This window comes from Cygnus atratus, chromosome 5, assembly GCF_013377495.2.
Source record: "Cygnus atratus isolate AKBS03 ecotype Queensland, Australia chromosome 5, CAtr_DNAZoo_HiC_assembly, whole genome shotgun sequence".
Classification (NCBI taxonomy): domain Eukaryota; kingdom Metazoa; phylum Chordata; class Aves; order Anseriformes; family Anatidae; genus Cygnus; species Cygnus atratus.
The window spans coordinates 11,415,595-11,520,588 of NC_066366.1; the positions used below are offsets into that span (position 1 = coordinate 11,415,595).

The 104,994-nt window shown below is 46.8% G+C and overlaps 4 protein-coding genes across 6 annotated transcripts; 2 read left to right on the forward strand and 2 right to left on the reverse strand.

The window, feature by feature from the left end:
• The first annotated feature begins 784 nt into the window (after nt 1-784).
• On the forward strand, nt 785-25,788 carry FADS2 (fatty acid desaturase 2). 2 transcript variants are annotated; one of them, XM_035549983.2, is made up of 12 exons: nt 867-1,370; nt 6,679-6,789; nt 7,987-8,184; nt 8,549-8,650; nt 9,513-9,638; nt 13,083-13,143; nt 13,638-13,714; nt 13,944-14,041; nt 16,457-16,553; nt 19,028-19,107; nt 20,264-20,389; nt 21,242-25,788. In XM_035549983.2, exons 1-12 carry the CDS (start codon nt 1,164-1,166, stop codon nt 21,291-21,293), a joined length of 1,335 nt encoding a protein of 444 aa, XP_035405876.1. In that variant the 5' UTR covers nt 867-1,163; the 3' UTR covers nt 21,294-25,788. The 2 variants fall into 2 exon arrangements, with proteins under 2 accessions (XP_035405877.1, XP_035405876.1); XM_035549984.1 differs by lacking the exons at nt 16,457-16,553; nt 19,028-19,107 and having other exon boundaries at nt 785-1,370.
• A 13,523-nt stretch (nt 25,789-39,311) lies between these two features.
• RAB3IL1 (RAB3A interacting protein like 1) lies at nt 39,312-54,919 on the reverse strand. Its single transcript, XM_035549982.2, has 10 exons — nt 54,662-54,919; nt 50,149-50,383; nt 49,546-49,641; nt 47,916-47,993; nt 47,626-47,841; nt 44,389-44,517; nt 44,162-44,274; nt 41,170-41,269; nt 40,193-40,259; nt 39,312-39,807 (listed from the first exon to the last, which is right to left on the reverse strand). The coding sequence occupies exons 1-10, from the start codon at nt 54,670-54,672 to the stop codon at nt 39,725-39,727; spliced, it is 1,128 nt and encodes a 375-aa protein (XP_035405875.1). The 5' UTR covers nt 54,673-54,919; the 3' UTR covers nt 39,312-39,724.
• Nucleotides 54,920-64,786: 9,867 nt separating this feature from the next.
• BEST1 (bestrophin 1) lies at nt 64,787-76,202 on the forward strand. Of its 2 annotated transcripts, XM_050711118.1 has the most exons (10): nt 64,787-64,915; nt 66,922-67,081; nt 67,808-67,902; nt 68,287-68,520; nt 69,581-69,735; nt 70,670-70,747; nt 72,468-72,620; nt 73,084-73,164; nt 73,945-74,096; nt 74,464-76,202. In XM_050711118.1, exons 2-10 carry the CDS (start codon nt 66,930-66,932, stop codon nt 75,632-75,634), a joined length of 2,271 nt encoding a protein of 756 aa, XP_050567075.1. In that variant the 5' UTR covers nt 64,787-64,915; nt 66,922-66,929; the 3' UTR covers nt 75,635-76,202. The 2 variants fall into 2 exon arrangements, with proteins under 2 accessions (XP_050567075.1, XP_035405874.1); XM_035549981.2 differs by lacking the exon at nt 64,787-64,915 and having other exon boundaries at nt 66,909-67,081.
• An 830-nt stretch (nt 76,203-77,032) lies between these two features.
• FTH1 (ferritin heavy chain 1) lies at nt 77,033-81,274 on the reverse strand. Its single transcript, XM_035549977.2, has 4 exons — nt 80,993-81,274; nt 79,154-79,300; nt 78,146-78,271; nt 77,033-77,375 (listed from the first exon to the last, which is right to left on the reverse strand). Exons 1-4 carry the CDS (start codon nt 81,101-81,103, stop codon nt 77,211-77,213), a joined length of 549 nt encoding a protein of 182 aa, XP_035405870.1. The 5' UTR covers nt 81,104-81,274; the 3' UTR covers nt 77,033-77,210.
• Between the last annotated feature and the right edge of the window lie 23,720 nt (nt 81,275-104,994).

Genomic DNA, 104,994 nt, shown 5'->3' on the forward strand with positions numbered 1-104,994 from the left:
AGTGCCTCTAGAGAAAGGAATAATAAGCCTTCCACTTACTAAAGCAAACAGTCACAAGTAAGGATACTTATTGCCAGGAAAGCTGCGGATCATGACTGCCTTGCCCTGGAGAGCAGCCACAGATATCCCCAGATGTGAGATGGACATCAGCGAAAATGCTGGTCCATTGTTTTTGCTCTTGCACTGCAACGCCTTGCATAACCTAACGGCAAGGATTATTTTATTATAAAGTGCCCCACGGCAAAGAAAAGACAGCGCTTTCTCCTCTGTTAATAAAGCATTGCCCTGAGCAGGGGATCGTTAGCTGGTCTCCTGCGATGGAAGAAACTGTTGAGTCTGACAGCCCCTGACTCTGTAAGGCAGCATGTCCAAACGGAGGTAAACAATGTAAATTTCAGGCAGAATACCAAAATCTCCCTATACCAAAAATCCCCTTTCTAAGTGCACCGCTAGCTAAGAAGTAAGGCAGTGATTCTTTGGGGGAGGAAAAAAAAAAAGGGGGGGGGGGGGGGGAAACGCTCTTTAAAGCAGGAGCCAAAGTCCTGACGAAAAGAAAACAAACCAAAAAAAAAAAAAAAAAAAAGGAGCTTTGGGGAGGGGAAGAGGGGGGCGCCTGCCCCACCGCTGCTCGCCCCCCGGAGCGGGCGGCCGGTCGCAAGCGGCGCCCCCGCGGGTTGGCGGCGCAGCCTGGCCGGCAGCCGGCTTTTCCCTTCGAAAGATCGCCCAGGACCAATGGCAGGGCCCAGCTCGGCCTCGGGAGGGCCGGGATTGGTGCAGGAGCTCTGCTGATGCCTGGGGAAACCTCACCGGTACTGAACGCAGGAGGATGCTGGGGGTGCGGGGGGTGCGGGAGCGGGGCGGGGGGGGAGGGAATGGGCCGAGCTTCCCACGAAAGGAGGCTATGTGCGAGGTGAAAGTACATCAGTGCCGGGGAAAATAGCCTAGGGGGCACTTCGGAGCGAGCGACAGAGCGGAGAGATTGCAAGGGGCAGGCAGCAAGAGACAAAGAGGAGGGAGGACATGAGCGAAAGGAAAGGGAGAGGACAGGGGATCAGCTGAGTGAAACCGAGCGAGAAAAGCCCTTCCCTTGCCGGCACGTCCCTGGGCAGCGCGGACAGGTCCCCCCCCCCCGTTGGCCAGAAGACAAAGAAGCAGCCAGCCCCATGGGGAAAGGGGGGGAGAAAGGCGAGGAGTCGGGGGAGTGCAAGGCGCAGATCCCCTTCTACACCTGGGAGGAGATCCAGAAGCACAACCTGAGGACGGACAAGTGGCTGGTGATAGAGCGCAAGGTGTACAATGTCACCCAGTGGGCAAACAGGCACCCGGGGGGCCACCGAGTGATCAGCCACTGCGCCGGGGAAGATGCCACGGTAAGGACCCCCCGCACGGACACACGCGTGGCTGCCTCCAAGCTTCACCAGCAGCCTCTGACAGGTCATTTCCACCCTCACGGTTACTGAGAATGAGCTTTTTTTTTTTTTTTTTTGCACGGCCGGCTGCCTGCCTCCCTCTCCCCCACCTCTCTAACACCTGCAGCTCATCTCTGCTCTAGCGCCGAGGAGCAGAGCGCTCGGCGCGCATTGATGCGACTCCTTGGCAGCCAGCTCCCTTGAGCCAGGGCAATAACATCTGGAAGAGTGGGTTGGTAAAGATTGCTCGGCCCTGCTTAAGCCCTGCTGCTTGTCTCTGTCTCTTGTTTGTGCTGTCTTTCGATGCTTCGTAATCAAAGCGTCCAGAGTCCTCCCCTCTCCAGCGCACGATTATGCGAGCTACGCCGAAAACAAACACAAGAAAGGGTTAAAAGAGTCCAGTCCGCGTTTCAAAGATGCTTCTGTTGAACAGCGTGAGCTTGAGGCTTTAAAACAAGGAGCTTTTTAGCTTTTTCCCTGTGGAGAATTCTCGAGAAAATGTTGTTGCAGGTTTCTACAGGGCAAAAAGAAAAAAAAAAAAAAAAGTTTGCTGCCACTATAGCTGCTCCTGCGCTTCATAGCTGGCTTGTTTCAGCTCCCTCTCGTGTTTCAGCAACTTTTAAAAACAAAAAAAAGGAACAAAGTGTTTCAGAGAGTGTTGTCTGCAGTTTCTCCCACAGCCACCTACTTCAGAAATGCATACAGGGAGCATGTTCTCACCCCCCAATGCTGGCCCAGAGTTAATAAATTTAAACTGCCTCAGAGCTTTTCCATGGGCATGGTAAGCAGCAGAAGGGATCGAGCTGTAACTTTAACTGTTTATCTGCCACGGCTCTTAACACTTTTAGCAAGGAGGCTGTGCATGTGACAGAATGAATTGGCAAGAATTACTAACGTTTTCCTTTCCTTCTCCATTTGCCTGAGGTCTGTGGTTATTTTCCACTGATTTCCTTGAAGCACTGAGATGCATTTTGGTGTTCCTGTCCCCTTCCAGTAAAACCTCTGAATGAAACGCTTTCTCCCTCCAAAAGAAGTAACTGGGTGAGGATTTTCTCTGGGCTACATCAGTGCAGGGACTGCTGAAATCACAGGAGCTGGGCTCCTGTCCCCAAGAATTTACTTTAATACCTCCACTAGAAATCAAAAAGTATCTGCTATTGTATTTGTCTCTGATCTTTGCAAGGGAAACTGAAACAGATTTGTGAGTCTACTACTGCTGATCCTTTTAACTTCTCTTACCAGCTCTCCAGAATACCTTGTATCCCACTATACTCAGAGCATACTCCAAGAAGACGTGGTCTTAAGAGTGCTCTGAAATTGTCCCTTCCATCCCGAGCACTGAAATGGAATTGGTATCTAAATTCCAACTTCTCTATGACAAATCACATTTTAATACGAAAAAAAAATCTCGCATTCAGAGTGAGAAATCCTTGTCCTTGAGCCTGTCAAGGCTTTACTAACATGTCTCATTTTGAGTTGCAAGATATCACAAATGGAAGAGCTTAGGAGGAGGAAAAGGCAATGATAAAAACTCAGTTCAACATGTTTGCATTCCTAATTCTCGAATGGCTTTCACCTTTCTGGAATTCCCCTTAGCATTACATGCAGTTAGGACCCACAGTCCAGCAAAGGTGCACCAAAGGAACTTCAGCCGCTTTTCCATTTATCTTTTACCAATGCTCCAGAGGATCAGGCGTATCAGTCTATCACAAACTGCCCACAAACAGACTCACTGAACTCTACATCCATGTTCTTAAATAACTTGGTTGGTGATGCGTGAGCTAATTCATTTCAGGATGCTCACAAGATAGCTGACTGAAAAGCTCCACGACAGCTTTTATGCTCAGCATGCTCAGCTGATGCTGATCAAGTCAAGAGTGCCCAGGCTAGCTTACACATGAATTTTCTCTACAAGTACTAACAATATTAGGCATTCATTCATTTTAGGCCATACTTTAGGACACTGATACAGCACACCAGACTGGGAGAACACGTTCTGACATCACATCATGCACAGTTGCTTTCAGTAAATGAACAAGACTTAAAATATGAGCAGGCACCTTCCAGCCTCTCTGTTTTAGAAATGTTCAAGGATGTGAAAGAATGTCTTTGCACTGACTGCACTGAGTACTTCAATGCTTATGTACAGCTCCTACCTCGATAAAGTAAAGCTTTTTTCACAAAAATAGCTGGGATAATTCCCACTTCTCATAAGACACATCAGTTTATCTGGACAATAGACCACCAAACTGAGAGGTCAGGTGTAAATATCATGTGGCTTTTTCCAGAGTCTATCTTCCAACTTTTGCTCTCTATTTCCCTCCAATACAGATTTGAGGACAATTCCAATTTTCAGGACCTATTTGTAAAGGAGACACTTGAGATATAGCAAATCAAAAAGCAATTTTTCCTTCACTATAGCTTTCTCTCTGATGATGGTAAGAATATTAGGATATGTTACTGTCTCTCCTGCTTGGAGACTATACTGAAAAATCCCATTCTCTACCCAATATTACTTTTCAGCCACCTCCAGTGAAGGTGAAACTTTCCTACTAACAGCACTTTCGACATGGAATAGGCTCAAGATGGCAGGGAAGTAGGAGATCGTATATAGTATATATATGTCTATATAGTTTTAAGTAACAACCGTGCTCTGACATGCATGCTTACATCTCTGACCAGTTTCAACCTTTACTTTTCACCCAGCCAAGGAAGAAGGGTTCAGAGATGGAAGAGACCTCTCCCCAGAAAAGTCATGACAGAGCATGTTTAGAAGACAGATGTGCTACTGCCAGGGAAGCCTTAGGTGAACAGAAATACCTTCTAGGCAGTGAGGCAGAAGCTGCTGTTCTGAGTCACCCTGCCGCTAACACTACACAAACCTGAGTGATCTCCATCACAGAGATAAACAGATAGCCAGCCAGACCTCCGAAGATTATTTTCCCCCATTAACTTGAACAATACTGAGACAACATTCTTCAATGCTTCCTAAGTGTTCACCCTCTCCCTCTCTACCCTTCTCCTTTTTTCACCTGTCATACTTTTCATCTCGAAATGGTACAACCTTGCAGCAGGCACAGTCAGATACTCACTTCCCCACTATTCTGGTCTTCCCTCCCCTTTCACATCTTCTGCAAACTATACCAGGGAAACTCAAATTGTCTGCAGAACAGAGCTGTAGTATCAGCGTTGCTGGCCCTGGAGTTTTACCTTCGTTTTGGCACCAGTAAGGTAAAATCAATAGACAACAGTGCAGTCAGAAAGCACTGGTCTCACTCATGCTTGAAATTGGGGTAAATTTTGCCAGTGTGGCAGTCTTCTTGAGTAGAACAGGACAAACTGATCCAAACTTTCCCCCGTGATAACAGATATTGCTTTGTTTCTGAAATTGTTTCCGAATGGGATAGTTTGGACACTTAGCAATGTCATGAGAGCTGAGAGTAACTAGAAAAGTCCAGTACATTTCAGTTTGCCTCCCCCATGTGCTGTAATGACATTTTTTCTCCTCTTTGCATCTTCCCCCATAGCCTCTGGCATTTTAAGGCTTTTCTAATCTTTATAAGTTTATATATATATATAAATAAATAAACCTGTTCTCCCCATCCTTCTGTTGCTTCTCTTCTCATATATTATTTCTTTAACTTCAAGCTAAATGGCAGAGACCAGCTTTCACTCTCCTGCCTCATACAAGTGAAATATCTATGGTCCAAGTATTACTTTGAAGCTCAATCCCAAATCTTGGAATAAGCTGAAAGTTTCAGGACTTTGGTGGACTTTGGAACCAAAGTTGCTGGTGGTAATTATGAACACCAGAGCTGCCCTATTAATGGAATTCAGCTCACAGGAAGGTCAGCTAGAAACAATGAGCACTTTCCAATCTATCTTTCCCATTCAGAACAAGGGGTGAGATTTTAGCTGGTCCTTGGTTAGAAAATGGGACAAAAGAAGAAAGGCTGAAGCATGGTACTCCTGACTTCTTTTTTTGACCATACTTCAGTTGTATTTTACTTACTCATAAAATGAACAGCACAGGGATTTCAATACAATGAGAAAAGGAGGTCATAATAGCACAAATCATTAGCCAAGCTGTCTGATGAACCCGTACTTACTTGAACTACCCCTCCTTTAAAATCATGGGCCTTCTGGTCTCCATGAGGTCCATCGGTTTGCGCCTCTATGAGGAATGAAATATGTCAATGTTTCAACAGATGTGATTGAATCTTACTTGTAGAAGGAGCACAGTGAGCAAAAGAAAATAAGCCTTCCTCATAGCTGGAGCTCTCCTGCCAAAGACCATCTCACAGAGGAGGGCTGTGGTTTAGCGTGGGGACCCAGAGAGCAGGCAGTCATAAAACAGCATGGAACTACATCTTTACAGTTCTTCTAGGTGAATTTCTAGAGTTAATTCCAGTTCTGTGCAGTAAGGACCGTGTAAAGGTTTCTGAGGTTAGTGAACTTTCTGTCCCTACTGCTGCCTTTGGGGTTAAAATCCAAGCCATGCCATGTGAAAGGAGAGATGTGCAAGACTTCACTACTAGCAGCAAATGCATCAAATACATGCTTCCCAACAGGTATCTGCAGGACACAGATACACAAGAAGATATAGAATGAGGAAGGAATAGAAAAAAAGAGATACGGTTAATGCACCAGACTCATAAATGATGTTGCATGGAATAATCAGGGTCTGAGATGGTCAATTTTAGAAAATTTAGATATGAAGAAAAGGAATTAAAAATAATACATAACAGTACCTTGATAGGGTTAAAGCTTCTTTTTTCTTTTTTTCTGATTTCAGTACAAAAGGACTTACACTTATTATCAATACCCTTGAGGGTATGCAAAAGCACTTGTTCTGTAAAACCAAAACGTATAGTGATCTGTTAGACGAATTCATTCTCCACTTTGCAGTATGCTCTGGGTGAACATCAAATCAAACCCTATAAAAACCCCCTCTCCTGAATTGCCTCCAGGCAGCAGACTTTCAAAGGGAATTTATATCCTAGAGGGGATTTGCACAAACTCCTGTTGGCCTGCCTTCCAAGGGAATTAGCAGGACTTAGGTATTTAGGTGCTTAGGAAGTTTCCTGGTATGCTATCTAGACAGATAGAGAAAGGCACCTCAGTTCTCGCTGTTTATTTTCTACCAGGTAAGCAAATTCAGCAGCCTCTAGCAGATGTCTTCTCTACTAGCAGTATTGCATTGAACTCCAGAGATGGAAGTCAGTCCAGCTAGTCCTCAATCTCACATTTACTCACATTTCTATTCCAGGATGCGTTCCAGGCCTTCCATATCAATCCCACCTTGGTGCAAAAGTTTCTCAAGCCATTACTTATCGGAGAGCTTGCTCCAGGGGAACCCAGCCAAGACCGAGATAAAAATGTGAGTATTCTTCTGAGCTGGGGTTCATTGTGGGCATGCTCCACCATTTTTTTTCCTCTCAGGATGTCCTCCAGGATGTGGAAAAAACACCAGACAGATCGTGCAGGTGTCTTCACTACAGGCAGCTCAATAGAAAGAGAAAGATGCTCTGTTGCTGAACACCTCTGTGCAGCAATGCGCATAGATAAAAATGTGTGTGAGAGGGAGTTGAAACATTCAGACTTCTGTACAAGCATTTGTGCCATGAGTGGCAGAGCAATAGGTACTCGTAGGTGAGGTGAAACAGATGTCTCATTTCAGTGGGGTTGCTTAAAAGGAGCAACCCAGCAAGCACCTTTTCCATCCGCTCCATATCCTCAAGCCAGCCCCCGTACCCCTCCCAGACAGTTCATTTATTCATTATTCAGGCATTGTGTGTAGCATGACTAGTTCCTGCTACAAAACTCAATCCTGTTGCTTATGGCTGATCATGATTATCATAGAAATCATAGAAAAATCATAGAACCATTAGGGTTGGAAAAAACCTTCAAGATCATCTGGTCCAACCATCCCCCTACTACCAATGTCACCCACTAAACCATGTCCCTTATAGCCAGGTCCAATCTCTATATCGATATATTTGTATCGATATATTTGAATATATATTTTATATATATATATATGTGAATATAGTGTCGATATATTTGTATCACTCACAACAGAAGAGACAATGCTAAGCTGTATTAACCCTGGAAGGCTCTTGATGTACAATTGCATGCCAGCTAACCCACGTATTGAATAGACCACAGGTGCTCTGATATTGGGTGCTCATCACAGAAGGTTTGGAATTATGCTTAAGTAATAGGACTGAATTCTCTCATTCTCCAGCTGTCTCTAATACTTGTATAGCTCATTCAGACTAGAGTCATCAACAGATATGACTCTCGACATAGCAAGGTAGTGCTGCTGATTCACAGAATTCTCCTAGCTCAGGGTGCAAAAGGTCAGGACACAGGCTGAGGCCAGCCAGGGTGTTTATTCATAGGAAAGTACTATGAAAAGCTAGAAAGTAGTGTGAATATGGTGATTAGTACTTCCTTACTTCTAGAGTAGCCAACCAAAGCAAGAAACAGCCAAGGTCCTTAGGATGAAGCCTTCCCTGGACACATTCAGACTTACTCACAAGCTGCATGCTGTGCCTTACGTGTCCATTTGCAGTCCCAGCTGGTGGAGGATTTCCGGACCCTGAGGAAGACAGCGGAAGACATGAATTTATTCAGAGCAAGCCCTTTGTTCTTCTCTCTTTACCTGGCCCATATTATTGCAATGGAAGCTTTAGCTTGGCTAATGGTTTCATACTTCGGTACCGGGTGGATCACAACTCTCCTCCTTGCGTGCATCCTTGCAACTTCCCAGGTAAGAAGCAGTAGGCACAGAGCATACCGGGTACTCAATGAGGTCAACGTGCACTGAACTTTTCTTATTAGACCAATACAAACAGGAAAAACATCCACATCTTCCCCCACGGTGCCTTCTGGCTGCCCCTGGTGATTTTGCATCACACGTTTTTCTTGCCTCTTGGGCCTTTTGTTCTCCAGGAGATGGAGGCACTGATCTCTTCTCCCTGAAGACCATCTATAACACCTCATGCTAGACATTAGGAAAAGGTTCTTCACTGAGAGGGTGGTCGAGCACTCGGGCTCCCAAGGGATGTGGTCTCAGCACTGAGCCTGCCAACATTCAAACACTTTTCTAACTGATTTATTTTCCATCATCCCAGACCCAGGCAGGGTGGCTGCAACATGACTTTGGACACCTGTCTGTCTTTAAGAAGTCTTCCTGGAACCACCTTGTCCACAAGTTTGTGATTGGACACATGAAGGTAAAGGTCACTGGGGACACAGGGCACTGTGGAAATAGCTGCAGTCGCTTTGACTACATCAAAGCAGGAAACTGCAGCTCTTAGCCTTTCCTCAGCGAGCAGATGCAGGGAGGAGAAGTTAGGGAGCAATTGCACACGGAGCTGTTGCATAGAAGAGAGAGATATGAGAGCACAACTACAGCTGTTACAGAACACAGTAATTCCACAAACCTCAGCAGAACTGCTCTAATTTATAGCAGCTGAGGACAGATCTCATTAAATTGCATAAAACACTATTTTAACACCCTGTCATATTTTCCACATGCTTCCCAGTACGGTTTAGTGTTTTTTTAAGTGTCCCATCCTGATATATCCCATCCATTCAAGGTATTATCAGAATTATACCATGGGCAAGGTCCAAAGCAGAGAAGCATTTCAGCACCTACTTGCAGTAGGAACTTAAGCGGGGTAGGACATACCTTTGCCCATTCTCCTAAACCTATTTTGCATTGCCTGGCTCCTCCTGCGCAGTAGAGGGAAAGCAGCATCAACAATCAGTAAGACACCAAGTGGAAATAGCCTACCATTCAGCTACTCATAACAACCTCACTTGTAGGAAGATATTGTGAGATGCAAGTCACCGAGTGTATATTTATGGCCTGTTCTTTCAAATTATTTGATCTTTAGTGAGGGCAAAACAGCCTGGCATAGCTGACACGGGCCCTCTGAAACCAGCAGTCTCATAGTAACTGCCACCATAGCCACCTACTGCTATTATAAAATAAAATATTAGTTTGGGCACAATCAGAGTTGCACTGTTTTAACGCAACTGCCACTAGAGGAACTGTGCTTTTGCATGGATTAACTCCTTGTATCTGCCCAGGGCGCCTCTGCAAACTGGTGGAACCACCGTCACTTCCAACACCATGCCAAGCCCAACATATTCAAGAAAGACCCAGATGTGAACATGCTGCATGTTTTTGTCCTTGGAGATACACAGCCTGTTGAGGTAAGGCAAAGTGGGAAAAAAGTGGAAAACTATTGTCCTAAAGGGCTTCAGAGAATGCTTGTACAAAACCAGGAATTTGTCAGTGTTGCTGGACATGACTTACAGAGTCAAGACTTCCAGCAGTGCTGAAGAAGGACATGCTTCTCCCAGGGACTTCATCTATCTATTGATTTCTGACAGGAGTTTGGCCTTTACACCCTCCCAAACCTTGGGTTGAAGAGCAATATTGACTGTATAATTCCCTATCCATTTCCTATGCTGACCACAGGAAAAAATATTTGGGGATATCTTGGGAAAAGTAATGAAGATGGGACCATAAAGAAAGTAGAAAGCTGAAAAAGAAAACTTTCTTCTGTATTGAAATATCGACATAAGGGGGAAATGTGGTGTTTCTCAGTACTTCATTGAGAATATTTCAAAACCGATCTTCCATTTCCACATAAAATATCTTCCAATATTACTCCAGTTGTGCTCCAGACAATCCTGACAACGTCCTCTCCACTGGAGCCTTTGCCATGCATGTGCGGGGATACTGTATTGCTTGCATACACACAGAAATTTCCTCCTGCTTTTTTTTTTCCCCCTTTCCTTTTCTCTTTTTTCTTTTTTTTTCTTTTTTTTTTTTTCCTTCTTCTATTTGAAGCACAATCTGTGGAGATTTTGACTTGATCTGAGAGTGTAAGACACCAAAGCTGATCTGATTTGGGCAGGTGAAGTATACGGAAAGTTTCTGCTGGTATAAGCTAGTCACAAATGATCACACTCCTACCTCACTGTGGAGATCTTCAGACATCATCTAGCCCTGAATTTTAAAATTTACACAAAGACTGGGGTCAGAGCCCGACCAAACGTGAACTCTTTGGGTTACTCTAGGTTACTGCAGTCATCAGCTAGAACCGTTTTCTTACACTATGTACCAACATGCTACACAATGAATAACAGACTGTGTTAAGGTATTTTGATTCCATCTGTCCATTCCTAGAGCCAAAATACTTACCGTCTATTTTATAAAAACCTACACAAAGAAAATAAACCATTGGTCTTTAAAAAAAAATTGAACAAGCATTTCTACCTAAAACAAAACCAACACCAACAAATCTGAAGTACAGCACGGAAATATAAAATGAAAAAAAACTAATGCTTTCTCAGCTTTTACCCTATTAAGAAAGTAACCCCAGACATATGCTGGGGACATACGTGCTGGTGTATGGTCGTGTATAGAGAATGTCTTGCACACACAAAATTTTTAAGAGGCAGAAAGGTCTCTTGTATATGACTAAAATGGAAGACTTCTCCTGGAGTATACAAAAGCCACTATCTAGAAAACGTAAATCAGTATTAAGCTCTTCACTGTATTGGTACATCCCAATAACAACATTGGACAATAACAACATTGGAAAATATTGTGCCTGATAACTGTTTTTTAAAGTAGACTGTGAGTCTACCACTTAAAGGAAGAACTGAGGATGTAGACATTTGTAACAACAAAGAAAACTGGATCTCTCTCCTACAAAATATCAGAAATGTTAGGTCAGTGTCAGTCTATCTCAATATTCTTTCACACTTGCACATAATCTTTTTCTAGAATAAGCCTAGCACACAGCCTTTTAGAGTTCAGAACACAGTGAATTCCTTTTCAGTAATCTTGTAGTGCCCAAAGTTACCGTTTCCTGCAGACTACAAGATTTTAGTGGTCACGAATAGACTTAGAATAGAGAGAGACACGGGAAAACAGAATGGAGGAGAATGGACGTCATAGAACTGGTGATCAACCCAGGGGGAAGGATCTGACAAGTGGAGAGGGAAGCAATAGGAGAAGCAAGTCAGAGGCCAAAAGTAAAAATAAAATAAAAACAGCAGGGAGCTCTGCTAGACAATAACACAGTTCAGGTGACTTGAAGTCTGAGGACAGCAGGCAAAACTCATAGGGCCTCCCTGTGCAGGAGACCCACAAGGGCATTGCATATCAGAGGGCAAACACAAAAAAGAGAAGCAGCACAGGGACTGTCAGAAACATCAGAGGGGTCAGTTATGTAGATATCTGCACACACACTCAGGGAACAGCCAGCTGTTTTGCTTCAGACTGGCCAGGAGGTCACCATGACCTTGGCTTTGGAGATGTAGTATAAGTGGAAAGAGTACTGTTTATAGTCCCTGTTCTTTCGGTCTGCTCTGACCAGCAAGCATATTGGAAATTCACTGGGCACTCCAGTCCCACGCTCAACCCTCAAGATTATAAGGAAGTTCTTTCTACTGTATAACCAGAATATCCCATCCTGAAGTTTAATGTGACAGTTGCAGCTGTTCACTAGGAACTATGGGGAGAAATTCAATTCCTCTTCGGTCAACCATCACTACTCAGACTTAATCTTTTACGTACTTGTTTTCCTGCCACTCTTCCTAGTAGTATATCTTTACTTCCAAAATCTACTGATACCAGTAACCTCCTGATTGCAGCAGACTTCGAGTACAATGCATTACAGGATGCAGGCACCTGAATGCACTGATCTAAGTTCCACATGCTACTGCTTATTTATTGGTGCTACGAGGCTTACATTCACTGCAAGCTGCTATGCTGGAAGCAAAAAATGTGAGTTCGCAACAAATTAGTTCCTTGTATGGACATTGTTAGAGCTCAAAAAAAGACACTTCTGTGTAGCTCTAGATAAGAAGATAAGGTTAGGAGACCAGTGAAAACAAGGAGCCAAGAGCACCTGAAGAGAAATGGGCACCTGCAAGAATGCAACAAAGGTCTAAACCTGCCTTTGGGGGAACTTTTCTGCATCTGCTGCCCATAGGTGAACCACAGTAACACAGCAAGCTGCAGAACAGCTCTCAGTGACAGCACGGTAATTCTTATATCAAACTAGTGGCGCAGACATTGTAGATTTAAACATATCCGTTTGAATTATTGTCATATGAGCAAAGGGCCACACTAGTTTTCCCACTGCTGTTAAAGTAAGGTTTTACGAGCCACCAGGGCTCATGGGGCTGATGGCTGCAGAAGCCAAAATGGATCAGTGCAGGACATCTGCATGGAAGACTAGCCAAGGTTCACTGTCTTGCTCTGCCGTTGGTATCCTGCATAATGACTTACCAAAGGTCATATTTCTTTATGCCTTACATTTGTGTTGCTAATAACGAAGACAATAGCAGCTCTTAGCACAGCTGCAGGCATGGCAGAAGGTGTAGAAATGCATGAAAATGCCCCCAGGCTCACAACAAGAAATTATCTGAATATCAAGACAGGAGGCTTTAAAAAGGAATTTACACATAGCACTATTATGAAGTCACGATATTTAACCATAGCAAAACACTTCCTAGCTTTACTGGTGTAGGAGTTCAGTCAGAACTCTCCAGACAATAAAGAAGTATTGCAGAGAATCTTCTCTTACATGTGGGGGTCATAGTCCAAGACTGAGCTTTCTTATCTGTGTCCTGCAGTATGGCAAGAAGAAGCTGAAGTACCTGCCTTACAACCACCAGCATGAGTACTTCTTCCTCAGTGAGTATCTGCACAGTGCTCCTCCTTTTTGCCTTTGCTGAGGGGAACTGAAAGTCTATTGAACTTCCCAGCCCCTACTGTGTTAGCAAAGTCCTTAAAGTCTCAACTCGTCTTGCCCTTCCTAAGACCTCCAGTCTCATTAATGGTCTACCTGTGCAGGTCTCTAAATCAGTTGGGAATTTCTCACTGATGTCCAAGCATCTTTCATGTTGGCAGCAAGGCAAGCAATTGAGACTGGGAAGTAATCTCTGTGCGAGAGGCTCAATGTAATGACTGCATGTGGTCTGTCGATGCTCTTTGATAAGTCAAGATGAACACTTGTGAACCAGAGCCTCCTTTCTTCACCAAAAGGCAACTGCCCCCATCACCAGTACATCACCTCTCTTACCAGTGCTAGGACTTCCCTCGAAACAGTTCCTAAATCACTCGGTCACTCTCATGTCACGCGCTTTTCTGCCTCTCTGACGTCCAAAATATTTCCCTTTGCTTTGCAGTCTTCCCACCTCTGCTCATCCCCGTGTATTTCCAAATCCAAATCATCTCAACCATGATCAAGCGCAGGTTCTGGGCGGTGAGTGAAATGTTCTCTCAGTGTTTGTGGGGTCCAGCTGACTTGTAGGAAATGACACTTGAGTAGGGAGAGGCCAGTCATCTCTCCACCACAAAGAGACCTGGTAAAGGGAGGGTGTGAAGGTATCACACTTTTTTCTGCTAATTTCCCAGTGTCTTCTCCGTTACCAGAAAAGCCGTGTTATGTGAAATAGGCTAAGAGATGCCTGATGTTTTCTCTCTTCCCCTAGGACCTAGCCTGGGCCTTCAGCTACTACATGCGCTATTTCATCACATACATCCCATTCTATGGCGTTCTGGGATCCCTGTCTCTCCTCACTTTTGTCAGGTAGGAGATACAGGAGCTCCCTGCTGCTCTCCCCTCCCTCCAGTGTTGGGCTAACCAAGTCTCAGCTCTGCTATGGGCCCCATGCCCTCCCTGTTTAGATTCTTTGCAGTCATTTACCTCACTGTGCATTATCCTGGGTATTCTCACTGCCTCACGTTCTCCCTATCATCTCCCAGTGCTACTTCCTCTCAGCAGAGCTGGAGCTGGTGCTCAGCACTTGTGATGGTTCAGCCAGGATTCTCCTTTCTTTCCTCATTCCCCATGATGCCTGATTCCAACACTTTCATGCATTTTCCACATCGTCTGAGGCTGGATAAAGTGCCTCAAGCCTCCCTCTTCCCAGCTCACTGGGAAGGTAATTCGTGGGCCCTCTCCTGAGCGCTGTAAGTGAAGTGCTCACCATTTCTCCCAGTGCAGGAAAGTGCATGGCCTGTACATTACATGCATACATCATTGCTTCTTCACAGAGGTCATGGCCTCTGGAAGCTGTTTCACACCACAGATCAGTGTTCCTGCCCCTACGCTCCAGTCTGACCCCTCCAAAGCTACCTCTCACCCCTCAGTATATCTATGGAGAAGTGCTTGCTGTGTATCTTGATTTTTGACTGGTCTTCTGGCCATTTATCATTAGCAGATCTCATGAAGAGCTGCTCTTAGTACAGAAACAGTATTAATTTGATTACTGCTGTATGACTGATGAATGGAAAATTCAGTGAGAGACACAAAAACATGAACTGCCAAAATGAATCAGGCATGGCAGAACTTTGGAAGCTTACTCACTGGATGGTTACACTATTCCAGATAGCAGTACTGAATACATATTTCTGTCTTGTAATATCTGCAACTCTTCTGGCTAATACCAAAGAATGGCATTTAGTCCCACAGTCAGTATTAGCAAAACATTTCATCACAGTGAACAACATTTTCTAAAAAAAAAAAAAAAAAAAAAAAAAAAAAAAAAAAAAAGAGTAAAAAGAAATAGCAGCAGATGCACAAAAACCTTCACAAAACATGAAGATTTGCCTCCAAAAAATTTAATGTCACTGTTCACGACTTCAGTTTTCATAGCTTCAAAACACTTCAGTCCTAAGAAAAACAGGAACTACAAAAGATACACATTTGTGTAAATGCATAGCCAACATTTTTGGTCTGGAATCAAGCTGACAAATTGACAACTGACCTATTATTTCAAAAATGTTAATGTTTTGATTAAGCTAAAAATGCAAGGAATATATTCCCCTTGCAAAATTGTTTCTAATTCATCATGAAGATTCATCAGGAGATAGTTCCCTATTAATAATAGCTCTGTTATACTGAGTCAGGAAGAGAAGAGCCCCAGGAGCTTTAGGGAACAATGTTCCTTTGTACTCAGCTCTCCCATTGCTCAGAGAAATATGGATACGTAAGGAGGGTCATCATTTTCCATCAAAATATGTAAGGCATAAAGTTAAACAAAAACACGTCGTTTTGTTTTGACCCTAGACACACATAGTTTGTAGAAAGTTAAGATTGTTCTAAATAGCTGATGCATGACATAAACAGTCTCATTCATCCTCTAGAAGCTAGACTAAAATACTGAGGAAAAACAAATACCCATCAAAATCCAGACTTCCAAACATTTCCGAAACCACTCTCTTTAATTAGCTTACTCCAGTCTGTGATTATATGCAATTACTGCTGGTGAAAGCAGAGATTCAGATCATCTGCTATGTCAGAAATCAAGCCTACAGACTAGAACAAAGATGCTCCTGGATAACTACCTTGCCAACATACACCTCAGCCTCAGCATAGAAAATCTGCATTGGATAAAGTGCATTGCTGCAGACTGTTCTACTAGGGCTAAAAATGTAGTTTTAATACCATAAGCAACAAATAAGCCACATTAAAGTGATTGCCAGCCCAGGTCAGACTTCAGAATTACAGTAAAGGTACAGAGAGAGCAAAGGTGGGACCCCTAGTGTGGTAAAGTTAACACCAATGGGCAGGTGGATTTTGAAAATAATCTGTATCCAGCAAGCAACTGGAAAAATAAAAACAGTTCAGAGAACTTCTAATCAGGGCTCGGTTGTTTTGTTTTGTTTTCAAGTACTTGGATCATCCTTATTTACAGAAAGGCAAAATTAGCAAGAAAGATCAATCTACTTCTCAGGAAGGAGAGGGATAGCTCAGTAGGATGTCCTTCTGTAAAGGTAATCATAATTACATTAGTCCCAGAGTTATAAAGACAGATAGAGAAATTCATTGCAGAAGTGATTCTCTGTAGTTTCCCTAGGTAGAGAGTTGTTTACTTCCATACCTTGGAGTAATACTTTCCTCACATGCAGTATCTCCTGCTGCTCCCTGTAAAACCCAGATTACCTCAGATCCTGGTCTGCAATATAAATTGTTGTGCTTTTTCTCTGTTTGTTTCTAAAGGTTTCTGGAGAGTCACTGGTTTGTGTGGGTCACCCAGATGAATCACATTCCAATGGAAATTGATTTTGAGAAACACAAAGATTGGCTCAGCTCCCAGGTAACTAACTGGGAGGGAAAAGAATATCTCTGACTCCACTCACCCCAAACTGGATTAGAAATTTACTCAAAACAATGGATGGATTACCACTACTTCCAAGTAATTCCCCCCCCCAAAAAAATATACAAAATACTAGTATAGAGTCTCTATCCATTAACTGTCCCATAAAGTTGTTCTCCCAGAGTCAATAATGCTGATTCAAGACATGAAAGCCCAAACTTCTGTTTTAGCTTTGACAATCAAAAGATTTCTTTGTTGTTCTTTCTCATTTGAGGCAGTATCAGGTTCAAGCATGATTTGACCTTCCTGTGGTATTTGTAGGCACACACATGAGCAAATAGAAGAGCCTCAATGAAAATCAACAGTTAACTCTAAATGCTATCTTTGGCTGCTGTAAATCAACGTGTAATCCCTGTGCTGAAAATATATCAACCCCAGTTGAAGAGACAGCTCAGTATATTTCTAAAGTTTACAGTTTTCTAAGGGAATAAGGACTGAAATAAAAACCATCTGCTTTCTGAATCTCTTTAATGCCTGGTAAGATAAATGCACTGAAAGTATACTTCTTATCTGTAGTGGACCAAGTCCCACTCAGACCCAGAGGATAGTGGCAGTAACTTTGACACTGGCTATATGAATTTGGTATAATTGAGCTGAGAGAAGAAATAACCTCATGTTAATTAGTATAAGTAGTAATTGTAGTTGTTAGTGGGGCCTTGAATACGGGCTTTCAAAGTCTGCCAGGCAATTTCATAGAATTACAGAATCATAGAATCATTTATGTCGGAAAAGACTTGTCAGATCACCTAGTCCAACCTTTAACCTAGCACTGCCAAGTCTGCCGTTAAACCATGTCAGTATGCACTATATCTGCATGTTTTTTGAAGACCTCCGGGATGGTGACTCAACTACGTCCCTGGGCAGCCTGTTCCAATAATTCACAGCCCTTTCAGTGAATGATTTTTTCCTAATAACCAACCTTATCCTCACCTGACACAACTTAAGGCCATTACTTCCTGTCTGATCACTTGGTGGTTGGGAGAATAGACCAGTCCCCACCTCACTACCTTAAAGCCTCCTTTCAGGTACCTGTAGAGAGCGATAAGGTCGCCCCGAGCCTCCTCTTCTCCAGACTAAACAATCCCAGCTCCCTCAGCCGCTCCTCGTAAGACTTGTTCTCCAGACCCCACACCAGCTTCGTCGCCCTTCTCTGGACTCTCTCGAGCACCTCCATGTCCTTCTTGTAGCGAGGGGCCCAAAACTGAACACAGTACTCGAGGTGCGGCCTCACCAGAGCCGAGTACAGGGGGACAATCACCTCCCTAGCCCTGCCGGCCACACTGCTTCTTATACAGGCCAGGATGCTGTTGGCCTTCTTGGCCACCTGAGCACACTGCTGGCTCATATTCAGCCGACTATCAACCAATACTCCCAGGTCCTTCTCGGCCAGGCAGCTTTCCAGCCACTCATCTCCCAGCCTGTAGCTCTGCTTGGGGTTGTTGCGCCCCAGGTGCAGGACCTGGCCCTTGCCCTTGCTGAATGTCATCCCATAGGCCTCGGCCCATCGGCCCAGCCTGTCCAGATCCCTCTGTATAGCCTTCCCACCCCATCTTTCCTTCCCTTACGCCATGATTCATTAAAACACCTAAGCATTTTTAAATTAAGTATGTTAATTATGTAAATCATGTAAATCTTAGTAGATCATACACTTATGGAAAGAAAGAGTGATGGGGTGGGGGGGTATTAGGAAAGCAAAAGATTATGAACAAGAGAAATGTGGCAGGGAGCAAATGCAGGTATGACCAAAAAAAAGAAAAAGAAAAGAAACAAAGAGATAAACCTTTTTGACACTGACGCAATTTTATGACAACTTCAGGGGTGAGGAGAATATATCTCCTGTGGTAACCATGTAGAAGTCACAGTTTAGCCAGTTAGAAGTCCAAGAGGATTTTAAGAAAGACTACCTAACTTGACAATCAAAGGTATTTTTACAATAGCAGGGGTAGCTAAGAAATATTTCTCTATTATTCAGATCTTATGCTGAAAGCACACTGGACAATAACTAGATGGGATGCGGAAAGTAGGCTTCCTGCGTCCATGTTTTTTTCTTCCTGTTTCCCATCCTGGTACTGTTTTTAACCATCTGATCTTCAACCAGATAGGCTGAGATTTAGGAGCCTCTAGTTGGGCTGATGTGTCACCAAATGGGACTGTCTCCCTGTATTGTCCCTTGACCACTGTTCAAACCTGTAAAGGCACTGTCAGCACAACAGCTGACAGCAATCCCTGAAGGAGGATTAAAGCTCCCCCTGCTGCGATCAGCTAGCTCAGAAGGGCAGCCTTCTGCACTCTGACAGCTCAGCAGTGGAGTAAGACACATTTCATTCTCTTACCTGGCACAGAGAAGAGGAGCTTTGTGCTGATTTCAGGGTGAGGCTTCACTAATATTCACAGCTGCTTTCTTGCCTTCACAGTTGGCAGCCACTTGCAACATCGAGCAGTCCTTTTTCAATGACTGGTTCACCGGGCACCTGAATTTTCAAATTGAGCACCAGTGAGTATGGACCCAGAATCATTTGGTCATTACCAGATCATCACAACACTGTACTTGAGGCAAGGAAAACTCTGCTAAAGACATGTGTGAGATGAGACAGAATCATAGAAAAGCCCAGGTTGTAAGGGCTCAGAGATCATCTGCTCCAACCCTTCATGATAAAAACAGGGCCTGGACAAGATCGTCCAGCACCTTCTCTAGCCAAACCTTAAAAGTCTCAGGTGTTGGAGAATCCACCACATCCCTGGGAGGTTATTCCAATGATTGATTGTTCTCACAGTAAAAAATTTTCATCTGATGTCCAATCAGAATCTCCCCATGTGCAACTTGTACCCATTGCTCCTCGTCTTTTCCACAAAGCTCCTAGTAAAAAGAGAGTCTGTCTTCTTTGTAACCTCCCTTTAGATGCCAGAACATCACAGTCTGTACTACACTCTTAGATTATGTGGCCCCAGGTGCAGGACCTTATATTTGTCTGTATTGGCCTAAAAGGACTTCAGTGTTTCATAGCTGGAGGCAGCTGTGTAGGACTGCACACGCTGCTGAGTACTAGGTTTCAGGAAAGATATTAAAACCAGGGCCATGCCTGGTCTTCCCATTACCAGTGACAAATCAAAATATAAAAGAGATGTCTTCTAGGATAAAGCTGACTGTTTTGGAAGCCAACTTAGGAAATCTTCATTGAAAAGTACAGGGCAAGGTGATCCCAGATTCTAATACCTGCTTCTCTGTTCCATAAGCTTCCAGAGATGGAAAACAGGTTCACTGACTATCCGATTTGGCAAGAAGAATGAGTTCTGCCCAAAGGAAACGGACAGCTATCTCAACAGTCTGGGGCTGTTTCCTCATTCCTGCTCCCCTCACATTCCGGCTGTGTCCTTTTCTCATAAACTGACTTCCATTATCTCTCTTGAACACAGCTTTGTTCTGAGACACACCAGCAGCAGAATGAATGCATTCAGTTTTCACAAGCTACTTGGAAGCAGAGGACTGTAAAGCATGGATCTCTCTCTGCCTCTTTTTCTTTTGTCTACTTGTACAGCTTGAGGAGGAGGCATTAATAATTAGCCCCTATGAGGAGGCAGACAAAGATGCCCATCCCTTGGGATTAGTCTCTAGAGTTTTCTCAGGTTTGTTTTCTCTTTCTCTATTCAAGCCTGTTTCCAACAATGCCACGGCACAATTTCTGGAAAGTTAAACCTTTGGTGAAGTCATTATGCGCCAAGTACGGAGTCCAATATGAAGAGAAGCCTCTTGGAAAAGCATTTGTAGACATAATTGGGTAAGGACCTTTTAACACCATCTGCAGCCTGCAATTCATTGCTACGTAAACATCCTATGTATTTTTCTACAGAGAAGTCAGGACGCTACAGATCCTTGAAAGACAGCATGGCAGTATTTTGTAACCTCGTTTCACTAGGGCAATAACCTTCATATCACAATCCAAGTAATACCTGCAGAAATGTTTTTCAGCAGAAGTGACACAGCTCCACTGATATAGGGGAGCAATGTTAGCTGACAGCAGTTGGGAAGCTGCGTCACTACATCATGGGAGAAGAAAGAACTAGCCCCCAGAGCAGCTTCTGCAACCAGAGCACTTCTGTCAAAGTGCTTAGTGAAACCAGCAATTAGATCGGCACTAAACTGATTTAATGGGGACTTTTTAAATCATATCCTTTTTAAATGTTGTTCTGACAGCTGGTGATTCTTGCCTTTGGAAGATAGCAGCACATCTTCAGGCTGCAAACTGAGGTGACTCAAAGGGGAATGAATCAGGTTACAGCCCATACCATTTCCTATTTGAGCCATGCTAGCAGCAAAGGACTGTTCCCTAAAAGCATGAAGATTAGACTAATTGAGCATTGTCAGGCCCTCCCAACAGAACTGGAATAGGAGGAACTGCAGATAGTACAATGGGCATCACCTGAAGATCTTGCTCTTTGAGTCTGAAACTTCGGGGGGCTAAAGAGCAAAATAGCTAGCTCCTCTTACTCTGATATACTGAGGAAAGACATTTAGTATCCTAAGGATTCATGCCCAGATTCAGTAACAGACTAATCCTTTGTAGGAACAAAACGACAGAGGCAAGATTCACAAGCCAAGCAAATTTCTCTTCATTTTTTTCTTCCCACAGGTCCCTAAAGAAATCTGGAGATCTATGGCTGGACGCTTACCTCTATAAGTGAACATGAATCTTAATGGGGGGTGTGAGTGATTGGGAGGGCTGGGGTGGGTGGCGAGGGGGGGAATCACATTTGTCTTTTACTGCTAGATTTCAGTCTGTATCTACGTGCACAGTTTGAGTGGAGTTTCCTGTCTTGTGAACTGCTACTGGTATGAGCTCGGGCAACTTGTTAAACCCAGACAGATTTAAAACGTGCTCGGCCTAGTCTTCAGAGGATGAGACCCAGTGCCTGTATTGCACAAAATGGACGGCTGGGGTAGAATGGAGAGGGGGATTTAAAAAGGGGGCATTTAACATCTGCCCTCCACCTTCTCCTCACTAAAGATTCATTCTAGCTCTACCTAAAACACACAAGGCCTGATTTAGACACATATGACTTGTCAGGCTTCAGCGAGTGTTTGCAATCCAAGGACGCTCGTGTCAGCTCGTGCCTTTTTTTAATCCATGTTTGTGCAAAAGAGGCACTCAGAAGAGAGTTTCACTTAAAAATAACACAGTCTGTGATCACCATCACAACAGGAGCTCAGGCGGGCTGTGTTCCCTGCCAGCTCTGCCTACAGGAATCACACTCTGTGGGGACCAGCAGCTGCTGTATGGTGTGGCTTTCAGTCCTGCTCAGAGCCCTACTGTGCCTTTGTTGGTTTCTCTGTTTTCTCTCCTGCCTTTCTTTCTCTAATCATAGCATCTCTTCAGTAAAAGCTGTGATATTGACCCTGAACCATTAACGTCTCAGCACCTTTCGGTCAGGGTTCTTAATACAGGACTGTGTCTGTATTTTTATGACTAGCCCCGATTTCTAAGTGTCCGTCAAAGATCTCTGGGCTTACATGGTATAATATCTCCTTTTGGTAGAGGGTCTATTTTCTTTCTTTAATGAGCAACAGGCCTGGCAGAGCATTATAATTGTCAGTAACTTACTCAAAAACAATCAAACTGGAAATAAGACACAAAACTTACTGATTGCCACCCATGCCCCACTGTAACCACAAATGGTCTTTTCACCTGCAAGAGCAGCTGGGCAGTGTACTTCAGCAACACCCAGTTCTGCCTGTCTGCACATGCCTGACATATACCAAGACTGTTTCTGCTGGTCAGAGGCCAGGACTGTGTATCCTTGTCCTGAGACCAAGAAGGAGCTGCCCAACCACTCGACCTGCTCCCCCAGGCCTTCTGGGGAGGGGTATGAAAACAGAATTGACCAGGCTGTGTTGGTGATGTGAAATCTTCTACAGAAAGCTCTTACAACATTTTCTGTCCAACACCTAGTTGCCAAAATCCATGAATGGCTTAACCAGAGGTGTGGTTGAACACCTTCCAGGTGCTTCACTAACAGACAACGAAGCCCACTGCAGAAAAATCAAGGGCTTTTGATTCAGTTGTAATACAATAGAAGAGATATATGCTCTAGTTTATGATAAAGGACCATGGTTTCAAAAGCAGCATTCCAGTTCCAACAGCTTGTCTCAGCTCAAAACATGTTTCCTAGTACAATAGGGATACGCTAATTATTTGCACGTATCATCATTTTGTTCAATTCTGAATCTCGATTCTGACTATCAAGTCCTTCAATGCTAATGAAGTCCCACAAAATCAGCAAGGTTCTGCACGCACAGAGACAACTCCAGGACTGTGGCCAGACACTTCCAAAACCATATTCTCACCTCCCTCTTTGGAGAACAAGATGAGATTCCTGTGCTTACAGAAAGGAAATGCATAGGTAGGACTGCAACTTAACCCAGCTACTAATATTTGAGGTGTGTAAAGGGCTTCCTTTCGTGTTCTTGTCACCCCTTACTCGAGTATCACCATGAATAGTTAGGACAAAACCTTGCTGGTGCCTAAAACTTGAAAAGAATGAGGAGTTTTTATAGCTGATTTCTAACAGCATACGCAGTAACATCCTTCTGGACACTGTAACCTCTCAGACAGGCAATAACAGGCAATTGTGGTTAGCTGTATTAAGACTGCCTTACTACATCCATTTGTTTCTGACTCCTTGAATGTATCTCACTGCCTCTGCTCCAGCAGGGAGAACCACAAACACACCAGCGGTGCAATCTTTTAAACACCCAGCTTATTTTTCTGATAGCTTGTATTTTTTTTGCTCATTCAGTTCTTGTTTCCAAAGCAGATGTTTCCTGAGTACAGATGCTTCTTCCTCCTTCGCTCTGTCCTCTTTTGTCTATCTTACCTTTCGTGTTGGGGAAACCATTTGCTCTTTAACACCTAGAAACTTTCCTGCAGGGAACTTGTACCTCTGCCTAGGTAAATAGTGCTGCTTTAGCAGTTTGGCTTCTGACCTGCCTGCTGGAAGGACTGTTTTTCTGCTAAAAATCCAAAGTACTTCCAACCTAACAGCCTGGCCTAACAGCGCCTAGCAGACAGCAGCTACAACCGATGATGGCTGAAGGAACCTGAGAGGTTCTAGGAGAGCAACCATGCTGCAACAGTCTACAGAAGGAAGGACCTTAGGCAAATGGGCTTCCCCCCCCCCCCAAGACCATAGGGCAAGGTACAAAAGAGAAGAAAAGAGGGACAGGATAGATCTTGATATTAGCTTTTCTCCCTGCTACTTGATTTTTTCAGACCCTCAAAAATTCCCCTTTCATGAAAAAAATTGTTCAGTTGCTCAAATCCAGAAATAAAAAAAATAAAAAATAAAAAAGTGTAGTGTTATAGTCAGAAGTGACGTCCAAGTCTCATGCACTGTTCTTGCTATTGCAAGATAAAAGGGTCTGCTCTGCAAAGAACAGGTCACCAACACTTTTTAACCACCAGTTTGTTCTTTTATTCATTGTACTTATATGTTCAGAAAGTTTGTCTTGTGAAAACATAAGAAGCTGGTGACTATGCCAAGCAAAGCCTCTCTGGCGGCATTACTCATGTAGTTTCTTCCCCTCCCTCCAAAAAATCCCAGCCCACTATCATGGAAGTCAAACTGTTATATAAGCACATTAATGTACGAGTTCTCCATCCATTAATCAGATCAAACAGACCCCGACAAAAAAAAAAAAAAGGACATCTGGAGAAATCTGCCTTGTTAAAACTGTAAGTAGCACCAAAGCGAAATCTGATCTACAGATGTTTGTGGAGTTTCAGTAAAACTGCAAACTTGGGCTGTGGATGGATGTAAACTTCACATGGCCTTGCATGGCTTTGTCCCCAGGGCAAAAGTGCAGCAATCCTGGTGAGCTTCCCTTTGCAGTTTCCAATTAGCCATCAAAATTATATAATTGCTGTGCTGAAATTGCAGTTTTGCTCCAGCTGAGGACTAAAACTAACTAGTTTCTCTAAAAATGAGTGGATTTCATTTCTCTCTCGAAAAACCTGCAGAGACTTGCAGATAAAGTCATCTGAGCCACGTCGCTGGCTACAGGAGCACTTGCCAGCATACAGAAGCTGTGAGTCAGAAACACAGCTTGTCTCAGGTCCAATAACGAAACAATAGTCAGGAAATGACTGACTTCGCTTCTCTTCAGTCACTCGTTAGCAGGGCCTGGCATACAAGTGGGAGCCCCAGCACGTTCAGAGAGGCTTGGAAGAGAAAGACATTAACTAAAGCAAGTGCAGGAAAGGCAAAAGAAACCTCTGGGCAGGAGAGATATGGGCATGTATTTTGGAAGGAGTAGTACGGAGCTGGGAGAAACGTGCGAAGGGAGCAGGTTCGGCAGCGGTGCATGAGTGGGAGAAAAAGCATCAAGGAGGTGGACAGAGAAGAAAAGGCGACTTGAAACCAGGTGCCCACTATTCTCCCATTAATTGCTAGTATCTGACTGGCTACAGACACTGGTTCTGCATGGATGCACAAGGTGAGAAATGACAGAGCACAGGCACAAAGAAAATGGTGGAGCCTGGCTGCAGCAGGGGCGGTCAGCATCACTGGACATCTCGTAAGGAACTGGATCTTGCACTGAGCTTGTCCTCCCCCGGGTGTCAGAGCAGGGACAGTACAGGGGTAACACACGCTGTGCCCTTACTGGGGTGCCTCCTTCCCCCACAAAGCATCCTGGCTAACCTTGGTTAAAACCGTGACCTAGATCTTCAGCAAACAGAAATTAATTCTACCCAAGGCCATGGGTCAGCGCCAGCTCTGTGAACTAACAAGGAATGTAGCCCCATGTTTTCAGGGAGAGGCACGATGGGAATGAGGGTACTCACACTGAGATTTTCCTTTAAGCAAGAATTTAACAAGTCTAAGATCCCAACTTTTTACTGAAAAAAAGCTTGGGAGGCTCAGAGCACCAGCAGAGCCTCATCAGAAGGCAGCTTCAGGCACCATCTCCTTGCTACAGGGGATGTAGAGGATGCAATCTCTTCTCTGATCACACTGACTGAATTTTAGCTCTTCATTAGGGCAAAGACATCCTTTTCTTTCTGTAAAAATGGCCATGTTCCAGCCATGGCCTCTTCCAGTAGATGCTTTCCTAAGAAAGCCTTCCTGAGTCCTAACATCTCAAATGTTCTTTAGAAGTTGTTAAAAAAAAAAAAAAAAAAATCAAACCCACATTCCTTGTATGATGGCTCCTGATTATTTCACTCTTCAAAAAATACATTTCAATAACTCAAAATGAACTATTCTTTTTTCCTGGCGTATTCTACGGCTCATTAAAATCATAACCATTTGTTGACCATAAAAAATGCTATATGTGTTTTTTTCAGTCGTGTCCAGAGTCACTGCAGTGCTGTTGCGGAAAGCCTCTTTTCCATTGCACAGGGTGAAATTAATGAAATTACTTTTATGGCATTGACAATAGACAGATTTCTTTGCTACCCTTCACAAAGCCCAGGAACAGTAGCAATGTCTTGGGAACAGTCACCAAATAAAATGATTTATTTCCACTGAGAAAGATTTGTCCAAACATTCAAATACAGTCTCCAGACACTTCAGGGAGGCAGAGGAGGAAAAAATAATTACATGAAAACTTCTGTAGAAGCTTCTTGCAATTTGTCTGAAAGACACTTTTTTCCTACCCCCTAATGGCTTACTATAGTGTTGTAGCAAGCGGCCTGCAGTGGCTTTTCTAACTGGCAGCTTGATCAAGTGGAATCAGTGGGCTTCAGGTCAGCCCAGGGGCTTCAGTGCAGTCACGTTTAATGGAACTGGGAGCCTGTCCTTGCAAATAAACCTACCTGAACTGAATCACCAGCTGCAGAGGCACATAACAATGGACAGAGTCTGTGAGTAGGAACCACATAGGCTGTCCCAGATCAGACGACAAAGTGATAAGTCAGGGGAGGACAGTCTGTGGTTACCTGTTACATTAAATCAATACCACTTTCCCAGAGTACACATTAATTGCTTCATAGGTAAACTCATTCTGCACAGAAAGCACTCCATGAGAAGTCATAGAACTCAAAACAGAAAATGACCCCACCTTGCTCCATTATTACGACTTCTATTTGATCCTAGAGTAAACACAATCCCCTAATACTAACAGAAGAGGCTCTTACACAAAAACAAACTGTTGCAAATTGATATACCATCTGGCTTTCCTCCCTGGTGCAACTGTTCCCAGAACCTCCGAGCATCCCTACACAGCATAGTTTGAAGGGGAACAAGGACCTGATAATTCTGAGTGCACATCCTGGATTAAGATGCCTACGCTCAAGCCACCTATGCCAGCCATACTAAAACACCTCCTGATTTTATGCAGCGCTTGTATCTCTGCTGGGAATCTGCAAGCGTTAGCTGAAATGTGGCAAGCTATCCACTTTTCCAAATTTTAGCTTTCACAGACTTCAGCTCTGCTTGTCCAAAGTTCACCTCCCCACTTGTGACTGACTAAACTTTCCCCAGGTTAGTTAAAATTAAGCCTTTCAATTTCTTCCCTCCCTTGCAATGCACATGCATGGTAAGGAATCTAAGGCACGAAATCAACATAAAACATGCCTAAAACTCTTATGTTAAATACTCGTATGCCAGGCAGCCAGATCTTCAGTTCCAGCTCTCTTTAAGCTGCTTAATGTCCTAAGAATAGAGAGATTTATAATTGGCAAGGTCTAAAAAGAAGTTTGTCATGCTGCTCAGCCTCTTGCTGAAGTAGAACCATTACAAGACAGCTGAATGACACAGAGAGGAGAAGATAATTATGAAGAGGTCTCATTTATGTACAGAAGTTAGTATTTTTACATTTTACTTGCTGACAGAATTAGGATGGGTGTGGATAGACACTAACCAGAAACAACATGAAAACAATTACACAGATAAGAGCTACAGGATAAACTCACTTATTTCCCATTTCAGAGCGAGAGATCTACTGAGTTAAACGTAAATACACGGCTGAGATTGCAGTGTAGGTGATTTATCTTTTCTATAATGGAATCTTTTCTACATGTCTTATAGACTGAGCCATGAATTGTCTCAATTCACTTTGTCTGAGCAATAGCAGCGTACTCAAGCTGAAAATCTGAGTCATTCAAAAGGTTTGATTTTAAAATAGCCATCTGTAATCCTGAATAAAGATAGCAGACATCTATTTTTATATGGGTTTATAGGAAAATATTAGTGACGCTAGTCCAACAGTTCAAAGATACAGACCAAGGGCTGCAATATTTACTACGTACTTCACTTTTCCCTATAAATATAATGTAAAACAACCATAGTGCCATTCCAATTATTACTATAGCATATCAGTTACATTAAGAAACACGTAAGTCTACTTCTGGGAACATTCAACTCTCTCTGCTAAAAAACTGTTAGAAATGCCTGCGTTAAACAACACAGTTAACTACTGGAAATAGGAACAAAGACAAGAAATTCGTTGGCAAGCCTAACTCGAAGGAAACGACTACTAAAATGCATTCCAGCAAAAACACACACCCTGATGTGACCAGCAAGATGAAATGCAGAAAAATTCTCATAACTGGGACCCTGTTCAAAGATACGCAGGCCGACTCATGATGTGTAAGGAAAGTTAAGTTTGTTTCTTGAAATATCTTGGTGCAAGTCCAGCGATTATGGGTAGGATAAATTAGCTTTTACGGTAACAAGTGCTATGTGTAAACAGCAATATAAAATGGAACCATAAAATTAATGTCATCCAACTTCTTACCTTTAGTTAATGTGGTTTTTTTTTGGACTCATTGAGAGAATGGAGCGCCTGTCAATCAGGCATTAAATTCAAAGCCTTCTCTAATCACTCAACGACTCCTAAATCACAGCTTTGTTCTGTATCAAAAAGCCTTTCCTAGCACCCCAAAGAGACCGGGGTCCAACAGCCAGCTACAGAATTAGATAGCACATGTATCCGTTTCCAGATGGCCAGCAAGAAGCTGAGAACAAATGTGGAGCCCAAAGCCCAGTTTTGCTGGAGACATTTTTTGCGCAAGCCCACAATAACTTGTACTGCACTTGATCAGAATTAGCCACTTAGTTCAGAGGAATTTTACTCCTGCCTGGGGTTAATTGTGAGATACTAAGAGATAAGGGTATCCAGCATTCAAGACTTTACTGTGAATAACAATACCTTGCTTCAATCAAGATCCAAAGTCAGCAATCTCTTTTATAAATCAAGGTGCCATCTAACCCCTGCAGAGGTTGCTTGGTTGCAAATATGAGGAAGATCTGCTGATGTGATTGATGGCTTTTTGCTCCACTGAATTGAATGATGGCTTTTTGCCTCAAAGACCATGCAATTTTGTAGCAGAGCTCTCCCATTGACAGCTCACAACTGATGTTTGAACATCAAACAGATTACTCAGGTCAAGCCAAAAAAGACAAGGAAGGCTCAGCAGAAATTCAAGACTCTCAAGAAATGAGTGGGAAAAAGGCAAATGAAAGGGAACCTTACACAGAAGCATAACCCTTGCCTGAAGCATTGTCCTTAGCACAGACAACTACGCACATTATTGGCCAGGTGCTGAATTTATATGACAATGAGAAGATTAATCACAGTAATTGCTTGTAATTGCACATGTCCTAGTTGTAATGGGTGTAGCTGAAGTTAATGAATGAATCAGACAAGCAAAACAACTATCTTGTGCCCAGATCCACACTCCTCTGTGGCACTGAGCAGTGACCCATCTCATGTAAAACACAACCACCCTACTGTACTGTCTCTCCTGTGATTTTGGCTTACTATCAGAGTGACCGGTGACCGTATCAAAGCCAGAGCCTCTGTGCATGGGTCTTGGGTATTGCACATTTGTATAACATGCAAATAATGTCCAATAATTGCACATTTGTATAATATACAAATAACGCTTTACATCTTTTCAGTCTGGCCCGAATCAACCTACTTCACTGGGAGTCTTCATATGAGCCCTTGTCTGTGCCATTTTACCGCCCTCTCAGCATAAGTCCATATTGCAGCTTATGAAATCATTTCAGCCCTCTTCTGTGCCAAGAAATGTCCCAGATCAGGAAAGCGTATCATCTCCAGTGAAGAGGTTTCTGAGTGATTCTGGAAGTCACTGCCATTGTGATGTAAATGTGTCAGCTGAGACGAGAAGAACATGCTTAGGAGAGTAATCAGACTGATTATAACAACAATTAGAATAGTCCAAAAAAAAACTATACTAATAAATAAATAAATCATTGCTTACAGATGCGTGAAGAAGCCTGAAATTTTGATTCCTGAATCTGTAGAAAACACTGTTGGTTTCTCAGCAGGGAGCTGTGCAGAACGGCCAGTTCCTCCTGCCCGGTCCTGTAAGTAACTCCAGATCAAGCACTGACTTGAAATTATAGCACTTTGCAAGTCAACAGACCTTTAGGCCATATTCATGACCCCAAATGGACATAAGCAGCAAAGTCAAGGCTTCACCATCAATCCAGGGGAGCAAAAAAGCACAGGCATACTTGAAGGTTCAGCTGCCAATACTGATTCCAATCACTTGCTCATTCTTGTACCCAGATCATGGTTAAGTTCACATAATATTAACAAAAATACGTTTGGTAATGCATGTAACTGAAATTCAGTGCAACGTGGCTAGAGGGCAAAACACCTTCAGGATGACTTCAGAATTAGTGCGTTCATTTTTCACGACAGCATTCCTCCGTGACCCCTTTCGTATCCCTGCAAAAATCAACAATTTGCCTGAAAACTATGTCTGGGCTTGAATTCTGCAGCATCAGATTCTGCCTTTGACCTCGGACAAGTCACCTGTTCTTCCCTGTTTTGTTTCCCCACTTCCCATTTAAATGTCATCCACTATGGCATTAGTTGGGACTATTTGTTTAAGCTGTGATGGACTTGGGGTTTCTTTGTTGTTTGGTAGTGGTGGTGGTGTTTGTTTTAAATAACTTACCACAAAAAAAAAAAAAAAAATACTTTTCAGTGATGCCTGATCCTGGCCCATGGAAAAGGAGGAAAAAAAGCAAAAGAAATTATAGGTTTCTCTTTTCTGTTTTTTCTCTTTTCTTTATCCCATTAACATTTCTGTCTGTTTAACTGGAAATCCATAAACAGAAAGCAAAGACATGTTTCACCAGTCTACACTGTGGTATGAAATTGAATCACACACAAAACAGGGAGGAGAGATCGGGCCAAAAGGGTGTGTGAGCAAGAGTCAGACTGTTAGGGCAACTCCCTGCCATGTCTGCGGGAAAGGCACCGGGGCGATATGCCCCAAATATTGGGGGACACCCTGCCCTGTCACTGTCAGGCAGACAGAGGGGACCTGGTAGATGGGGGGGAATGGAAACAGGTCCCTGCTCGGTGTCACAGACGAGCCCCCTCCCTACCTGCCTCACCTCCCCAGGTGCCCTTACTCAATAGGTTTGAGGCCCTGGAGCTCGAGGGACAGGATGGATGTGGGAGAAAGTCCATACAGAAGGCTGTCTAGGGCAAGGAGGTCAACTGGAAGTTGACTCCACACCTCAAGATTGCCTCCACCAAGAAGGAAAGAAGGGTAATGGTCATAGGCAACGCCCTTCTGAGGGGAACAGAGGACCCCATATGTCAGCCATAAGTCTGCTGCCTACCTGGGGCCCGGGTCAGGGACATTACCAGGAAACTTCCTGGCCTTGTTTGCCCCTCCGATTATTACCCCTTGGTGATAATTCAGGCTGGCAGTTATGAAATTGCTGAGAGAAGCCTGAAGGCTGTCAAAAGGGACTTCAGAGGATTGGGACAGTTACTGGATGGAGTGGGAGCACCGGTGGTATTTCCTCTACCTTCTGAGCTCCCTTTAGTGAGCTGTTTTGGGGGCTTTCTGCTGTTCCACAAATGGCTGTGAACAACTCTTCTGTCTTTGAAGTTACTTACAAGTAACCAGACGTGTACCAACAAGTCAACTTTACCTATTCAGCTAACCCAATCTGATAGCTTCTTCTGTATGGGGAATCATTTCAGTTTCTACCTGGCCAAAAGGAAGTTAAAAATTAACATCTCCTTCCCAAACTTTCATCATTATCAGAGTTGCCCTTATTCCCCTCACACCTGTCTACCTTCCTGCTAATCTTTCTTATGAGAAGAAGACGCATCTTTTGGTGCTTAGCCAACCTGCCTGCTGCATATGCTTTGCAATTTATTTATTTTTTTTTTAACCACAGCCCATTCTCAGGCATTGTGCATGGGCTACAGTACCTCAATTCCTTGTGGCTCACATCAGCTCTTCTAGAAGGGGCTTCACTGCTCACTGAGCCCATTCAACCTCACTATAAAGCACATAACGGCACACTTGAGCCTTCTGCTGGACCCACTCCACAAGAAACAGGCACACAAATGTAGCATTTCACTGGTGACCAAAATCCAAAGGGTATCATTAAAGCCACAGAGCAAGCAGGGCCACAAAGCATCCTGTTATCTGACTTATCTCTTACAATGAGGGGAATTACCCCACTGGGGGCTTATTTTGGCTTCTGCCAAGCCTGCAAAATTATGTAAGACAGCACAAAGTCCATCTTAAACAGGCTGGCTAAAGTCAGCATTCCAGCTCCTTTCAGTTCGGCCCAATAGCCCTTACTCAAACATGGAAATATTGACATGACGGATAGCAAAACTGACCTCTTGGCACCCAGCACCAGTGGCACCACAGGGACTGCTCCTATTAGGAACGTGTTGGCTTGGCAGAGCTGATCAGCCCCAGTTCACTGTGCCACGTGCAACTTCAGAGTTGTGCCAGGATATTGACTTCTTCCTAGCAGGGCCACACTACCCAGATACCCAGAATAACTGGAAATTCTCCATGGCTTACAGAGCACTGCCTATCAGCAATAATTTTCACTGTTTTAACATATTTGTCACAAAGGAAACTTACTAGTCATCATGAAAGCATTGAAATAGTAGGCTTTTATGAGCAGTTTTGAGGCCACCTGCTTACCTCCTCCCTTCTCCTTGACTGCACCTGAAACTCGTAGAAAGTGTTTAATTTGTTCATTCCCAGAAACCTTCATTTCAAAGTGTATTTGAGGACAGTCTGACCTCCCGTGCAAAGGCAGGCTGATTTACGGTCCTTTGCAAACCCCGAATAACCTCGAAGGCAAGGTAAAGGACAGGAGGAGCAATTCCAGGGAATTCCCACGAGCAACCGTATCTCTAGGCTCCCAATCCTGGTATCTCTCTTCTTGCCATTCAAAGTCTGCTGAATTCTGCTCTTAAATGTGTATTAACACCTAAGTGCCAAAAAAAGCACCTCATTGTGCACAACCCTAACCTCCGATATTAACCGACATTAGAGGCTGACGATGAAGATGCTGGTGGCACAATGGGCAAACTATCAAGGTATGAGTATGTTTGTACTTGTAAATCTACATATTTAAAGTACTACTACAAAACTTCATCACTCAAGTTGGCTAAGGCTCTGCATGAATTGTCACAAGGACCACTGTTCTTCACAGCACACCCTTCTCTGGTGCACATGTTATCAAAGCATCTCCAGGACAAATAGACATCCTGCTCCCACCCGTTCTCTTCCCCAACAGCTCTAAGAAGAGATTGAGGTCAAACGTGCTTTTCTGTTTACAGAGCATGATAAAGTAAAGGGAATTACACAAAGGCAGATTTGTGGACACAGGCCTACAGATATAAAAATTTCTTTCTTCTTTATTGCAAGGAAAAAGGATTTAGGAGGGAAAGAGGAAGAGAAACGATGGTTTCCTCTCCAGTGGTTTTGCTCACTGTCCTTCAAGCAAGGCAAACACATCTACATAGACAAATGTCTACTACTATCCCTTTGAAGCTGTTTTTTTTCTTTAGCTCAGGACAGACTAGCAGAGGTTGTAGATGCAGATGGACGCAACGAGAAATGCTATTCATACAACAGCTTGCACAGAAGGACCTGGAGACTCTGCCCAAAGGACACAGAAAGCCTATCCTGCATTTGAGACTGAATTACATTTAATGCAGCCACCAGACTGTGTAGAAAGGACTGTCAATAAGACCGCAAGGTCAAACCATCCTGTGCAGGATGTGGGATTGGTTGGAGGACCAGGGAAACAAATCCCAGAGAGGAACAAACTTCTCCATAGCATTGAAGAGTTGGGCTCTGGAAGATGGTATTAGAAAAATGAAAAAGGGATCAAAGGAGGCTCTTAAGGTCAAGACCCAAATTCAAAGCAGTGTGATGGCTGAAGGCCATGGGAGCACAATCTGATGACTGTGCCAGAAAGCTCAGTCTGCTTGCACAGGGAGAGAGGTGTCAGGCATGTGGTTTCATGCCGTTCTGCAGGCACGTTCCTGCAGCCCTGCCCTGCGGAGGGTGGGAGACCATGGGACTCCCTCGTCTCTGACTGTCTGCTTGTGAATTCCACAGAGTCAGGGTGAGAAATAATATTGAGAGGATGGCCCTGGGCCAGACAGACACCACAGGTAACAGGCACCACATACTGCTGCCTAGCTGCTACCTCCCCACAACCATTTTGCCGAAGACATAGCAGCCTGCCCAAAACACAAGGAGGAAAAAGGACATTTAGGTGATTCTACTCCTTACCTTCTGTTCTCCACTAGGGAAAGGGTGAGGGCTCTTTATTTCAGTGCTCTTCATCTCAGTAACAGAGGCCTGACAACAACTAGCTTAATAATACCTCTCTCAAGTGTCCCTCAGCAGGACACAACATAGCTTTGGGCACGACAGCAGTGAAGGGGAACCCAGGTGTTATGAGGCACTCCTGACAAAGCACACTTCAGCAAGGCATTTCAGTACTACTGAAGGGTTGGTACTGAATACACAAGAACCCAGTATCAGCTGGGTGCTGTTCTCCTGGGCTAACACCAACTCTTACTGCTGGCAGGGAAGGAAGGCTACAGAAGCACACCTGCCAAGAGGCTGCAGAAGCCAAGCCTGCAGACACAAAACCTTCTCAAAGGCATGAAGAAAAGGGAGAAAGGCTCCGAGGACGCTCCTTACTCGCAGGGAAGCTCTCTGCCCGCCAAGGCAGGGTGCACAGGGATGGAGGACGGCCCTGCCTGGGCTGCCTGTGCCCTCTTGTGGCTGCCTGACAGAACACCAAGGCCACGCTGCACTGGGAGGGCCAATTACATTACTTTTTGAACACAGAATCCGTAAGATTACTTACATATCTCCCACTCTGGAGACAGTTCTCAATCCAAAATGCACCTGCTTTAACACAGGACAGAAGTTGAAAAGCACAGAGCAGCCGAGCAGGGAAGCACCACAGGGCTATGGCAGGAGGAGGCCAGCCCTCCCAACTACTCCATCATATCTGCTGCTGGCCTCAGGGCCAAGCAAGCGTCACTGCTACCTGTTGGTGTTCTCCAGGTCTCAGAGGTGGCAGGTCCTTCCCTCTGGGCGTCTGTGGAAATTGAGCTGCCTCTGGTGACTTTCTCTCCCTCCCGGGACATCTGATGCCAATGAGAGTGAATCCAGCCAGGGTAAACCTTACCCTCACCGGCCTAAACTGACCAGAGAAGCCTGAGAGCTGTGGTAATAGACCACTCCTCCTATTAAAGGAAGGCAACACCCCCGTTTATACAAGATTGTACAAGGATTTTACAAGGAGTAAAGGATGACAGGGATATTTGGAGGCCTCACCAAGTGTTACTAATGTGAGGCCTAATGCTGTTTTCTGCTCTGTACCTCTGTTTCATTTCCCAAAGGCCTTTGATCTTCTGTTTTCCCCTCCACAGTCATCACAGTGGTACAAGAGATCTTCCTTGTTAACTTCCACATATAAAGAGGAGAGCAAATGATTTTACTGAAGCCAGAGCAGCCTCACTTCCCAACCTGAGAAGTCTGAGGGCTGCTGCCACAGGTCTGGCACACTGTGACAGCAACCAGCTGCCACCTATCACTTACGCCTGCCTCTTCTGTACCACAGAGAGCTGCCTGTCATGTGTGTCCACAAATAATGATGACCCAGCCACAGTCCCCCTTCTCCTAGAAGGTTGTAAAGGACAAGAAAGGGTCTGCAGGAGCTGTATTTACCTGGAGCCTGCTTTATGTTTCCAAATAAAGCCTGAGTGGCCTCTCATTTCAAGTAATTTCATAGAATGGTTTGGGTTGGAAAGGACCTAAAGACCATCTAGCTCAAACCCCCCTGCCATGGGCAGGGACACCTCCCACCCAAAAGCCCCATCCAGCCTGGCCTTGGGCACCTCCAGGGATGGGGCAAACACAGCTTCTCTGGGCAGCCTGTGCCAGTGCCTCACCACACACATAGTGAAGAATTTCTTCCTAATATCTGGTCTAAACCTATCCTCTTTTAGTTTAAAGCCATTACTCCTTGTGCTATCAGCACTCCCTGACGAGTGCCGCTCCAGATTTCCGGTAGGCACCCTTTAGGTAACAGAAGGCCACTATGAAGTCTCCCCAAAGCCATCTTCTTCTCTAAACTGAAGAAGCCCCAACTATCTAAGCCTCTCCTCATAGAATTAATAAATCCCAGCAGCTGGTTCTAGTGGGGATAAAACTGCATTTGGTGTTTTGAGTTACCTTTTGGCCCTCCCCAACCTCACAGGATGCAAAGTCACCTCAGCATTCGAGTTAAATCACAGCTCAGCAGGGGGAGGAAACGGAGAAGTCCACTGGGAAAAACACAAGTTATTTCTGTGTCAGCTCTGTGAAGTATCTTGCTGCCCAGCCTCCTGCTCATCAGACTTAAAAACTGCTTAGTGGATGTTTATCCTTGAGAGCCACAGCACCTTCCCAGCTGCTGCACCACACAAGGGCAAGCCAGGCACAGCTAGAAAGGTTAAACATGAACTAGAAAGCTGTGGAGTCCATAGGCCAAAAACCTACCCAGCCAAACCTTCGTGCTATATCATTAAGGGTGTATTTGTAATAGCAGCCTCTGAAATGCACCCATCAGTTCTGTCTTCACTTGGTGCTAGGAAAAGCAGGAGATTGCTCTGCAAGGAAGGAGGAAGAAGATCCTTGAACTAACCAGCCTTTGGGATAGCCAGCGTAACCCATGCAGTGCTTCAGGCCAGTAAAAGAGACCACAGCTGAGCAGACCTCAGTCTCACTTAGCAAGAACCACACAGGCCTGCCTTGTAATAAGAAATGCCTGTGAAAAACACTGCTTGTTACCAAAATACTGTCACTTAGCCTCCTGCTGAAGTCAAGAAGCAAACAGCTACAAGAGTAGGCAGACTGATAACGAAAATGGTTGAAAACCTAGTCCCTTAAGAGGCACACTGGCAAAAGAAACATAGAGCTGCCTGACTGCTGCTTTCTGAAGACCTTCGAGCTCAGCAGCCCTGATAGAAGACTCTTTGTCACTTTCTTTGCCTGCTGGTATACCATTAAGTCCAGAAGGAAAAGCTAAACCCTCCCACAACTTCAAGATTGAAGTCAACACATCCCCGCACCCCCTCCCCACAATGCCATGCCTTTAGCCATGTTCTAGCACAAGACCTCCCCAGTAAACATGCAGCACAGGGCTTGCCACCCTGTTAGCCTTTCTCCTTGGCCTTACTATGAATACAATCAACCCCCAGCCTGCCCAAATGAGGCAAGGTTTTGGGGGGGGGGAGAACTCAATACCTTCCCCTAAAACTCCAGCCCATCATTCTAGATCGAACTACTCAGTCATGAGCCAGCCAAATTTGATTTTTTTTTGGCTCCTGAGCTCACACAGACACATGCTCCTCAACCAACCTACCCCTAGAACTGCAACCAAACCTTTAAGGAGGTTAATATCAAACATTTATTTTTCCTTTATTAAAGAGCAGGGTGCACCCATCCTGCTGTTAATGGAGTGACTTCATATTAGTTTTCAAATTGTTCTCTATGCTTTAAATGTAAGTCAACTAAATACATTTCTCTAAGTCCTTTTATGTCAAAGTGCTTTACATAGTGACACTGGGAGGGGGGCTGTCCTACAAGCCATCTCCTACATGGAGGTCATCTCGTTCCCAGTGCTGTAATGTAGGCACATCTGGTGTGCAATGTAGCAGCTCATGGCACAGGATGACATGCAGAGATCAAAAGCTCAGGTAGAACAGAAACAAGGAGAAATTACCAGGGCTAGAACTGACCTGAAATCTGCAGCTGGTGAAAGATCTTTTTATCTTCTCCTCTGCAAAAGCTGATGTCAAATTACCTCAAGTCTGCAGACACCAACAAAAGAAACACGGGGTATCATTGCCACAAGACCCAGCCACATTCTCACCCAAAGATATATTCTCCAGGCTTTTACTCCACATTTGAAACACGTTTCTTCAGCCAAGAGCAGCTGATGCAGACACTCATCTAGTTAGGGTGATCAGCATGAGTCAGAGGCAGCTCAGCTGTGTTAAGTGAAAACAGAACCAGGGTGATAACAACTGGCACCTGCAGGTCAGCCTTTTCTGAGCTGAAGGAGGTGGATTCAAAGCTATTTGATTATTTTTAGAACGTGTTCTTCCAGCTCTTGGGATGATGAGGACTCAGGCGTCACGTAGCTACCAACCCCTAGCAAATAATAGCATTTGTGCTATAAGGAAAGGAGCCCCCTGAGGAGCAACTCAGTGGCATATAGAAAGTGTCTGCTCAGTGACAGGAAAACCTGTGCTCACTAGGGGTCTTCCACAGGAAGGTTTTCTTGGATCTGTCGTGAAGTCGCCCTTATCTTAGGTTCCAAACCAAAGCCTGCATTCCCCAATCTATTCCTCCCTCCCATGGACAAAACCACAGCAGCTCAGATTTCTTACAGCAAAGATACAAAATTCCTACTGCAGCATCTCCCAGGAGAGGATGCAACTTAATGGAGTTGAGGACAGCAACCTGGTTCTGGGAACCAACGTGCTAACACAGGAGTTATGATGACAGCAGAGACAGGGTGACACGCCAGAGTGCAGAAACTCCACGTGAGATGAAAAGTGACATCCTTGCCAGTGGATTTTGAAACATACAGTCGCATCCCTCACGTGTACATGCAGAAACATCTAAAATTTCCTCATTGGGGATGGCAGCCTGAGAGATGCTGCGTTTCCCAAAGGGACATGCATCTCTTGGTCTGCTGTTATATTAAGGAGGAAATTTTGGCCTCAAGACTATGCCCAGCCTGGGCAGGCTCTTTCTGGAGACAAAGAACCTGTCCTGGAACTGTGATTTCTATCCAAAGTGTGAACAACAGTGCCCAGAGTAGTAACAAACCAAAGGCATTTATCTGTGGGTGACATATGTACCTAGGAGCACCATGGGGAAATTCTGCACCGAGGATTGTCACATGGCAACATCTTCCAAGGTCTCCATCTGCCTGCTACAACTACAGCAAATTGTCAAGGCCAGGAGAAAACATCCTGCACTGACTGCAGCCAAGCTGCAGCCAGCTGCAAGTTACACAATTTTCCTTCTTGCTTTCTTCTCCCAAAGGTCCCAGGTGCTCAGCTCTGGTTGTTCCCCCAGCCTGGATTACAAGCTCCCAGTGCCAAATCCCCAGCTAAAAACAGAAACAAACCCCTCTTGTGACTCATCTGGCAGAAAGCTTCTTTTGCAGGCTTCTTTAAAAGGAGCATGGATGAACTTGGAAACAGGTAGTTCATGGTACTCCACAAGATTATTTTGTGCTGCTGGAATCTATAGGGCTGTTAAAGGAGTAAGTCATCGGCAGAACCTATGTGTATGGCTAGGCAACAGCACCCTCTGCCCCAAAGAATGAGTGGAATAGACAAACGGACAGACAGCCAGCATCTGTCCTGAAAGACTTGCTTACAAAGAAGGGAGCCCAGGACTCCTGCCTCGCACATGGCTGGCCTCAGACTATGCCAAAGCAGATTGCGTATAAAAACAGAAGTTTAAAAACAATGGGTGTACACTGCGTGTCTCTGTAGAGGACAGTCTGTAGACAGTCACCCAGGACCAGCAGCCAGGACCAGCCCAGCTCTCAAGGGGTAGCTTCGCAGCTGCACTCCAGTCACGGTTGGAGAAGTGGGACAGCTGGAGGTGGAACTTGTGCTTTTTGCTCCATGATCAGCATCAGGCATAGGGAGGTAGGGGAGGGAGCAAGGCCACTGCTGGAGAGGCACCTCATTCTTCTGTTCGGCAGGCTACATTTGACAAGTCATTCACTCAGGAGCAGTTTCCTTCCAAGCTCCAGGCATCTGCTTATATCTCATTGGGATAAAACCCAAGTTTGGCCAGAGACATCTCTCTCCGGAGTCGCATAACCTCCCAGAACATCAGCTCCACTACAAAGCAAAAAGTGGGTGGGGAAGAAGAAAAGAAAGAAAAATCAGTAAGAAAGGTATAACTAAACACCACCTCGTGTCACACTGTGCAGCCCAACCAGGCTCATCCCACAACTGAGGGAGGCAGGCATGCTGGAGGGTCCAGCAGGACTGGCCCATCGGGTCACCCCTAACCAGCTCCACCCCAGGGCAATGCTCCCAAGGAGCAAGGAATAGGTGCACTTATCCCTTCTACTCGTGCCTCTCTTTTGTCATTTAGCTGTTTCTCAAAGATCCAGGGAGATCCCAAGCTGGCCCCATTCCTGTCATGCTGAATAGGGCCTCAGAATTGCTCCAAGTGGCTCACAGAAGGCCCCCACTGCACCCAGCTACTTTCCCCTCTTACCGTCCTGCCTCACCAAGCCCTGCTGGATATAGCGAATGTACATGAAAAAGTTGCACGCTGCTGTGATCTGAGGAAGAGAGAAAGAAAATGGAGTCAGATACAGAACTGTTTTGCCTGTCAAGGGGCCTGCCACCTGAGAAATAGTACCACGTATCACCAGACAGAAAGACATAGGAAGAAAGCTGACAATAATATCCAAGTTCTGGGCATCTGCAATACCATACCAGGATATTGCACTACCCACAACACACAGTGTGGGAATTTCTACTGCAGGTTTGAGACGTAACTGGTCACTAACTAATGTGGCAGCAAAGTCTACAAGCTCCCTTCTAAAGCACTGCTCTCTGACTCAGTGAAAATCTCTGGAGTTAAAAGTTTGTGCAGGAAGTCTGCATGCAGGGAGGTAGGGGAGTTTCTGACACATTATGGTGTGACGAAAATTAAATCAAGCTAAGTCCATGTGTTGCAGGATTGGCTCTTCTGATATACAACTCAAGAAAGCAAGAACTTTTAAATGCTATCTTGAATTACAGCCCTAGTGGCAGCATTAATAAATCATTCACCTTCTCCCTTCGCTCTAAAGGAAAGGACAGTGTGTTCTCATAACAATTTGAGTCAATAATCCGTACCAGAACAGTAACAAAAGCCAGCATTTAAAGAGCAGAAAATCATGGTGTTTTATAAAGGAGAATGATAAATAAATAAATAAAAACCAAATTCCTGTAATGAATCAAACCATGGAAGTGAACACACTGAAGACAGGTTGCCTGAATGAGCATAACCCAGAGCACCAGAGCCTCAGACAGGTCTGGAAACCTCCGCATTAGCCACTGTGATCAAGAGCCACCACAATTCTGAGAACAAACTCAAGCCCCACAGACCTCTGTCAGTTTGAGGGCTGACACAAGAGCTCCTCCACCTCAAGGCCTGGAACAATTTTGGAGGGCTGACGCACCCTGGGCAGGCGGAAGACTCACCCTGGCCCTGCAGGATGGTGAAATGTAGTAGTAATTTCCAGAATCCCCCAGCATGATGCGGTGCTTGCAGGTCCTGGGGAGGCCGCTTAGAGCACACTTCCTGCAGGGAGAGAAAACATCACTTCAGCCTAGAGCAATCCAGAGGCACAGCAGAACACAGCAATGCAACAACCTCAAGACTACCCCCAGGAGATGGAAGGGGGAGCTCAGAAGCCAGACCCATGTCAGTGAGCATTAAGAAGGAAAAAACATGGCTGATAATGAGCCTTTCGCACCTAGGAAGATCCTATAAATGGTGAGGCTAGGAGGCTAAATATCCGGTACCATAAATTATTCCATGCCCAAGGAAACCAAGGCATTACCCTTCCATGGCAGACAGCCTATGACAGAACCACAGAAAGTATGAAAGAGGTAAAGCTGAAGCATAGTATAACAAGTGTCATCTGGACTCCTCTTCAATAACCTCTAACATGACATGCAAGATGTCCCATGAGATGTCCCTGCTTGGACTTTTTCCATGCACCAGGCCAACAGCAAACCTCTAAGTCTGCCACACTGCAGGAAAACACATTTAAGGGCAGCTGATAACCCTGAAAGCATTACACGGGAACTCTGAAAGAAAGATTGTAAAAATAAAGCCTCCTTTGATGGAAAACAGGAAGCTATCAGGTATTCTGTATGGCCTAAAGCTTTCACATCACACTTTGTCACCACCAAGTGGCACGAACCCTGTTGTCACCAGCTACTCATACTGAGAACTCAAAACGAGCCACACTGCAGCCTTTATGCTAGGCTCCTCTTCATTAATTTACACCTGATTTGAAGCCACTCTACTTGAAACCACACGGGGTGACTTTGTGCTAACTTCAGGGGGCTCTGATAAGGCTTGAAGTCCCTAAGAACAAGCCCATCCCTTCCTGTGCTGACAGGGAAAAAGGTTGTCTTCACAATTGGAAAGAAATTTCAGACAAAGTGAAGAAAAGTATAATCCTTTCAAGACAATACAGCTCCCAGAAAGATCACAAAAAGATGTGACCAGCAAGGGTGCAGCATGCCTCTACGCTCTTGCCATTTCCTTTCATTATTCTCAAGATGAATGGTTCCCAGTACCAGCCAGTGGTCCGTCCTTTACCATCACTTAAAGCAGTGAAGCAGAATTTTCTGCTGCATAATCATTACCATGTTTCCCCAGAAGAAGAAACATGAGGTGGGAAGAGGGACATCATTCCCCAGCTGCACAGATTACTCTGAGAGCCATGAAAGATGACAACACACACAGGAGCAGATGTGCCAGAGAACTTCTGAGCATGTCTTGGTGCTTGCTTTCCACTGCTAACAAGAAAATATTAGCTGCAAATATTAGCTAAGAGTGGAAGCATGGGTTGTGAGTGTTCAGATGCATAAGAAGCAATCATTGCCCAAATATTAACACAACTTAAAGGGATTAAATTCTCACAACGTGCAGGATGACCAATACCTTTGTAAACAAGATACCTTTAAGAAATCCTCAGTTTGAGCACTTCAGCACACTAGAAAAAAGAGAATCTCGCTGGTCACTCCCAGCTTGGTTGGTACCACTTGGTGTGACACCAGCTCTCACAACTCTAGCTAGCAGTAACCTAAACCACAGCGTTTGTACATACATCCTTAAGCACTCTGTATACCTCAGGGCACTTTGCTGGGCATGCCATCACAAAAGCCAGTTATCCTCAGCACCTCCTGGCCAGCATTTTGCTTTGATGCTGTATGGGCAACGTGACCAACGTATTCCTTGCCTGTCTAGACTCCTGAAAGCTTTGCACTGAAGTCTGTACAATAGGGTGGCAAGGACCCAAGCTTTCTCCTTTTTGCTCCAGAGCATGACCAAAAGTGCCATAAAAATCTGTATTTTGCATCTGGGGGACAAAGAGGGACAAATCAAATCCCTTTTGGGGCATTTATTACCAACAGCAAGAATCCTTACCACCTTGTCTGGGTGGAAATTAAACATGGTTAAAAGCTTAGCTTAGTTCAGCTCTAGCCTCAAAGCTGCTAAATCACACTAAATTAGTAACTTGTTAATGGACTAGAGATCCTTGATCACTGCCTAATACTTCACTTACATTACAATTTGTGACTGGAACCCACTGCAAAGAGAAAACAAATAGAAAGGAAGCCGACAAGGACAAACACGGGATGGGTTGTTACGGGCACGTCTGACACGTGCTCTTGGAATAATTTATCTAGAGATGAGAGAAAATGCAGAAGAGAGTGGTAGGAAGCCTGTATGTGAGCAACATTTACTGTTGCAGGAACATCTTTGCCTAGAAGGTGCTCTGCTTGAAGGGAAGGGGGGGAAGGACAGAGAGAGAGCCCTGACTGAAATTGAACTCACTAATTGAATAAAGACTCCTATCTTAGTTTGGAAGATCATGTCACTCCTGCTAGAGTTCCTCCCCCCTGAGGCAATCTAAGTTATCTGTCACATCAGACACGGTCACACAGCTCTGGAGCCATGCCCCCATTCCAATGGCATGGTGAGAGCATCAGGTGGGAAAGACGACACGCAGCAAGAAGGGATCTCTTCTGATCTCCGCTCAAATCCACCTGAAGCACCAGCAATGTCAATAGTGCATGGTGAGCTCAAAGGTCTCTCAATTCAAGAACATGAGATAACGCAGCTCTGATTTAACCCTTTCACCCTAGGTTACGCACAAACCTTCAGAGAACATTAAAAGTTTCTTTCTTAAGAGGGAAAAAAACCTTTTCCAAGCTGAAGGTACTAACACATCACTAAGCTATCCCCCAAGCACTCAATTAGAGCAGATCAGCTCAGTTGATCTAATCCTTCTGGCATAAATAAGCTGAACTTCATCACCACTGATCATAGGCTAGTGGCACGCTCAGCTGAGCCCTCGTAACTGACTGAAGCAGGCCTGGCCAAACTCTGCTAGGCAGCCAGAAAACACCATTGGCAAAAAAAAGGCAAGGGAGCATAAGAAAGGTTCCTTACTTTGGCCCACCACAGTCTTCTGCTGACCCTTTCACCACAGACAGCGCCTGGGAAGCAACCGGCTCAATGGTGAGTGTATTCTGCTCCACGGCCGCTCGTACCAGCTCGGACAGCTGCAGCAAAGAGAAGTGACTGAAGATACAGATGCACAAAGCTCACTTCCCTAAATGTACCCTTTTAGGTCTGCCAGACCGTGCAGTTTTTTGTCTTCAGTTTCCAGCACTCACCTCCTGCTTACTGAAGTCCAGACAAGGTTCCACATCTTCGCGGTAAATTCTGTCCAGGAAGGAGCAGGATTTATCCAAAGTTGGAGATTCCTTCCAGGACTGGAACTCAGCAAATAAAACGGAGTCAACCTGCAGCAAACATCCAAGAGGAGAAGGAAGACGGAAGGTGGATGGAGGGAAAGATACCATATCAAAAGGTATCTGTTACTGTGCAGGTGGAGTAACTACAGAACATCTACATCGGCATCTAGAAAGGCTACCACAGAAGTGTTTCAGGGAAGCTGGCGTACTCTGATGACCTTTTGTCTCTCACCCATCTGCAGTTCTGTGGCAGACCCATACAAAGGGCTTCTTCTGCCAGAAACCTGCAGACTCCTCTCTCTCCCACCTTCCTCCAGGACAGGACAGCATCCCTGCTGAAGGAAAGCCACCACACAGCCGCTGAACTGACCGAGCGCCCACTGCAGAAATGAGAGCAGCTGAATGGCAAAGCACAGCAGCAACGACACACAGGACAAAGAACACTTCTGTAAGGAAAGGACTGCTATAGAAAAGGATGAATTGGAAAAATAAAACACTTAATAGCCATCAACAGGACTACATTCAGTGAGCCCCAGTAACAGGGTATGCCAGCCCTTTAAAGGCCACTCCAAGTCCAGAGCTCTGCTGTCTGGGGGAGTTGCAGACGTAATGGGAATACTGGGCAATCACACAGGCTCGCAGGCACAAGCTGAACATCAAACTCAGCTTTCCCAATATAATAGGAATACCCTTCCCAATTCCAATGCCTGCTCATTGCCTTTTACAGATGGGCTTGCAAGAATTACCACTCCTCAGCAACAAGGGACCCAAGAGTTTGCTCCCACCCCTTGACCAGCAGGAAGGTTGCTCCCTCCAATGCTGCCTGGCTGAAAATTCTTCAGTCCTTGAGACTCTCTGGGACCTGACACTTAAACCTCAGACAGCCACCACCGAACTGAGAGGGCACGTCCTTAAAAGGCCAGCAAATCCTGTTAAAGGTGCTGAAAGGAAAAACAAAACTAAGAAACTACGCTGAGCGGTACAAAGGACACGAGTGAACAAAACTGGAAAAGGTCTGAGTTCTATCACACTTGCTCTATGCTATGGAAACTGCTTACCTCGCCCCAGGAGAGAGCTCCAGAGCCACAAGACGGAAAACCAAATTCAGAAAAACAAAGCAAAAACGGAGGTTAACATAAAATGAAACTAGAACTGAAAGGCCAGAAGTGTGAGAGGCAGATGGGTCCCACCCCTCCCCGATCCTGACCAGAAAGGTTACCTGCCGCAAGGACGAGCAAGCCTCTGCCCCCAGTGCCTGCCAGCCTGGCTCACAGGTGATGCAGACAGCCTTCCCGGGGGTGACACAGAGGAGCAGAGAGAGGGCAGCAGGTACCCCAGACTTTGAGGCAAGAAGAGACAGATAGGAAAGGAAAAGGTTTGAGAGAGACAGGCAAGAAAGGGAGGTAAAAATACACAAGACAAAACAAAAGATACAAACAAAGGCTCAAGGCCTCTCTTCCAGGGAATTAAGCATGCTGCTCAAGACATCACACGGTCACAAACCACAGCTTTTGACTTCAGCTTGAGGTACAGAAAGGGAACAAAAACGATTTAAGTTTTAGGCACAATTCAAGATGGGACGTGTTGTCCATAAAGCACCACGTATTTACTCTCTGAATGCCAAGTTCCGTCTTATCACCTCTCATCGCCTCTCATCCAGGCCTTTAAAGAACTCGAGGGACAGAAATGAGTAAACTAGCAAAAATCACCCCACCCCTGATACATAAACCTACTAGTCACTTCAGAAGCTGTAGCCCCAGGACTTTAAACTCCAGGATATTTGCACAATGTGGAAGTTGTTTACACAAATAAATGCAATTGAAAGCATTGACAGGTCCACCTCTTTAACAAGCAAGTCACTTATAAGAGCTAGCATTTCTCTACACATCATCAACACAGGTTTTGCTGAGACTGAGCTAAGAACAGTAAAAATGAACTAACCAGTCAGCAATAAAATTATCTCTGCTTACAGTAGGCAGAGAGTAACTTCTACCATGTAATCAGTGGTTCACCTAACTGGGTTCTCAGTCTGGAACTCCTCTGTCCTGACTGGAGGAATGGTTAGCATTAGGAGACGTCACAGGACCTTAAAAAAAAAAAATTTAAGACCTTTTTCTTCCCAGCCCTCAAATTAGCTTCTAGCCAACTACGTGTTTGGCTCCAACTCCCAGCATATCTCTGAATGACCAAGAGAAACCAGTACAGCAGGGCTTTACATTTACTGAACTCATTTTTTTCCTTTATTTTTTTTTCCTCTGACATAGCCTTTGTTCCTCTCTGCCTGTGAAACAGAGTTAAAGGTCTTCATCTCTCATTGCTACTGCTCTCAGGGCAATTGTTATAGCCAATGCTGCCTGAAGCATTTCGTTCAAACTAGCAACAAGAGCACCACATAGAAGCTGACACAGTATAGCTATTGAATTTACTGCCAAAAAGTGAGGTTACCAGTGCTGCCAGCAGAGTCCTGTTTGGTGAAAGTATTAGTTTCATTAGAAGCCCTTCTGCATATACATTCTCCCACAAGCCAAGTGACAAAGTTTCTCCATGTTCCCTTAACAATTCTTTATGACAGAAGCCACAGCTCCAAAAAAAATCACTAAGGAGACATGTTCCCCCACCACATTCTCACTCATTTTCTTTCTTACTGATCAAGTGCCACAACTTGCCTCCTTTCTGCTCTTCAGGGTAGCTGTGCATATATCTGGCTAGTGGAAAGGTCCCAGCCGGAAAAGTCCTGCTACCAGAAAAGCATTACACTCATGGTCACAGCAGGTAGAGGACTATTAAACGACCATTGAAGGGAACTAAATATAGTTTGGTTCAAAGATATTCACAAATGCTTTGTAGGCTTCTCTGCCCAGTCCTCCCAGTGAGAAAGATAAACATTAAATATATGCTCTGCAAAGAGGAAGAAGTACAGTGACATGCCCAAGAGCACAGAACAAGAGACTAAAAGTTGATGGAGGAGTCCTGGAGTCCAAATCCAGCTGTGATCATTAAAAGCCAAACTAGTTAAGAGAAAAGGAACAAAAGCAAATCACGCCAGAACAGATAGTGGACTCAACTGCCAAGATGCAGCAGAATAAACTGGCTTCCGCTCAGCAACTGCTGGCGGCAGTGGCTCCATGGCTGATGCAGTGCATGGCCCTCACCCACCTCTTTGCACTCACGACTGACTGGCTCTGTAGTCGCGTTGTGGCTGGCAGCTGTGAAGATTGCACTGCTGGTGCTCTTGTTTCGCGCGTGGCCTTTCCTGAAGACAGCTTTAGAAGGGCTCTGGAGCTGAGGGTGTAGCTCCCAGTTTGGAGATGAAGGTGTGGATGTGATCACAAGCGTCTTCAGAGCTGTCACCTCTGCCTGCAGCATGTCAATCTGCGAGAGACAAGGCAAGAGTCAACAGCACCAATCCAGCACAGAGATCGAGTCACAGACAGCACAGTTCTCACCTTTCCCCGTGCCTCCTTCAGCTGTTTCTCTGACGCCGCCTGTTTCGTGTTCGCTTCTCTCACCATTTTGTGTGCTTCCTAGACCAGAAAGAGTTTTAGTCTGTCTGTTGCAGTTCCATCTCAAAAAGCCACCAGGGCAGGCCAAAGCTCTGCCATATCACAAGCAAGCAGAGGGACAGACATCACTGCCACATCCAAGGGTTTTACTCTATCAGATGTGAAGAGTTTTCCCCCAGAATTTCCCAGAAAAAGGGTCTCAGGTCCTGGAGTGCATCGCCCTTCTAGGAGTATAATTGACTAATTTGGCTAAGAGTTTAGCTGGCCAAGTCCAAGGTCATAATCTTCACTGATAAAAGGTGCTGTGAAGAAAGCTAGAAGCAAAGGCCTGCCCCTCCTTGCCCTTGGGATTTGCTTTAAGGCCGATGCTTTAACATTGCCACCCACCCGTGCTACATCTCAGCCGTGTAGCAGCTGTCTGCACCCAGTCCAGTGCTCCTGCAATCCTGACTCTAAGCCAGCGGGTTTGTTTCCTGGCTTGACCTCAGACGTGTCATCACTGCAGGCTTGCTGGCCGACCACTGGACTGTTTCTCACCCTGATCACCATCTCTGGCAAAGATCCTGATCCAGACTCCACATCCTTGCTCCTCCGCTGGTGAGGTCACTGCTCTCCTGCTCTCGCCTGACTTGTTATTGCACTCTGCTCCCACTTCCTTCGTGGCGTGGCCAGCCCTCACTGCTCTGGGCATGGCTGCAACGCAGCAGTGGTAGCTCAGGTGGGGACTAAACAAGACTAGCCTGAAAGCATCTCCCACAGGAAGGGTGAGGTGGGTGTTGTCAGTCTCAGCTGAGGCCACCCCACAGGACTGCCTGACAGCACTTTGTCCAAGGCCACCGAAGGAAGAAATCCCTCGGGTGTGCTGTCTCTAAGTTCACTCTGAGCCCGGGCAGCCAGCTGTCCAGAAGGGGGATGCTCTCTGGGCACTCACACTCAGCACCAGCCTGTGCTTCGAAGCTGCAGTTGGGCTCTGGCTACCCTCACTGTGCAGTCAGATCTAGAGATTAGAGCTGTTGGCAATGGGATCTTGTCGGGCTTGATAGAGCTTGACAAGAACCAAATCACCAAAAAAACAAACTAAAGCAAAACACCACCACCACAAACAGACCTGAACACTCACTGGAGCTGAGCGTACAGAGGACATCCAACTTGCTTCTACCCCAAGCAAGGGCTGACACGAACCAGGGTCTCATCTCTACTACACAGCAGCTGCTGCTCAGATTGCAAAGCAGGCACAGGACAGGGAGCCATGCCCACCTCCAGTTCCGGGCATCCCCATGACTGGTTTTGCTTGGGTTTGCAACCATGGACCCATACCTGCTGTGCTATTTATGTCACCGTACAGATGTTAGGAGGGGAAAGGAGTGCACGCAAACCCTCCCCAGGAGCAGGTGCCAGCTCCTGTGAGGCTCTGCTTGCAGCTCTGCACAGCTTTCCAATGAGAAAGAACAACAGAGGGAAGGAGGAAGCTGTGGGAGGTGATACGGGTGTGGAAGTCCTTTGAGGTAGACTTTCTCTGGAGCTGGAAGCGAGCTTAGTTTAAGAAATGATGGGAAAAGGAAGAGGGTGGTACCTCAAACAGGCTTGCTGTTAACTCTTCTAGTTCCTGCTCCAGTTGTTCCCTGACTTTTGACAGTCTCTCACATTCTTTGTCCTTCAGCTTCAGCTCCTGTTGAGGAAGATAAGAGGAATGCATTAGCTCCTAGCAGGCCCCAGCAGTGCTGACGCCTGCCTGCCTGGCCCCACCTATCAATCGCAGCCCTTCTTCCCTACCTCTGCATGGATCACAGGCCCAAGACTCCTGTCGCAGCACTCAGTGCCACCCAAGGGATCCCTCCACAAGTCGTGGTGGGCTTTTCAGGTTGGCATTGCTCGTTTGCCATCAGCAGTGTGGCTGCATAGTAAGCTCTGCCCACCTCAAGCTGCTTTCCACGTATCAGAGACCCCTGTAACAGGTTGCCGGGACTAACTTGGACATTGGCCCAGGGACTTTGGACCACCCTAGTAACTGCTGTCCCGTTCCAAAGCACTTTATGACCGCCTCAATCTCTCTTCTGCCTACTCCAGATTCCTGCAGTCACATTCAGACCTTGCTCCCCCACGACCTCCACAACACCCCCCACTGCTCAAGTCTGTGCCTCCATCCTCAGCTCTTCTCACAAGCTCCAGGCTTTACCTTTTGTGCTTTGTGCAGCTCCTCCTTCAGGAACTCAGATCCCTTTTCACGGATCTCCACCGAGGAGCTGCGGAGACGTGAGACGTTGCACTGCTCAGCGGACTGGCTCTCATCCCCAGTTCCAGCATCCTGGCACCCAGTCTCTGGCTCCTCCTTGCTGCCTTTGGATGGCATTAGTGGCTTCCAGTACCCCACAGCTGGTTGCTTCTGGCTGTCTTCCTCCAAATGGGTCTGGCTGTAGGGGACCAGCACAGTCGAACTTTATATGGGGGTTATCAGCAAACCTGCCAGGCTGAGAGGGAGCCCCAGAGGCAACATTAAGACACACCGGGCCGGGTTTCTCCAATATTTCAAGAAGGCTGAGCAGTATTGCACCAAACAGGGCATTCGGTAGCGTGCTCTGCTTGCTGGTGGAGCTGCAGCGGGCACTCAAAAGGTTGTGGGCCTCTGTGCTGCAGGAATTTGACTCTCAAAACTGAGACCTGATTCAAAATCAGGACTAGGAGGTGATTCGCAGCCCCCCTCTAACACTCCCAGCACACCTGCCACCAGCCTCCTTTACCCCTAGGCTGGGCTTGCTTACCCTCAGCACAAGACTTTCCAGGGAGGGAAAGTCCTAAACGAACCATTTTCTCACAACCAGTCTTTCAAACGGAAACTGAAAGAACCACCAGGGACACGGCACAGAGCCCAGGAGCCTGTTAGGTAAGACCAAACCACCCAGAAGCACGATCAGAAGCCTCCTTTCACAAGGATACAACTTGTAAACCTAGCAAACACCCAGTCGGCCTAAGTTCAGGGACACTGCTTCCCCAGCTAAGGGGAGTAGCAAGACGAAGACAGCACAGCTCCCACATTCCCTAGCAATACACAGACCCTTCATGGCAAACCCAGCCTTCACCCCTCTTCTTCAAACTGTTGTTTTTCCACCAAAGCCCTCCACAGTGCTGCCTAGAGCAGTGTATCCTCACTGAGCCGAGATGAAGCCCTATACCTTAGTTCCAAAGGCTGCCACGCACAGACATAACAGAGAGAGGAAATCAGAAAAGTCACCCAGGACGCGGCTCCCCAGAGCTCAGTAGGACTTTGTCAGCTGTTAGCACGCTAACACAGACCAAAACTGCTGAATCGAGCAGGCTTTGCAGCTGCTGGGGTCTTACAGGAGGAAAAAGCAGACTTGGATGTCCACGTGGCAGGGCGCTGCAATCACGGTGCTGCCTGGAGCGTGTGCATCACTCCTCCCTGCACAGAGCTGTCCTCACACGGTCACCTGCCACTTGAAGCCCGAGGGAGTGCAATCAAGCCTTGTGTACGTGGAAGCCTTCTATCAAGTCCAGCCACTCGGCAGCACTCGCACACTGCTCTGCAGACTAACCAGCTGCCAGTTATCTGTAGCAAGCCTTAGCTGAGCTGTGGAGCTATCCTTTTGCATGCACAGCATCAGCCCCTCCTCCTGCACGCTTCCTGGCTGCTGTCTCTTGCCCACTACCTTCTGGTGCAAAGAAGCCATCATCTCTTCACGTGGAGGGCCTCGAAGAGCACCTACTGCTCTTCCCTTTTTCCAATCTCTATTTCTCTCTCCTGGTCTTGCTCCACCTCCTACATTCCAGCCAGGCCCCACTCTTTCCCCAGTCCCACACCGTACATCAGAGCACAGACCACAGAGAACAAGCTTGTATTCTCAGCCACGCACAGCTCAACACAACCTTGATCTCTTTCATCTCATCTAAATATAAAAAGGCAATCTAATCATGAGGCCCAGCTGCATTTTCACCTAGGCTATGCCACCTGGCAGCAGCATGGTGCTGTTGCCTTTTCTACTCAAACTGCTCTGGGGCAATGCGGGTACCTTCCTTCTCCCCAAAGCTGTACATGAACAGCTGTCAGCGGCGATCTTTCAAAGAGGGAAAGAAGCAGCAGCTAATTCAGCTTAAGTATCACAGGAATAGTGTGAAAAAGACACAAGGAAATCTCTGAATCCTTGGAAAAGTAAAGCACAGGACCACCCATGATGTCATGCCATGCAAAAACTGGGCAGCGTTTTTACTACAGAACTGGAAAAGGGGACATTGCAGTCAGAACCACAGATTTTTGTGGCCTCTTTGTAGAGCAAGAACAAGTGAGAATATCAACAGTGCTGGAAGGTAGGAAAGGATACAGAAGGAAATGGGGTCCTGTAGACTTCATCTGTTTTTTTACTGAACTTTCGCTGGGAAGATCTAGGAGGGGAGGCTCATTCTGGTAATAATACTAAATTTGGAAGTGTAGAAAATAACATGGGGAAAGGCATGAAAATAAAAATAATTTTGGTCAGAGGGAAAAGGACAGACAGTGCTGCCATGCAAAGATAATTCATCTCAAGCTATTCATCACGCTGGAACTGCTAGATAAAAAAACAATACACACAAATGCATACACCTGAGTGAGTGGCCCATGACCAACAGGAATTCCCATACTGTGCATGCTTCTACTCCTTTAGGTGCAAGAGAGCAGACAAGTGTGCATTACACAGTGTTCAGACTGTGCAGCACTTGTATTATCCAGTTTGGCTGCTCGGTTGACACGTTTGGTTCATCAGAGGAAAGGCAAAACTACACAGAAGAAATAAAATGGTTTAGAAAGGTCAAGATTAGCTAACATGTATCACGCACCTAAACAGCAACATTGCTAATGGAATAAGTAGGTCTCCAAAGGCTTCACTCAGGAAGGGGAGGTACCAAGCAAAAGAATGACCCAATGGAAAGGAATGAAACCCGTTACAGGAAGACGAAGAGTTGATGAAAACAACTCATCCTTGCCACACAAAAATCAGGGGAGGTTTTCTGCAGTGGATTTGCCATGAAGCAGGGAGAGCATTCCAAACAGAACGGTTTGTTCAACAGTTAAACCATTTCTCAGATGGCAGAGTGAAAGCCCACTCTGCCATGGACTTCTGAGATTAGGTTGGGCAAACGACAGGGACCACATCTCCCCAGGCACTCCTGCATTGGACCCAAAACTCACTAGAAGGACCCCAGCTCCTGTGATCAGAAGACAACAAAAAACAAAGCAGAGAGGAAAAACTAAATTCAAACCCAAACGCCTGGAAAAAAAAATGAGGACATTTCAACAGTCCACTTAACTACTAAGAGTTAACCTATCCCATATATAAGAAGGGGAAAAAAATTGTTTCCTTATGACTTAAGTTCTCAGTTGAAAGTTACCTGTCTCGGAAGACACGTATGCTTCTGTATATAAAAGCAGGATGGAAGAAAACTGGAAGACAGGCAGGAATAGAACAAGCCCCATCTACACCATCTCCATAGTGCCAAGGGACCTAAAAACCTACCCCGAAAAATCATCTCATCTTCTATAATGGAATAGCACATTCTCCACATTGTGCAAACAGAATTGCCAAGAAAGCCTTGGTTATGCTGACTTCTGCCCAGCCAAGCCTTTATCTCCATTCTCCAGCTGGGGTTTGAAATACACACCCTGAGCCACCAAAGGACCACATACACTTGTGCTCTCCTGCTATTGCTGGCCTGACTGGTGGCTGTATTCCTCAGAAAAACGTATCATATCCTAACGGTCCCCCACATACACAAGAAATGCAAAAATCAGGGGGGAAAAATCCCCAACAAACAAGCAAATTACAAAAAAAACTAACAAAATATACATTAAAAAAAAAGTCACATGCACCACAACCTTCTAAAGTTGGATTCTGTAGAAAAAGCAAAAAAAATGTGCAGGATCCGCAGTTTTTCCAGCAGGCCCCACATTTCCTGCAGTGCTGATTTGACAGGGTTATTTCCTGTACGAACAGCCTGCGGGTCCCTCCAGGTTAAACTCCAGCCCGCAGCCTGGCGAGGAGGGCTCGAGCATGCCGTGCCAGTGGGAGCAGCCCGGCAGCCACTGTGCTGTGCTGCCACCAACCAAAATCAGCCCACGGAGAAGCACTCGCCTGCCCCACCGGGCGCTCGGCAGCTCGCTCTCTGAAGCTTTAGCCCGGGCGAAACTTATGGAAGTGGTGTATTGAAATGTAACACACAACTCCTATTTCTTACGTTGGCCTCAACGGACAGCAATCAGCCACCGTGTTCTTGTGTCTGAGCTGGGGAATGCTCTCGTGTCTGAGCTGGGGAATGCTCGCTATCAGCCTTCTGCCTCCTTACGTGAATCTCATCTCGCTATCTGCGTCCCGAGCTGCGTCTCACCGCCTGCGCTAAGGCTTGGCTGCACTCTTTGGACTCGCCCGAGGCTCGACGCTTCCAGCTGCAGGGACACAAGGCGTTAACAGCTCCGAGCGAGCCAGCCGAATGGAAAACCGGGGAGAAACCCAACCCCAATCCCACGATTGGGAGCGGGCAGAGCTCGGCAGCCCCACTGCGACCCCAACCCGGACCCAGACCCAAACCCCGACCCCGGACCCAGACCCCGGAGCTCCGAGGGCTCCCCCGCCGCCCTCCCAGCCCCACGGCCGCCCGCCGAGAGCCTCGGAAGCCCCCCGGGGCCGCGGCTCCCCGGCACCTACCCCCGCCTCATGCCGCGTCCCCCCGGCGGTGCCGCGCCGCTCCTCACGGCGGTGGCGGCGACGCAGGAAGAGGAGGAAGAGGAGGAGGAGGAGGAGCGGCCGCTGCCCCCATGGCCCCGAGCCCACCCGGGCCCGCCTCAAGGGCCTCGCTCCCGCCTGCGGGGAGGGGAGGGGACGGGCCGGGAGGGGAGGAGGAGGAGGAGAAGGGAGGACCGAGGGGCCCCCCGCGCGATTCCGGCAGCGGCGGGAGGAGCGACTGCGTGCTACCGCCCCGCGCCGGGGCTCTGACGGGACGGGCTCGGCCCGCCCTGAGGGGACGGTGCCGAAGGGGAAAGCGGCGCCGCGGCGGCCCCGGCTGACAGGAGGGGTCTCGTCCTGCAGCCCGGGACCCCCGGGAAGGGTTCGGCCCCGAGGGGTCGTGGAGTGGCGTGGGGGAGCCGTCAGTGCTGAGCCGGGCTCTGTGGCCCCGGAGTGTCATGGGTTTTATCATCGGTTTTGTGATATGTATTATTTTTGTCAGAGGTCCAGCTTCCAGGGCTGCAAACCGTGCCAGTCTCTTTACAATAAAAGCATGGAATGGAATCAGAGTCATTAAGGTTGGGAAAGCCCTCCAAGATCATCTGGTCCAACTGTACCCCTTCCACCAATATCCCCCACTGACCCATGTCCCTAAGCACCACGTCCAACCTCTCCTTGAACACCCCCAGGGACGGTGACTCCACCACCTCCCTGTGCAACTCGTCCCAATGCCTGACTGCTCTTTCTGAGAAGAAATGTCTCCTCGTTTCCAACCTGAACCTCCCCTGGCACAACTTGAGGCCATTCCCTCTAGTCCTATCACTAGTTATCTGCAAGAAGATGCCAACCCCCAGCTCCCCACACCTTCCTTTCGGGGAGTTGCAGAGAGATAGATACAATCCTGGACCTTGTGATTATGTGGAAGAGTTTGGAAGTCAAGTGGAAGGCCTAGAGGACAGATAAAAGATAAACACTAATTTCAGAACTTCTGTCAGTGTACTGATTTGGAGTTCCTGAGTCCGGATGTCAGAGGTCTACGCTGCTGGGGTTAGCTAAGGTTTGCGGAGGGACAACCTCTGCTGTGATGCTGGCACAGAGGAAGCAGCTGTAAGCAAGTTTAGGTCACTGCAGTTTACAGACTGCACAACTGCAGGGGTCCTTGAGGGTTCGTGTGTGCTCAGCGAGGGATTCAAACTGATACCAGCGACTGCTAACACCTTTACACTGCACTTAAACACATCATCGCTCCCTGGCACAGAGCATGCCCTTGGAGTCTTGCTGAAACAGCTGTAGGGGCTCAATAGGAAAGCCAGGGATTTAAAGAAGCCAAAATGTACAGGAAAGTGAAAGAATATGGATTTTTAAATTCAGCATTCAGAGAAAGCACTGGAGTTTCTGTACCCTTACCTGAGTGACATGAGTTGGTCTCATTGTTACTGAGCTTTGGGCTTTGGACATCATGGCTCCAGTTTTTAGCTAGGTCATCCTTGTACTTGTCAGCCCCGGGAGGCTGAGGGAGCACGGCTGCTCTCCCGGCAGATGAGAGCAGCCTTGTAGCCACAGATTTACATCCTCTCTGCCAAGCAGCAGGAACACACTGTTCTCTGTCCACTCCTTCTCCTCCCCCTGCATCACCACATGTGCACAGAGGAGCCCTTGTACCCAGGACATTACTGATCTGGAAAGCTTTTTCCTGTCTTGGGCCTGGTCTACAAGCACAGAGGGGCGAAAAGGGTCAGCCCCAGAAGTGAGCAGGTAATGCCTGGGGCATTTGGAAATGACCAATCCACTACCCAGCCAGCCACTGAGATCAAGAGGAGCTACATTTCTAGGAAGTTTACCCTCTCTCTGGGGCATTAACTACAGGCAGAAAGACAGCTGTCACTTAGAGCATTCCCCAGCAAGGTGCCCAAAAAAGTGCACAACCCATCGTCCAAGTCACTGAGGGTATGTCTGCCTGCTAGGAACAAAAAGGGCAAAGCATTCCTGCTGTTACCCCAGGACACAACTAAGTCCACAACAGCCTCTGGATTGATAGCACTGCAGTTTTGGCAAGCAGTGCCTGCTCTCATAGGCCACCCTCAGAGCATGTTCTCCAGATCAGTCCTTCCTCCACTTTTCCCATTGCTACCTACCTTGCCATTGCCCAAGGCTCTCCTCCAGGCAGTGGTACCCTCCCAAAACCTTTGAACGCTGTGGATACCACACAGGGGGCAATTCCACGTCCCAGTATCTCCTGATTGTCCATGTCACCTACAGCCCTGCCATGTCACCTACAGCCCTGCCCTTGTTATCTTCAGGGAACATTTGGAAGGAGGGGGAAGATCTTCAGCTTTGCGAGGCAGCACCAGAACTAATCAGTCAGCACTATTATCTCCCAAGGCCTGGCTGGGACGGATGGAGGGTCCTCAGATTAGAAAGGCAGAATTGCTTCCAAGATCCAACAAAGGCAGGAAGAGAACTGATAATGCAGTCAGGAAGCACTAAGAGAGGATGTACTGGGGATGCAGAATCCCAGCTCTTTGCAGAAATACTTGTCACAAGGTAAAAGTGGCATGTGTCCTGCCTCACTCCCAGCCCCAAAGGACAGGCAGTTCTGTGGAGGAAGTGTGGACAGACCCTGAGACTTCCCAATGCCCAGATGAATGGGGTGGCCCAGCAGAGCAAAACGCAGCACATATCACTGCCAAGCTGCAGGTTATCATCTGAGCTGCCTTGAGGCAGCAAAAAATGCTGCCTTCCCACAGCTTCTGAACAAAGCTATATGTCCCCCAGGCAGTGCTGTGAAGTGTTCCTAAGTGTCTAATTCAGCAGCAAGTGAGACACACAGAGCTGGCTCCCACCTGTGGCTTAAAGAGAAGCCAGCAAACCACCAGACAACCTTAAAGTCTCAGCATAGTTGGAAGCTCTAACCCTCATCTCACACCATGCAAGTACATTGCTCTCTCCCAATTTGTTTCCCATTTACATTTCATTGAAATTGAAAAATCACTGGCCTCTGGGTCATCCATGTAAGGGTGTGTAAAAGGAGAGTGCTGCTTTAAGGGTATCTGGTCAAGGGACTCTTCCCAAGGCAACAAGGGATAATAAGAACAGGAAGAAGTGATGAGAACCAAATCTGGTCAGTCACACTAATTTCTGAGAGCATGTGAGCAGTGTTTCTTCCAGCAGGGTTATCTGATGGATGACTTCTAAGCTGGGAGGCAATCACAAGAAACAAACCTCCCAGTCACACTAGTTGGTGGGCTAATGAGCTACAGGTACCACTTCCAGGAAGGATGAACCTTGCATCTGATAAGATTGTGAACCAAGGGGCCCCAGGCTGGAAAGGTGCAGAAACTGCAGAGCTCTGCAAACCCGTGGGGAAGAGCAAAGAGGAAGGGGTAGGTATAGAAAGGATTTAAGAGAACCAGTTGCATGTGAAAAGGGACTGGTCAGTATACTTGTCTGGCTGCACCTGATAGACTGCAGTCTGTCCTATCTTCTTATATCTTTCATTAAATTATTTTCTTAAGTATCTCTCTGTGTCTTTGCACTCTCCTATGTGTATGTGAGCTGCAAGGTTTAAGTGCTAGCTAGAGCTGGGGGACAGTGCAGGCATTTGAGGGATCCCTGTATGGGGTGCTGGATGGAGAGAGGGGCCATGCCAGTACCTGTGGGATCTGGGAAGGATCTGGACAGACAGAGGGGCTGTGCCTGGTACTCAAAGGATCTGTGAAAGTGTGTGCGCTTGTGAACCTAGAGAGTGATGTCTGTGTGCCTTCACTAACTAACTTCTGTCTCTCCCAGAGGAGGAAGATGTCTCAGCTTTCTGTGTCTGTTTTACTTGAGTCCTGTGTGTAAGTGCTGCTGAAGGCATCCCTCAACCAGGGCAGCCTTTATGGCTGGTTGTGTCAGTGCTGTGTCTCTGGGATATGTGGTTAGCTTTGCTTTGCTACCAGCTGAACCTGCAAATGGCAAAGTGGCAGCCTGGGCAGGGACCCTGGGTCTCTGGGCTGGGCTCAAGTAGCTGGGCAGGAGCAGTCCTGGGACAGAGTAGCTGGAGGAGGAAGCCACTGGCTTGTTGCTCTTTACCTCCCTTAACAATAAATTCTACTTTGTCTACTGAAAGTCTCCCAGCAAGGTACATTCCTGTTGTGAAGGCCCTGACATAGTACCTCCCCGCTGTCACACATCTTTGGTCACACATTTTATTCCCCATATCTTATCCTTCCCACTTCCACTGCCCCTACTCCCTCACCTGCATCCACTCATCCCCAGCCACCCACATTGCTCCCCGCAGATCCAGCTCACCTGGCTAATGAACCCCAACTCTTCCCTCCCTGGCCTCCCTTATCACATGCCTCTCATCCTCTCTGCTGGTATCCAGCCCTGTACAATCCTCCTCCTTTTGTTTCTTGTCCTTCCATCTCATCCAGACAAAGAAACATCTCGCTAATGCTCTCTATATCCTCTTAAGAGTTGGGTCCGCTCATGTCCCTTGCTCCCACAGCTACACTTTCACAAAGGAAAGGACCCCCCCCACCTCCTCCCAGATCCTACCTTTGAGTTTCTCAGACCCGGGGATACACTTGGAGCACCACACTGAGCCTCCACGGAAGCAATTATCTGCCCCAGCTCGGTATCTCCAGCCTGAGCACCACCTCAGTTGCCCCGTCCACCTGCACAGCAGACCTCTGTCATTCAGAGGCCCCTACACACCATTTCTTAGTGACCTGCTCTCAGCCCAGGCTGTGTGGTTACCCAGAGGCAGATGCTAACATACATTTACTGAGCAACTATGGAACCACCAGGGCAAAGCAGAAATTCCTCCTTTTTTTGGATGGGAGGTGGGTAGGTGGGTCTGTTTCCAGTGGTCCTGGTTCCTTCGTGTAGACAGCAAGCTCTCTACCTTCATGTCATCCCAACCCCTCATAGTTCCTCCCAGAGTGCTCACATCTACCTCTGAATAGATCATAAATGCAGAATAGGCCTCAAAATCCTGAGTTTGGTTTAAACGAGTTAAAGGGCTGCCCTACAAAGCAAAAGCTAGGACACCCTGCCAGCACACGTGCTGTCTAGTCGTGGGAGGGGGTTCAAGCCCCACTCCTGGCTGCCTTGTCTGCTCAGGGATTCAGATCCTACCACTAAAAAAATAAAAACGAGAAGGGCAGGAGGAAAAAGGATTTTTTTAGAGGATAAAAAGCAGGACTACATCCCAGACCCAGCAAACCCAGACCAGATGTTAACGCCATGAAATTGAGAACGAAAACAAGGGCCTAACACTCCAGAATTCATCCACCCACACACTCCCTTCCCTCAAGCCTGTCTCAGAAGGGCTTCAGCAAGGGGACTCCGGAATCCCTAGGTCTAAGACCTCCAATTTCGTGGATGGGATTTGCCTTCACCATCAAACAAACTGTTGCCCGTTTTCCAGGGCAAGAGGGTGAAAGAAGGAGATTGAAAAAGCGTGAGGTACTGCTCACACAATGCTGATTGGGAAGAGACATATCGAGATATATCATGGAATGAGAGCAAGAAAGTCCATTGTGCTACAATCAAAGTACTGAGCTCTTTGTGCAGGATTCCCAGGTATCCTGCAGTTTGCAGCATCCCAAAAGGCACAGGACTGGGGAGCCTGGTGCTGCCAGATTAGCCACAGAGATGGAAAAAAAGGCTAGACAACTGTAAAAATCTGTAGGGTTGGCAGGGACACGGCTCCCTCCGCTACAGCAGCAGGCTGCTCCCTCCCTCCGTCAGAAGAGCACACGGTCCATAAAGAAAGAAATTACCACACCGAGCACGCAGGGAGCAGGCAGCACCCTTAATGTGCCCTCAGCTCTCAGGGTCCCCCCCGAGATGGGTTTTGGTGATGAATCCTGCAACATTAAGGGGAAGAGACCTGGGGGAGGGGGGGTCACAAAAGCGAGGCATTGCATCCCTTTCAAAGGTTCACGAACAGCTCAAATCTCAGAGTCTATCCTGTCTATGAAAAGCAGCACTTCCTCAGATACTTTGTTTTGTTTTTTCCTCATCAGATTCCAAGGAAGAGTGTCACTTTGAAAGACATCCTTGATGTCTTGCAGCTACATCTGCATTTTTCTTGGCACTGAAGCCGCAGAAGGGAGAGGGATTTCACCAGGCGCTGGCACCCACGGCCTCCTGAGAAAAGCACTTGTTTTCTGGGAGGCTGCCGGGAGGGCACTGCCCCTTTCCCAGAGACAGCTGCAGCTCACAAATTGCATTCAGCACAGGGAAGGGGCCTCTGTGATCCCCACAGGGAGGGATTTGCTTCCTGCCACAGCAATTCAAGCTCCACATCTGTAAAATGGAGAAGATTGGAAGGCTTCCAGGGCCTGCTAGGAGGCTAGAAAGGCAGCAAGGCTGGGCACGGGTGTCAGCGTCTCCGTGCTTCCCCCTCTGCTGCCGTGTAAGGCAAGCTTTCAGGCAGGCATTTCGCTCAAGACCTGGAGGGACTGAGGCCACGGGGAAGGTGAAGAGATATCCAAGTGCTGCTGCCACACTGGTAGCCCCTCAGTTACTGACTTCCATATTAAATTCCACAAATATTTTGTACTGTCACAGTAGTTCCTCAGAGCCACATGAACTGCCAGGTGAGCTACTCTCAGAGGAGGGCAGCAGAGTGCCTCAGATGCCAGCATATCCCTCTGCAAAGAGCTGGACACTTGAGATTTTGCTGTTTCATTTTAGAACCACCTAAACAACTCCCAACAGCTCCAAAAAATCTCACAAGAAGCATTTTTGTCCCCCAGTCATGTAAGCGGACAAGGGCTCAGGCACTGTGGCCTGCTTACTAACTCCTTCTCTCCCAAAACCCATCAAAGGGGGTGCCCAAACCCCAGTTCCTTGTGTGGACAACCCTGCCTTCAGAGAGAATCAGTCCATCCCTCTGCTGACCCAGGTCTTCCCACATTCACAGAACTTTTTGGGTGTTGAGACATTTTCATGATCCTGAGCAGTTAAGGGTTTCTGCTGGGACAACAGCCCTGTGATCCTGGCCATAAAAGCACTTTGGGAGCTGCTGCCATTTAGCAGTAGTGTTTCAGGGACCTCGCAGCAAGCTCAGCCCCATAACAAAGCAGTAAGACAGGCACTGCAATGCACCTTTCAGGAATGATGCTGGCCTGGATCTGCAGAACCCCACGGGCTGTCCTGGACAGGTGCCACCCACACAGGGACAGTAGCCACACCAGGGCCAGAAGCAGCCACCCTGCGTCATTGCTGGCCAGTGGTAAGGCTTCAGAAAGGAAGGACAGCTGGGGTGTTTAGGTCCTGCTGACCACTTCTCTTTCCCCTGAGCTGACGTGGTGTTACTCACAACGCTTAGGGACAGGGTAAGTGCAAAGCTGTGTGTTGTATCAGTCAGTCTGATGGCTTTGCTGTGGTTGGGCCAGTGAAACAACCCCTCACTCGCCAGCATCTGGCCGCTGATAAGAGCCCTATCTAGTTCCACACCTCGAACGGGAGGCTCTCCCAGTGGCCCTCCCTGTGCCTGTGCTCCTCCTGCCAGGTCTGTATCGCACGCAGCAGAAGCACCGTGCTGCCTCTTCCCATCTGCCATGCCTCCCTCCTGCCCAAAGCAGTCGTCCATGGTAGGGGCTCCAGGGCTGTAACGCACCCAGGGATGCAATTGTTTCCACCATTGTCGCTGAAAAGGAATCAGGGCCAGAGGTAATTGAACACACCACAGTCAACACCAGAACTAAAACCTCAGCTACTGGCACTGAATTCCATGCTTTAAACCATCACCTACCCACCACTGACAGCAACTCCCAGAACTGCACCAGAAATCCCACATCAGACAGCTGCCAGGTAGCAACAGCTTCTGAGAAGAAGCCAAACACCGCCCTCCTCTTGTCTAGGATCAGCCTCATGGAAAGGAGAAACCCACGGTTTGGACAAATTAACCCCTGCTGATGACACCAAGCAAGTGTTGAAGACATAGGCAAAGATCAGCATAAAAAAAAGTAAGTTACTACTAGGAACTACCTTCTTCATCTGACTTCACTGAAGCCTTTGCAGCTTTCTTGCAGGAAAGAGCAGTGACAAAACACGCATTGCAATCATGTAGAGCATCGCAAAGGAGACTGGGCCTCCAGGTGCACTGGTCACTGCTAAGCCCACAGAGGTATCACAGCTTACGCTGTTAGCTCAGCACAGAGGAAGCAGGGTAAGACCAGCAGCGGCTGACCACATACCTGGGGCTGCCTAGGTGCAGGAGAGAGCTGGTTCTCCACAGTCACGCAGCACATTGCACACAGGGGACTCCAGCTCCTGCCTTGCAGAGCAGTCAGCCCTGGGGAAAGGAAAGCACACAGCTCTTCTGTATGTGAACAGCATTTAGACCCAAGGACTAGGCTTTCAGAAGCTTAGACAGAGCACTGTCAAAACTGGGGAGCAGTGAAATGCCAAGAAAGAGAGTATTAGAAGTTAAAAGCAACTTGCCCGGTATATTAAGGCAGCATGTTTCCCAGTTGGATCCGCCATAGCCTGCAGAGCAGTCCCAGGCAGGCCAGCTCAGCACCTTCCCACTCAGCTCCTCTCCCCCAGTGACCAAACCCCCTGCAGGTATGGTGACAGACCTGTGCTCCCCCTCTATAATGGCCTATAAATGACTAAATGATGGAAGTCAGGAGGGCCAGAGCACATTTATGAAATTGGGTCTAGCTGATGAGACAGAGCCACGACTTGGCTTAAGGCTCAGAGCAGCTGTTTGTCTCCAGGACACTGAATGTTGTAAGGGGTTGGCAAAAATTGACAGGGAATGGATGACAGATGCTATTACCTTGGACAACAGAGACAAATTCCCAAAGGAGTGAGCAGAAGAGAGATGGGAGAGCAGACCTCAGGCTGCTGGAAACTAGTTAGTAAGCTCCCCTGGGGATCTGCTTTTGGAGGTATTGGGGACCATCAGTGCTGGTCACTTTTTAAGTGCCATCTTTTAGGAGAATAGGAGCAGGCAATGCTAAAGCGTTGGAAGTAAAGCAGGTGGGGCAGAAGGACAGCTTGGCTGAGCAGCAATCTTCTAGAGCTTAGGCAGAAAAGGAAAGTGTATGGCCACTGCAAGCAAGTCTGGGTGACACAGGATGCTGCTCACCATTGTAGGGGGAAAATTCGTGGGGCCAAAGCTCAAGTAGAGTTGAAGCTGGCCGGTACCGTGGAGGACAATAAAAAAGGCTTTTTTAAGTATGTTAACAGCAAAAAGAGAAAACATTTATCCATTCCTTGATGAGGTTGGTCACCTCACAGAGAGGGACATAGACAAAATGAGACATCTAATGCCTTCTTCACCTCTGCCTTCAACACTGATGATGGGCTCTGGGGGTTAGTCCTGAGTGAGAGGGCTGTGGCTGCAGGAACAGTAAACGGAACTCATATGGGAGCAGAAAAGGGAACAAAGGCCTGAGAGCAGTCCTGCGACTGCCAGCCCTGGAGAGACAGAGGCGTTCTCTGTCTTGCAAAAGGTTTGAAGACAAAAGTAAGGAGCTGTGCTTCCCAGGTTGGCATGCAAAAAAGGAGGCTGACAGCCCAGGAGCACTGCTGGAGAAGCAAGTAGAAAAAAAAGTGAACACATGGAAAGAGTCTCAGGGAGCCAGTGGCAGGGTGGAAGTCCCCAGCATCAAAACCACAGCTGGAAGAGACAGTGAGAAGGGAGAGGGATGGCAGAGAAACCTCTGCTGAGAGCCAGGCAGCTCAGGGCCAGGTGTTTCCCAAACCTAGGGAGCTAACACCCAGGGAAGAGGGACCTGCACAGGCTCTGAAGGGGGACACATTTATAGCACTTGTGGAAAATTCCAGCCCTACTTAATCTCCTGGGGCTTCTGCAAGACCATGACACAGAGAAAGGTACCAAACAGGAAAGAATTAGAGGAAAATGCCTCTCCTCTGGCAGCCACTATGGCTGTGCCAGGAATTAGCAGCAGCTGTGGAGCAGCCAGCCCTGCCTCCCCTCCTCCGGCCGCCTCTATAAACACCCAGAGCTTACTCAGAAGATTAGAAGGGAACGGGGCAAAAGACAACAGAGTCTCTTTTGTAATGAGGAAGGATTATGGCATCAAGTGACCGGCTGCAGCTCCCAAGTGGGTTTCAGGCTCCTTAGCACACCGTGTCTGCCAGGTTCAATCCCCCCACGAGCCAAGAGGAGGCGGGTTGTGGCGCTGGCCACAAAGGACCCAGCAAGGACACGTGCAGGACCAAACCTTCACCGTCTCCGGTGCAGCCCAGGAGCCCATGACTGTGAGTATCTAGCCCTCACAGGATCAGGTAGATTCCTTCAAAGACTAGCCGATCGATCTGTCTGTCTTGTGAACTCATCGCTCCTCTCACTCTATCTGTCCTCTGTATCTGTTCTCTGCATCTGCAGGAGGCATTTTTGTCTGTTTCCAGTGTTACAGGGTGGGTAACACACCTTATACAGGCAAATCTGGTTTGCTACTGTGAGATCTTGATCATTGTGAACTCAATTTGTCTGATTAGTGTCAATTGATCCCCAGGTGCAACAGCTAGATCGGATGGATCAGCCAGGGTGATGTAGGATCAGGCACAGGGGTGGCAGTGCCATGCTCTCCCGTGGCCCCATGGGTGGCACTGGGTTGTGTGGTATCTGCACAGGGATGGCTCTTCGTCCCCAAACTGACCACTTTACCACCGCCAGTGCTGCAGCGAACTGCCTCACACCATGAATCTCAACCCCAATCGGTGCCGTGAGTGTGCCAGCTGCCAAGTGACAACCGGGGACATCCTGCATAGACCAGCAGGCAGGCAGGGAGCTGCCTTAACCACGCAGAGCTGAAGGCAAAATCACTAGGAAAAGCCGCATATCCTGCACCCGAGCAGGACTGCACAGAGGTGGTGTCCATTATTTACGTGGACAAGAGCTGAAGTTTTCCATGTTTGGTAAAAAGTGGCTCTGTATCTGAATTACGCAACGAGGAGTCTCCCTCAGCAATTTCAAGACCCAAAGCACAGAGCAAACAGTCTGCTTCCTGCAAGCAGCCCCCAACAAATTTATGGGTGCTCCCATACATTTCTCATCTGTATAGCCCATGTGAGTATAGGGTCTAGGGCGCTTAAAAAACTCTCCACAGTCCTGTGCGCTGGGCAAAAATACACACGGAAAGGGCACAAACACACATGAGTCTCTAGTTAAAGGTGCATCTGTGCAGCTCTCAACAGGGTGGGTGCCAGCTCTGTCCCTCCGGTATAATCTGTAAGAGGGGACTCAGGCAGAGTTAGGACAGGGAAACACAAAGGAGGTGCAGCACCGAGAAGCCATATTCAGAACAAAGCCTGCTGTTTGTTGAACCAGCCAACAGATTTTGCAGTTTCTCTTCACAGAGCCAGCTCACTGGGAGCTGAGTTTTCTCCACCTAACTGTAGGTCTTTCACTGAGATGCTTAAATAAGGAGGATGGACACAAACTCACCTCTGCAGACCAGTAAGGTCTGAATCATCCCTGGAAGCACTTCTTTGTCTCCGTCATTCAGACAAGAGCCCAAGACCTTGGTATTGTTAACATCAAGGTCACTGCAATGTCTATGTAACATCTGGCGATGTGTTTTGGCTTAGAAATTCCAACAGTTTTCACATTGGATAATTATTTGTGAAACGATCTGTGCTTGCCTGGCACGGATTCCAGTGGCTTGTGTTTTTTTACAGCTTCAGGTTTACGTGAGTCTGATAATTAATTATGATTAATAATTATCTATTTAGGGCTAGACAAGAAGTGCAGCAGGGATGCTGCATGACTGGGAAGCATTTCATGAGCCTGAATGCCTTCTTTCTTTTGGCATGATTTATTGTGCAATGTATGGCTGAAAGAGTGGGGAGGTGAAGTTGCTGGAATTTGAGCTCTGTGAGCCTGGCCAAACTCCAAACCCCATCCCTCGGGTCTCTAACAGGGAAAGCTGTTCTGCCTGCAGGATCGGGACTGGCACAGGCCAGATATGCCCCCCAGCCCAAATTTAAAGACAGCAATATTTGTTGGACGAGTGCTACAAAACCCATGAAATCTCCAGAGGTACCTTCATCTGGATCTGCACCAAGAAATCTCCCCATAAACTTCTTCATGGTTTCCTACCTTAATGACTTCATCTGACCCGTCTTTTGGTCTCAGCTCAGACTTCCTCCCTTCCTTCCTTCAATCTTGCTTGCCTGCTGGGACACTCGAGGTTTCTCTGCCTCCTGCCCCTGTTCAGGCTTGCTGGCAGCTTCAATATCTGCCCATTTTGTGTTTCTGCCAGGATCTGTGATGACAGTGACATACACCAACCGTGTGGCCGATGCCCGCCTAGGCACCTTCTCCCAACTCCTGCTCCAGTGGAAAGGCAGTATCTACAAGCTCCTCTACTCCGAGTTCCTTATTTTCATCTCCCTCTACTTCGCCATCAGTCTTGTCTACAGGTGGGCATCCTTGCAGCAGCACTAACGCAACCCCTCACTCTCAGCCTGTCCCAGAGCACGACAACTGAGCAATACAGTCCTGATAAAAAGGAACTGGCCAGACACTTGCCAGCCACTGTTCAGAGGACGAAAGGAAAGGTCCTTCCTCACTGCACCAGTACGGCTTAGCAGCTGACAGATTTCCTTTTTCTGGCCTGGAGAGGAACAGTTCCTCTTTCTGGGGATGAAGACTTGCATTTGGTGACTGCCTGAGAAGAATGGTATGTAGACACCAAGGCTGAACCAGTACTGGAAGTACTAGTAATAGCAGGAAGCGTTAGGAGAGAATTTCCCTCGTACACAGCAAGCAACGCTTCTGAGAGCAGACATCAGCCCTGGGGCTGCAGACCTGTGATAAGGCAACTGTACTCTGTGGCTGGTCTGGTTTTAACAAGGAAAGTCAGGGACTTCCCCTAGCTGGGTCAACGTGCACAGATAGAGCCCGGAGGGAGGAAAGCAGCTCTGAGACAGAGGCAGGAACACATGTCAGAACAGCCACTGCTGGCAGGAGCAGAGCTGGGACTGATGTCAGGCAGGCTGATGCCCTAGGCTGCTCACCCACATCATCGTCAGGCTCACAGAGCGGTCGTGTTGTGGCTGCACGTCCTCACCTTCCCTTGCCAGGTTCCTATCCCAGCAGGCCTGGCTCTCTTATGTGAGGCTGATGACTCTTTTTCTCCCTTTCAGGCTGATCCTCAGTGAAAGCCAAAGGCTGATGTTTGAGAAGCTGGCGCTCTACTGCAACAGCTATGCTGAGCTAATCCCCGTGTCCTTTGTGCTGGGTAAGGAGCTCTGACCGTGAGTGTGCAGGGAGGGGAACGGGGCAGCATTTGTCTCCCTGCTTTGTCATAGCTCTGCAGGTAGGCAGGATTCACCAAGCAGTTCCCTCACCCTGCCTCTGTAAAACCCCCAGGCAGAGAGCATTATTCCATGACGGAGCTGTGAACTATGCACACAGCTTTCACCGTCCAGCTGTACTGGCATGTTCTGGGTTCTCCCAAGGGGGCAGGGACCAAGTATCTCCAAACAAACTGAAAGGCAGGCTCTAGCTTTGTCACGGAGATATGAATTGCCTTGCAAGGCGTGCCTTCACTCATCACCCAGTGACACGAGCATGTACACCTCCTGCTCCTTCAGGGTGGCTAACGTGGTCAGCTCCCCTCTAGGTTTCTACGTGGCCCTGGTGGTGTCCCGCTGGTGGGCTCAGTACGAGAGCATCCCGTGGCCTGACCGCATCATGAACCTGGTCTCCTGCAATGTGGACGGGGAGGACGAGTACGGGCGGCTCCTGCGCCGCACGCTGATGCGCTACAGCAACCTGTGCAGCGTGCTGATCCTGCGCTCCGTCAGCACCGCCGTCTACAAGCGCTTCCCCAGCATGGAGCACGTCGTGAGGGCAGGTCAGTGCTGGCACTGCCTCCTGCACAGCTCTGACCCCAGGCAGGCAGCACCTTGCTGCTGGGCTTGGGGCCAGGAGCTCTGTAAATGGCCCCTTGACCTCTATACTGGAGTAGAGGAAGTGCTACAACATGCTCTGCTGTTGGTCCTCAGCATCTGCTCGTGCACTAGCCCTGCTCCTCTGAAATAACTGTTTATGTTTCCCTATTTCACAGTGTGCTTGTTCCTACTTGTGGCTGCAGGGCCTATTTGAAACGTGAAGCATCTCTGCTCACTTTTTTTTTTTTGTGTAAGGGGAGTGGAACTAGCAGGTGTGTGAATGGAGATACGCTGCAGGTCGCAGGGCATCCCTGACTGATCAGATTCCTGTAACTGTGGTGCAGCGACTTCCCTAGCAGCTGCTCTGCAGTAAGTGACCCTGTGCACAGGCCTACAGCAGAGCGTGAGCAGACCCCTGCCAGGTTTTAAGTTTATCCTCTCAGGGTAAGAGTTTTCCACTGGGCGGGTGAGAATTGGGAGACTCTGACCTAAACAGACCGCAAATGCAGGGCTCCCTGAATTATCTCTGAAGATGCTCCTCACGGTATGACATTTTCCAGCCTGCCCAGAGTGAGATGTCTGCAATTGCCCTAGTCATCTGGACTCCCTTCTCAATCCAGAGAGAAACAGGCAGTTCTAGGACACAAGTCATCACCTTCTCTAGGCATTTGCACCCTCACCAGTACTATATTTCCCCAATGGTGGATGCTCTCAGACATATAGTCTGATTTTTGGGTGGTCCTGTGCAGAGCCAGGAGCTGGACTCAGAAGGGACCCACAGGAATCATCAACTCAGTATATTCTGTGAAATAAAATCTGCTTCTTACACTTCTACAAGTCACAGTTTTAGCAAGACTTCTTGTCCTTTTATGTCCCCCCCAGAGGTGAGTGCCCAAATCTTTCCTGCAATTATAAGGAGAGTTGAGGCGACCACCAGAGATTTAGATGTTTCTGTTTCCTACCAGATCAACTCCTTTCCACTCTCTATGGACGTTCCTCTCCCATCTACTCTTTCCCACCCAGGTCTCATGACCCCAGAAGAGCACAAGAAGTTTGAGAGTTTGAATTCCCCCCACAACAAGTTTTGGATCCCTTGCGTGTGGTTCTCCAACCTAGCGGTGAAGGCAAGGAACGAGGGGAGGATCCGTGACAGCGTGCTGCTCCAGGGCATCCTGAACGTGAGTGACAGAGCCAGCAGGCAACTGCTGGAGATCCTTATCCAGTTCTCTGGGAAGAACTACAGGGATTTTCAGAGGTAATGCAAGGAATACTGAAGTAGGATGTGCAGACAGTGAGCCAGGCCTGCCCCTGGGGATACTGCATTAATTTTGATGGGAAATACCTTCACTGCAGCTCTCCTACTCATGACGGGACAGAGCTTTTCGTGGCCTGGTGACAGGTTAGCAACGGCACACACAAGAGGAGAGAGGAACGCGACACCTTTCTCAAAACTAGGACAGGAAGGAGCCATGTGGCTCACATCTAGGTGTAGTAAGGTCTGCAAGGAAGCAGAACACGTATCTGGAAAAGACCATCAGAAGTCAAAAGCACCTTCAATAACCACGGTCCATGGGGAGAACTTCACTATTGACAACCCTTGTATAGTCCTGGGAAGCAGGCCGTGCTCCACAAGCAGGACCTGGCAGTGATCCCTGCACAGCTGCAGATTAAAAGAGGCTCCAGAGCATCTCATCCTCCCTGGTATTTGTGTGCAGAGAATTGCATTGCCTCTGCTGCCTGGAGTGAAATTCATCCCTCTGGGCTATATTTATCTAGACTCACCATATAATCAGGAGAGAGAGATGGATGCTTCTAAGACATTATTTGCCTAACCTGATGAGCTGCTCACTTTTTGAAGAGAGAAATTCTGCTGTGAAGTGAGCTATGAAGGGACCCTGGTCTCAGATGCAGACACCCAGGCACCTTGCCCTCCAGGGAAGCATGAGACCCTGCTGGTTGTCTGGTGGGGATAGGCTGGACACCGGTGGAGCAGGAGTCCCAGCTGAGTCCCACCTACCAGGGGAGGTGTGGGCAGGAGGGGATGGGCTAGAGAAGGCCAGGAAAGGACACACAAAGTTGGTACCAACAACATGTTCCTTTTCCCCACTGCAGGAACTCAACACTCTGCGTAGCCAGTGCGGGCGGCTCTACGGCTATGACTGGATCAGCATCCCTCTGGTCTACACTCAGGTGAGAAGGGATCCCCCCACACCCGCACATGCTACAAGGGAACCCCATTGACACCCACCCATCCTACACAAGGACCTTGCTGATGCTCTGTTCACTTGTACCCCTTGCCCACACCTACACACATAGCCTGTGCTGGCTCTCCTGCACGCGAAACCCAGCAGCACACGCTCAGCCCAGCCTCATTTCTGTAACTCAGGCACAGCCACCTCTACAGAAACACACAAGGTAATTATTTACCCGTGATGTGCTCCACATGAGTACACAGCAAACCCAGATACGTGCGGATCCAACACTGCAGAGCTGAGATCTGTCTGCCAGCAAACCTGCTCCAGCACACAGGGCAGCTGTGATGCAGTTATGCCACATGTGTGAAAGAGAGCTTTGTGCACGTGCTCAGCTGTCTGAGTTCCCCCAACACAACTCCAGACAGAACCTTTAGTACGAATTTGCTCCTTTGTCTCAAACATACAGCTGCTCAGGTAACACTAACACACTCCACCATGAAAAGGGAGCTGCTTCCATTCATGCAGTGCTGAAGGTTAACAAGGAACACGTTAGGAAACTATATCCCTGCACAGACCCCGCTGCCCTGAAAACTAGGAACAAAAGCAATACCATAACACGTTGCACCAGCATCCCAAATTTACTTTTGGGGCAGAATACTTTGTGGCCCTGGCACAGTGCTGCAGCCCCCCACCAAGAAGCCCATAGGAAGAAGACCTCAGCTCCACCAAAGCCTTACCCCAAGCACAGGAAAGAGAGTCTCAGCTACTGAGATGGTCAGAAAGAAGTAACAGAGCCACGTCAGGCTGTAGAAAAGGCTGGCCCCAAATTGGCAGCTGCTCCAGCAGCAACATTCAGGTCTTGAAGTTGTGAGCAGGGTTTGCCAGATAGTCTGGACAGGGTCTTTGCCCTCTCTGCAGTGCACAACCCATTTTTCTACAGGTGCGCATCCAGATTGCAAAGCCTATCATTTCAGGTAACCTGCCCACAATGGAACAAACCCATGCTGCTCACTGCAGGGCCAGCTTAAATCTTGTGGTGCTGGGTGTTTGTTTTGACCCCACCCTGATTGCTGGATGGCAATGAGCCTCAGCTGCTAGTAATTTGCAAAGGGGAAGTTTCCAGTCCCATGATTACTCATTATAGCCTGAAAATCTGGGCAAGCAAGCAGGCAAATATAAAAAATCCACCATTAGGACCAAAAAGGAGTCAGTCCAGAGCTGGCAGCTACGCGCAGAGTTCCCCTCACAAATTTAACAAGGGCCTGCCGGCATGGACCGAGCCGTGAGGGGCTCAAGAGAAATACCAGGAGAGGCGAACACACCTTAAATTATCAGCAAATCAACCATGCAGCCATGTGTCAGTGCTGTAAGCTCCTTCCACCCAGGATGTCAAGTGCCACCTTCTCTCTGTGATGCCTACATGTATGGCATTCCGCAGAGTGGATTTTCCATTCCATGCAATGTACAAAACAGATGAAGGGCAAAGGGCATAAATAAAGCTTTCTGCAGCAGAAATGCATTTTCCTTATTAAAAAAAAAAAAAAAAAACACAGAGGAGAAGTATATTGTAACTGAATACATGGCTTTCAAAAGGCTACAGAGCCAGAACATCTGCAGCAGCTCGCTGCTGTTTGGGGTGGAACTAGGAGAGGGATGCTGAGAAAGCAAGTTGGGAACTCAAGGTCCTCTGCTGTGTCCCTTGGCACCTTTCCTAGGTGGTGACCGTGGCTGTTTACAGCTTCTTCCTGGCCTGTCTGATCGGGCGGCAGTTCCTGGATCCGGAAAAAGCATATCCTGGCCATGAGCTAGATCTCTTCGTGCCAGTCTTTACGTTTCTGCAGTTCTTCTTTTATGCTGGCTGGTTAAAGGTGAGTCCAAGAAAACATGCCTGGAACTGGAATCTGACCCAAACATGGGTTTTTCCCTGGTTTGTGCCAGCAGGGGCTGAGCTGTGGGCAACGTGCCAGGTGCTGGGACCCAACAGGGACTGAGGGCACTGCCAAGACCTTCAGTTTCTGAGCACCTCATTCTGAAGACCGACTCCACCTTTGCTTAGTTTGGGGAAAAGAGAGGCAGTGGGCTGCACTTTATCTGCAGAGTGTTGTACGTGGTCTGCAGCAAGCACGGGGCAGTTCCTGTGTGTACCGATGCCTCCTAATAACTGGAAAGGTTCTGGGTTTAACCCACCCCTTTTGGGGAGAAACAGCATTGCTCCAAATTCAGGATACATCATGCTTGAGGGTAGTTCTGGATTCAGCCCCGTGGCCCTTCCTCCTGCAGGGAAAAGGGTGGGCACAACCGTGACCCTTGCTGTGTGCTCTCCACGTGCAGGTGGCCGAACAGCTCATCAACCCTTTTGGGGAGGATGATGACGACTTTGAGACCAACTGGCTCATCGACAGGAACCTGCAGGTACGGTGAAGGCAGGAGCCTCCTGGCCCACAGAGGCAGGAGAGCACCTGAGGGCTCAGCATAGTTGTGATGTTCTGTAGCACTTCTGCCTGCAGCGGGGCAGAGAAGCAGTCCATGACCCTTGTGCTTACCTGAGGCTTCGGTGGCTGTATATTAAGAACGGGCTCAGGATCTCCAAAGAGAGACAGCTAGAAAAGCAGGAGGAGAGCATAAGGTTCCCCAGCAGATACAAGGGTGAAGGCAACCGGCTCAGTGTTCCTTCTCAGCAGCCAGGGAAACATCCCAGGCTCCAGGAAAACTAGGGCAAGATGTGTGCCAGGAAGACACACACACACCAAGCAACGCAGGGCTTTTGGCACATAGAGATACATTTAGTACACAGAGACCAGCAGCAGTTCCACCTGGCCCCCTTAGCCCATATTTTGGCACACATGATGGATCCAGACTTGTTTCAGACCCTTGCTGCCTTTCGATGATAAATCATTCCTGCCTCTTCCTATCTTTTCCCACCCTATGTCTGTACCTAAAACTGCCTCCTCTGGTTTCTTCCATGCGGTTATTCTCCATCTTCAGTCCTTCCTAACATTAAGCTTGTCTGTTCTAGTGAGTGTGTTGCTTTCTTGTTTCCTTCAGAATCACTTTCCTTTTAATTAATCAAATCTCTCCATGTGAAAAATAAAAAATAAAAATAAAATAAAAACACATATCAAAGCTAGCCACTTGTCCACTGACAATAGACACATGCAACGCCACTCACTGACACTGCTGCTGTCCCGGCAGGTGTCCCTTATGGCAGTGGATGAGATGCATCAGGATTTGCCCATCCTGGAGAAGGACCTATACTGGAACGAGCCCGACCCCCAGCCACCTTACACCGCAGCCACTGCTGAGTACAAGCGCCCTTCCTTCCTTGGCTCTACTTTTGATATCAGGTGGGTACAACTACAGGGTGTCAGAGCAGACCACGTTTACACCTCAGATCAGGTGTTGTGCAGGATATTGTGGTTAAGCAGTAAGAGAGCAATAACATCTTCCCCCATGGTCTGTAAAAGCCTGCTCCAGTATATTTCAGGCTCATCCAAAGATGACAGCCGATATCTTTCTTGGCAAAGGATGCCTCTGACCTCTTGCTGCCCTCCTCTACTATGAGCACCGCTATTTCGGGGGGACTAACACATAATTAATGGCAACACAGGAGGAGAGGCTTGCCGCAGGCAGCAACATTCCCGTGCTGCCAGCCTCCCCACCAAAAACACTGCCTGTCGTGGCCGCGTTACAGCCTGTCCTGCCTTTCCCCAGCATGCAGAAAGAAGAGATGGAGTTCCAGCCCCTGGAGCAAATTAAAGAGAACGAGGAGGCGAACCACTCCACGCCACTGCTGGGACACCTGGGCCGTCTCCTTGGTGTCCAGTCACCCACCTTCGCCAGGTCCTCCTCCCGGATGAACCTGCTGCGCCGGCGAGGGGAGCCCACCTCCCCCTTCTCCCACTACGCCTACCAAGACACAGGCAAGGCTGTCCCCTCCCCAAGGGGGGACACCACCGCACAGGAGCAGTGGGACGGCGACGATGGAAAGCTAAGGGAGTTTGATGCCTTCATGTCAATCCCGTTTTATGAGAGGCCCGGTTTCTACAGCGCTCCACAGACGCCGATCAGCTCCATCCCCATGATCTTCCCTTCCCGGCGCCAGGGCCGCAAGAAGCCCCCTGCGCTCTCCAGCATTGCGGCGTGCTCCAATTCCCTCAGGGACGTCATCGCCAACTCCTCGCCTTCCAGGACGAGCGATATGTACAAAAGCCAGAGCTCCCTTGGCTCAGGTACCAAGGAAACGTTTATTTGGCCAACGGAAAGGAACAAAGGTCCTGACTCACTGGTTGTAATGGTGGAAGAAAAAAACAACTCTAACAGTAGAGGCAGAGAGGCTGCCACCACGGGGAGTCCAGAAGCTCTGTCCACAGCATCAGACAGCCCTAAATTCCCCCTCCTGGCAGAGTCCCCGAACCACGAGAAGCAGGGCAACTTCACGAGCCTGAAGAGCTCGAAAGGCTCCCAGCCACCCTGGCTAACTCTGGAGAACACGACAGCCGGCCTTGGTTCTGAGCAGCTGAGCACCCTGCACACCCCCGGCACCAAAGCGCCCACCAGCAGCCCCCCTCCCTGCTTCTCCTTCACTCCTGTAACATCTCCAGTGCTGGAGAGGTCCCCCATGGGGAATGCAGGCCCCGACAGCCTAAGTTCAGAAGACACAAGCAGTGCGCCAGACCCGTACCTGTCAGAGGTTTCTGGGACAAGAGATTCAGGAAACAGAAGCAGTAATAATCCCCCAACAAGAGAGACAAGACGAGTGGAGAGCCCATCCCCAAACGATTCTGGCATCTCCCTCGGTGACGGTGACTACGTGGGGCTGATGGAGGTGATCATGGAGACTAGTGAGAGCACATGTGAAGATCTGATGGATCAGTACAGCTAAAGGAGACCAAAAGACACAGGTCTGTTAAAATACCTGCCATATAAGTGATATTGCAATATCTTTACACCTGGGCCAACAGAAGAGCAGTGCAGCCAAACCCCAAGCTGCTGGAGCATTCACCAAGAGCCCAGCCCAGGTGACCCAACACTACTGCCCTCAGGTACAGTAGCAGGCACACGATTTCAGTGTTGCAACAAGAAAAAAGTGAGGAAAAACCCTACGCTTTAGCAAAACCAACAAGACTTTTAGTGTTAGGCATTACAGATGCCTAACAGCAGAACTGTAGCTGAGCTGACAGCATCCTGACAACCCTGGAATTCAGGCGTAGCCCAAAGCAGAAGAGGAATACAGCCGATGACACCTCCTCACAGCAGGAATTAGAACCCCAAGTTTACATTATTTGCCACAAGGCCCACTACACATCCCATGCAGGATTGGCACTACTGACAGATACTCCAGGGAAAGAAAGGGACTGAGTCACAGCACCCATGATACAGACCCACAGTGCCTCACGAAGCCCCACCTACCTGGCACTCCCCCATACTGGGAAACCCCATACTGGGAAAGCAATGGGATAAGGCTCTTGAACAGGTGGCTGCAGGCAATGGTGTTCACATTACTTCCATTTCCCCATCGCATCTGCCACTGACCTGAAAGCTCTCAAGGAAGTCTTGTCAATGGCAGCAGACACCACAAAGCTAAGATTTCTAACTATCCTCCCTGAAAACAATAAAAAAAGCAAGGCTGAAGTCCAGGACCACTTGTTTCCTCATTTCAGTTTCTGTGCAATAATAGAAATTGCAAGTGTTAAAGAAAAGTGTTCCTCTCTTCAGATCTTCAGGAACAGCTGCAGATCTCCCCACACCACAGGAAACAGAACAAATTCAGTCCACCTCCCATACTCCTCACCCTCTGCCTTTCAGATAGTTTGGCCTCAGCTGGTGTCACCACCACCCCCACCTAACTCCCAGCATTGTCTTTTGAGGTAGTTCCTCCATCACCACTGTTTGTCTAGCTTAGGGCACTCAGACAGCTCTTTACTCACAGAGTTTTCTTTACAGACAAGTGCAATCCCAGTTGTGAGGCAGGCATGACGCTCGGTGAAGCATTAATCCCACCCTTCAGCAACTCAGGAAGCCCAGAGATACTAAAGCCTCCCTTTCCTTGCATTACAGCAGAAGTTGTAGTGGCAAAAGCATTTTAAAACAGCTTTAGTCCCTGAGCAGTTCCTGCAGTGGATACTACTGGATGGAAAAAAAAAGCTAATTCATAGAAGTGTTAACCAAGAAAAAGTATAACTTGACCTCCCCTTATGCATTTCTTCATGCCCAGCTTAAGATAAAACTCTCCCAGTGGCGACTAGGGAGCACAATCCTTTCAAGAAAGAGAACAAACCGCTTTGAACCAAGTCACTTTATTGGATGGAAGGCGATACACAAAACACAGGAGAAAAGAAGGCTGATATTTGGTACAGAGTAAGAGAACTGTTTATCTAGATAGCTGAAGATGCATGCACTGCTGGACAGTAAAGCAGGAATCTTCCTGAAACCCACAGGGTGGTGTTTGTGGCAACACTTCAGCTCTCATTGTCACTGTGCCCTAGGGTGTGCTTGTCGAAGAGGTACTCTGCCATGCCATACTTTGGTGCCCCCATCTTCCGCAGGTTGGTCACATGGTCACCCAGCTCCTTGATGGCCTTCACCTGCTCATCCAGGTAGTGAGTTTCAATGAAGTCACACAGCTGAAATGGAGATTAAGAAGAGTTTAGGTCTGCACATTGATTTCAGATCCTGTTTCAGCAGGATGAGCATTCTAACTCTGCCTAGTGAAAGATGATATACAGGGACAAATGATATACAAGGACAATTTTAAAGCTGCAGAAGCTATCTGAGAAGTAGCCTTTGATCTTGTTCTTGCATTACTGAGGCAAAACTAAAGTGAGGCATGCCTATCCAGGCACACTTGCTCCAGGAACCTGCATTGTGGTATCATGTTCAGGAAACATTCTTTTCTTCACCACAAGGAAGTTCCTGAACACATTTAGAGCACTGTATAGCCTTTCATGGTAACTATTAACACCTGTCTTGTCCAACATGTTACTCCTTTTAGAAAAGCTTTAGCTTGCAGACATTTTCAGAAGTACTCTGAAAACACAGGTTTATTCACAGTTGGGAATTGCTTAATACACTTCTCCAAAGTGTTGCCCACATGCCTTCTGTTCTGAAGAACAGCATCAGAAGGGGTTGAACAGCCATACACCCACTGCTCTGTAAGGACAGCTGTAACCACCCAAACACAACATAACTGGTCCTCTGCAAGAAGAAAAAAGCACAATAACGCTACCAAATGGCTACAGTAGGTGCTGACCCCTGTGCCCTTCCCTGTGGAAGGGCTGCACAGCTTGTCCATCCCTTTTTTCACCAGCAGGACCAACAGGTACCCCCAGCTCACCACCCACCCAGTCACACACACTCTCTGCACAGCTACTTTCTTGCTTCAGTGGCCACTTACGTGCGGGTCGTTCTTTTCAGTTGCCAATTTGTGCAGCTCCAACAGCGACTGGTTCACGTTCTTCTCCAGGTGCAGGGCACACTCCATTGCTGTCAGTCCATTCTCCCAGTCATCACGATCTGGTTTCTACAGGGGAAAGCCCATGACCATACTTTAAGTAACCAGGGACCAATAGGGAGCAAAGCATTTTAGATCTGTCTCAGACTCTGCTTAAAAAGAGCAACTTGCTGCATCCTGCAGCTCTCCAGTAAGGGTCTTATACTGAAAGTTGTTTGAGCACAACCAAGTTCAGGCATTTTGATGTTTTGAAAAGCTTGACGCAGTGCACACTGAACAGAACTGAATGCATGCTGGAAGTCACAGAACAGAGATGCCTGTTCTATAAGTCCTCCTGTTATGCTCAGTGAAATCTTGCAGGTTAAGACTTACACCTGCTTTCTTCCTCCTCCCACCCTTGTAATCTAACAGCCTAAGCAAGCAGGTGCCCTGGTTTCAGCTGAGATAAGGTTTATTTACTCAGAGTGGCTGATATGGTGCCATGTTTTGGATGTAGGAGAAAAACAGTGGTGATAACATACTGGTGTTTAGTTGTTGCAGAGCAGTGCTTACATCAGCTCATGGACTTCCCAGCTCCTCATACCGCCCTGCCAGCGAGGAGGCTGGGGGTGCACAAGGAGCTGGGAAAGGACACAACCAGGACAGCTGATCCCAACTGGCCAAGGGGATATCCCATACAGCATCACACTGAACAACAAAAAAAAGGGGCAGTCAGCCAGGGAGAGACAACAACTGCTTGGGGACAAGCTGGGCATTGGTCTGTGAGTAGTAAGCAACTGCACTGTGCATCACTTGCTTTGTTATTGTTTCACTTTCCTTTTCTGTCCACTCAAGTGTACAAGCAGCTGCTGCTCTCCAAGATCCCTAGGGAATTCCTTCGCTTCCAGCCTGGAGATAGGCCCTCAGTCTAGTTCTGCATTAGGCAGGACAACCCAAAGCACTAGTCCTCACCTTGATGTCCTGCAAGAAGATGCGGCCACCCCGCTGATTCTGCAGCTTCATCAGCTTCTCAGCATGCTCACGTTCCTCATGGGACTGGTGCAGGAAGTACTTGGCAAAGTTTTTCAGAGCCACATCATCCCGGTCAAAGTAGTAGGACTGAAAAGAAAGAATGCACATGCTCAGAAGCCTAATACTCCAGCAGGCACACGAAGCAAAGCTCATCCTGTGACTTCAGACATGTCTGCAATCAGCCCTACTTCAAGACAGCAAGAGTCTAAGCCAGGGCTAGCCAGCAGCATGACAGACAGCAAGGCAATATGGCAGAGCTCTTCCCTTCGTAAGAAGTTCAGTTTTCCCAGCCTGGATTAAGTTTTAACCTGCATCCCAATCATTAACACAAATAAATGGTATTTGCAGTTCACTCCTAAATATACAAAAACCCATGCCCCACTGTGTTTTCTCTTCTGCTGCTTTAAACACAGGCTCTAAATGCCTCGCTGTAAACAAGGATGAGTTTTCCCTGTGCTCTTTGTTTACAATGATCACTGGTCAAGGTTCTGACTTATAACACTAGTTCAGAGGGCAAAGGACTTGAAGATAATTCTACAGAAAAGCCCTCATGAATGTTTCACCAGGTTGACTGGGGAATAGACTAATAAATACACTTTCTACTTCTAAAAAAATCTTCGGTATCACTTTTTAAAAACAGAAGTTTAACTGAAGTGCATGTTCAACAACAAATGCAAAGTCATCTCTTGAAAAACAGAATATGTAATAGCTGTTAGAAGTCACAGCTTATTTGTATTTTGGTCTTAAGCAGAATTCAATAGAAAGCTTTGTATCAACTACCAGTTCTTTGTATCAACTACCAGTTATTTCCAAGATGAGACAGCATGGAATTCTCTGCTCTTTAACCAGCAGTTTGGAGGTTCAAGGCAAGACAATGGTGCTTGTGTGTCACTACTACCACCACCAGTTACATTTGGCTTGCAGCTGAGGTTCAACCCTCCACAGTAACCCAGAAAGAAGCTTTAACTGTACACTTAGGTGCCCCAACATACTACAGTGTCACTACGAAGTCTCAAGTTACCTGCAAATCTAAGTCACCCGGATTGCTGCAGAGGTCAGAGCCGTGCCCATACCGAGTTACTCAACTCAGCTATTGCTAAAATTGGTGTCTCTTGCCAAGTACAAGAGGCACATGGCCAAGAAACCCCTGGATTCCTAATTCACTTCAGAACTACGAAGAACCGTGCCTGCGAGAGGAGAACGCCCGTGGGAGAGGCGCCAATCACCTCGTTAGGCAATCCCAGCCATCCAGCCCTGCCCCAAGGGCAGAGGCGCTCGGAGGCTGCTGAGCTGCGCTGATAACGAGGCCGCCCGGGGCGGCGAACAAAGAGCAGTTAACGTGTAACCGGCACCCGCCCGAGATAAGCGCCTCACCTACGGAAAACCGGCACAAATAAGCGGCTGTCGCCGTCGCCGCCCCCGGGCGGAGCAAGGAGTCTGCGCGGGGAGGACGTCCCCTGCGGGGCTCGGGCACCCCGCGGGTCTCACGCCCTCCCTGCCCCCTTCCTTCAGGGGAAAGCCTCCCCCGGGGGCCGCGGGATTTCTCCCTGTAGCTCGACGCCGCAAAGCCCTCGGCGAGGAGGAGGAGGAGGCGGCCCCGCCGCGAAGGCCCGCCTTCCCCCCGAGGCTGGCCTCCTCGGGGAGGCCAAACCACAACACCCCCCACAGGCCCCACATCATCAGGGCCTAGAGACCCCCGAACCCCCCCCCCCCAAACGCAGCCCCCACCCCCCCCAAACGCAGCCCCCACCCCCCCCAAAAGCAGCCTTCCCCCCTCACCATGCTGAGGTACACGTAGGACGCGTAGAGCTCCAGGTTGATCTGGCGGTTGACGGCCGCTTCGCAGTCCTGGTGGTAGTTCTGGCGCACCTGGGAGAGAGGGGTAGCCATCGCGCTGCCGTGAGAGGAGAGGCTGCGGTGTCGGTGTGTGGCTGGTGGTGGTAGTGAGGCGGCGGGCCCGAGCGCGGCCGGTTCCGTCCAAGCACTGTTGACGCAGGAACCCGCTCCGCTCCGCCTCGCCGACGCACTCTGGGCCTGCTCCGCTCGACGCCGTGCCTTTTATAGCGTCGCTGGCGTCACCGCGCGCATGCGCGCCGGCGTGGCGGGAAACGGGGGGGGGGCGAGGGGGCGGGGACTGGCGGCGCTGCCCGCCGCGCTTCTGCTGGCCCAGCGTGACTCAGCACCTCCCCCGCGGCGCGTGACCGGTGGCCACGCCCCTTATCCTGGCCACGCCCCCTCCTCCTCCCGGTCCCCCTCCCGTCACTGCCCCCCCCCCCCCTCCCGCCCCAGTGATCGGGGCCGGGCCCAGTTGGGTCGGTTTGGGGTTGAATCATAGAGTCATTAATGTTGGAAAAGGCCCCCAAAATCACCCGGCCCAACCGTCCCCTACCACCCATGTCACCCACTGACCCATGTCCCCAAGCAGCACATCCAACCTCTCCTTGAACACCCCCGGGGACGGTGACTCCACCACCTCCCTGGGCAACCCGTCCCAACGCCTGACTGCTCTCTTTGAGAAGAAATGTCCCCTAATTTCCACCTTGGAGCAACTTGAGGCCATTCCATCTAGTCCTATTGCTAGCTATCTGCAAGAAGAGGCCGACCCCAGATCCCCACACCTTCCCTTCAGGGAGTTGTAGAGAGTGGAAGGAGGCCCTGAGGGTAAAGGAGGCCCAGGGGGTAAAGGATGCCCTGAGGATAAAGCAGGTCCTGGGGATGAAGGAGGCCCATGGGGTGAAGGAGGCCTGTGGGATGAAGGAGGCCCTGCCATGGATGAAGCAGGCCCTGGCATTCTGCCCCTGCAGGAGCACAGCCATTTGTGCCTACACCCCGTAGCCCTGACAATAAAACACACTTGTTTGTCCCCAGAAAACAGCATGCAGCTTTGTAACTTCAACAGGAACGGCTTGAGCTGCTTAGGACAGCGTCAGGAGGAAGAAATCTGTGCCATAGTAGATACTTTCTTCCCCCTTTCGTGTACTCTCCTGGAGCAGAACATCAAGTTCTAGCTCTGGCTTTCCGCACCAGCAAACATTGGTGACTCAGTGACGAGGCCCAGTAAGCTTTCAGACTTCCTCCTTTCAGTGACCAGGCCCAGCTTCGGATAGATACTGCCACAAAAATGCAGTGAAGAAATGCAAGTAACCATTAAATAAGGGCCAAAATCCTTGGTTAATCTGGTGAGCCAACCCAAGAAGAAAGAACACAGCTGAGGGGTACCATCTTTCCTCGGAGCTGCTACAAGATAGGGACAGGCACATGCAACAATCACTGCTGGTGTTTGTGTGTGACCTTGGGAAAGAAACTCACTGTGTGTTGGCACGATTGTCCAGTGACGACTAAAGGCACCACAAACAAGAAAGACGGCGAGAAACCAAACATTTCCTGCCCTCTGATGTTCGATTTACTCGATGGTGAGATTTAGGACAGGGGCCTGTAAGCGTTTCAAACATAATGCCAAATAATAAAGAGGTAATTGAGAAATCAAAGGTCAAACGGAACAAACTGAGCCTTCTGATATCGGGATGGTTATTTCAGCTGCTTTTGTTACTACAGTCATTCAGTTCGTCTGGTCGTTTATTTTCAACAAACATTGGATTCTTTTACTTTCTGGTTTCTGATTTTTCGAACACATTGTAAACACAACTTTTGTTATAAATTACTATCACAACTTTGAAGGCTTAGAAATGTCCTATGAGATCATCCCTTAACATCGGGCTCCCAAAATCTTGGCTTTTGTTCAGGAAAACAGAAAATGTTGAAATTAGTCAGAAATATTACAAGTACTGGAACATGGATTACTGAGCCTGCAAACTCTGCTTAAGTTAATTTTTCCTCTAACTTGTCCTTTCAACAAAGTTTCATTTGGTCTTTGAACTTCCTTGTTCTGAAGGCAATGTCTGATTTCCCATGTGATTGCTTTCGGGTTGGTCTGCATCAGCACAACAGCACTTTTAGCAGCATACTGAGTGTCTTAAAGAAACAGACAGTCAATGTCTTCCTTTGACTTAAAGTTTTCTCTTGATTCTGTCAGTTAACCATCAGAAGTAATTAAGATCTGTAAATTAATATGGATCATACTTAGCACTTCTGCAGGCTGCCAGGTACATTTGAAACCCTCATGTTCCCCTCCCACACAAATGCTTATGTAAAAAAAAAAAAAAGGTGGTAACTTGGTAACTGCTGGGCGGATTTGCATTACTGTTTTCATACTGTAGTATTTTCAACAGTTTGAGGTTACTTCAAACAAACAAACCTCACATTTAGCTGAAAAGGTTTGTCAAACATTAGTGGTTGTCCTCCTGAAGCATATATACTCTTATATAGCTTTACACTCAGGCAGGCCTCTATATTTGCAGGTAATTGCAGAGTACGATTCAGTATTCCAGAAAGATTAACCTTGAACCTACTACTAAACTTTTTTTTTTTATCTTTATTTACATCATGTTCTTTGCTCTTTTTGCTCTCCTTCCACCCTTATGCCTGTGACTGACAAAGGCACGCTTGGAACTATGAGAAGAAAGTTACCCAGCAGTTTATAGATTGCAAACAATTGTTTATTTTTTTTCCAATCTCATCATGACCAAAGCTGCATAAATACTCATTACATTGTTTCATGAAAGGCTGTGCAACATCACAGTTTGTAAACAACTGAGCAAATAGTCTAATAATAATGGGAATATTTCCTCTGTAGTTTGGACACTGTGCCACTGATGATTAGATGTCAATAAGATTAGTAAAGTGCTACATTCTGCTTTCTAGATCGATAACAAGTTGCACAAACATACACATTAACAGTGATGACAGCAGATTTATTTGGCCAGAATAGTAAGTATTGGGTTGTACACTCATTCATCATAGCATCTTGGTGACAAATACAAAGATTGTCTAACACTCTGGTCTTAGAATTGTTTAGGTTTAGCTATAACTACAAGTTTTAGGTTGGTGGTGCAACTGACTCTCTCAAACTACTGTCACAGTGTTTTAAGTTTTATTATTTCGTACTGTTTTTCTGTGGCTTGGGTCAAGCCCTCTTTTATCTTGTGCCTTTCCTCATCAAGAATGAGCATTCTTGGGAAGCAGCCTGCAAGAAGCATTATCATACTTGGGCTGGACTTCACATCAAATGGTATTCACATTTGCTAACTGCAAGCTCGTATTTTGGATCTGACAATGCTTTGCAGACTACTTTCTATCATGTAGCTTTCAGTAGCTAGTAGTTAATTGCATGCCCGACCATTATTCATGCAACTGTCCAAAGCAGTAGGGAGATCCTGGCATTTTCCATTCAAATCCAATAGATGAAAGACCTCAGTGCAGTCAGGAAGAGCCTGGTAATCCAAACTATTTCCTCCAGTACACTTTCGCACACAAACATCACAGTGGCCCGCAGACTGATCCATCATCTTAGCTGAGTGCATGCGCAGCCTTGCTTTGCATCTGTGTCAGCTCTTGGCTGCTTTGTTGATCTAAACCAGAGGCATTCTTCATGCTGCCCACAGGCAAGAGGCAATGTATTGTCTGCCTACACAAGCTTCAAATTGTTGAAGACAATCTCTGTTTTCCCTTGGACTAGATCCCATCTGAAACAATGGAGCAAGATCTCTCATTTGTTTACAGCTGAGATGTAAACATGCTATGTAGAGCACAGATCTGAAACTCAGCCAAATCAAGGACAGTAACGCTTAGGTTCCTTATATGACAACAAGACATCAATTCAAGTTTGCAAAAATTTGAGCTTTTTTGCTCATAAAAATTAAATGCAAAATAAAATGAGCTTCTTTCCATAGATATACAGAAGGTGGTTAAGTCAGAGAACTGGTTGACACAGCTCAAGGTGTAGCAGGAAAAAAAAAACACCAAGTTTCTGTTTTCACACACCTCAAAGTATCTCAGTGAGGTGTGACTCCCATTGCATGTGACGCACACACATAGTCTCAGGAAAAAGGAGTCCGACCCCAGGCCAAGGGTAAATCGCTGTTAGATTGGAAGCCCCGAGCAGGTTTTTAAGAGGGCATGACACATAGTTACAGCAAATTTGTACAGACAGGGCCACCCGTAGTGTTTGAAGTTGGCAAGGACTTTGCATAGGGTAAGGCTTGGATACGGTGTTAAAAATTTGAAAGTTTCCATGTCCCTTACACACACTTTACAATCATTCATACCAACTCAACCTGTGCCATTCTTCTGTACAACCTTCCAAATCATGGCAGTGATCTTACTGTGGGCTGAAAAATGACTGGACAGTACTTGCAAAAGTAAATTCTAAGCTTGTAAAAATGGAAGTCAGTTTTTTTGCTGATAGACTGCCTCAGCAAAAACTTATCGTATGACTTAGGCATCCAGCTAGACCTCCAACAAGAGGGCTCCCTTCACGTGAGCAGAGTTCACTGCAGTTGGGCAAGCCAGATTGTTCAGGAATGCATGTGTCATTTATCATCTGTAGAAACAGTTCCCATCTTGCTTTAAAATGCTTTCTTGCCATGATATTTTAATAGCTAGAATAACAACAGATCTGAGTTAAAATGCAACACCGCTTCTAAATCCAGTGAGCAAGAGGGAGCTGAATATACTTCAAATATTACACTAACAAAAATACAGTAACCTTTTTTTCAAAGCTCAAAGTCCTGCAAATAAGATAAACCATGTGTCCAGTCAAATATTTGTTATGGAGGACTTCATTCCACCCCCAAACTTCAGTGTAATTCAGCACACAGACTTTAGGTAAACACTTTGGGTAAACCCCAAACTTGACTCCAAGCTCGATCACATGTCTGGAAATTTGACACTGATCTCAACTGTTTTGAAAGCCGTTTACTGAAAACATCTGGGCTCCACTTGTGCTGTAAGATATCCTATAAATGGAATTCCAATCGATTGCAAAATCCTCCTGTAGCTCCTTGGGTAAAACACTGCTTAAATTCTTCAGTCGTTTCTTTTAGGTGCCCAGTTTTCTGGGGAAACCCAGGTTTTAGGCGATGGGATTCACTGAGTACTTCCAATTCAGTATGCAAACAGCTGATTACACAGAACTGCTAATTCCTGGAAACACAGTCCTAGGGCAGAAAAACAAAGGGTATTGGAAGTTACTCTAGTAAATTTGCTTAGGAGACAGCAAACTGTTCTGCTATGGAAAAAAAATGTCATGATGACAAAATAATCTGTAACAGTCTGTACTATAGGACTTTGTAGGCAAATAACATATATTTTGGACAGACAAACATTTTCTAAGTACTTACAGCTTTTTTTTCTCTCTCTGAAACATTTCTGCACATAGACAGTTTAAACTAAATGCCCCAGGAGATTACAGTTCTCTAATTTGTTCAGAATATCCTTTTAATTAATCTTTTCTTCTTTGGCATGTGTTTGCTTAAAAAGGAAATTTTTTTTAAAAAAAAGTGCTTAGAGGTATGAGAATGAGGAAGAACAATGTTAATAAAACAATAGTTCTGTCTGTTCAGCACAGCCAGAAGCAGTATTTGGTGAATTTACTGACATGTACCAGTCCCATTTAACCTAATTTGAAGACTGACTCCACCACCTGGGAGTCAAAAGCTCTAGATTTTATTCCAATGACAGCCTGAGCACTAGGTGGGCATAGAGAGATTTGCCTGGTTGCAAAATCCAGAATTAGTTTAACGTCAACAGTCTTCCACAGTTAACACAGGCCACAACATTTGCTATACTGGCATTATCCTCTTCTAGTGTGATCAACTTCTCTCCCCTTTCAGATTTACAAAGTCTTTAAAAACTGTTCTACTTAATAACTTTTAGTATTTGAGTAAAATGTTGGGAAAAAAAAATGACTTGTAAATAAAACCACCCTGCTAAAGTCAACAAACATTGGAAAATTTCTCAATAGACCAAAAATCATCAACTTCCTATCACAAATTCCCCTGCAAACCACTTTGAAGTATTCAAGTCTTCACGAATGATCAGGCAGCTCTCATTCTGAGTAGGATGCACAGGCCGTATCCTTTATCAAAGCTCAGATTTCATTTGGGAATCCATCACAGAGAGAAACTTTAAAGCATATACCTGCCAGCTGAGGCTATCATTATTTTTGTGAGGATGCCCAACAGCATGTTTTGGGCACACAGCTGGAACTGGCATGCTTGCAGCACAATGTCTGGCCCCCCACATGCTACACTGGGATCCCACATGCTCCCAACACACAGTGCATTATAGGCTTTTCATACAGAAATAAGCTGTGGCACTGCACGTGGTCAGCAGGACACAGAGACCAGTGGGGGAAGTGAGACATCAGTGCAGCAGATCTGAGGTGGAGCCATGTAGCTCTCCAAAAGCTTCCCTATCCCGTGGCTATGCCCCCAAAACCAGGCTATCCACCTGCCCATGCATGCTCGTATTGGTAGTTACATTTCATCCCTGAGATGCCATTTTGGCAGTCTGCATAGCCTCAAGTTTGAACAGACATGATATAGCATTAAGCCTAAAGTGCTCTTTGCTTTTATATGTAGCCACCCAAAAAGGGGCAGGCAGGCAAATGCGTTCGAGCATGATGAGAAGAAACAAGCTTTTACAGGGAACTGGCCATTAAACAGCAGCTTAAAGAACATGCACCGGCCCGATAAGACATCAGCTCTACCACAAAAACAAGCACCAGCCCACATCAAGGTCTCTCGGGCAGGGCACGCTGATAGGGGAGGACACTTCTGGAGTGCTGTTCTTGAGCAGGTCTCTCCAGGACTTCATTTCATGTATTTTTCTTAGGAATTGAAGAGATTAGGTCTTACTGGCTTAGAAGACCTGGAGGAATTTTCTTTACTGAAATGAGGCAAAGGTTGGCAAGGTCAAGTGGAAAGTAGAGGCAATTTTCTGGGTCTGGGGGCAAAGATGGTTCCTTCTCTGCTGCTATAACGGGACACTGAAAACATCAATGCCACTTATGCAACTGAGATGCAGCCACAATTCCACAGGCTCCACCTGCACACCCACTTGCTCACTTCTCCCGCTGGCTGTAATTTACTCCTAAGCCATGCCCAGCCTCTCACCATCAGGATAAAAATATTTAAAAGCAGTTCAAAAGGATGAAGGGAGAACTGCTCCTGCATGTACTATCTGTGGAGCAGTCAGCCAGTATTGCAGTGCAGTGCATTTGTCCCTGCACAGTTGCCTCTGAATGAGCTGGACACAACACCAGCAGCAACTGGAGGGGAAGCTGCTTTCCCTGTGTCATAACCGCTTTTGCCCCATTTGCTGAACAAACTGGGCAAAAGGAGAGCCAAGGGCTTAGAAACTGCTTCACCCTTTTCAAACAGTCCAGCACAGCATTTGTGAGGAAAAAATAAATAAATAAAACAATCAGTGAAACTGGGCAGAGGGAGAAATAAAATGGGGAAAAGACATCAGCAGCCTCTATGGGGGTGAGACACAACGTGGTATCAATACATAGGATTGGGTATGAGGACCATGCATAAGTCGTCGTCTTAAATTCAGCAAATGGTATCTGTGGGCATGGTCCAGTGTTTCAGCAACCGATAAAATGCTTTCAGAACAGGCCACCCTGCCCTTGCAGTCAGCTACATGGAAAGGCATCTACAGGAGCATGTGTTGCTATAGAAAAGAGTATATAAACTCCTTAGCAATCACATCTGTCTATTCCAAGCCATAGCACTTGCTGCGTTGAGAGTTTCTTTGAAAAAACAGACTAGGAAGAATCATTAAACCCAGGCAAACCACTAGACTCTCAAACCTTGGCTTATGTTGTCCTGTTGTTTTGGTCAGCAGGCTGGAAAGAGACCCCAGGCAAAATCTTTACTATCAGTCTCACGAGGTAGCAAAAACTGTCAGTCTGTAAGGCTCTCAGACTTCTCCAGGGTAGTACCCATCTTCATTTCAGGTTTAAGAAGGTTGGTGGAATGCTCCACCTGACCTAACAAATCTGTCCCTCAGTCACTCTGTTATGAGTAGGTCTGCTCGGTCATGCATAGCCACACTGCCCCATTGTCTAAATTAGCTTTGATGACCAAGACCGAAACCAGTCAAATCAGGAACTTCCCAGTCAGACAAGAAAACAGATTTCCATTCCTCACTTATTTAGCACAAGCTGGACTCCTTGCCTTTTGTTTGATGGAATTGTTTGCTTCTGAAAGGCATCCTGAAGGGTCATAACCCACAGGACAGCAGTAGGCTGAGCATAAAGGCATTCACACAAGGTAAGGCTGTCAATAAGGAGAGACTGCATTTCTCACACGTACGTCATACACCTGCCCTGTCCCATTATTTTCCTCTTTTCTCTGTCCCCAGCCACTCTAGCTTCAATGTTCATCAGGGCATCTATGAGCCAGTTCAGCTCATGAACCTAGTAGAAAACAGAAGAGGAAACGTGAACCTTTTTTGTCTAATTTCCAGGGTTGGATTCCCTGATGGACAGATCTAGCAAGCTCCACAGTCAGAAGCAGCGTGACATGACAGCAGCTCAAGCACTCAGTTTATGTCTCCATGCTGAGGGGGATAAGGGGTGCTGGCCAAGCTCAACAGCAGTGGGAAGCCAGAAGTCCAGGGGATATGGAAGTGAATTGCTTCCAATGCCACTGCCAGATCTTGAGAGCTAGAATACACCCCCAGGACAGTGGAGAGCGATTCCCCCCTAAAAGCTTAGATCCCGTCGTGATCCCACCATAACACCTCTGCAAATGAACTGAAAGTTTCACTCTCTGTGTGTGTGTGCAGGCAAAAAAGGGGGGAAAAGCAACAACAAAATGGGAGGCAATCCCAACCTTGCTCTACAAGTCAGTCCATTCAGGTATGATACTTTCTGATGGCAGGAGGGCACTGAGCACTTTGTGGCAGCAGGGTTAGGATCTTCATTGTGGCAGGGAATGGAGATAAGACAGCGAGGAGACAGCTCACAGACAGGCATTCGTCAGGGACTCATGCTGGAGTGCCGAAGGCTGAACACTTCAGGAACAAAACAAGGGGACTGAAGATATTCCCATGTGGCAGCTCGTTTCTGCCCTACAGGGACCTTTTTTAGAGGTGACCATTGCAGATATTCACGTGCTGTGCACATTCTTCCACCATGACCAGAGCTGGCTTCCCCATTCATGCCACAAAACAGCCTTTCCCAATGCCATTTCCCTTGTATAATGACAGAATACATATCTTTCTGTGGGTCTGAGTGGATTTCCTGGGCAGCTCCTCTTCGCCCATTGAACACCTAAGATTTAGCCAAGATTCCAGGAGATTAAGCTGTGAAGATGTTAAATCAGGCACAAAACAGAAGTGACTGCAATGAGTTCTCTTACAAAGCATTTCTCCAGTCAGGAGGTGCAGATTGAGCAACAGGCTGACATCAGCTAAAAAAAACAGGGTGGTGGTGGGAGCGGCTCAGATGCTAAACCATGCGGATGTTACTTAGGTCATCATGCAGTTCTCCGATCGAGAAGAAAAATAAGCCAGAATTGCAGCATTGTTACTTAATCCAGGAAACTCTGGCAGTAAACTCAGCTGTAGGAACTAGCTCAGCATGACCACACAAAAAAGCCACCAGTCTTTTACTGGAATTCATAAGTGCCTGCATCCCTGGCCAGAGTGAAGCTTAACTAGCAGTGAATACTATCTGACGTAGGCAATTCCTACTGCTTTCCCTGCCCATAATACCGTTGCTATAGCAGAGGCTCCCTTGGGAAGACTGCTGTACTGAGTCCAGGTCCTTGCCCAGCACACCAGCCCTTTGCTCATTCATTATGCCGAGTGCCTCATTTTCAAAAGGAAGGGTCACACAGATTTGCCATCAAACCTTGTTCTAATTTAACTCCCACTCCAGTATCACATGCCTCACTGATCAGTCAATTCAGACCCACAGACAAGGAACAGGCTGTCTTGTTGCCCTGTTAAAAACAATTTTGTATTTAAGAAACCTAATGAGCCAGTTGTATTTAAGAAACCTAATGAGCCAGAACCATCTGTATATACTTCGCTAGCAATTTTGACTGGTCTAAAAGGAAGACAAGTAACATTTGCTGACCCTACTATTGAGCCATAGAGTGGCATTAAGGCACAGCATGAGTCCCGGCAAAATATCTCCACCATTTCTCAGCCTTCTTTATTTGCCCAGAAGCTCACTCGTTAAAAAAAAAAATAAAAAAAATAAGTGTTTACAGTGCAGGTCCTCTCTGGTTTCTTCATCTTTTCATATTAATAGAGGAGAAAGGAATAGTTCCTAAACTACTTCAACCTAAACTGGCCTTCAGTCACATCACAGTAACACACCACACAGAGACCTACAAAAACAAACCTGAAAAGCCAGGACCAAAGCTGTAAATTCAGGGGACTGAAAAGGAAGAAGAAAGGGGACTGAGGATTGATCCGTTTCTACAGCCACATTCAGCTTAACAAACACCACTGCACAGAAAGGCTGAGGAACTAGAAGAAAAAGTGACACAGCTTTTACTTTAGATCAACTGGAAAACTTCTTTTTGCACCAAGTCCATGAGAAGTGCATTCTTCTGGAAGGAACTGGTAGGAATATTTCTACTGCTCCCCCCATATCACCTCCAATGCAGGACTTTTCATATCAGACAGGACTTTTCATATCAGACTCTTTTTATCTCAGTCAATTTCTGTTTTCCTCCTAGGTGGGAATATCAAGATTGAGCAATGGTACGTACGAAAGCAACCAGACCCTAAGGGCTAGGAAGTGGGAAGCAGACAGAGGCTCTTCTTCACCAGCATGTGACCTTTATTCATTTTCCTGCTTGAGAAAGAATTAACATTTCATTTTTAGGCAAAATGTTTTGCCTGACGTCTGCAATAACCAAACTAAGAAAGTCACTATTCATTTACTGAGAGCAAATTTTAAAAAGCATTTGCTTTTACCTTTGAAAACTAGTGAGGTTTCCTTACTTTATACCACAGGTCAGAGGATATATGAAAGCTTACAGCACTTATCTTTAATTTCAGAGTTCCGTTGTCTTGCAAAGAATCCTTTCTAGTACAGCTGTTCCTAAGATGATTTCAGAAACTTTCTATCATTCCCATCTTGCTTACACCACCAGGATTACAATCAACAGCTAGCACAATGAGAAATTTGTCAGGAATCCCAGCGCCCCTCATCCTCACATTTCCACCCCTTGTCCTCAAAACACAGAGATTTAAGAGAATTTGGGAGAGGGAGGGAAGAAGGACAACAAAAAGCTGCTGACTGCCAGCGGTGCCCTCCAGTATCATTACCGTTTGCATTGCTAACGCACCTGCCTAATCCTGTCATCGTAAAGCAAGAATTTTTCTATAAGTGCTTTCCACTTTGTTGGACTTCATATACATTAGCTCTGCTTCCTCAGGGTGTACTGCTGTGTCATAACTTATCTGAGTCTTTCCCATAGCAGAACCAATCTCAGTGACACTTGCAATTCACCTAACTGCCTAAGGCTACCTGTAACATCAGGGCATTTCCCCACTCCCAAACCTATCCAGCCTCTGACCTACGGCTTTCCCAGCTCAGCATGGGCTCAAATTGCCAAGTGCTGCAAGCAAGCACTTTCCACCTGCCAGCAGGGTCACAGAATCATAAAATCATTAAGGTTGGAAAGCCCTCTAAGATCATCTGGTCCAACAATCCCCATACCACCAATATCGCCCACTAAACCTTGTCCCTAAGCACCACGTCCAAACTTTCCTTGAATACCCCCAGGGACGGTGACTCCACCACCTCCCTAGGCAACTCATCCCAATGCCTGACTGCTCATTCTGAGAGGAAATTTCTCCTAATTTCCAACCTGAACCTCCCCTGGTACAACTCAAGGCCATTCAAGTCACTGTGCAACCACTTCACCATCAGAACCAGGCCATGTAAGTGCTCATGTCTCCACCTGAGCACCACAGTGGAAGAAGAAAACACGGGTGAGAGCCAGGCTGAGGAAGGAGGAAATACGCATTTTTGTGCTGTGCTGGTGCCAAACACATTTGTTCCTGAAGTCGGAGAGAGAGGACTGAGGGGACCACAGGCATAGCCAGCTCCTGGGCTGAGTTCTCCAAGTTCTTGAGGTGAGGGCCTCAGCAGCAGCCTCAGAGCCTCACTCGGGGCTGCCCTGTGCTGAGCAAGGGGGTTGTGGCCCACACATCGCAGCTACTGTGTATGCTTTTCACTAGTGTACCTGTGCAAGTGACAAGCAGGATTTAATAAGGTCCAGATGGAGTGTTTGCATAGGCACTACTGTGGTAGGGGACAGAGGAGACTGCTGGCCAGGCAGGCCTTGGCCTCTGCCTCCTCCCTGGAACAGATGGACGCTGCTGGCAAGCTGCCCTCATTCACCAAACCGAACACCAAAATGCTGTTGACAACAGTTCACCGATGACTGGCAGACTAATTCCCTGTTTTCCTTCTGTTTGAGTGTAATTCTTTCTGTGCTGGTATTTTTCCTCTGTTCCACTAACTGGTTGTAAACTAGAAGTTATTAGCAACCCCAGACTGAAAAGTCTAGCTCTGCCTGTAGTTGTACCATAGCTTTCTATAGACCTTCTCACAGCTCTTTCTGTAAATCAGCTTTCTTTGCAATTTGGGCCAGGCTTACAGAGCTCAGCTGTGTTGTAGTTGGACTTTGGACTCCTGACACAGAGGGAAGCTGAAAACTGGGGAAAGGATGAAAGGAGGAGGGTTATAGAGAGTCATTTACAATCTCTAGGAGGAAGGTAAAGAGGAGTGCACTTGACTTATCTTCTTCATGGAAACATAACAGTCAGAATATTCTATTTCTCTGAAGTTGCAAGCCTAAGAAAGGTACTTTACCTAAGTAAAGATCTTAAGAAAGATGAGGTAAAGATCATGGCCAGACCTGTCAGGCTGCTGGGGCCCATCCCAGTGCCTGGGCACCTGGGGTCTCTGCGCAGGCTGGGGGATGTGGCTGTTGCTTTCCCCTTTGCAGGTTCAACCGATAAAGAAGCTTAGTACATACCCCAAAGACATACAGACACACACAGAGAGTTGCTCCACACTTGCCTCACTCACACCAGTCCCTCCCAGGAGCTGATTTGGACACACACGGCTCCCACACCGTGTCTGGGAGTAGAAGACCCCCACTTGCTCCACTAGCTGATGCTGGGACCCCACTCACTCCAGTAGCTGGCACCACAGGCTGGGGGCTCTTACACCCCTAGTCTGACTCCAGTAGTTGGCACCCAGTTCACTCACAGAAGCTGGCATGTAGTCCTTTAGCATGCATACACAGGGGAGAGAATGTGAAAACACAGATAGTTAAGAAAAAACAATCAGAAAATGTAATATAAAAAAGATAGAACAGCCTATGATAATCAAGCACAGGGTTCAGCCAGTGCAAGAGCACTGGCCAGCCTCATTTGACATGTGACTGGCACTTTTATACCCTTTTTAACCTATGCCCTGTCTTGTTCCTCTTGTTCCCCCCTCCACCTGCACATTTCTCATGGTTTTGCAGAGCTCTGCAGTTTCCTGCACCCCTCCCAGTCCAGCCCCTGCCCCTGTTCAGTCTTACCAGTTGCAAAGTCCAGGTTGATCTTCTTGGACGTGGTGCCTGGTGCTTGATAGCCATCAACTTAGCGTGACTAGGTTTGTTTCTTGTTTCCATTTTTGCTTTGTCAGGTCTGCATCCCAGCATTTTGCTTACGGTTCCCCTGTCTTTTCTCCTTGTCATCCCAGTTCAGAAGTCCTCCATCGGATAACCCAGCTGGAATAAACATTCCCACATTGTCACATGCCCTCATTGATTACTGTGACTGATCAGACTTGGTTCCCATCACTTCATCCCTTTCTTATTCATTGTAGGATTGGAAAAGGCCCTTTACCAGATACCCTTTAAGAAGCAGACACTCTCCTACATATACTTACATCCAGCCTTTGTGGCTATGAACTGCTCCCTCCCTTCCCTGTTTACCATTATCAGCAGGCTTGCTGAGGAGCCTTCTGTCTCTTTGTGTTGGTCAGTGATGATGGTGATGCTGAACAGCCCCAGTGTTGTTCTCTGAGTGATGCCACCCATAATTCACTCCCCTTGGACTCCAAGGTGTTGACTACTGCACTTTTACCTTCACCTTTACCTTGCCTACCTGGCAGGGGGGCAGCTGCCATGCCCCTCCTCTTCTTGGGCCTTTCTCTAATTTGGTCTGAATGAATCAGTGCTGCCACAGAGGCACCACCACTGCTTCTGCCAAGCCTGAAGGGCTGCTGGTGTCAGCATCTGATTCTTAATCAGTCATATCCTCTCTACTACCACTCTGCAAGAACAGGTTGTCAAGGGCCAAAGCAAATACAGGAGCATTTCTTGGGCTTGCAAGGGATGGGATTAAGAAATCCATCATTTGGCTGCAGATTAGAGTGACAAGGGGTGTACAAGGACAAATAGGAGGGCTTCTGAAGATAGCAGCAAGCATAAAACCAGCAAAAAAGTGTTCAGTGCTGAAATGATATGAAATGCTGTGCAGCCAAAGCAGAACCCACTTCACCCATGATGTACTATTATATTCAGCAGGATATAATTACTATTGGCTTGTCCTGAAAGCAGACACCAGTAAGGTACAAAGCTGTACCTCGACATTGGAGTATTTGTTTTGTAAGATCATATCACTGCTGATTGCATAACTGTTGGGAGGAATGGGTTAAAAGATTGGCAAGGAGGATGGTATCAGAAGGGAAGACAGTGGAGGATTGTAAATACACTCAAGTGACCTTGCAGGTGGGAATGAGTAAAGTCTGGCAAGTAGTAATGTAGAGAAGTACATAAATTTTACCTGCTGCTGTTTGTGCTCTCTGTGTTTGGCAAGTAGCACATCTGTGTTGAGGTAATAGGTGTTTGGTAGATGTGGAGGTGCCCTGTTGGACACATGAGCTCCTGGCCTTGGTACAGAGAAGATAAAAGCAGCACAGTGAGGATCACAGTATGCTAGTAAAAACAGAGCCCTTGGTAAACAAGTGTAAAGAGCAGGCGGTGAGCTTCTGGCAGGAACTGAGCTTGGCAGTGCCTGCGTCCCCACTGGTGTGCCTCTGCCCAGGTGCTGCTTTGGGGATCCCCAAGCTGGCAAGGTAACGAGCAGAAATCTACTCTTAGCATTTTAGCTGTGGGGCTGGGGTTGTTCCCACTGCCTGTGCCAACTCACACAAAACATCAATAACGTGAGCTGAAAAAACATGACTTTCTGGTGCATTTTGAGATAGAGTGCCTTTATGGACATTGAGGAGAAAGAGATCTTTCCAGGGTGATTCATCTGACCTGGGTATATATTTTATGGTAAGGTGAATATATATTTTATGATAGTGAACCACCTCCAAATTTGACTATTTTTTCCCTACGAATACAAAAATGACCTGAGAAGCTAGTTTAGATGTAGATATTCCTAACAAGTCATCTATGTTTAGTCAAGTGGATCCTATCACTTGTATTTTTTCTATATATTGTACCAGAAACACATTGTATCTTTCTTCAGCATTGAAGAAAATAAGTGAGAAAACGCTCAACAACGTCTCTGTTTTTCTCCTTAGGGCTCCCTTCACCTCTTTTTCCTCAGGGCCTAAACCAAGGGGGTGCAGCAGGGGGAAGACAACGGTATAAAATGCAGAGATCACTTTGTCTGTGTCCAGAGACTACCTGGAGTTGGGCAGTAAATATGGGAAGAGGAGGGAGCTGTAGAATAACCCAGCAGCAGCCAGAGGGCAGGTGCAGGTGGATTAGACCTTGTGCCTGCAGTCTGCCGCGTGGATACAGAGGATGGTGCCAAGGATGCAGGTACTGATCAGAAATGATGACCAGAAAGGCTCTGGTTTGTATAAAGCCACAGAAGGCAAAGAGGAGGACCTTGCTGACGTGTTGTAGCAGGGGAGCTCCAGGGGTGGGAGAATGTCTCATAAGAAATGGTTAATAGTGTTGGAGCCACAGAATGGCAGGCTGGATGTGAAAAACATGAGGTCAGGCCCCTGCTGAGACAAGACCTGGTTACCATGGAGGGCCCTCTGATACATGGCGACAGCATAGGGAAGAGATCATTTCTCTGAGATCATCCTCATCTCTAAACCTGTTCTTGAAGCATTTGAAACCAGTTCAACCTGATGTCCTCTTTATCCCTGATAAGGATGCAGCCTATCTACCGTCAAAAGCTACAAACAGGAGCTTAGACGTAAAAGCTTCAATTACACTGCACAAAATCCCACATAATAAAAAATTAAAACACCATAGCTGTGCAACTATCCCAATCCCTGCCTGTACTTTGCTTTACAAAAGACCTTTTTGGCCCCTAAGAAGATGGCCAAAATCTAAACGATAGCTGTGCTTGAAACTAGAAAAATATTGCATGATTGCAAAAGAACATCATACCAAGCAATTCAGCCAGAAGATCATAATGGGAGTAGACAAGTAACTGGAGCTTAACGTAGAATGCATTATTCTGCATTAATGTATTTAGGAAATATGTTATTCATATTATTCAGATGGTTTTATTTGCTACATGTATGCATATGTGCACATACATATACATGTGGAAACATGTATAATGTCTCATAAATTTCCCAGAGAGCTCATCTCACAACACCTCCTTTCTGTCAAGAAGAATCATGTTGCGTGGTTTCGTTTTGGGTTTTTTTGGTCTAGTTTTAGATGGCAGATTACAACAGTCGTACTAACCATGATATTCTGCTTTGAAATAAAAAGAATATGAGCGTTGGAGAGGAGGATTTCCAGAGATGAGGGCAAACCAACAACAGCAGCAAAAAGAAATAGCACAAGATTTAGGAATAGGTTAGTGTTCAGGCTCAAGTTAGGGTTACCTTTTGGGTTTGGGTTAGGTTTAAGGTTAGTATTAGTTAAGGTTTGTTTCAGTTAGCAATAAAGTTTATCTTTAGGTCTGGGGAGAGGGTTAAGGTTAGGGTGTTGCTAGAGTTGGGGCACTGTTTGTGGATAAGGGTTATTCTTAGAATTTATTATTTGGGTTAGGTTTAGTGTTAGCGTTACTGCTAAACTTACTGCTACGGAACACATTTAGATTAGGGGTGAGGTCAAGGTTATAGATTAAGTTAAGGTAAGGCTTCAGTTTATGGCTTAGGTTGTGATTGTCTGATTGTCTTAGGGTTAGATTTCATGGTTCTGTTTCAGTTTAGTGTTTGGGTTCCAAGTTCTGGTTCTGTCTCAAATTAGAATTAGGGTTCAAGTTGTGGTTATAGGGTTTAGTGTTAGTGTTCATGGAAACAGGCTAAGATTAGAGCTTAGGGTTTATGGTCTTTAGCGTTAGGGTTAAGTTTTAGGACTACGTTTAGGGTTTGGCTTTAGGTTTACAGTTAAAGGTATGGGTTAGAGCTGGATTTAGGGATCGTTCAAGATAAAGTTTGGTTTAGGGTTATGGTTAGGTATGGTTGGGGGGGATTATGGTTAGGGATTCAGGTAAGGGTTAGTGGAGAGGGTTGGTTTATGATGAAGTCAGAGGGAGAGAGAATGCACAGTCTTTTTCTGAGCGGGGTTATGGAAGGACTGTCAAAGGATGTTGAGGGCTACCAAAATTTTTCCATCGTGAGAAGTATTTCATGGGAGCCCTAAACTGGGTGGGTGTTGGACCTTAGTACTCTCTAGGGTCAGCGTTTGCGTTAGGGGAGTGCTTTAAGTTTACAGTCAGGGTTCAGTTTCAGATCCAGATTAGTGCTTGTGTTTGGCTTCTGGAACAGTCTCAGATTATTGATTAGGGTTTAAGTTTGTGTTATAATTAAAAACAGGAATAGTGGACAGGGTCAGGCTTGGTATATACAGGTTAGGGATTCAGGATAGATCTACAGTGAGGTTTCAGTTGACAGATAGGATTAGGGTTAGACTAAGGAGGGTCAAGGTACAGCACAGGGTTTTGCATTAAGGTTATTCTTAGGATTGGGTTTTAACCATAAGGTTAGAGTTAGTGTTTAAGGCTTGAGGCTTATGTTTCCTGGTCAGGTTCAGTGTTAGGGTAGGTATGGGGAGTTTGTTAGGGTTAGATTTATGGTTTGTGGTAAGCGTCCTTACACAGAAAAGAACTGTTGCCAGAGAGGAAGCTGGGGAGTGCACAAGAGGCTGGGAGAGAACAGAACCAGGACGGATGAGAAAAGGGAGCAAAGGGATATTCCACACCATGTGACGCCCTTCTCAGCAATAACAGCTGGAGTAACGAAGGAGGAAGGGCAAAGAGTGATCACGTTCATCTTCCCAAGAAACCCTTACACACAATGAGAGTGTACACTTGGGGAGAGTAAGAGAGCCACTCTGTGGTGCTTAGCTGCTTGCCACGGTTAAGCTACAGTGCTCACCACACTCCAGCTGATGCCCAGCCAGTTCCTGAGCAGCCCCTGCAGCCAGCTCCCTCGGGGAGGCGTTGGCTTTGCACAGCCAAATGCCAATGGCTTCATTCAGTAGCAAAAAGAAAGCTGCAAAAGAAGAGAGAAAGCAGGACAGTGAACTGCAGCTGAGTCTGTCTGGACTCTAGCCCAAGTTTTCTAGGAAGAGTTCCCATAATAGAAAGTCTGTTTTCAGAGCTTTGTAGCTGCAGACAAGCAATCTGCTGATAGCAACGTCATACCTTGATTTCTTCTACTCACAAAAGATGGAGAAATAAACAGTATTTGGGGTACAAAAATGTACCAAATGTCTTCTCTGCCATACCGTAACATCTTACTGTGTAAGTACACGAACAAGCAAGGAACCTCGTATCACCAAGCCACGGAGCGGGGCCGCATCCTGGCTGGGGACCCTTTGGCACAGGGAGTTTGCAGGAGAATTGAGTCAGCGATGCTGCTGACTGCAGGGGGTTGGGTGGGCATTGCCACCACGTCCAAGATGCAGGTCCTGGTCTCCACACAGAAAACTACGTTGGCAAAGCTGGTCCAGAAGTGGAGTGGCTGGGGGATGGAGGCGTCCCAGGTGCATAAATCTCACCTGGGCTGAAAGCAAGGCAGGTGGGAAGCTGCTGAGGACAGAAGATGCGATCACTGACCAAAGACTTGCCTTTTTTTTTTTTTCCTCTTACTTGTTAAACTGTCCTTTCATCTCAACCATGAATTCTCACAATTTTTTCATTTCTCTCCCCCACTCTCAGGGAGAGTGAGAGACCAGCTGTGTCGCGTGCGGCTGCCTGCTGGGTTAAACCGCAAGACTACACCAGCAGGGAACAAGGCTGGGCCCAGCTCTGAATCCTTCTGCTCCCTCCACAACCTCATCTTCTGGGGACAACAGTTTTCTTCACATGGAAGACACAAATAGCACGGGCAGACTTTTCATGGGCACTCTCTCATGCTGGCACAAAGGTGGCCAGAGCGTACTGCCAGTATTACGAGTTGCAATTCATCCAGGGCTTCTTCTCTGTCGTATTTCTTCCTTTTTTTTGTCTGCCTTGGGCCATGGTTTGTAAAGGGGAGCAGTTATTTGTCTCTCAGCTTCACCAGAACAAGCTCCTGGGGCTTTCTTTAGCTCGCTGGAGGCTGCAAGGCACTATCCTACAGAAAGGAAACAGCAGGTGAAAGAATGGACAGGTATCACCTGAGATGTTAAGGCACGAGGTATGGTAAACATAAAACACGTTATGGGCCACAAACTAGCTCCATCCTGAAACTGCTGTGCTGTATTCGTGCCAGCAGAGAGCAGTGGCAGTACAGCAAAGCATCCTGCCTGGTTCTGGCGATGTACCAGTGCATCGTATTCAGTATCTTGGCTGATTTAACATTAATGTCTCCGAGTCACACGTGGAGGCTTAAGCAAGGTTTTTGGCTCTTCAGCATATTCAGGCACGACCATAAAATCAGCCTGCTCACAAAGCAGTTAGGAAGGTATCTTAGGATGTCTGTATGCAAGCCTCAACAGGTTCAATATCCTGGTTAGGGACAGGGATTTCTCCATTTTCTTGGACACCTCCAGGGACAGAGGCTGCACAGCTTTGCTTCCAGGCACCTCTTCCAGCATCTTACCGTCCTCTGAGGGGAAAAAATGCTTTTTCTGCATCATGACAAACCCACCCTTTTCAGTTTATGACCACATCCCTCACCTCATTGCTGCTTACCTCAGTAAGGCACCTGTTTTTGGCTTCTTCATAATCTGTGTGTACCTTCACTGCTGTAGTGTTGCCAAGCTTCTTCTCACCAGCTGAGTGCCCCTGCACCAAACCTTCCTGGTGGTAACTGCTGAGCTTGCTCGAGGTGAGGGCGTGCAAGGCTGATTACAGATATTACAGCCTATTGCTGCCCTCAGGTCTGTGACACAGACAAGCTCCTGACAAATCCCATTTGCAAGCAGGCTCTAAGCTAATTAGAAATAATTAACCACTCTCCTTTAAGCCTAGTGACCTAGTCACCTACAGTGGTGACAGTATTTTCTAATGGCACTGAATTATTTCAGGGTAAGGTCTGAAATTAAGGTCTGAATGAGAAAAGCAAGGCTCAAGTGGTTAATCAAGCTCTGCCAGGCTTCCCAGCTGGTGATGATAGCCTCCACTGCAAAGGTGCTTGCAGCAGCATCTTCACCTACATTGGGTGACCCCTGAACCAGGGTTTTCAGGTCTTACTAAATAGCTGGCCTGTGGTCCTATTTGCCATCTCCAGGGCATGGGTTATCATTTTTTTTATTTTAAACTCTGCACATTTTTTTTTCCATCTTTTAAATGCAGATTGTCTTTTGTGTCACATTTCAGCATCTGCAGGAACACTTTCTGCTGACTGCTTGAAAGTATCTTACCTGCATCCAGTTGGGTCAATCCTGCAGCAGGACTAGCATGCTCCCACCCAGGATATTAATTAACATGTCGAGGCATACAAATACTGCCTATGTGCTGACCTCAGCGCAGGAGATGGCCAGAGGAATGTCTGAGATGGTCCAAAATCCCAACCTGGAGACCTGCTACAACAGGTAGTGGCTTTGTGCAAAGCCAGGTAGAGGCTGAAGCTATGCAGTTCCTCTGATCCATCTTCCCTCAGTCCACACTCTCATCTCTACATCTCAGTCCCTCGACCACTCTGGAAACTGAAGACAAAGTGTCCTCAGTATGCACACAGACACAGCCTCTATGCACAACAATACCTTAATTTTAAGGTATATCCGACTTAAATTTCACCCTTACACCTCAATTATCACTCAAATGCCATAGATCATGCCACAGACCAGGAACGAGCAAACTCCTTTTTACTTACCCTGTGTTTGTTAGATGTTTATTCTCTCATCCTATGGTCCCATTGGTGGTGTCACAGGAAAGAAAACCTATCCCTTCTCTATATGGCAGATCTGGCAACATTAACTCAATGCCCACCAATGTTCAAATTATTCAAATTATGGGAGCCATATCCCAAATTGCAATGGCAAACTGGTGGGCATAGCAGAGAACAGTTTTTACACACCCAAATAAATGCATATAAAGAAAAGAGAAAACCTAGATACTCTTGTCCCCCATCTCTCTTTTCATATGTATAGTAAAATCAGAAGAAATATAGAAACTAGCAATTTGGCAGAAGGAAAAAGCAGTTTTCTCCTGGTATAGCCCACCTGTAACTAGTTTCTCAGCTTTTGCAAGAGGCAGGTGGACATCTGTAGAATTGAAAACCTTTGTATGGAAATAAGTTGCTAACCTTGATAATAGTTATCCACTATTTCTCACAAATCTGTGAAAGATTTGGGTGGGGATACTTTGGAGGAGGCTAAAAAAAAACAAAAAAAAAAAAAAGTGTTTCAAAGGCTCAAAATCAGCAGCAGAACTTGGCACTAAGGATGGACAGAGAGGATACTAAACAGAGCTATCTCAACCAGTTCAGAAAGACCTTTTTCATTTCCAATGTAGAAAAATGTGGAGCTATTTCATTTTTACACAAAACACCTGGTCCATTTTGTCTGCACTAGAAATTTAAACTTTGGTCTAAAATAATTAATTTTAAGTTGCAAGTGAAAGAAGTTTGGTTTGGATTCATAGAAATGCTCTAGAAATAGATCTTAGTGCAAGTCCCTGCTCAGCAAAGGTATTTGGAACCAGTTTGGGGCCAAGCAGTTTCTCTCACTGAGACAAATCTTTTGCAGCTCTTCTCTTGCAGAGCCCCATGCGGTTCCTGCAAGAAGCACTTCCATTTGCACATGCTCTTCCTGAGCATCTGAAGTGGCCCTTACTCTGTACCAGGTGCACAGTAACCTGTCTGAAATATGTGTTTGTTTGTGGGTGTTTTTTTTTTTCAAAGATATTTGTGTTACTAGTTTTTCTTCTTCACTTGTGATTGAGCCTGTTAAAAAAATAAAATCAGCAGCAACTGAGATCCCCATTAGCTCTAATTTTGTGACCTCACTGATCCTGCCTTTTTTTGTAGAAACATGCTCCCCTTAACACCAGGATGAACTTGTTATTTCTGCAGCATTGTCCTAGTTTCGCCTGGGATCAAGTTAATTTTCTTCCTAGTAGCTGGTGTGGTGCTGTTTTCAGTTTAGGATGGGAACAGTGCTGATGACACACCAATGTTTCAGCTGCTGCTGGGGACTCCTTACACGAAGCCAAGGACTTTCCAGGTTCTCACCCTGCCCTGCCAGCAAGGAGGCTGGGGGTGCACAAGCAGCTGGGAGGGGACACAACCAGGACAGCTGACCCAAAACTGGCCAAAGGAATATCCCACATCATATGCTGCCATTCAGAGCAATAAAACGGGGGCAAGTTGGCTTGGGGGCTGCTGTTGATTAGGGACAGGCTGGGTATCTGTTAGTTGGTGGTGAGCAATTGCATTGTGCATCACTTGTTTTGTTTCTTATTTTGTGGTTAGTTTTTTTTTTTCCTCCTTCTTATTCAACTGTCCTTTTATCTCAACCATGAATTCTCACAATTTTTTCATTTCTCTCCCCGACTCTCAGGGAGAGTGAGAGACCAGCTGTGTCGTGTTCAGCTGTCTGCTGGGTTAAACCACAAGACCACACCAGCAGGGAACAAAGCTGGGCCCAGCTCTGAATCCTTCCACTCCCTCCACGACCTCATCTTCTAGGGACAAGAGTTTTCCTCACATGGAAGACATAAATAGCACGGACAGACTTTTCATAGGCACTATCTCACTGCCAGCACAAAGGTGGCCAGAGCGCACTGCCAGTATTACAAGTTACAATTCATCCAGGGCTTCTTTTCTGTTCCTTTTTTCCTCTTTGTTCTGCATCATTTGTTTTTGTTTGTTTTCCTTTTCTCTTTCTTATTCAGCTATACTTATCTCAAGCCACAATTTCTCACGCTTTTTCTTATTTCAGTTCTCTTCCCCCATCCCACTCAGGCATGCAGGGAGTGAGTCAATGGCCCTGTGGTGTTTAGTGGCCTAACAGGATAAACCACAGAAGACATCTCATACACGAGGTACACTTCATGTGATTTTTTTTTTTTTTTTGGCTAAGAATCATGAATTTGTATTTATGTGAATCCTGCAATCTAATCCAGATCTCACCTGTCGTGACAAAGAGTCATTTCTATTGATCCTAACCCTTCTTAGCTCATTCAGCGAAGTCAGATAGCAACAGGTATGTGAGAACGTAATGGATGAATCACTTAGGAACCCATATATCTTAGGGTTTTATTTTTCCTCAAAGTATTTCAACTAAGAGCTGTAGCCAGTTTAATCCTTCTTTGGTTGTGGGGTCACCTAAAAGCCCCCCGCTTGGATGACAAAAGATCCCTAAAGCCATTTGTAACCACCTGCTTTAAAGAAACACTCGAGACAATTTTAAGTAGTCCCTTGATAATCGTGAAATAGTAAAAATTGCAGGAGAATGCCCCAGAATGACAAGAGCTGATTAAAGTAAAATAAATAAGCAAAATGAAATGTTTTAAGAACTAAAATTAATTAGGAATTGCTT

What these genes read in the sequence shown, in the direction of transcription:
- BEST1 (XM_050711118.1), top strand. Translation starts at nt 66,930, where the DNA reads ATGACAGTGACATACACCAACCGTGTGGCCGATGCCCGCCTAGGCACC. An exon ending in TTTATGCTGGCTGGTTAAAG is followed by an intron (nt 72,621 to 73,083) that starts GTGAGTCCAAGA and finishes CTCCACGTGCAG; the next exon opens with GTGGCCGAACAGCTCATCAA. An exon ending in TCATCGACAGGAACCTGCAG is followed by an intron (nt 73,165 to 73,944) that starts GTACGGTGAAGG and finishes CTGTCCCGGCAG; the next exon opens with GTGTCCCTTATGGCAGTGGA.
- FTH1 (XM_035549977.2), bottom strand. Translation starts at nt 81,103, where the DNA reads ATGGCTACCCCTCTCTCCCAGGTGCGCCAGAACTACCACCAGGACTGC. An exon ending in CCTACGTGTACCTCAGCATG is followed by an intron (nt 79,301 to 80,992) that starts GTGAGGGGGGAA and finishes CTTTCTTTTCAG; the next exon opens with TCCTACTACTTTGACCGGGA. An exon ending in TCTTCTTGCAGGACATCAAG is followed by an intron (nt 78,272 to 79,153) that starts GTGAGGACTAGT and finishes TTTCCCCTGTAG; the next exon opens with AAACCAGATCGTGATGACTG.
- FADS2 (XM_035549983.2), top strand. Translation starts at nt 1,164, where the DNA reads ATGGGGAAAGGGGGGGAGAAAGGCGAGGAGTCGGGGGAGTGCAAGGCG. An exon ending in GCATCCTTGCAACTTCCCAG is followed by an intron (nt 8,185 to 8,548) that starts GTAAGAAGCAGT and finishes CCATCATCCCAG; the next exon opens with ACCCAGGCAGGGTGGCTGCA. An exon ending in TTGTGATTGGACACATGAAG is followed by an intron (nt 8,651 to 9,512) that starts GTAAAGGTCACT and finishes GTATCTGCCCAG; the next exon opens with GGCGCCTCTGCAAACTGGTG.
- RAB3IL1 (XM_035549982.2), bottom strand. An exon ending in AGCTGCACAAAGCACAAAAG is followed by an intron (nt 49,642 to 50,148) that starts GTAAAGCCTGGA and finishes CTTCCTCAACAG; the next exon opens with GAGCTGAAGCTGAAGGACAA. An exon ending in TAACAGCAAGCCTGTTTGAG is followed by an intron (nt 47,994 to 49,545) that starts GTACCACCCTCT and finishes TTTCTGGTCTAG; the next exon opens with GAAGCACACAAAATGGTGAG.